The 144,179-nt window shown below is 37.5% G+C and overlaps 1 protein-coding gene across 3 annotated transcripts; it reads left to right on the forward strand.

Annotated features, from left to right (window-relative positions):
* The first annotated feature begins 3,646 nt into the window (after positions 1–3,646).
* On the forward strand, positions 3,647–112,564 carry epha3 (eph receptor A3). 3 transcript variants are annotated; one of them, XM_081604519.1, is made up of 18 exons: positions 3,647–3,828; positions 13,323–13,387; positions 21,439–22,099; positions 67,415–67,570; positions 70,821–71,180; positions 77,739–77,863; positions 83,846–84,008; positions 85,439–85,544; positions 85,977–86,041; positions 87,091–87,216; positions 89,407–89,592; positions 93,839–93,900; positions 96,469–96,678; positions 99,118–99,267; positions 99,799–99,992; positions 105,384–105,539; positions 108,523–108,641; positions 109,502–112,564. In XM_081604519.1, exons 1-17 carry the CDS (start codon positions 3,735–3,737, stop codon positions 108,602–108,604), a joined length of 2,961 nt encoding a protein of 986 aa, XP_081460645.1. In that variant the 5' UTR covers positions 3,647–3,734; the 3' UTR covers positions 108,605–108,641; positions 109,502–112,564. The 3 variants fall into 3 exon arrangements, with proteins under 3 accessions (XP_081460645.1, XP_081460643.1, XP_081460644.1); XM_081604517.1 differs by lacking the exon at positions 108,523–108,641; XM_081604518.1 differs by lacking the exon at positions 108,523–108,641 and having other exon boundaries at positions 85,442–85,544.
* Positions 112,565–144,179: the final 31,615 nt, after the last annotated feature.

The following is a 144,179-nucleotide window of genomic DNA, read 5'->3' on the forward strand; positions in this document are numbered from 1 at the left end:
CAACCTTTGAACATTGTTCACATTTTGACATAATAAAGCCACACATAGATATACTTATTTACACGATTATGACCAAAACACAAAGTAGTGCAAAATTTTAATGTAACAATAAATTATTTCAAAAATGTTTTAAGGACAAAAACTATAAAATTAAGAGTGTGCATTTGTATTCAGTCCACCTTTACTCTCATACCACTAAACAAAATCCAGTGCAACCATCGACCTACAGACGTAATCTCAAAGCTAAAGAAAAAAAAAATCTGAATATAATGCAATCTAATTGTAATGACAGCTATTTGGTGAAAAAACTTAAAGTGTGAAACTATTTACAAAGCACAATAGCTTTCTTTGCAACTGCATCGAGATCTTTTCTCTGCTTACATACATAATATATTTGTAGAAATAAATCATGGCACATTCATTGCCAGAATGTCAATCTTCTGAATTGATTGTTAGCTGTGTGGCCTCTCATATTAATCTTTTTCTCTGTGTAATAAGTGAATTAGTAGGATGTAGAGGATGATGTATGACAAAAGCTGGCGTGTCTAAAACTTGCTGTAAATCCACATGCCATAGTCATTTAATAATGTAGCAAGGAGAGCACTCGCATCATTCTTCTCTGCATTCACCACAAGCTCAAGAGCTGTGAATCTCACAGTTGGTGCTCTTTGTTGGCTATTAAGGTAGTTGGTCTACAAGACTTACAGTAAATACACTGTAAAAATTCAGCAGTTAAAAATAAATGGTGCTTGAACACGTTGACCTGGGGATGATGAACAAACAACTGAAAATTTCAAAACATGGACTGTTTGTGTGAAATTGCGTGATTGGTTTAGCAGTCATCTTCAAGAAATTGCATGGTTTTTGAAGCCTTAAATAATTTGTAATATAATGGTTAGCATAAGATTAGCAGTAGCATAATTAGATGTATTAGATGTATGGAGTAGTCTGCATCTATCACACAGTTATGCTAGACGTGTTCCAACATATTTCCATGAACTGCGCTGTAAAACTCTGCAGTTGAATCCAAAGGGATCTTGAACATAACGTGAAAACACACTAAAAATCTGAAAATTTAGTACTGTCTTGAATTTGCTTCATTGCGTCATAGATTATGTTTACGCACATTTTCCATTATTCCACAATGTGCACATATACATTGAACAAATGATTTTAAAAAGCTGCAGAGTCATCAGTGCCAGATTATGAATAGCATAGCTAGATGTCATTCTAGTGGCATGAGAATCCAAATTAAAAGGCAGACAGAAGAGGATACATTTCTGCGTTAAATTGCACTGTTCAATACATGTGTATATATATATATATATATATATATATATATATATATACTGCTCAAAAAAATAAAGGGAACACTTAAACAACACAATATAACTCCAAGTAAATCAAACTTCTGTGAAATCAAACTGTCCACTTAGGAATACTTAGGAAGCAAAACTGATTGACCCGACGAGGGTCCCCTTTGTCAATCAGTGTTTAAGTGTTCCCTTTATTTTTTTGAGCAGTGTATATATATAACTTAAATATCCTTTATGTAACACTTATTAATATATGGTTAGACATGTGTTTTTTGTCCATGTGTAAGCTAATGAGATCATTTGAATTTTGGAGTGAGTTCTCAAAGTCCAAATGGCACTATATTGTTGTGTTCACAGTGTGCTGTGTTCTTTAACTTTTCCCATATATCACATGCCTTGCCTTAACCTCCAGCTCCAACCCCCAACCACAACAGCTGGTGTCTCAGCAAGGGCCCTGACGTTATACTGCCACCCAAGCCTTTCAGGATACAACAAGCTTTGTGATGTTGGGGGCCCCTAATGGTCTTCTGAAAGAATTGTCCACAGTAGACCTGACCACATGCATATCACATGTCCTTCAACATAGCAATGAATGAAACGTTGTCCCTTCATGAAATTAGTATGACGACTAAAAATATATAATCTCGGCAGTATGAAAAACATATTCAATACAAAACTAAAATTTCAACTTCACTTTGTTAATTTTAGATCACAGATTCAACATGGCAAAACATCTCATGAAATTAGTGTGTAAATAAATGTTGGGGTCACTTATTCTCATGCTGTTACTTTAACAACTATAACATACATAGTGGTTTTTCTTTAAAAAAAAAAAAAGTCATAAAATTAGTCCTACGCCACTCATTAAATTTTACTTATTTTTAACCTTCAACGCTAGAACTTAAAGTATTAGCTTGAAAAACTTAAAGCAGTCAGTTGGATTACACTGCAAAAAAACAAACCGTAAGATTTTGTCCCATGAATTCTGCTGTCGATGATGCAGGAATTGAAGTGCCTCTTAGAATCAATATGTTTAACAAATACACAAGTGAAACAGCTGAATTTCAATTAAAAAACAGAGCGTTACAGCAACTAATATGTGTTGGTCTTTGAATGTTAAGTTCAGTTCTGTGATTGTGTTTATGTTTTTGCTGCTTTGCTGTGCCTTTAAATGGCCCCAAGACTACAAAATATTCTTATTGAAATAAATGAATATCACCTGATTAGCCTGCTAGGAAGTTTAGCTGTAACAGGAGCATAGCTGCTAAGTCAAAGCACTGACTTGGACTGAAATATTAACCACAGCAAAGATGTGTTTTGTTATTTATAGTGACTGTATCATGGTTTGACTCTAATGTTGACATTGTTGCTAAGCTGGTTACAAATTAAACTTATTTCTATAATGCAGAAACATTATCAACCACTACTCTCATGACGGGTCCTCACCCTTGCTAAGCTGATGTGGTATATTCAATAATAAAATAACCAAGATATTAGTTTTACTATCATAAACTGAGAATCTAACACAATGAATGATTATATCTACAGTCTGAACATGTTTAAGACCAATTAAAGCTTTTTATTGCTGCCTTCAATTGAGAAAATAAAGACTAAGTGTCTGTACTGAAAGTAAGCTGACATGATTTTTATTTTTTTTTTTTTTTTCCATCACGCTCACTATGGTGTTTGAATAGTGACATTAATTTTAAAGGATCAGAGGTGAGTGACAGAAATCCAAAAGGATTTTAAAAGCATGTTAAAGCACACAAGGAAATAAATACAAATAAATTAATAACTATATAGTCCCTCCAGAAAATCTCCAAAGGGGTATTAAAACGGTAACCAAGACTAATCTTGCAGATATTCACTAAAACAATCCCCCAAAATTTTAGGGGTTCAGTTATGCTGTTGACATTTTAGACTGAACATTACATTTATAGACAGACAAAATATTACAGCTTTGGCTGTTCATTAACCTTCTTAACCTCATTAAGCTATAATATAACATAGAGTTAGAATTGCTAAATATTTAACTAATATTTCCAAATAGTTGATCAAGTAAAACAAAACAGCATCATGCAGTTCCTGTGTCACTCCATTTTTTTTTTTTTTAGCTCGTCCCTGGTCGTATTTCTTATTGGGTTGATTCAAACAGTTAAAAAAAAACAACAACACAATATGCAAAATAAAGGTAAAATGTAAAATAAAACCTAGAACTAAAAGCTTTCCTGCTAGACTCCAGTTTCTGCTTGACCTGTGATGAACTTGCTGTTGGTTTGACTCTGTAGGACCCAGCGGAAAACTGCTCCTGCTGAAGGGAGACGGAGCAGGAGAGAGGGGGGGGAAAGCTGAGTGGAGAGAAGACGTTCCCAGACCAGTCAGTGGCTTCATGGAGTTCTGTACCTCTGATCCGCCGCCATGGATTGCAATCCGCGATCACTTCTTTTCATTTTACACCTTCTAATGTCCTGCGTTGTCCCTGCTTTCTTCATCATCTATCCCCCCAATGAAGGTAAGGCAACTCCGCGGACATTTGAATCAACGTGAGCGCTCGCTACTCTGTGTGTGCCAGTCAGTCTCTCTGCGTGCGTGCGTGTGTGTGTGTGTGTGTGTTTGAGAGGGAGAGAGAGAGAGAGAGAGCGTGTGTGTGTGTTTAAATGGTGCGCTTCACTCGGCACTGATCTCAGCATGCCATGCGCCCGTCGCGGATCACTGTTCAAATAACTGCGACAACAATAGGAAGATGATCCAAAGCGCACGGATGTGACAGTGTGGCATCAACAGACACAAGACGTCATTTAACTGTGTGGGACGTTCAAAAAACTGAACAGAGATCTCGACAAGGGGGCGTGAAAAGGCAGATTTGGGACTGTTATTAGTTATTTAAATCTACATGAATTGAAGGTCAGTTTTGAAAGATCTCACAATGCGCACCTTGGGAGTTGTTACGGAGATACAAGGGAACTCTTCGTGCCTAACTGTCGGTTACTGCCTGCCCACTAATCCATTTGGGGTAAACGCCCCAGTCACAGGGTAACTGTGAGCCGAACTTCATTTCAGGACAATAAGTAGAGGATGAGCTCAGTCGCAGTGCGCGTAAAAACGCACAGGCTTGTTGTTTTAAAAGAACAGAAAAGCCGCATATTTTGACCCGAAAATATACTTGCAAGCCACTGCGAACATGTGCGCTATGACATTGAAAAGGCTTTGCAACAATTGAAATGTTCACATGATTTTGACCTTCTCACCAAACGCGTTAATGCTCAGTTGTGTTCCCTGCGAAAGTTAAGGAGACTTTTTCGCCCGTTATGAGACGGGTCCTATAAGTCCACACAGTCACTTCCTCATCTCTGTAAATCATGAGCAAAAATAAAGAATATAGTAAAAATTGCTGAATTTTTTTTTTTTTGCTATATTCACAAGCTTTATGAAATTCTTAGAGCAGTGTATATCCTCAAAAATGCTATATTTGTGTCCGATGTCTATCAGCCAGTGCCGAGCAGAGAACCGAGATGGAGTATTGGAGATGCTCATCTCGCAACACAGTCGGAAAGCAATCTAAGCAGAACAACGTATAATAGCTGGTTAAGAGTTTATAAATACAGTAATTACGCTCTGTATTTATACCGCTTTGTTTAGTTAGCGGGACACAAACTCACTGATGTCTCAAATGAGTGCAGATAGGTTCAACTTTTGTAGAAAAGTGGTTGATCAAACACAAAAAAAGCAAATTTATTAGATATACGAATCATATTTAGAGACATTCACAAATGATGTTTTATTTTTCTGTTGCCATCGCTGTCTGAAAACTCACAGGTTTTAGGCCACACGTCCCTGTTTCAGACTACCAAAGTGAATGAACTTGAAAATGTACTTTTTAAGAGTTGGGCAAAGTCTCCTTATGAACTCAGAGGTTAGTTTCTAAGACATACAAATCGAGTTGAAACTGATTTCGGCTTTGAACGCTTTGAAATGCTTTGTTGAACGATATCATTCAACTTTAAAAAAAAAAAATTATTTAGTAGAAAATACAGAAGAGAGTTGTCTGCTTTAGCCCCTGCAGTCAGGGGCGATCGGATCGTTTGTATAAAGCAGCGCAGGAGAGCAGAGAGCATTAGATGTAATTTATGGTCGCTCCTTGACGGCGAGAGTTAGGAGAATATGCTGCGTGACAAAATGGAATAAAAACCAAACGCTTACGCAGACCTACAGCAAACAGCTCGGACTCCGCGACAGGAACTTCATTCAGTGGCGCAAGATATCAGTACTGAAATGTGTTCATGACATATGCTGCTGATGGACGTTAGTGAAACTGAAAAAGTTAACACTCCACAAAATATAAGAAAAAAAAATATCACAGTGGAGAGGGAGTGTGTGTGTGGGTGTGTGTGTGTGTCTGCTTGTGTTCTTTATTTATTTATTTTTTTTCCTGAGAAGACACTTTTAGCATTCGGCATTCATGAAAAAAAGGGCATACACACAAGCGCATCAAAACCGACTCCTTTAGAGACTTTCGTGTGGCTAGTTAAAAGCGTAACATGCCCAGAAATTAGCCAATTAAGTCAATTAACAGAGTTTTCTATCTCATAAATGTGCCAGGGAGCGTCAGTGTGGAGCTGCTCCGTCCTTACGGGAATACAGGCAGATATCAGGAGCTTATGATCTAGGTGAAAACACGTTTTCAACACGAAAAGCAGCTCGCAAGAGTGAAAATGCAATGCAAAATATAAACGGCGTCCATCATTGCGCCGGATCTGGCTGCTGCCCAACGATCAAAAACGTATAGCAGAGCTGATGAACGCAGACCATTGATTTATGAAGCGCACGATAAGCATTGATTTAACATTATTAATCACCAAACTCATGTTCCAAAGTCACTACAAAAGCACGACAAGCTGTTTTACCTTATTTATAGGTGTGTCCATATACGATATAAGTGGAAAGTGCTCCAAGCGCAGTTTTTGTAAATCTTATATAAAAAAACAGAACTATTTAAGTTAATGTAAATCTTGTTTATAAATAATTCGAATTATATGATGAAGTTCCAAAAATTCACTTTTGCCATATCACAAAATACTTTTTTTTTTTTTTTTTTTTACTATTGTTTCGTGTGTCTCTGTGAGTAGGTGCTTCTGTTTATTTATTTGGTCAGTTAGTTTGTCCTTTTCCAGTCGTCAATGCGCTGGTAATTACATATCCTGCTTGACGCAGACAGGATATTCTTTTGAATATGCCTGCTATTCAGCAAGATTTCGTGATCTTTCAATCACTGTGCAATTTAGCTGATAGAGAATATATATATATATATATTTTTTAAAAAAGGTCGAGAAGGGATGGACCTTCTTTTTTTTTTTTTTTTACAGATTTTATGAAAAGTGTTACTTCCAAATTAAATACAAATGTTTATGCAGAAAGCCACATGTAATCACAGCTTAAGCAAACGATAATGAAACCTTTTCCATTCATTTAGTTCCTCCTCATTGAGAGAAAATGTAAGTTTTTTTTTTCTAATTTCGTTCCCCATGTCCTGCAATGGCTCGACTGTTTTTTACTTTTTCTTTTTTTCTTTTTTTTTTATTTCATGGACTCGTGTGGCCTTTAGTAGGTCACGACGATATCTCGTTGAAACCTTTCGACGTAGTTGTAAGGTATTTATCTATTTTTTTCACAATGCAAGTTGTAGGCTACATTTGATTGTCGCGGTTCTTTCTTTCATTACTGATGGAAGAAGAAAAAAAAAAGTTGTGAATTGGCGCAGCTTGTCCTCTCAGGTGGTGTGAGGTACAGGCCCGCTGCGGGACGCCTGGAGGCCGCGGGTATTTTTAGCTGCTCGCCCCGAAGAGCCCAGAGCTGCGGTCCCTCTGGGACACATGAACGTTTGTGAGCTATGGTACCTTTCAGAACTGCAGGAAATTTTAGTGCACTCACAAAATAATAATGGAAAAAAAAAATATATATATATATATATATAAATAAATAAATCCCAGCTTCTCTGTACGGGCTGTAAGCCATTGTGTGTGCTCACCAAATGAGGAAGACTGGCAACGTCAGCTTAACATGATTTCAACTAGTTTAGAGTGAAACTTAAGGATTAGGTAGAAACTACATGTTCCCATGCTGTACACAGCGTGCAGAGGAACATAAGTCAGCGCTAGTGTGTTTGTTTTTTACAGTGAGGCAAAAATATAAGGAATAAAGTGAGAAAACGGATGGAATGAAAGAAAGAAAAAGAGAGAGAGAAAGACAGAAGAATAAGAAATAAAGAAAGAATGGGGACAGAGGGGCTGGGCAAGTAGCAACAACATCAGACAGAGCGACTTTGCTCTTGAATAATTCATAATGGGAGGTGAACACTTCACCCTTTAACACAGACACAAGTCGCCTTGCTTTGCCTGCAGTGCGGCCTGCCAGCTCTCACATGCACAGAGGCATCCTACACAGAAACATTCTATTCTATTCTATTTTATTCTAATCCATGTGCCTGATCAACATCTTGATGCCGTTAGTCTGCCTCTGCATGTTCATCAGCTGTGCACTAGTTGCAGTGGAAGCTCGGATTAAAATGTGTGCTGGAAAAATCAGCCGCTGTAAATTATGAGAACACAGACATCAAAATGAGCACTGCCTCTCCCCCTTTACATGCCTGGGCTCCCCTGCTCAACATATGCTACGCCGGGCAATACCAGATATATGATTATACAGCATGCACAATCATCATATATCTAGTGTCATTGACCGCCTCCATTTGTCAGGTTCAGCTTACACATTGTGGGTTTTTAGACGGTGGTCTTGGTTTGCTGTATATATATTGATTCACCTGTTTCCACCTCTGATGTTTTGCTCCCTCTCAGACAGGCTGGCTGAGTTTGCTATTAATACTCCCGTTTAGAAGCATTCCCTGATGGGGCAGGGGCCATATTCTTGGCTGACGTTAGCTTGCTAACTGACTCTGAGGGTCCTTGTGTGTGTGTGAAAGAGAGAGAGAGCGTAAAGACTGTCAGCAAATCTTTGTGTACAGTCTTATTTTGTGTTAGTTTGAGAGTTGAATGCACAGTAATCGCAGAAAACTTGTGGCGAAATTTATGCATATATGTAGCTCTGGGCACAACTGGATATGAGGGCAGACGACATGCGCCTTATACATTTTGAACTTTATCTGGCACCTGATTGCCAATGGTAACAATATACACACACATTTACATGTACATTTTGGTGTATTTGAATATTTGTCAGTGTTACGTTTATTACCAAATTCAAGCAGTGAAACTGTGTTTGACGGGTTAAACACAGTGGTGTGTTTAAATTTGACAATGGCTCAAATGTGATGAACCCCCAAAATCTTGTTTATTAGGAAAACATTTTTTAAAAAAAGAAACTCTGGCCTACACAGTCATACGGAAGACCACTGACTAGACAGTTAGTCCTAAAGAATCACAGGTAGCTGCACCAAAACACATCAATAAAACGTTAAATGGAAGAAAGAAGTGGAGTAGAAAAACGTGCACAAGGGAAAGGGATAACCACAGTCTTAAAACGATTTTAAGCACACCCAATGAAGAGTTGTGGAGTTAATAATTACTCGTGGAGGAACATAATCTACTTTGTCAGTTCATTGTTTTGTATTAAGTCCAAAGTAAGCTCAGCTACCAACCAGAACATTTTGAAGCATTTTCTGAGTACTTATGCTGAGAAACTTTGATTTCAGATATTTATTTTTTAGAAGGACTTGACACGTTTTGGCACCGCCAAAGTTCGGACACCTGCTTAAAGAACTACGGTATAGTTTTATTTGAATGGCCAGAAAACCTGAATGAACTTCACCTAAACCCATGGTCTGTTAAGTTTTGTGAAGATAAGAGAATACAGAGGAGTTGAGAAGAGTTGAAAGCCCCTATTAAAACAACCTGGGCTTCCATAACATCACATCAGAGCCACAAGTTGATTGCCTCCATGCCACCCCTCATGGAGGACGAGTAGTGAGTCCTCATATTATTTCCAGCAAGATTTGGGTTACCAGAAAAGAGCTTCGAATACAGAAGTTTGAGTGAGAAAAATGTATAAAATATGAGAGTTTCCATTCAAATTCACCTCATGAAATATTTATTAATATTTAAATTCTTTCAACTTTGTTATTTGACTCAAACATTGAAGTAAATCAAACAACATGAGAAGCATCTCACTTTCATTCATCTTTGTTGAACAGAGTCTAAATGGCTGACACAGCAACACAGGACACATCCACAATGACACAACAACGATGCAGCTGGCCGCATCGTTTGATCTATTTATTTGTATTTTTATTATACTTCTGTAGCCGGTATCTGTGCATCTCTACTTGTGTATCCCCACTGTTTCCTTGATGGGTAAATTTATTTATTTGTGTGCATTGGTGCTGATTCCTCAAGCCAAGTGCAGCTGAAGGGCCCTTTTTTTCCCTTGCTACGATATGAGAGCTGTCTAATTTTCTGCACTCAAATTCCTTCGCTCAGCTCAATTTGAGATGTGGGCTTGGCTTGTTGAGAAATGTAAATTGGAAGCAATGGGCCTGGATGCGGAGCTGCTATTATCTGACATGAACAGATATCTTCATTAGACTCTAATAGTAATGTGTATTCTGCCACTCAGCTGCCTGAGTGCTGCTGCATTGCTGTGGCTCGACTTAGTAGCTTTGAAAGCCCAGAAGTAGATAATAAGTCTCTGTGTGCCTCTTCCTTTCTGAACTCATTTGTTGCCACATCTGCTGATATTTACAAGGAAAATTGTTATATTAGTCCATGTTAGATTGTTGCCAGCGATCCTGGGATAACATTTGGAAAAGAATCGTCACTGGATTCGGAAAGCTAGTTTGACCAGGAGAATCCAGGGAGTATGCGTTTGCAGTGCTTGAGGTCACAGCTGTAGGGTCTAGTTGCGCTGCTGCTTCACTCTGCAATGGGTGTGTGCAAGTTACTTGTTTGTACGTGCTCGGATCTAAATCACTTTGCTTTTGGAAGGAAATGAACTATAGAGATGAGTCAGTTTTGTTGGAAGAGTAACCGTTCAGGGATTTATTATTGCTTTGCTTCGTGATCTTTTGTGGCTTTGGAAGAAAAAAAACTGTTTTTGAAAGTCTTTTAGCTCACGGATAAAAACATTAAAATAATGAGCAATTTCACAAACAAAAAATGGCAAACTGAGTCACAGCTTAGAGTTCTGCATTCTGCATGACACTCGCAGATTCAAATGAGGTACTCAGTTGTGCTTCTGAACAAATGAGGAAACTTTTTTGAAATAAATGTTGAAAAATGTCGGCCAGCAGCTGCAGCATGTTGTACTACCGACTCACAATGTGGCGTTTTCAGCTCAGCATCAGACTGTCATGGCTCTCCGGCAATGGTAAAGCAGCATCAAACGGTGATTGGTGGCTTTCGCCTGGCAATGGATTCATAACACACATTCTTTGTGTTAAGAATCCATATAAAATGAGTTTTTATTTTGCATCAAACTCAGCGTAGATGTGATTCTGAGCTCTGGAGTGGAGCTGAATTGGCTGTTCCCTCTTTCTCTTGGAGGAGCCAGCTAGCATTGGGCTATCAATGGCAATTTAGGAGAACTGGCAGCATCTGGACAAGGTTCTTTCTGCAGATTTTTGAATGAAACCAGGACTTAGTCTTTTGGTTGGGCCAATATAGTCACCTGCATAGTTTTGGATTCAGAGCTCCTGCGGTTTCTGGAGTGGCCCCTCTCTCTGCCTGTAGAATAAATGAGGGGGTCTTTAAGGTGGCAGGACAGAGAGATTGTTTATCATAGACCTTTACAAAGGTGTACCATAGACCTCGACCGCACAGTTTCCTTCCTGAAACTCCTCCTCTTCCTGTTGAATCTCACAGTGGGTTGATGCAGTGCATTGTGGGATTAATATTCCTTCATGACTGGAGGTCCAACACTTGGATGTTTGATTTGCATCTAAAGTTTGTGTTTCTGGTTGTGACAGTTTGCCTGCTGAAGTCGGGTTTATGTTAAGCAAATAAGCTGTCTCACTATTCTTTTTTCTGCATGATCCGTACTGACAGCCAGCTCCAGTAGAAATCTTTCACTCTGCGAGAATACAACAGCAGAAAATGCTCCAATTCAACTCAGAGCTCAAGGAATACATTGTATGTCACAGGTAATTTGTTCAACATATCCATCAGCAGGAACGACACTTTCCTATAGCACTATTTACCTGCACTGCTGGTTATAGAATTTATATCAGCACTGCAGAATTAAAAAAAATGTAAAATAAAACTGCTTCTCTGCTCCACTGACAAGGGTATGACTTCAGCTCACCACAGAAAACTGTTTTCCAGTCTCCCAGCTTGCATCATAGTACCACTGAGCTCCTTGTCTTATTTGTCCCATGTCATATTTCCTCTATTAGACATGGATTTACTCTATCTGCTGTTGAATGCCTGTTTGAAAAAAGAGTGGCTTCTTGACAGTGGCTTCTTGAGCACACAGACACACACACACACACACGCACACACACACACACACACGCACGCATACCCCCCCCACACACACGCACGCACACGCACACACACACACACACACACACTCAGGCTACATATGCAGGCTACATTTCCATTCTTTCTAAATGGATTCATATTTTGGTCATAGTGTGGCCAATGGAATTTTGGACTACCTCTGAAAGTGGTGATTGCATTTAAATTTTGATTTGAAGCACTTTTGCTTTACCTGGTTACACTTCAGTCGCCATGAATGAGTGTGCAGTAAGGTAGGCCGGTGCCTGAATGAGTCAAAGCATGACTCTTTGAAACTAAGCTTGTCTCCTGGCTTCTTTAAATCTTGGCCGTATTTTTTGTTCACCGCCTTCAAAATACCTGCAAGGAAAGATATGCTTTCTCTGTTCGTCTGTGTCTTGTGCAGGGTGTTTGTAGTTTTCCAGGCAATATGAACCTCTTTCACAGTTGAGAAAACATATTCAGCTAATACAAACTAAAATGCAGCATTTGCCTTAAATGGAGAAACGAGGGTTATTTTAGTTGTGAAACATATTCATTGGATTACACTCCATTGAGACAGAAGCATATCTGAGTAGTGATGCTGAATTTTCAAAGTCATAAGCTCAGAGATTCGTGACCTCAGACCTTTTACCAAGGCTTACCATCAAACAGTCAAGATCATTAACCTAGAATCTAATAGTTACTAAAGACAATTTTAACATCTCAGTAGCTCTGTCAGTATTTTATTTTATTTTTTATGTTAGAGCATCATGCATGTAAGGCAAAAAGTTCAGTTTGATCTCAACCTATCATCTTTCTATTTTCAGATGTTGGATAGAATTGACAGCTTCTTCCAGCTTCCTGTCAACTCTGTTCAATCAGCCTCTTGCTACTGAAAAAAAACATATATATACAACAGCATCATACTCTCTCAGCAACATAACATGACTTATCGTTCTCGTTCAACAATGACTTTCTTCTCACCACTGATATACTTTATTTAGGAGAATGAGATTTGTTAAATATTTTTGAAAGCTTTCCTCTTCACATATTGGTCACTTGCATAAAATAAAATACTTTAAAGTTTGTGATTTTTGTCAGAACGCAGAAACAGATATGAGCACTTTTGCAAGCTGCTGTATTGCGTAAGGAGCAACAATGAGGATGTTGTTCCTTATGTTCCTTATGCATTATAAGGAACAATCTAAACTATTTTACATTGTTAAAATCTAAAATAGTTTAGGTCTGATTGTAGTGTTAAGCTACAGGCCAGGTGAGGAACCTAATAATTAACAAAGGTTTAAAACAGAAACAGAGAGTCTTTATGTGAATCACTGTCTTCACAAAGTTCGCCATGGAGCCATTTAATGCCATCGTGTGAGTCGGAGTGTGTGGCAGCTGAGTAAATAATCAGTCCTTGAGGTTGGAGATTTCTCCTTTGGGATTAAATGAAGGCTAATTGGGGCTAACAAGAACTGGTCACTCATTTGCTGTCTGTTTTTCCTTTTCTCTCCTACCACAGTTAACCTGTTAGACTCTAAAGCAAGCCAAGGGGAGCTAGGATGGATTTCCTACCCATCACATGGGGTGAGTATCGTTAAGTCTTTTACCTTCACCACTTTAATCATGCCTGAACTGCATGAAGACTTAAACCACAAAAATCATGATGTTTAGACTCCATTGATCCTCTTATTGAACAACAGAATCAAGTGCAGATTGACCCACTTCCGCGGATGTTTTTGCCTGTTCTTCATCTTGCAGGTCAAAGGTTAAGTATTCAGTGTGCCATATGGTTGAGATACTTAAGGGAAACTGTACGGCATTCATGTGCTGTCGTTTGTGCATTTGAACATGTGTGTGTTTAAGGAGAGATTAAGGCATTAATGGGCTTCAGGTTCTTGGCCCCAAATGATCCTCGTAAGAAGAGATATAAAAATTACTGCCTCTAATAAAATATTACAACAACATTGATGATGTTTATACAATGCATGCAAACTTAGCAGTCTTATTTGTTGAACATTATTTGAGTTACTTCAAACCACAGCATTTTCTATTTTGATATCAAAAGTTTATTTTCTTTCACCACATTTGTATTTGTAGGAAAAGGTTAGGCGCATAATTTAAGACAAAACATGTCTTCAAATGTTATTATTCATTCGTTTTTACGATAGAAAAAAATAATGGCTTTTATTGAGAATTGAACGAGTTTTGCTTATTCTTAATATACTCCTAATAAAATTGGGAAAAAAAAGCAAGGTACTCTTAATCACATAGGAGAAGAGATAAAATGTTTTCTTAATAATTTGTTTCATTTAAATGCAACATATACAAAATAACCACCACAATCTTATTTTCTTGAAGACCTTCATAATTCTGTGTGCTTCAAAACAAGTTTTTTTTTACCAGCATTGTCACCCCTTAAACATTTTGGTTCTGGTTTGCAATCATGAAACCAACGTATGAAAAAGAGTGAAATACAATTTACATGGCATATTGCTCATTCTGCAGCTCGAACGTATGTTGACAAATCTCGAACTGTCCTTTCCCCCTGTCCGCAAATTCAAAACAGATCACATTTTTGTAAATAGTACAACACTTTATGTGAAGAAGTTATAGGAAAAAGCTGTGAAATAAAAAAGAAAATGCAGCCTCTATCATCTGCGAGTCTGTCTTTCTCCACCAAAGCCCTCCAGTGGGCTCTTGTTCAGTGTTTATTTGTCTAACTAGTTAGACTCCTGCGCCTCTGGGCTGGCCTCCTGTCACCCACCACCCCCACTTCTCTTTTACTCTCTCTCTCACACAGACTCACACAAACTTTCCCCCTCTCTCACACACACACACATACACAATTCCCTGTTTTTCCTTTATTAAGTGTTAGAATTACTCTTTGGCAGTAGCTTAAGGTAATCCCGTCATTTGTTCCATTGGACTGCCAAACCTAGTTTCCTTCGGCCGTATACAGCGCTGGCACTGTCGGAGTATGCCGAACTTCTCCAATGAGGATCAACCGCAATGAGAAAAAAAAAAATCACAGAAAAAACTGCATGCACTTTAAAATCCATTTGGTCTACAGACGATTGCAGGCTACACAATTGCAACTGTGCGACTAAATGACGGAAGAGATGGATGTTGTGCTGGCTAAAAGTTATTTGCGTGTGAGCAACTAGGAAAATGTGCACTGATACGGGTACTTGATACAGCCCTGGCCATTGGAATGTGTGACAGAGGCTATGCAGTTTGGAGAGAAATGTCTGTTTTACTTCAGATTTTCTTCTTTGAACTAGCTTAGATAAGACGTTTGTGGTTATCCGATTTGTAAAAGTGCTGTGAGGAATGGTCGTCGGTGTGATTCCCTACGGAGAATCTTTCCAAGCAGAATGAGCAGGGAATTAGTTAAGGGTTGAAAAGATGAGGAGAAAGAATAGATGGAGGGGTGTTGGAAATGCAGAGGAAAGTGAGAGAAAGAGAAAATGACAGAGATGTAGACAGATAAATGGCAATAATCAGGCTTATATAGTGAAATATTTGCCACTGCCATGATACGCACTAGATATCTGTGTCGAGGGAGATGTCCAACGTGAGTTTTCCATCTTATATAGCACTTTGTATGTTGGATAAAACGTTCAGTTTTCATCTTATTTAAATAAAACCCAGTCTTCTTTCATGAGAAAGACTTCCCACAGCATGATGCAGCCTGACTAATCGGACCAGAGAACCTTCATTTTTGAGACTGGAAGAGAAATGAGTGACAGGGAGATCAAAAAGATGAGTAAGGATGGTGAATGGAAGCCTGTGAAGAAAGCAGGAAAAGCTCAGAGGGGAGAAAGTCAGAGACACAGACACAGATAAATATTGCTGATGATCAGGTCTTCAAGGTGAATCATCTGTAATTACTCACGTCATCCACTGACTTCGCTCTGATAAGCAGCATGCCCCTCGGAGACCGCTGCTCAGAAATGATTTCTCATAATGTGTGGCTACGGCAGAGAACCCTTTCCGCCTCCCTCACACATACACGCAGATACAAACTCATTCACACTGATAGAGAGGCTTCAGCTATTGGCCTACGGAGACGCAACGTGCTCTGGTCAGAACAAATTAAGAGCTTAGCCTCCCCAGGATGTTCACTCGGGAGCCACCGAATGGACTGATGGCTGTGCGTCTGTGTGTTTGAGTGTGTTTGATCCAGATATACTGTTATCTGTCTGGGAGGCAGGCTGATTGCTTTGCAGTGTCCGGGGGGCTTAACCCATCACTAAAGACTGTTAAAGATTACATTCTCGCATGCTTTGAAAGCATTCTTCAGCAACAAACCAACACCCCAGACACCGGCTCTGCATGCAGAATAGAATTAATGGGTACATACAAAGTGAAGTACAGTCTTCAAAGCAACGGGGGATACAACGTGGCTGTCTTTGCCAGGAACTTGGCTTATTGCTGCAGTATTTCAAATATCCATTCATGGCTACCAATATTAATTCGTGTGAAACAAGTTTAGGTAGCTGCTTTCGCATATGCAGTGCGGGACAGAAAAGTGTTTTACATCTGAGGAGCTTCATAACAAGGAGTGTTATGAGGAGTTTAATGCATATTAATAAAGGGGAGTAATATACCAGAGGCTTATCATAGATATTTCAGCTTTAAAGGGCACTCCTGCACTGGCAGTATCAATAATTGATACTTTAGTCACGCAACATTGTTTGTTTTACTAATGATTGCAATTATGTTTTCTTTTTCTGAGCATACTTAAAACTCCAGAAGAACTTTCCAGATGGTTCCGTGAAGCAAACCATCTGGCACATCAGGTTATGTTTTCAGAACTAGTGATATCATATATGATTGCACAAATCTTGTATCGGAGCCAAGGCCGTGTCTTTGATGGAGCTGCCAACTGCATGCATGACTCAAGCTCTTTTTTAACCCTAAGCCATAAAAAGAACACCCTTCGTCAGATCATCCTCAAACCCAACACCATGTTGGTTCACGGCCAATTTAATCAAAAATACATTCTAAACTCGGATCTCGAAGCACCAATGTGGAATATGTTTCAATAATGAAGTAAATTCTGAAAAAAGATGTTTTAGACTCCCGGCAGGTGTTGATCTATTTTACTTCCTCTGAAATCTGTCAGTCTCAGTTACATCTAAGTGCTCTGTCACCCTATAGCCCCCCTTTAACTACCAAAGAGCCTAACATCTTTGAACTAGGTGAATTAGAGTGCTGACTAGGTGCTTTTGAGGAGTGCCTGTTGCCATAGCTATGTGTTGATCAGATCAACTTACCACATTTCATTACCGTCCGTTTAGCTGTTTCACCTACAGCACAGATCAGAGAACCCAGGGCAGCATCACACCAACCTGTGCCTCAGCTGCGACCATTAAGGGTCAGGGTCGGAGGTCATAGAGACTAGTGTAGGGTCACTGTGTTGTTATATATCAATTAGAGTACAACAAGGAGGAGAGTTGTGTTGGAGAAATATAAGGCGGTGGCTTTTTAAGTTTCCTAAAAAATATTAAAGATGTATGAAATAAAACTGAGAATGTTTGGAAAGATGGCTAATCGTGCTATTTCCTCTACTTGAAACTGTCCAAAAGTTCCATCATCTCAGTAAGAGGTTGACACATGTTTAAACCGGTGATTTAGTTTTAAACTGAGGTTCTGTTAAAACCTTATATATTATCTGCAACAGATAACACTTACTGTATGTCTTCACTTATCTCTTCATTTCATACACTGTAAATCCAAATCGTTAGTAACTTTAGTGTTCAGCAAGTCTGAGAGGGGCAAAGACTAAAGCAAACCTGTGCACCTTTAATACAACTTTAACCTCAAAACTTTGGGGTGACATTTTGTTCTTTCGTATGAATCTTTAAATCGTCATCACTTTAACATTGCTCTCTAATTACACAGAACACAATTATTCATAGTGACGATGGGTTTATTTAATGGTCTGATACCTCTTCTCTGTGAAACTCATGCTGAGGATCCAGCATTAAGCCTTTCTAATCAAAGCAACTACTTGATAGAAAAGCTTTGAATTGTAAGGTGTATAATTTCCATACCCCATTTTAAAAATGAGGTTGCTACTCCACATAGCATAATTAATCTCAATTTAGAGTAGATGCCAATATAATTATCTATTGGATGTACAATAGGACATTTATTATTGAGCAACATATTGGTGAGTGAATCACATGATCAAAGAACATTCAGCTTGAGAACTTTCATATGAATCTTCATGTAGCTGCATGCATCTGCAACACAACTTACCCTTGAAAAATATTAGAAAACAAAACAGAGCATTAATGTTTTTAGGTCATAAAGATCTTGCAATAATATCTTACACATTTTAAAGGCTTCTGCGAACATTTGTGAATCAGAATAGGCCTATCTAAAGGAGAAAGTACATGTATCAGTCTGAACTCGCTTGGATATTTCACAATAAACATATTGAAATGTAGACTGTCTTAAAATGTGGAACTGATGCATGAAGACATGCAAAGTGAAGTGAAATGTAAGAGTATGCTGTCAAAATGAAGTCCTTTATGTGGTCTTGAGGTCAGAGCTGTAGACTCAGCACGCAGTTGTGATGTTTTACAAATGCACACATGCAGAGGAAGCCAGAGTAGAAAATCCAGGGAGCATTTCAAACAGAAAAAACAGATGCTCCGAATGCAGCAGAACAAGATAATTACCTCAAAGTAGTGGTCAAATTTAACTCATCATGAATCTTTCTCTTTTGTGGAGGCAGTTTCAAACTAATGTTATCATGTTTGTAAATTTGAAAGTCTCAAACTCAGCAACTGTCTACTGAAGCCCTGTGGAAGAAGTTATGCTTTGATTCATGCAGTTAACTTAGAACTTATTTGATTTTTATCAAAGTAAGCAGATAGGACAGCCATGACTTCTTTCAACTGGAAACATTGATTTATTAAATGACCATAGTTGGTGAAAATCTATTTAAAGCAAGGTTGTGCAATACCTCTGAATATTAAAATGGTTCTCTTCAATATTAGTGAATATGTAGACTCAAGCTATACACAGAGATTCATGAATCAGAACCAACATATTTAAACCGGGGTGACATGCATCTAGAACAAACTATTCACAAATTTAACTTCAACACATACTATCAGAGTTAAAATAACTAAAAAAAATAATTCAGTTGTAAATAATAAAATATTTAAATGTCCAGACTCTTGTTTAAAGTTTAATTAAGCACAGTTGTATTAGTGTATACTACATTATTCACTTAGTACCAAAATCTTTTTGATATAGTAAGCATATTTTTTTGAATTGCTGAAAAAACTGAAAACCTGTTGCTCTGCCAAAAAAACAAAAATTCAACAAGATAAGTTGACCTAAAAATGCAAACAAACTCCAAAATCTTTAATGATAATGGAGAAACACATTTAAGCATGCACATGTGTCAGTGTGTTCACACAAGTAGATTTTCTTATCAAACACAATGTCAGCAGTCACTAATCACTATGACAAAGCTGGTCCTCCTTTTGGTTTCTGCTCTGTTAAAGTCTGTCAGCAACCCTTTTTGACTTGTCATCACATCATTTTGTGCTTGTATTTATAGTTGAGCATTTAGACCTGTGAGTACAGTCAGGTGAAATGTTAACTTTAGTTTCACCTCTATATTTAACTCCTTTGAATTCTCCCATCATTTCCCTGTTATTGTAAGAGCTTCAGGGACCGTTCACTGCTCTCAGATGAATGAGGCGATGCCAAAGGAACCATGACGGGAGAGACTAAACACAAACGAAATCTCTCCCTCTGAGATTTCCTTTAATTATGTCCCTCTCTTTTACGACTTCTGCTTGTACTTTTTAAGGCTTTTACTTTTGTCTGCCTTCCAAATGTCCCAAGTATTTTGTGCCTTCCAAAAACATTCAAACCCCTTCATTTTTTTTTATTTTGCCTGAAAAACTTCAGTGTGTTTTACTGTCATTTTATGAGACGTGACCAACACAACGTTCAACTATTTAGTGCAAAGAAAAAGGATGCAAAGTTTTCAATATTTTATTATTTTTTTTAACAAAGACAGTGTTGTAATTTTATGTTTTGCCTCTTTTACTCTGATCACCTTTAGTCCAGTCCAACCAATAGATTTCAGAGGTTACATAATTTTTAGATAGAGTCCCTGTGTATGTATTTTAATCTCAATATGGATATGAATGCTCAGAGTTGATGTAACTTTTGATAGAGCTAAATTCAGGGAACGTGTACAGTAAGTATACAGCAAAATTTACCATTTGAAATCGTGTAAATGAAGGCATAGTGTTGAGGTAGAATGGCCTAGCCAAAGTCCAGGCATAAATCCAGTTACTTGTAATATTTTTCTAAGAAGAATCAACAGAAATATCAAACTTTACCCCAAAATTTGATGTAGTTTTACATCATGATTTAGAGGGAATTAAATACACATGGACAGTTCAGTTCTGAACTGTTAATGTGTAAAACTAATTTATCTTTTTATTGCAGAAAATCTTAAATGCACTAAAGTATATGATTGAAATCCACCAAAATCTGAAAAACGCTACGTCGATACTAATAATTTTTCAGGTCTCCGTGATATAATGAACTCTTTCATATCTGAACACAACAGAGGGATTTAAAATTTCTATTAAAATTTCGCTAAAAAGAAAAGGGAAAACCATTTGCTCATTTACACCCATTATCTCATCTTAACCATTATAAGCCCACTGTTACAGGTGTCCATCCCTCATTGCTGTGACTCGGTGTTGATTTGCCCGGACAGCAAAGCCGAAGAGCATGATCAATGAGTCTTCCCGCTGTGTTGAATTCAAAAGGAATGACCCAGCTCTCTTTTTCTCCTCTCCTCTCTTTGCTTTCTCCCAGTGGAGGGAAAATGTAAGATAGACACGAACGTTCCTGGTATACACTCACATCTGTCTATACCTCGTAGCTTCTTTTTGTTTCATTTAGTGGATTCAGCACGTTTTCTTTTTTAAGTAGAAGTAGTTCTGTGATGCAAATAACAAAGACTACAGCTTGAAAGTCCTCACTATTAGAGAAATTAAAGAGATCGTGTTAGTGTAAGGGTGGAAAAAGAAACACTATGAGATTTTTGTTGATATTTAATATTAATTATGCAGCTTCACACAAATTTAGAGCAACTGAGATGGAAACATCACACTTCATGGCTTATCTTAGAGATATTTTCACAGCACCCTAATAGAGAAAAATTGGCTATGGCAGCAAGTTTGCTTTTAATTAATTTGAATCATTTACAAAAGATCTGGTAGTGTGATTTTTTTCACCCTTAAGTGTTTATTAGATGTTTAGTATTCAGAAAGAATGAATCTGGATCTAAATAATTCATCATTAAATGGTTACAGGGTGGAGATAACTATTTTTCTCTCTATCTCCCCTCCTTCCCTCTTTTTTCCTCTAATTCCAAACCCCTAATTGTCTTCAACATTATATGAATCTCTTTGCCTCTATTTTCTTCTCTTTTCACCATCTTTATTCTTCATTCTCACTTCCTAATTTTCTCATTACTTGCTTTCTCATTACTCTTTATTTGCTGTATTTCTGTTCTTTTACTTCCTTCCTGCTTCCCTCTGCTTCTCCTTTCGACCCCTCCCTCTTTTCGTTTGTTGCAGTGGGAGGAGATCAGTGGTGTGGACGAGCACTACACCCCCATCAGGACCTTCCAGGTCTGCAACGTGATGGAGTACAGCCAGAACAACTGGCTTCGCACCAACTGGATCCCTCGCCAGTCGGCGCAGAAGATCTACGTGGAGCTGAAGTTCACCCTGCGGGACTGCAACTCCATCCCGCTGGTCCTTGGCACATGTAAGGAGACTTTTAACCTCCTCTACCTGGAGACAGACGATGACCAGGGAAGCCACTTCAGGGAGCATCAGTTTCAGAAGATTGACACCATTGCTGCCGATGAGAGCTTTACCCAAACAGACCTTGGAGATCGCATCCTCAAACTCAACACTGAGGTGCGGGAGGTGGGCCCTTTGAGCAAGAAAGGTTTCTACCTGGCATTCCAGGACGTGGGTGCCTGCGTGGCTTTAGTCTCAGTCAGAGTTTACTTTAAAAAGTGTCCACAAACTGTGAAGAATTTGGCCTCCTTTCCTGACACTGTGCCCATGGACTCCCAGTCCCTGGTTGAGGTCAAAGGCTTGTGTGTCAATTACTCAAAAGAGGAGGAACCCCCACGAATGTACTGTAGCACAGAGGGGGAGTGGCTTGTGCCTATTGGGAAGTGTCTCTGTAACCCAGGATACGAGGAGAGAATCAGCACCTGCCAAAGTAAGAAACATTTGTTTTATATGTATATATTTTGTATTCTCTAATGTCCAATGTCTCATCTCTTCCTGTGTGTGGAACCTCTCTGATCTACATAAGTCAAAGACCTTTCCGAGGCTGCGAGAAAAGATTGATGTAAAGACTTCTACACTTCATATCTGTCAGTTTAAGGGCTTTAATGTGAAATACTTGGTCTTTCTGTGCACATTACGTATTTGGCTGTGGGTGCATTCTGTTTGGGAAACCTTCAAACAAATCCAAGGCTCCCAAGGTGTCTCTGGATAGGTTGTCCAGCTGTACGCATGTATCTCTCTATATGTAGACGATGTGTTATCCAGGTCCGTCAGCAGGCGGGTGCAGCCGGTAGTGATTTGGTAGTAACCTTTTCTTTGACACATCATTATCTTTGGAAGATTTTAGCTAGAACTGCAAAGACAGGTCCGACAAAGGGAGTAGAGTGGAGTGGGTTACAATGGAATAGCTGTGGTGATGACTGTGGGTGCGGGTGAAAGTATGACAGGAGGTTAAACTGAGATTGATGCAAATGTATTTGTATATCATTGTCTGGTCGTCATGACTGTTCTGCTGCTTGCACAATCTTCACACATGTTTTGGTCCTTGCAAAACTTTCTCACAGACCAACACAAACTAGAATGTAGCTGTGAAGCGGAAGAACATAATTTATCAATTTTGAATGTTTTAAACTCTGGAGCAGTGGCAGATATCCATCTGTCATTAATGTGGATCACAGTCCGGTCTTTAAAGATGTACTAAGTTTTGTTTGCAGTTTGTCACAATCCATGGAGGATACACAAGAAACCTGGAAGAAAACTTGTAGAGGTTGCAGCCACATCGCTCAAATGTCTTCCCTAGTTTAGTGATCTAAGCATATTTCTTTTGGCATTTACGCCAAATGCTATGTAGAGTGTGAAACAAACCACACAGAACTCTAATTACACCATCCTCAGGGCGAAGAATGGTAGTTGTAATGTTATGCTGTGGGGATTTTTCAGTTGGGACAGGGAAACTGGTCAGAGTTGATGAGAAGATAAATGGAGATAAAAACAGGCCAATTGTATGAGAAAACTTGTTAGAAGCTGCAAAAGACTTGAGACTTCGACAGAGAACGTAATCTTACTGATCTTGAGCTTTTTCACAACATGTCCGTTTCTAGATGTGTATACCAGTAAATACTTCCTACAATGGCTTTAAAGCAGAAACAATACAGAGCACTACAGTGAAGAATATTCCATTTTGCATTCTCAGCTTTTGTAGCTTGTCCCAAACGGTTCCTTGTTCATCAGTGCTTTTCTCTCCAGAGACATGCCCGGTGTTAATTAAAGATCAAAGGCGGTCTACTGGGTCAAGCCCCTGCTGTCAGGGCCAGGGGACGCTCTTTTTCTGGAACTCTGGACTCCAGACAAGCATTTTCTCATCGCCCAGATGCAAGGATAATTTTAGTCAGCATGGCTGGATAAAGTCAGAAAAAAACAACATAATAAACAAGAGGCCGGGAATGAAATATATATCGAATGAATATATATTTCAGAAGCTAGAAAAAGTACAGAATCTGTCATATTTTTGTTGCATTTTTCTGTTATTCAGACTTTTCTCAAAAATGTAACAAAATAAGTTTGATAGATATAATGGAATGTTCTTATGGAAATATATGTTGCACTCTCATCAACACAACCACACGCACACACACACGCATACACACACACACCTACACACAAGCCCTCACCCCTCCCACTTCACTGTCACCCTCCATTCGCTTCCTGCGTCTCTGTGAATTGTGTGAATGTTTGGATGTATTTGACAATCTCTTATTAGTTTCAGAGTGCTCTAATGGACTCTAATAAGGTCTTGTGTTACTATGGAGTGGGACAGCTGCACCAAGGGGCCCCTGCTGCCCCCTGCAAGCAGCCGTCAGGGGCCCCCATCATGCCGCACGCTCACCAGGCCCTCTGTGTTAACAGATAGATGGCCAAATGGCGTTAGGTCACCATATATGCTGGTACCATAAAGAGGAGCAAAACATATTTACAAGGCTGCACACATGGAGAAAAATGATAGAAACAGATGCGTGAGGGTTGGTTTATCAAGTATACACATGTTACAGATGCTCAAGCCGGCACATGTTGCAAAGCTTTATCGCATTAGTCTGTGATCTATTTTAAATTTTATTGTAGATGGACATGAAAACCTTTAACTGTATTTGAACAATCCGCTGTGATTTTACATTGAGAAATCTGTTAAAAATGTCTATCATTTCTGAGCTAAAACCACAAACTCAGCTGTGAAAAATCAACTGCACTTTTTTTTTTTTTAATGTAGGTTTTCAAATTACAATTTTTATTGCTAAGAGGAAAAAAAAACTATCCACCAAAGCCATAGACAAAAATGAAAAATCCCCCCATTTTTAAATTGTGAATGAAGTTTAATCTGTTCAACTTTACTAGCCACACCCAGATCTGGTTACTATTTGTGCTGAAGAATCACTCAAAACAATCTCCCTGACAACATAAAGTAGGCTAAATGATCTTAAAAAGCCAGGCGTCATGTGTTTTCTAAAGCCTTGGGAGTTCAAAGAAATACAGCGTGAGCCATCATCTACAATTAGAAAAAATATGAACCGATGAAACATCTGTACAGAGTGACCTTCCAAAACTACTCCATGGGATTTTTTTTGTTTCATCAAAAACATCCCAAATTTATTCAATTGTATGACTTTTAGGTTTTTGGTGTATTCATATTTTCACAAAATGCCATGTTGGTTTGAATCAAATGTTCCCCTAGATTAAATGAAATCATAATTTTAAAACTGTTTTTGTACTTACTCGGGGTGTCTTTGACTTTTTTTTTTTGTTTTGTTTTGTTTTTTATAATCTGAGAACAAAGAAGCATCGATGGAAAAAAATACGGAAAGAGTTAAATGTTTTTTCACACCACTGTATATTTTCAAATGAAAGAAGACAGGAGAAAGATTTACTAAAGAGTGGTGAAATTATTAAAATAAACTTTATTTTTTATTTTCAGCAATACTTTAATGTAGTTGCTTCTATTCCAGTAAAATATTTTATTAGTGGGATTGTGGGAGTGTGAGAATAGTTGTTTTTGTTTCCAGAGACTCTAAAGTATGTTTAACTTAATTATTTGAGTACACACTAGTAATAGACAATCAGTGCGTTGTTGGGCTGTAATTTTGTGTCCGTGTTTGTTTGCTTGTGCGCAAGGCCAGAGTTGCTGGCTAAATGTCAGACTGTTTTTTCAGTGGCGCCGTTGAAAGAAAACACACTCTGCCTGGGTGAGGCCATGAGAGTACATATCCGAGCTGCAGATATACGAGAGTACATGTACTTTCTTTTTTTTTTTTTTTTGTGGAAGACTGAATGCATTACTAAAACGATTCAATGAGTATTTGTGTGAACATATTTTAGCTATACGATCCTTATCAGAGCAGCTGGTGTCAATTGATTTATTCATCATGTAGAAACTCAGCGCTGATGCAGGGTAATCAGAAATGTCCAACATGTATAGTGGTGTCACTCGTCTGGATTACTGTATATCTTGCAAGAAGCCTTCAGCTTTTCCACACAAATGTGAAGCCAGATCTAATCTCGCTAAGTCCGTCTTTCATCTGTCAATACAACAAAATGGAGCAGGTGAACCTACTCGTATCTACCATCAGTGTGAAATTCCTGCAACCTTAATTTGATCCTAAAACAGCTAACGGCGGCCTGTTTGTGAAAACTGTGTGTGCGTGTGTGTGTGTTGAGAGGATTGTGTGTCGGTGTGTGTGTCTATGTGTTGCATGGGCAAGCAGCTGTTCTTCTGCACGGTGAGAGGAGATCCAGGTTTACATTCTTGCTGGATTTATCAAGAAACAAAGCCCTGAAACTAGCCAGCTCTACAATATTCATTGTAGTGCAGAAAAAAAAATCTTTGTACAAAGACACACTATGGAATCTACTTCAAACTCATTTGCATCATTTGTCTGAAATTATTTTATTTTAAGTGAGGAGTCTAGCTTTATACATCAACGTCTTGTTTTGTCAGTTTCCCGCTTTCAATATTGTTCTATTTATCTTAGTCCTTTTAGACTTAAACAATATATCTCTAAAACCTAGACTTGATTTATTATATCAACCAAGTCTAGGTCAGTCTCAAAAAATATATTTTAATTTCAACAAGACTTTTACCTGGGAAATTGAATGTCATAATTAGCATTCAATTCAATGCAATTTATTTATAGAGTGTTAGTTCATAATTAATGTCGAGAAACTTTACCAATAACTTCCTTTAAATTAATTCAATCATAAATTGCAATTCATCCCTCTGATTAAACTGTAATAAATTTGAAATGTTGAAAAATTAACAATTTTGTCCTCTCAGCAATAAAAAATTAAACATGATTAAAATATAATTAATAAAATTAAATTAAATATACAAAGTACTTTTCTATGCATCCTTTTTTCCTTCAAATGTATAACTGTAAATAAATAAACACTCATTCTAAATTTATTAATATAAATTTATCAAATTTTCTGATTCACATTTTAGCTATATATCATGCATAAGCTATAGATACAAACACAAATAATCAATATATACTCAGATTGTATTTATTTTTGTGTGAGTTTCTAGCTGTCCAGAATCAAACAAAAATGTCTGGTGATTGCTCCTTCTCTTTCGTCCCACACGTTCTTCTCATCCCGCTGCCTGATGGTCTTGGCTGCCGAGTTCAAAGCACTTGGTCCATATCACGTCAAATGTTTTATATCACTCTTCACTCTCCAGCTTAAGTGATTTAGCGGCTGCCCTTGTGCACAGAATTGCTTCGCTCTCAAGCAGACATTTTGAACTCGCATTATACATCTTCCACTGAGGCTGTCACGCGAGCCTCCATCAACTTGACCAATCATATACTTAGGCTGGGCATGAGCTGATTTATTTTTGCTTTTAATAATAACCAAAGCTCTGTTCAGCAATATTGTGCGCTCACGCAATGAATTAAATGATTTTCTGTAATGACATTGTGGCTGCTAGTCTGCCTCTACGTAGAATCTGGTGAGAGCACACAGATAGATTTTTGCTCTCTTTCTCACAGATGTTTGGAAAAAAGTTTGCTCTTGAGTCTGAAGTAATCAAATTTATATAAATCAACTTTTATTTTATGATTTAATAAAGATTTCTTTATGAGCGTACTCAATGTTCCTTTTTAGAGATCTAAAGTCAAGTACATTTAACTATAATGGATAAAATATGAAAATATCATCGTTATAATACGGCGCGGTTTTTTTTTTTACTCAAATTAATAAATTAAACTGATGCGTCACTGCAGAGATCCCACATTTGTGCTGACTCTTTCCTCTTGATTTTCATCAAACACATTGCTCTTTGAACTACATTTTTTTGTATATTTGTCTGCCAGACTGTTGAGATTGAGTGCTGTGAATACATGGAGCTGCTGGCTCTCCCCTTGTCCCCTTGGAAGGACTCTGTTTGTTTTTGTTGGCCATTATATAACCACCCGGCTCTCACAAAAACACGTCAGTTCCACACACACTCACAAACCCCTTTGAAATCCACACACACACACACAGCAGTGGTGCTGCCTGTCCCCCATGAGTTGCAGTAAGCGCAGTGTCTTCCTCTTGTCCAGGACTGAAGAAAAATACTCGGTTACTTTGGATCTATACCCAAGCATGTGTTTGCATACCGTATATTTACATGTGTGAGCTGTGACCCTTTTCATCGCATGGTCTGTATCGGCGCTCACTCACAATGGGTGAACGACAGGCACGACAGAGTCCTGCTCCTAGTGGAAATTCCCTGTTAAAGGGCACCTTCACTCTTTACGGTTGAGTATCATACACTTCCGCTACAAATTTCTAAACCGAATCCAGGCAGTCAGATCAATTCAATCTTTCCTGTGCGTGCGTGTTTGGGTGAACCGAGGATACAGTACAGAGCTCTGTTGTAACACTGGTGTTCTGTTGCTTAAGTCTCCTCTCCTCTTCTCTTGTCAGTTTAGCTTAGAGTGGAGGCTTTTGCTGCTGCAGCTCTTTGGCTGTGTGCTCCCTGGCATTTAGCCCTCTTGGACCTGAAAAGAAGAACAGAGGCGGGAAAAGAAGGACAAGCCCTGAATTGAGTGTTCTCATAGGAAAGGTCTTGAACCAGATTGTTAACAGTATATTTGCCAGATTCAAATCTACACCCAGGCCCTCTCACCATAATAGACTGGTGATCTGTCCAGGTTGGGCTCCACTACTCTCACGTTGACCGCTGGAAGGCTTCAGAACCCCCTGTGACCCTGAACAGGATTAGATTGGTATAGAAAATGGATGAATGGAAAACTCGAGCCATTTGCCCCTCGGAAACTATGTGCAAATGCAACATCCTTTCATCAGTCATACATACAGTAACACTAATGTAAAAAATTACCTACTGTACGTCCTGGCCTCCAGCTACCAGAAAGGTCCTGTAAATTTTACAGAAATGGTTTTACAGTGTATTCCATTTGCAAGGGTAACTACAGGAACTCACTCTGGAGAAGTTTTCTATAAACCTAGAGCACCTGTCAGATGTTTCATAGTTTAAATGTCACTTTTATGATCACATAAGGAATAATAATACTGTATCAAAAGTTGGATAAGTTACCTGGGGATCTATTTGCACTCTAAAGCCTCCTGGTTTGAAAACAACTGGGCCATTACGTTAGATTAGCCACAAAATATTGTTTCAAAGCTTAAAGTTTGTCACAGAAAAAAAAAAAAAGCTGAAATCAATTTGTTGTAAATACTTCATTAGTTTATGTTCTAAAGAAACCTATTTTACATTAATTCCCTATAATAACGATTAGTTTAACTTTGGCGAATATTTATACTTCCTTCGATTTACATTAAAAAATAACCTTCTCTTCCTATCATTCTAAGCTATGTAACCCATTTAATTTATTTACTTCCTGTATTGCCCTAAATGCCATTGCATTTGTCATTTTGATTGATTCGACTGTAATGTGACAGAAAAATAGGACAATGTAATTTCCATAATGTATAAAGTTAAATAAAACAAATTAAAGTCATGATTCTACAAGTCCAAAGCTGAAAGCGATTAAACAAATTAGACCTTATTAAGAAAATAAGGTCTGAGCATATATTTTGTTAATGCTTTTATCTGCTGATCTTAGTGGTTTGAACTTGTCAGGAAGCACCAATTGATTGGCCTAAAATCAGTGTTGATCAATATAAAGCTTGTGGAATTCCATTGGCCTAAAGACAAAAAGGAAAACATCAGTCGATGGCACTGACCAATATTGTGTAGTGTGTCCTGGATCAACTTTGCCCTAAAACTAACAGGATTTGTTAGATTTGTAAGACATATATTATTTTTCCCTTAATTAAGTATTTGAGTTGTTTTAATAAAAGGTAACTTTTTTATGTAAAGCAAATAACTCAAACTTAGAAAAGTGTATTTTCTGGGGATTTTCAAAATAACTCAAATGTGGATATAATCAATACTTAAACGAAGGTAAGACTATGTGTTTATGAATGGGCTTCACAGACATTCCTGTGACGGTGTTCTGTCTTTCTGAGACGGACTTTCCTGGTGTGAATTTCAGAACCATGTTCCATTCAAATCACACAATGCTTTGTTCTACTGCGATACAAACTAATGCTACTGTATCACTCCTAAATATAGTTGTAGAGCTTAGGAGACTAATGTGTTTAATTAACACAGCCAAATGGTAGACTGTAATTATATTTTTTACTCTTAAAATATAAAGAATCCTATCTCTTTGAAAGATTTTCCTACAGCATTGTAAATCATATTGAGCATAGACTTTTCTTAGTATCATTTGACATTTTTGTGTTGTGACAAACTTAGTTTGCAGGTCTTCAAATGTTGCTAAAATAGCTCACAGATATATGTTGGTACTTTTTATAAAAAAATTTTTTTGTTCATTTCCCATTGTTTGCAATACAAAATAGATCATGTTGATACTGGTTGTAAATTATTAACATCAGCTCTAACTTTTTCTATAAGTGCATCCTTATTGTGGAAATAAAATAAGTGGAGCTAGGGATGTCATGCTGAGAACATAACAGTAATCATATTCACTCTCTCCATAAAGCAGCAGAAGAGTTAGGTGTGTAAGGAAAGAAGTTCCAATAACCAAAAAATAGAGTATGATTATATACTATTTTCAAATCCAGGCTAAATTAGTACAGTCCACACCAAACAAGGAAACTTTTCAATAATTTAATGTCTTCTTAAATCAAATACAGCACATGAGTGAAAATTGAGCCACCACTGCCACACAAAATATGAGATTAATGTATCATGTTTTCTGATACAATGTATGTCTGATACAATATATTTACTAGGTTCTTCTTCATTTCTGTTTGCACACATAAAGTGGCTCATATCAGTGGATTTCGTGAGTGCTTCTGAGTGTGTGTGAATGTGTTTCTGGCATCGGATAGCAAAGGAAGCTGTAGCCAGGGACGCAGAAAAGGTTTGTTCATTCTGGGTATTATTGCCTGTTTGCTTTTCTCTTTTGTGGGCCTTCCAATGCAGGCTGGGGGCAGCGGGTAAAGCCTGTCACCCCGGGGCCCTGGTGCTGCTGGGACTTCAAAGCTGTTGGTAACCACAGGCTCAGGAATTCAACTTAACTCTGAGGCTCGCGCATACACACAAACACAAACACACGCACACGCGTATACACCAATGCACAGAAACAGAATGATGCCAGGAGACTGATGGAGGTCTGAATGCATGGGGCGTTTGTTTGTTTGAGAGGCCCTGCTAGCTGACTGAACATCTTTACAGTAGGTCATTTATGTGTGGTGTGTCATTGCATGTATATCTTCAGTAGATTCTTTAAATGCATCAACTGATAGATACAGACAATTGTACTGGCACCCATTTTATAGTTGTTTAAAAAGACTTCCAAGAAATAGCTTTATAACTGCACACAGAGAAATTTAGAGAAATCCAACCTTTAATGTGTGTCTGTTTATTTGATGTGGGAAAAACATAAACTCTAATGAGACGACTTGTTTTTAACTAAATTCCCAGTGGCACAATTATTGGGACCCCTAACCACTCAAATCCTTTTAAAACAAATGTAACAGAAACATTATTTTAATGTATACTAGGAACTTATTAGTAATGCAAAGCTTTCTGTTTCCCTGGGGTAAAAATACAGCATTACAGGGGCATATTTCACTTACATGCTGGTTGCTAGAAAGGACAAGGACCCACATTTATCTTGCCACCGCACACAGTGAGACTGGTGGTGAAGAAGGTAAAACTAAATCTTTAACGCTCACTGTTGGGGTCACCAAGTCTCCATTACAACCATGCAATGCTTTTCACGTACAAAACAGTTGCTTGGGGGTAATAGCAGGAAGAAAAACTGTTGTCTTGCCATTGCAATTTTACACTTGTGAAGATGGCTGAAGTTGAGTGTGACATTAAGTGAACAGGTGTCATTTTTCAGCAACAAACACTACATTAAGATTTAGTGAAGTACAGGATGAATATGTGTAAAAACTCTTCATGCCAATTGTTAAACATGCTGGAGCAGTGATTCTCAACCTTTTTTGGGCCAGCGTCCCCCTAGCCCCCCACCAAAGAATTTGTAGGATACTTTGGGTTGACTATTGTTTTATTATTAATATTATTATCATTATTGTAGATGTTTTGAATTTTATGGTTGTTTTTGTATTTATTGTCAAAAATTATTTACCAAAGAACAAAAAAGCCATGAGAATAGAAATTATTTTCACAGGTGTCTACAAAAAATGCAATGAACATTCAACTTAAAATTGGTAGGCCTAACAACAGCCAATCAGAGTGGAAAAAATATTCTTGTTCTTTGCCATTTTCTAGTTGTTAAATATTCCACAAAATGACCAGATAAAAGATGTACAACATGCCAGTTTAAACTTTGATCTATTTGCAAAGTGACTGAGCTCTGCAACATTAAAACATGGATATAACTGCAACTATATTAATCATAGCTCTTCTTCTCTTCAGTGTTTCTGTGCGTTTCAGGTGGTGCAGCTCTGTGCTGCCTTCAGGAGAATGGGACATCAGAGTATCATCCATAAAATTTCACTCACATGGCATTTATTGTGCAAACCAGAGCTTTCAGTGGAAAAACAAAAGTTCCAGATCTTTTTTAATGCCATACAAATATGAGACAGAAACATGGATTATATCTTTATATAGACCTGTCTATTGATTTATAGGTTAATAGTTTTACTGGACAGAAATTACAAAGAACAAATCTGGTTCTTAATCAAATCCTAATGAGTCAAATTGAAAGTGTCATGGAGTCGTCAATCTCATGACATTAACACTGACATGAAAAATAATATTCAAGAAATAAATATATCAAATCTAATTAAAAACATAAATAAGTGATCAGTTATTTACTGTTATGGTCTGTAAGATATATTTATTCTCAGTATTAGATATGGTCTCAACAAACCCATGGCACTTCAACAATATTATTTTACTTTTTATCTGGAAGTAGTGGCTGTTTATTCTTGTATTAAGTATTGCTTGAAAGGTCTTGCCATACCAGTTTATTCCTCTGTATTTACTTTAGTTTCTTAGTTTATTCTTGCATTTTGTTCTTCATTCATTTCCATTTAGTTTCATTTGATTAGTATTATCCTCTCTTGGTTTATTGCTATGTCCACTTTAGTTTCTTTCCTGTTGCTAGATTTATTTTATCATTTATTGACGCTCACCACCAGTAATCTTCACTCATCACCTGCTGCGCCGCCTAATCATCATGTTTCACATAATGTGTTGATTTTTCACTGTTCAGCGTTGGATTCTCTGTTTTTATGCCATAATTCACATCTAGTTTGTCGCTCCATTTTATGTCCCGCTTCTTCTGTTTCAGAGTTTTGCGCAATGTGAACGTCTTTTTTTTTAAGCCTCTAAGGTGCAGGACGGTCGGGAAGCGTATCAATGGGGAAAAGGCAGACTGACATAAACCTTTAAAAACAACGGAAACAATTTCTGCATTCTGATTATTGACATTTAAAAGTGCTGTGTTGTTCTGTCACCCCCGTTTCATACCGGACCACTTACAGCACCGTGTTAACGCTATAAAATGAACGCTCTCTATCGAGGTATCACCCATGGAGGGATTTCTTTATTTAAATTGGTTCATTTTTCAGAGAGATACAAAGTGAGGGTATCGTGATTTTAGTAATTACATGTTTATAAGAGTGATTTTCTGTTGTCCTTCCATGGAAGCGGGCAGCATCCAGACGGACAATAAAACACGTTTTAATACAAGTTGCTGCTTTGTTAAGATCACAGCACTGCCAAAACATGTGTACAAAAATCCTCAATAAAACATAAAATATTTGAAAATCAGACACGACAAGTGAATCAAAGCAACGTCATCAGCCCGTGTAAAGCTGAACTGGTGCGGTGAAGCTACCAGTAGCAGGAGCGGAGCTGTGCCAAGAAGCTACAAACACTGAAGAGAAGAAGAAGAGCTGCCATCGATACAGTTACAGCCAAGCATGTTTTAATGTTACACAATACAGTTTTACCAAGTTGCTCAAAGTCTAAACTGGTATTGTTGTGCATATAAGGCGTAAAGTTTACCTTCGACCAAACGCCCCCAAAGGAATCCCAGTGCCCCCCTTTTGTAAAAATTTGAGCCAGCGCCCCCTGCCGTCCTCTGAACGCCCCTCGGGGGACGGTACCGCCCACATTGAGAACCGCTATGCTGGAGGATCTGTGATGCTCAACAACACGACACATGAAAATGGCTCATCAGACACAAAATCAACCTACTTCCTCAGTAGCCAGAACAAAATGCCACAGAAAACCTGTAGGGTGCGATGAGGGGAAGTGAGCATAAGAAGACCTCTGGATTTGAGAAAATTTGAGAAATAATAGAAGAAGCAAAAGTCAATCCATCCTTCTCCATGCTCCAGCCTTGTGAAATATGTCAGAAGACTGAGTGCTGCCCTTTTTGCAGTAGAGCTGTGAAAATAATTACCAGCAGGGTTTCCAAAACTTGTGGCACTGGTGATTACGTTTCAGCAAGTATTTCTTAACATATTTTCCCCTGCCCCACGAATAAATTAATACATTAATACATTTCTAGATTTTCTTCCAGAAACTTTGGAAAAAAGTTAGGTTTGTGCTTTTAAAATTATTTCCCATGGGAACATCTTAATGTATGCGTGGAAGCTCCACATGACCAGACTGTGGTTTAGCTGTAATAAGGGAGAAAAAGGGCATTATGTAAAGTAAATCCCTTTGAAAACATACCTGGACTGTTGTTTTGATTCCTTCATGCATGTTTGAGAAATTCTTGAATCTCCTGTAGAAACACTGCCTATTTCCACAAAGCTCCTCCTTGGAACTGCAGTCCTCAGTTGAATTCCTGCCTCAAAGAGCACAGTTTTCTCCTCTCAGCCCCTCCAGACTAGCGGCAGCAGCAATTATCAAACTGCGAGTCTGCTGAGCTCGTCATATGGACTCTTTCAGTAAATTGCCCCTAAGTACCATTGTAAACAGCATCATGGAGGAGCATTGCGGTGACGACGTGCTGAAATAGCTGTCTGAACAATTTCAAGGGATCAAAAGTTATGTTTGGTATATGTACAGCGTTTTTACAACTGAAGATAACATAGTTACTTTATTGTGACAAAATGTGTCTGGAAAATACATAATTCCGCCCCTTTAAAATACTTTAGAAAAACGGGGGGGGGGAAGTCCAGTATGCCTAAACAGGTTTATGTTTACGTAGTTAAGCATATATTCAAGAAATCATTTGTTGTGTTCACTTATCATTCATAACGCTGCTGTTGCTGAGATAACTCATTTGTGCTTCAAGATGGATGTCTCTGTCTGAAACAGGTGATATCCACATTGGTCCACTGTGTAAAACACACAAAAACCTCAGTGTTTCTTGTCACATTTCTACATTCTCAGGGATCTGCCACTAGAGTATGTCCGTCACAACATTAGCATCTGACAGTGTTGCACCTTTTCTGTTGAGACTGGGCTCTTTGCGCTCTGCGACAGACGGGGACAGGAGAATGAAAACAGTAGGAAACGTCTCGCTTGTCACAAAATGAATGTTTGGATACACATGTAATGTAAGAGCCAGGGAAGGAGAAACGTCGGAGCAGAACATGGGAGTTAGTTTGTCATTTGTGATAAATGAGAGGAGGCAAGCTGGATAGACGGAGGAAAAAGTTGACGTAATCTGAGTAAGGAACAAAACAAATGTCTGTCTTTTTGATCATGCTGAAAACCAGGTAAGGTTTTCTTTTTGGCAACTTTATTGATATATTAATACTGGGATTCATTTTATTTATTTCACATAAAATAACTGTTAGACAATAATTAAAAAAAACATTTTGACCTTGCAAATGTCCTTTGATTTAGAAAAGATTTGGCCTGTCAGATGTGGTCAGTGGAATATCTTTGGATATCTTTCCAAATTTACTCTCCTGACAGATTTTTTATTTTTTAACTTTGATGAGATTTGCATCTGTTAGCCAGGACACACACTTCATCATTTCTACTCAAACCAAATGACTCAACTCAAGAAACTCTTCATCCAGGTTTTGTTCTCTTTGTATGCTGAGATTTGAGAATCAAAAGGCTTCTCTGTCTCCCTGCTGCTTTGATTCTTCCCTACTAATACTCATTTGATTACTGTTATTATTTGTCTGCTATGCTTTAATACACCGTAATATATTGTCAGAAAATCCACCTCTAATCACGACTGTTTCATTGAATAACGATGTTTGTCGTTTTTAATTAGTGTAGATCTCTGTGATCTCTTCTCTCAGAGGAAGGGCCAGCACACAAAGACAACTGAATATCATCCTAATAACAATTCTGGACTAAAATGATTGTGTGTCATTTGTAGTGTAAATTAGTGTCATATTCATAAGCGACAATGCATTTAAGACGTAATACTTTTATTATGAACCACAATATGGTGTAAAATACATGGTTGTGCCCCAAGCTGTAACCTTAGGCGCATCTAGGGGTTGCTGCTATCAAGTGTCTCAGTTAATCTAAACACACCCTACAGGCATGTATAATAATGCGTGTAGTTGTCAGAATCATTATGGACTCACTGTGAAAAGAGACCTTGCAGAGTCATGAAAAGTTATTGTGTCACCACCTAAATGTCTCTTAAACTGGCTGTCTCCATTACAGATGTCAGTGTTTAACAAGCTTTTCATTTGAAAGCAAAATCACTTTTTTTTTTTTTCTTCAGTTGAAATGCTGCAACAATTATAACACACACAGGCCTCCACTGGTCTTTTCGCAATTTAGAGGGTACAAAGCTGTAACTATTAAAGCCAGATGGAAGCTCACTAAAGTGGGACTGAACGTAAAAATATATGGTGGGGGTAAAAAAGTAAAATAACATTTACAATGTTTAACATAATGTTTTATATCGGTTGTGTTAATCAACAAGTGACATGTTAAAGCAGTAACAAAATAAATGGAGGAACATTTAAATATACTTCTATAATCATTAAATACTCGAATCTAGGGATTGGCCACAGAACCGTAAAACCAATTATTTCACTTTTAGATGTTGAATAAACATTGCTTGTTCACTTCTGCCATGTTGGACCAATGCTGATATATTAAAAACGGTCAATGCTAATTGTTTAGTAAAATGCTCTTTTTTTTATAGGTCTCTCAAATTCAGACTTGATTTAGACTTGTCCTTTAAAGGCTTGAGACTTGAATGAGAACTCCTGGTCTGAGGTTCAAGTCTTAGTAAGAGATTTACCAGCTGATGTTTTACTGTGAAAGTATGCATCTGTCATTGCAGGGAAACATCCAGCTGAAAATATCTAAATAAAATCAGATCATCTTTGGTTCATTCAGAAGTTGAACATGCATTTATTTATGTTTCAATAACTTAAGCATTGATTTGGATTTTGCCCTAACACTTTAGACTTGACTTGTAGTTGCAAATGTGTCCATTTCATTGATGGCTTATTTGGTGATCTTGCTGTACAGACACTGTTTTAATATGGTGTATTACACTTTATTTGTTCTGGGCTCCTTGTTGACATTTGAGGAAAGATGGGCATAGTTATTGCATGTTGGGATACTGAATTTTTTAAACATTTGCTTTGGCATTTAATAGAATTGTAATTTTAATACTTATAGACTTTTTCTTATTGCTATGTGACTAGATCTTGTCAAATCCAACACTTCTCTAGACCCAAAGAAGCAAGAAGTACCAAAGAACCTGAAAGTGAACTTTTAAATACACACTTCCAGAACTAAAAAAAAAAAGTTGAAAATGCAGATACCTCTTTTGCAGTTTATGATTTGTCATATTGCTTTCACAATCAGCAACGTATTTTATTGCTGTAACTGTATGTGATAGGCCAACACAAAGTAGAACAGAAGTGTGAACTGAAAGGGAAGACATATATGGTTTTTAGCATTATTTTGAAAAAAATAAATTCCGTTTCTGTGGTGCCTATTGGAGTCTTTTGGTGTTTCTACATTTTTACTTTTTCTTCTTTACAAATAAGTTCAAGTTGTGTTACAACTGTCTGGTAAAAGCAATATTAAAGTCTTTCCAAGTGTTCTGAGTTTAATTTAGCTAAAGACTTTGTCAGCACTTCTAAAACCTATTTTTTCTTTGATCTTAACTATTCTGTCGCAACTCTGGCTTTTTGTTTACCTCCCCTCTCATTCTCAAGTATTTTGCAGCTGAGGTTAGACTCAGCTTACTAATTAAGAGACATCAAGCCACGCTAGAACTACTGGTTCTGATTACACTGGACTAACAAGGGGTGGAATGCAAAGGCATGTCATGTTTGTCAGATTTTTTATTTACTAAAAAATAAAGACAAATTCAATTGATTTTCCTTTCACTTCACAACTATCCAGTGCTTTGTGTTTGTGTGTCACATAAAATCCAAACACTTTATGGGTGTGAGAAAGTTTTGACAAAAAAAGAAAATCTTTTACAAGCCACTTTTACACAACTGATTTTCTCAGACTTTCAGGTCCGTAAATACGCTGCATGCAATAGTGAACACGCCCATGTACACTACAAAAGTAGTTTTGAGTCACTGTTAGTAAATATGCCTGCTGTAACAAGCATTTTACCAGCTAATAAAAGGATGACAAAATAGTCTGACATAATCTCAAAGATGACAGCTTGAAAACTGGCTTTGAAAACTTTAATCTGATTTGAACTATACTTAATGCACATCAGACGGGAAATCTACCTTTGCTTTCTAGGCGGTGATAGAATCCTGAAAATATGCCGGTTTTTACTGACTGATTGTTAAGACACACAATCCACTCCCTTTTCTAATGCCACGCTGTATTTCACTTAAGCTATTACCCCTTCAAACATCTGTGATTTCCCAGATTTTAACCGGTCTTTCTAAGATGATCTATAGATTCTGACTCCATGCATCCGTGATCCGGCCTGCTGCCACAGTTGATAGAGATGAAGTAAAAGGTCTCGGCACTCATATGTGGAGTAGTTGAGCGATCCTTATCCACCCACGGGGAGCCAAGTGGTGACATTTTACCTTCATCTGTGTCGGTTGACTTTGAAATGATGTCAGATGGGACAAAATGCGGTTTGGTGTGTCTGCGTGTGTACAATCTGTGAGAGAGGAGTAGGTTATTTGCGTGTGATAAATGTTCTGCTGGGGGCGGACACGTATGTGTGTATCAGTTTGCAAGTGCTGATTAAACGCAGTCAGGCCTCAGTGGCCAAACCTTTAGCGTTCCCTGCACGGTACATTCTTCAAGCGTTCACATTCTCAGTAGAGCCAAATACGGACATTCCAGCCTGAGACCACAGAGGACCACCTAAACGTCCTGCAGATGTGATTCTGATGTTTCCTTTGTGTTCGTCTAAGGTGATAACTACTTTCCTGGGTTTGGAAAAACAATTAAAAACATGTTTAAATGATGGTCATATGCTGGCATTATATTCATGTCCTAAGAATTGCATTAAGAAGAGCAAAAAATAATATTATTTTTCTTGACATGCTTTCATATCTGACACAGGTTAGTAGTTTTAGTTACCCCACAAGCACTTAAGGTCAATTTTCATTAATAGCAGCCTTTGTAGCAGCAAGCATTTGCACTGACAAAATTGCTTCTTCTGTCAAACTGAAGCCCTCAATATCAGTCTTTGTCTAGGCCTCTCCTCTTACGACAGCTTGAATGAAGTGTCATTTCCACCAGGACAAAGGACCCAACCTTTAAAGGTTGAAGGATGCTTCAGAGTTGAGCACTGACCTTTCTTGCGGATTACACACACACATTCACATATTCATCCCACAAATATGCATGGCAGGTTAGAGGCAGTGAGAAGATTAGCCGGGCAAAATGGCAGACAGCAGTGTCCGACATGATTACTGTACTCATCATCCACAGATTTCCCTCCTCCCCTTTCTGTTCAAATGGGTGGCAGGAGACATTTTTCAAGGTGAAGGTAGCACGGCCCACGCCCTGAGATACAACACGCTGACTTTTCCATTCATTCCGCTCTGCTGGTCTTTCACTTTCACAGGGTTCAATTTCAGAGCCTGAAGTTGATGTCAAAGTGCAAAATCTTGAGAAATGCTTGAGAAAACTGATTAAAACAGTTCCACGACTACCCATTCTTTGGTTTTTCAAGGTCACTTTAGATAGGTTTGTCTCATAATTGAGGAAAAATAACATGCTATGATCAATAGATCTATTTGTGATCTGGTAAATGGTTTTTCTTAAGCTGAATTAAAAGTTGCATTAAAAGTGCCAACTTTGCATTATTCTGTAAATAATGGCACTTTTGAGGAAAGTTGTGTTAAAACTTGTATTAGAAATCCATTAAATGTGTCAACTTTCCATCAAAAGTGTTGTTATTTTGACACTTCATGACAACAGTCATAAATATTCATGAAGACTCTTTCATGTTCATGACATGCATTGTCATGTTTACGACATTATCATATCAGTCTTGTCCACCCTAGGGGTGGCCAGATCATAACATGAAGGATCCATCCTCTTCAGATCCCAAGGAGCCTACAAATACAAAGTTGAACATTTTATGATGTTATTTATTTTAAAAAGATGATTAAAATGTTGCAAGTGGAGCATATGGCTTCAGAGTGAGCTATAATGCCGAAAACAACAAACAAAAGGAAACTATCTAAATATTAACAGAAACTTACCTGATTGAAAGTAAATAAACCAAGTGACAAAAACTTACCTCCCTAAGAAAAACTTGAGAAAACTAAGCAAACATAAACGGCACCTCACTCCTACACTTTTTTCACATCACATGAGTCAAGTGGTCAACAGTTGGATGCTACTACAAAGAAGATGACAGGGAGTGATAGGAGGATGTTGGTTTGTTTCACTTCTTTGTCCAGTTGGATTATGATATTCTGGGATATTCACATTACACGTTCTATAAACAGTTTCTCATTGTCAAGAAAGTAATGTTATCAGAAGCAATGATTCACGGCTTTTGGGTTTCTCAAAAATATCACTAAAATCTTGTTTTCTCCTAATAAAGCCATATAATCCTAATAAACTGAATGTGTGGTTACACCCCTACTTATTGAAGAACAACGGCACTTTTGTTGTAATTTTTTACAGTCCTCTTTGTGCATTAACAAAGAAGATTGTAATTGTTTACCAATAAATACATCCATTGTGGTTTCTCTGTCATAAATTCTACTTGGCATTGCTTGTGTGTGTTTGCGTGTGTGCGTGTGTGTGTGTGTTGCAGGTGGGAATTACAGTTCAAAGTCTGGGTTAATTGAGCTGTAAGGTATTGATGAGAGCTCAACTCTAATGAGCTTTAGCCAATTAATCCATCGATTTACATGTAAATTGCTCCTGAAAGGTTACTGGTTGTGGTTCGGATCTGCATGTACTTACCATGCTAATGCTGTTCTGAGTGACAAATCAACACACATAAAGATTTTAAGGGGTGGGAGTGTGATGGATTGTGTTAAGTAAGCTCCAGACTGCTTGATTGTTGGTTGATAGATTGCACTGCATTGCATTATCAGTTAAACAGGGTGTAAATTACTACGCCACAACTCAACCGCAGGTGAACACACATAATTATGATCCAAATGTCTTTCATCAGCGTTTCTTTCTTGTTTTGTTGTTTTTGTAGTGCTGCATCTCATCCATACATTTATTATTATTTTTTATTTCATTGTCTTATAATGATTTGTTGTGGAAAGCGGCTGGAAATCCTGTAAAAATAACAACCCTCCACTGATTTGTAATTTTTCTTAGAGTTGTAAGTTTTCTTAGAGTTCATTAAAAAAAGTCAATACATTATAATAATTGAAGCAGTTAGTCTTTGTTAGTTCAAAGTGGCACAGAGATGTTTTGGATCCAATGTGAAGCCAATCATATTAAGTGTATTTTACTTTTCACTCCATGCTAATTTAGGTTTTCCATGAAGCTTGAGGATGCTCTAGTAAAGAATAACTCATTGTTGTATTCATAAAAGGGCTGTGTGGTTTTTTTAAGTAAAACAATGTGGAGTGGTGAACAATCTGCTGTCAGCTAAGTGAGGTTTAGTGTTAATTACAGCTGCTCTCAGCCTAAACGAGATACTCAATAAATTGTCCGCAGGTGGGGAAAATTGACTCTATTTTTATTTTTTTGCAACTGCAGGTCATGTTGCATCTAAAACGAAGCAGGATTTGAGCAGGATTTTTTTTTTTTGCTTTGCACTTGAGTTAGCTTTTGTGTTCATGTGTGAAGGCATTCTTAAGTTTCACCAAGGCGATGTGATGCTATGAAAAACACTGTCAGTCTTTGTGTTTGTGTGTGTGTGTAATTGCATACATTTTGAGACTGAAACTAGCACATGCTGAAACATCCAACTTCCAAAGCTAACAGTTACTGTTAAGTAAGATATGCTGCATTATAATGATGCAATCTATCATTTCTTTCATGTCTTCATTCCTTTATCCCCCCAGTCCTCCATCACTGTCTCTGTGGCCTCATTAATTTAGGCTGGACTATTTATGGTCCCATAAAAACAATAGGGGAAAAAGAAGACGGGTTTTACTGGCACAAACGATACTTCCAATGCATGGGAGACTTCAGGATTTGTTGAACTAGAGGGAGCGCACCACATCGCTTTCAGTTAATTGCACTCAACCCCAGACATCTGTTTATCATTGGTGAACAGTTTCATGTACAGTCATGAAAAGATTAAGGAGGCTCTCCCTCCACTCTTACATTTCGTAAATCAGGTCATAGTAAAAAAAAAAGAAAAAAAAAGAAAGATTTCTCTCCAAATTCTAAAATCAGGTGCATTTGACGTCAGATTAGAAACACACACAAAATACACAGGCTAATTTTCAATTAATCCAAACGCAGCCAAAATTCTGCAGCATAAGGAAAAACAATCTCTTCATCAATAAGTGAACAAAAATTGCTCTATAACAGCTTTTTTATGATTATTAGTCATTACCAGCTATCATCTAAGCTGGTCTAATTTCTGACTGTGCCAGTAAGATTAATAGATTATTGCTGTTAATATTTCATGATGTTCTGCTCCAGTGTCACCCCTATGGGTACTGATTAGGGTGTATTCAAAATATTTACAATTTGTCGATGTTCTTAAAAAAAAAACAAATAACATGCAACAAAATAGTAATTTTCAAGATACAAGCATTTCTATTTTTGGCAAGAGCAGCACAGCCTTATGTAACTTTTCATGCAATTTCTGTTCTTCAGGCTCATAGTGTCTAGTGGCACTTGCAGAGTTTTAAATACATCTTCTGGATGTGTTTGTTTCTCTGTGATTTGAGTTGAAAAAACGCCTGGAGCTATAAGCTGCTGTGGTGTTCCCTCACTTTCAAAGCTCTGCCGCTCCGTGTAAAGGCTCACCTTACTGTTTTCATTGACTGGCAATTCTCATCACTTCATTTTTTTTTTCGCTGAGGCAGTATTGGTTAAAAAAAGAAAAAAATAATAGTAATAATTTGTTTTCAGTTGCCATTGTACTCAGCAGCAGCAGAAACTCTGCAGTGCGGACACATGGCACACAGGTGTCGATGCCTACATATGCTCTGAGCTCATCAAACAAAGAGCTACGAACCAATCTCAAAGCCTTCTCTGAAGCAGCTGAGCTCATGTCCTCAGTCAGAAAAGCAAGATATACATGTACTTTCTTCAGTGATGTTCTTTAATTTAATTCAATTCAAGTAGATGATATAGGGCATTAGTTACATGCTACGCATTTGGTCACAGATTCCTGCTTATGGCAATCAATTTCTAATGAGATTTGTCATATTTCTACCTTACTGTTATCTCTGATTAGCAGTAATGATTTGTATCTCACTTATGCTGCTGAGATTCAAAGAATCATAAACCTTGACTCTTATTTTTGCACAGCGTAAATAACAGTATTTATGCTATGACTGCACTTTGAATTGGAGGCCAGTTACAAACGTTTCACTGGGTGAAACTTACACTTAACAAAATGTTTCACTGATTGCTGACCACACAAATAACACAAATAAGGAAAGCTGTAAATTTAAATATTTTTACAGTGTGAGAGTTATATGTAATTGTACAACATAATAATTTCAAAAGCATATATGCTTAAGAACATTTGAAAAGAAAGAATAGCAGCGCCAGCACAACCAAGAGTCTGCATTCTATGGATATGTGTCCATCTAAAAGTTTGATGAGCACAAAGGTCATGAACTTTCCGACACTTTTGTGTGTTTGTTTACATGTAACCATGACACGTCCTACATCTGCCTACAACGACAGCTCTTCGCCAGGTTTCTTTTTGATGATGGACTACTCTTTGTTGGGAGAGTGAGGGTTATCGCCCGCTGCAGAGTGCAATACCATGTGTTTGCTCAGCAGGGGAACATTCCTGCTGGCCCCATGATTTCCTCAGGTCATTCATTCAGCTCTCTTCCCACTGTAATGGCATTGTGCTGGGGCTCAGCTACCCCACCAGGCCCCCCACGCTTCAGCCTTTGGCCTCCCTGACAGCGCTGCCCTTCAGCTGCCTGTCAACCACACCAAGGCTGCAGTGGGTGATTGGAGAGTGGGAGGAATGGGGGAAATGGGGCCAAGGATGAAGCAAACACTGTTAAGTGGTCACTCGCAACTGCTGTTTACACATATTTCTAATCAAACATTGATTGCTACTGAAAGATATTTTGCACATTCTGGATTAAAGTCTGTCCAGGTTAACAGATGCTCTAGACCAGTGGTTCTTAACCTGGGTTCGATCGAACCCCTGGGGTTCGATGAGTCGGTCTCAAGGGTTCGGCGGAGCCTCTGCCGCGGAGGTAAAGACACACTTGTGTAAAGTCGTGATGACGCCCCGCTTTGCGGTCACTTGCTGCAGAGGATCACGTTACATTGCTTAGCCAATCAGTGCTGCGGAGGAGCCCTGATTGAAGGAGCTCCACTCTCAGCATGGATTTGAACTTGTGTCTTTATTTTCTTCAGCAAAGCTCACAGTTTTACCAAATTCTGTAGCCTTCGGTGTACTTCTAAATCTGCTCCATAGCTGCATCTTTTCGGGGTTGGTACTGCCTCTAGTGGCGTGGGGGTGGTAACACAACTAACATAATTACATTACTAAATCAGAATATCGCATTATTTATTATTAATTTTTCATTCTCTGAAGAATGTAGAGCTAATTAAATGATCCAAACAAGACCTTAAAGTGGTTCCAGTTTCTCTCGATGGCCAACCTGTTGAAACTGTGGCAAATTTTAAATACCTTGGGTCGTTCCTGGACAGTCAGCTCAACTGTGCTGAAAACACTGACTATATTTTGAAGAACTGTTCTCAGAGACTCTACCTTTTAAGAAGACTTAGTGATCTTGGGGTGACCCAACTAGAGTCTAGTCACTACTATATGGCCGAGATGCATGTAATGTACCAGCTCAAACAAAGGAAGCTATGTAATGCAGTTTGTGACATTGTGACTCACTTTATTTCTTTGAGTAATGCATTTCGATATCTCTCAGAACTTATGCGTAGTCAGTGGATTCTTAAGTTTTGAGGAAAAACTAGAGTTTGGCATCAAAGCAACTTTGGAAAAGCAATGTACCCTGTTTTGGTCAAGTTAAATGTTGTGATTTTATCCCAGTACACCTACACTTTTAGAACTGGTGACAAATATTATTCACAGAGAACAAGATTTGAGATTCCCAAAATTCACTCCAACTCCAAAATGTTTTAGTGGGGTCCATTTCATGCATTTTTAAAAGGCGTTGGGTACTGCCTGAGAGTTAATGCCTGGCACACACTCAGTAAATCATGTGACATTTAGTTTGATTTCTTCTTTTAATTCCTGGTCAGTTTTGTGGTCCAAACTTGTAAATCTATATTACAAAAATTCCACATTGTTGTGTTAATCTAACAAGTGACTTTATTCTCTAAAAGCTAAAGTCTACTTGTGCACATCATTAACTTGAAAAAAGTAGTAATAGATTGTCTTACTTCAAACCTACTGATCTTTTAATTAGACTCAGTCAAAGTGGGATTTGTGGGAAAAAAAAACAAAAACAATCCTGGTCGGCACATCACCAGTAAATCTGCGATGTGACAAATTCTTGTGTGAGGCTCCAAAGGAGAAGAGCATAGTAACCACAAAACAGAGGAGGAGAACAGCATCTGCCACTGGTCATGAATCCAATAAAATATACACAATGCACATCTCTTCTCAAAGCTTTTCTTTCTCTCTTCATTATGCGTGTATAAAAAGGGCTGTTCATCATTATTCAGGGATAGAGCTGATTAAAGGTGATTAAGCCCTGCCCATCCATCACTCTCGCCTTTCAGCCTGACACTGGCTGCAGTGTTGGGAGAAACGCCGACGTATCTCTAAGTGATACAAAGAAAAAGAGACTGTCCATGGAGCTACGTGATTTTCCAAATATCACATTTACTTTAATTGCAAATAATTTCCCAAGTAGGAAAAAATGATACACTTGGGTCTTAATAATTGATTCCTAATACTGAAATAATACACAAAGGATTTCAATTTGTGGTTTTAACCTAAATGGGCCATGGCAGCTCATTCTTTACAAGATGCATTGGCAGCCCTAATGATGAATGTCTACTTTCTCCTGCGATGAATGACGACAGTGAAAGCCTTTCTCGCTCTTGCCATTCCTCGTAACAACAACCTAAATTAATGCTAACCAGTGTTTCCAAAGAGGACAGAGTTTCCTTGAGTGAGACTTAATTGATTGGATGTTTTGGTGTCTGGTTCTTATAGACAGTTTCACAGTTAATAACAGTGACAGTGTCAACAAACTATGTGAAATGTAGGGGGGAAAAAAGGAGCTTGACTAATTGTTCTGTTTTTTATACGCAGCCCAGGGAGGCCTGGGCATAGTGGGTCTTTACTAGCATGCCAGAACCTATAAGATTTCTTACAATTTAATAAAGATGTTTTATACACCTGTAAAGAAAAAAAACCTCCAACAACCCCACCTAGGGCACAAAAGAAAATGTTGTAAAAGTGTTTTTAGACCATTGTGGGACAATAACAGTCTCTTTATAATAGAGTGGTGGAGGTTTCATTGCAGTTTTTACAGAGTATCAAGTTTGGCTTCACTCACTGCGGTTGAGAAAGAAGTAAGACCAGACCAAGACCAGATTCTTATTTATAAGACAGAGATTTTACTTCAAAGTATATGTGAAAATGCTATGTGTACATTTTAATTATTATAAAAACAAAACACAACTGAACTGATATTGCAGCTCTTACACCATGTACAGTCCCTGTTACATTTATCGGAACCCTTGGTTAAAATGTGGAAAAGGCCATGAGATATTATTCCTACAATAGGAGAAAAAAAAGGCTTGTTTAAAAAACAAAAAGATTATTTGATGTATATACAATTAATTGGTGATGAAAAGTCTTTTTTGAGAAAAAAACATATGTGCCAACATTTTTAGAAGTCCCAACAAGACAACTGTGTTTATATATATATATATAGTGTGTATTTTTTATGTTAACTAAAGAGTCTAGGAACTATAAAAAGAGTAATCACCCACTTCCTGCTTCCCTGGGTTATAACTATGACATGACACAAATGACAATTTCTTTTAGCAACTGTTTAAAATGGGAGAGACAAAAGAACCAGGAATAAAGGTTACACAGAACTCAGAAAATTAATGAAAAAGTTTCACTCATTTGTTCTTTTCTAATGTCAAAACAATAAAATTAGTCATAAAGCACTTAAAATGGACACAAGAGCACAAGTGTATCTTGCCACACACAGAGTGAGAAATTCAAGCATACTTTAAGACACAAAGCAGAAGACAACAATTTGTAATATCAACTGTCTCCTGTAGTGACATGTTGTTCATACTGAGGGATGGTTTTTAATTGTGCTACATGTAATTGGAGCCTAAAGTAAATTGATGACTGGTTTGCATTGCATTTTAATGAAGTTTGGGCCAAATTAGATTAATTGTGACTGTGTTGGGAGAATCAGTTTGTCCATCTGTGTAAGTGGTTCCTTTGCCAGCAGAACAATGGGTGGTTGCTCTTGGAACAAGTTTAAGTGAAATCTGTGAGTGGTGCTTCTCGAGGACAAGAAGAAACCCTATAATTTAACGTCTTTGTTCCACCACAATGAGCTGGGACGTTTCGGACATGACTACACTAGCATTAGCTCCGCGGGGTTCTACTCTGGAAATAAACTTCTGCTGAATGTGTGCTTTTCTAGGTGTCCCAAACACCCAGACTTTGGAAAAAAAAAAAAACGTGTTTCTCTGCAAGGTCATGGACAGTGAAACATTTTATTGTTGATAAAATGCTGTGCATTGGTGTCTTTTTTTTATAAATATGCTTCAATTTGAGATTTTGATAAAACATTGGTTGTTTATGCTGCTCTCTTTCACCTTATACATTTTACTATGTACTCAAAATTTAAGTATGAAATTAATGTAAAGTTAAAATGTAATAGTTCCTAAGCTATCAGTGGCACTACACCACATCATTGATGACTTCTGTTGTGGCTTTTTTAAACCACAAAAAAGTCCTTTTCCCTTTGCATCAGTGATTTGACTGTGTAGCTTAACTTTTTATATATATTTACATGTCATTTATCTCTGTTTCAATTCTTGTAGATTCATATATTAGTTTTAGTCGTCTGAGTTTATATGATCTTGCTTCTCTTTTGTTGTTTCACCAAGCTATAATGGGTCTCTGGTGTTTGGGCATTTTCTAAAATTAGTTCAGGGAGTTTATGTTGAATGGACCCATGTGAATAGTATCTATGATTCTGTCATCAGTGATGAGTTATTACACAACAGAGGCTCGACAGACTACATGTTGTAAATGCATCCTAAAGGAATCCTTTGTTTTTACCTGCAGTCTTTCTTTGTGTCATTTTAAAAAATTATTTCAAATTTCATGAATCATAAATGATAAATGCAAACAACAATTTAATTCCTATTAATCAATAACTTAATTGTCTAAGCTCCGTGTGTGCGTCTGCTGCTGTGGGCAATCTCAGCCTCAGGAGGAGGAGCACGCCAGAAGGTAGGGAGCACGGCGTAAGGCGAGAGTCTTGATGTGTATTTGGATCGTGCCAGGATGTCTGGCCCTGTCTGCGGTTCACCTGCGCCAGTCTGTCATCCATACACACACATAGACATATGTGCACGCACATTTACAAATAAACTGAGAGAAATGTGCGCTCACTTGCATTCAGCAAGGGCAAAGGTAGCATATATTCATACATAATCTGTGCCTGTCGCCAGAATCACAAAGTGCTGATTTATAGAGAGTTTTATATCTCTCAGTCGTTGCATGAAACAGTAACTCTCTGGGTTTTTTTCTTAGCAGCAACACATGGTAGGACACCCGTGGAGAGGTGTGTCATTTGAGGAGTGATTTAGTGCTGTTTTGCCCTAACCACTGCTGAGACACCTGCCCTAGGAATCCCGCAGCTCTCTCTCCTATAGACACCCGCGCACACATGTACACACACATTGCTCATCAAGGACGTACGCATATGATGGACACATTTGCACAAAGTAGTTTAGCACTAATATTACCACCTCATGCATCACTCCCCTGCAGATGAGACTCTATTTATCTGTTTCAGCAAAGCATCGCAGCTCAGCATTTAAAGCATTTAGATATAAATTCCAGAAGTTTCATGAGCCACTTAATCCATTTTAGAGCAAATGCACTTCATCATTGACTTTTCTGAGGACTGATATCAGAGCTTGTCCTTCCATTCAGGGATAATGGTTCTTGCGGTGTTTCTACTCTGTCAGCTAAGTGTCAAGGTAATTTCTAAAATAGTCAAGAATCAACATTTATTTTAATCTAGGCAATGGAATTATGTGTCTTATATAATAATCCTAAAGTTTTAAATGTTTTATTTCACTAAAACGTAGGTTTTATGATGTCTTCTCTGAAAGGATGCACTTCAAGTCATTTCTTGTAAAAGTAATTGTAGATACCTGTTGCGGCCCTGGGCCTTGTGGGCCTGGGTTGCAGGTCTTGTCTGTCTTTGTGCCCCTCCCCTTTACAGGTGCTGCTGATCAGGTTGATTGGGAGCGTAGAGTATTTGAACCTGGCTATATCTTCTGGGTCGCCTTCAGCGTCCACTCTGCCACTTGATGCTTGTGGTGTTTTGTTGCCAGGCCTCATCTCCCATCCTTTTTGCACATTTGAGTTTGTCTTTGTTTTTGCACTTCAACACTTCCATATGCACTCATACAACACATCCAAGCATTTGCATTACACCACTGATACTGATATCCACAATCCATTGTTGTTTTTGTTAATAAATATTCATTTTTCTACACTTTAGCCCCTGCATGGTCTCCCATTTTGTTATGACCTTGAGCCAGTCGTAACGATACCCTCCTGGTAATCCCTTCACTGCAGCAGGAATCTGCACAGAACAACAAGGCTGGTGTGCAAAAAAAAACGCTATAGCACAGCTATAAAAGGACAGTATCAAAATCAAGTTGGAAGTGAGGGGAAAAACAGTTTAATAATATTGGATTCCTACAAAACACATGTGCCTAAAATCATAAACCATTTGTACACACATACAGCAGTAACCAAATTATTGTCTTTAAGTAAAAGTGAAATGGTCTTAAGCACATTGACATAACAAATTCAATCAATCTTAAACTTTATACAAAATCGGCTTTTCTGTGCTGTTTAATGATGATTTTCAGTCTTCCAATTTTTTTTATTTCTAAACTACTTGGAGAATTATAAGTTAATTTATTTTCAAACAGGGATTTTTTTTTTGTACACATGAGGCCAAGTCACCCGCAAAATCAGTTGCTCTCTGTTCTTTTTTCTTTCCTGAACATGAGAAAATGGAAAGGGTATTTGATCTGACTGAGCTGAGTAGGAAACTACAAACTGGCATGAAGCTGTGAACTTTATTAATATTATTTAGTTACATGGGGCCATGATCAAATTGCCTCTCATTGTATTCCCAGCGGCGTGTAAGAAAATCCAATTAGCCATCTAAGTTGTGTGCCACTCAAAAACATTCTGACCTTCAGTCCCTAGTCAGAGACCCATTTGTTCTCTTCTACGATGAGAACCCAAATGATAAATAAATCCCCAAAAGTTGCTGTGTTATATTTAAGAACACTGTGATAGTTGAATGTATTTTGAACATCTGTGTAATACTTCTAGCCATTGAAACATATTTCATGAAAATGTATCATTTACACGACAAAAAACCTGGAACTCTGTAAAAATTTCTGTGCTTTTGAAAGTTCAAAAGACTTTATTTGTTACTCAGTATTCTTTATTTCTGTACAAATGCTAAAATATATCAAAAGTAGTACAAATAGAGCCATCATATCGTAATTCCTTATGATACGATGAAGGAATAAACATGAAGGAATGCATTGCCATGTCAAGAGCTTTTACTTTGTTCTGCAATGTTCTAATATTCACATATCTGCTCTGACACTGGCAAACTTTATTCACCTTTATTAAAAATAAGCAGGTGTGCACATGTAAAAGAAATATTAAGCAGAGCATGTAAATCTAACTGGGTTCCTGATTAGTTTTCTCATATCAGCATGAGCTGATCAAGTGTGAGCTGGTTTCCTTTGGCTACTTTTGTCATACATAGGATTATGGGACAATGGTCTGGCCTGTTAAATCACAAATTTGAAGGCAGCTAATGTCCATGAGTGAAAAGGCATCTGGTGTACATGACTGGTTATCTGTTGTGTAAAGAGAAAGATAAAAGACGTGTAAAGGACTGACAGAGGCAAAGAGGCTTAAAGTCGGTTTGGATTGTGTGCCGTTTCCTGGGATTCAAATTCAGGAATGTGATTGTTCTAGGAGATGTCAGGGTCCATTAATAGGTCAGTGGCTTCTTCACAATGCTAAGTAAAATCACAACACAATATGTGTTTTCAACACGGACAATGCTGCTTGGTGCAGAGATGCAAAGATTGACACATCTTTGTCCGAAACAGATTCATGGACATCTATATGTGTAACGTGAGTGTACCAGCGGGGACCAGATGCAGACCTGAAAGAATTCCTCAATGCCAAAATAAAATCCATTCAGATAAAGATTATGTCTATGAATGAACTTCTTGTTTTTCTACTGACATTCCTGCTGTGACTAGGTTTGGGAAGAGAACCATAGTGGTGTAGCAAAGCAAACGTTGAAAATTATTTGATGACCTCATCAAACCAGTTTAGGTCACCTTTAATGCATTAATCAACTTACTCCATTTTCACAAGATGGCATGGAATGTGGTTTAGATGTAGTGCTTGTAGCATGAAATCACTACTGTTCTGACTTATCACAGAGTCCTAACATGTTTAGAATATCTTAATGCCTTTTTTAAAGGGGCAGTGTTATGTAAGATCATCTATTTTGAGCTTTACATCATGTAATAATGTTATTCCCCCATCAAAAACATACCTGGAGTGTTGCCTTGATTCTTTCATGCATGTTTGAGAAATCCTTTATTCTGCCGTGGCAACCATTCATCTGTGCAAAGCGCCTGAGTGGACCTAGCAATGCCTTCGAGGCGCAGCTCCTCCTCGGAGCTGCAGTTTCCAGATTTCCAAGCTTCTGCTGAAAACATTATTGAAGGGTTGATAGGGGAGAAAAGTTGTGACGACTTCCTGAAGATGGACTTTCAGAAATAGGAGTTTTAGAAGAGACAGAAGCCCAGTTTCAATGCCTTAAATTACAAAGTCAAATTTCTTTTAAGTCAAATTTTACATAAATAGCATTTTTATAACAACTGGATGTTGATTGTGCTATAAAATGGCACTAATGTGTCGGTAAAAAACCAGCACTGTCCCTCTATAATTTTTTGCCACACCCAACGTATTTTACTATTTTCATAGTAATTCCTTTATGAGGAAACTGTGACTCAGTGGGAAGAGTGGGTGTTGTGCCAGTGAATAAATGTGTGCGCACTTGTGTTGCTAACTGGGTGAAGCAAAGTCACCCATTTGATTCATGTTCAAGTGGCTGAATGTGAATCTAGTGGAAAGTAGTTTGCGTAAAGCGTATAAATTCTTCCCATTGATGATTTAGAGGTGTGACCCGTTTTTGTATCCTTTCAATGTAACTAAGTTCACATTTTCCCATTTTGTAGCTGTTATCAACATCTCTCTTTGATAGTTTGCATTTATTTTATCTACCTTGCCGCTGAACTAGTACTAAAAGACACTTGAGTACATCTGTTGTATAAAAGGCTTTGTATTACACTGGAAATACAATACAAAGCAGTTTGTTAAACAGTGTTTTAAAACTTCTAATTCAGTTTCAGTATGTCCTCTTGTTTCTTTCATATTTATCATATCTGTATCACATCACATTCTGTTAAATCAAACACAGATGGAAACAGGGACGTATATTGTTTCACATATGTGATTTTTCCTGCTCATGTATGTTGAATGTATCAGATCAGTGGCATGCAAAGACATCTTTGGGGCGCCGACTGCCTTAGTAGTGTGAGATTTTCTACAAGCACAGCTTGAACATCACGTATATATACTGATTGAAAATGAATAGGCATATGTATGATGTAGATGTTTTGAAATGCTCAACCTTCTCTAGGTTATTTTCTCTAACAATCAAATTTGCACAAAACAAAGCATAACAGTGCCACATTAGTGTTTTTAAAATATCAACCAAAAACTTGGAAAACTTGGGGTGGAAAATTCCGGTGGTCTGTAGACGACACAAGGTTACACCCTGAACAGGTTAAGTATCAGAGACAGAGACAGAAAACAATGCATTTAATCAAGTAATGAGCTTCCAATTAACCTAGCATGTTTCTGGATTCTGGGGCATAGCTGTTGCACCCCAAGGAATCCCAGGCATTCATAGAGAGGACATGGTAACTTTACATAGAAAACCCTCAGTGGACATATAAACCAGTGACCTCTGTTTGGCAATAGTGTTAATCATCAGATTTCCTTTCCTAGTCTTTATAGTTTAGTCCCATATACTTTGATGTCTCTCATATAAAATTAAATGTATGCCAGCTTGTGTGTGTGTTTGCCAAAAGTGAATTTGGACTGGTGCGCTGGATGCCCTGGATATTAGTGACCTGGCTATTCTCTGGAGTGTGAAGTGTTTAGGAAACAGTAATTGCATCCTTAATGTGTACAGCAGGGAGCTGATCCATGCTTCTCTGTGTAAGGTGTTTGCACAGTTCTTGCCATGTTTTGTCCCAATTTATTGTCCTCACAGCAGCTTTACACATGCACACAGACGCCCACTTTCATTTGCATGCCGTTTTACTCCTTTTACCTTTCCATTCTCTGTTAGTTTTATGTTAAGAGCAGGACCCACAACTGTCTTTATATATATATATATATATATATATATATATATATATATATATATATATAAATAAAGATATTCAATTATGGAAATAAAGAAATTGGTGTTGCATTTAAGTTGATTTATTGTTTTATTGAAAATTTCAAAGACAAAGTAGTAGAGACCAGGTAAGCATAAATACAAGACCTTAAATGTTTGTTAGAGGACATCCGTGAATAAAAAGCATCAGGACATTAAGGAGTGTTATGCATTTCACATAACACATCAACCCATCATTTAAGAATGGAACCAAGCATATTTATGTGCATGCATTTGGTAGGCATTTTAATTTAAAGTGATTTATAAGAAAGGATACAACAATGTAGGGAATATAAAAACTAACATTAAGCTACTTAAGAGGAAGTCTACCTCTCAAGCTCTTCCAGATCTAGCAGGGAATGACAATGTGGAAATGTAGTGTAGGCATATAGCATGCAGTGGAGGAGTTAGAGACATACAAGTGCTAGGCAATACTCACTCAAGGGCAAAGAGTGTCTTAAGGATAGATAGGAGAAAGTGTTCTGATAGAGCTCAGTAAGTTATCGCATGACTTTAGCGCAACTTGGAAAAAGAGTCTGGATTGTGTTTATATTGATATCATCATCTCTGATGACTGGAGTGACCGAGTCACGTCAAAATCCTTTCCAGTAGTTTGTTTCATGAAACACTCTGTCGGCTAACATTAATAGATTTGATACGAGTGCCTAAAAGTAGCAGGTGGAACTCCGTGGTGGAAGTTAAAAGAGTTATCCCGGTAATCAAGGAATAAGATGACCATAGATTACACCAGAAGCGTGTTAGCTTTGTTACAACCTGATCTTTCTTCTGCTTAGTAATCCAAAGCTGCACAATCAAGTGATGGAAGCAACAAAAGGATGTCTGACTAAGTAGCAGCTGGTAAGTTGAGGCTGTCACAATGGCTTCTCTTAAGGGTTCTGTCACAGCCAACAGAATTCGAACAGGCCTTTTTAAAACCCAGATTTTGGGTCAAAGGAGGTTATTTGGTGAATGATGTTCTGTAACCTGATTGAGGTGCCCTTTCAAGTATGAAAGAACTCGAAAGGAGATTTGAAGGAGAGAGGTTTGATAGTTTGCCACATGGATGGAAGGTTTCCTGAGCAGCGATGTTCCCCAAGCATGTTTGAGTTTGGTAGCGAGTGTATTTGATCTCAGTGAAGCATTAATCACATATTTGACTGTTATGGCTTCCATAAGAGAGATGGATTAAAGCGGATAAGTAGGTTGAGACCGGGTCAAGAGACAGTTAATCAGAGAAGCAGCCCACAATAACTCAGGAGGAGTTACAAAACTCAGGTGGAGGGAATCTACTGACATGAAGATTATTAGCTTTGCACTCCACCAATCTAGCCATTATGAAAGAATGGCAAAAACAAAACAATTCTGAAAACAGCCCACAAAAACGTTATGTTTTTTTTTTTTGTTTGTTTGTTTGTTTTTGTTTTCAGTTTGTCACAGTCCCTGCAAGGGACACAACAAACTTATGGAAGAAAGTTTCATAACTTGTATGGTAGTGACAACTGACAAAGCTGATCTGCTAACACCTGATTCTCGTTTGAATTCACACTTTCATTCTCTCTCTTTTTATCTTTGTCAGCTTAGTACATTCCTATTGCTGATGGACAAAAAAGGACAGAAGCAAAAAGGATGTGATGCCATGCATAGATCCAAAGAAGAAGCAGAGAAACAAAATAAAAGAAGTTCGGTGCATTCAGAAGCAAAATTGTGCAATGCTTAGAGAGAAAATAGATATGTTTGGGTTTGCATACATGTCAGGTTTAAAGTTTGTTTAGTCCTTCTCATGTTTGGAGAGACGCCAAGTGCCGCAGCACATCTTTTCAGCCAGTCTGTTTTCTTATAAGGATCAGCTGTGTTGATTCTGGTAATTTCCTCTTAAGCTCATGAGAGCTTTGATAAAAAGGAAAAAAGAAAAATTGGAGGTCTGCCCCTTCATCCACTGCTACTCCACATGCAAATTAGATGTTCATATGACGGTCAATATTTGCCGTTATCTAAAAATATTTTTGCTTTTCTGGCCACAGTGTTTTAAAATAACAAATTTTTTGCATCATAATTTTTTGCTGAAAATATAGCCTTTGTTAACAGGTCGGGTGGATTTGGAAAGCCTGGCCACATGCACTTAAACGGTATTCTTGAAGAAACGTGAGAACAGTGTTGCGTTTGTTGTTATTTCATATTAACTGCCACAACACTCATGGCTCTTGCTTTCATGTCTCTATCGTGTCAGCGATGATGGCCCTACTTAATTCTTCTTCCTTCCCCACTTCCTTTCTCTTTCAACATTCCCACTTCTTCCCCAGCTCTTTTCATCTCCCTCTCTCTCCTCTTAGGCTCCTCTTTCTGCAGCATGCTCCTCATCAGGCTGCTTTATTATGCAAATCAGGACTGGATCTGACCACTTAATTAAGCTCTACTGTGCCAGTCTGCATGTACGATCACCCACGCAGATGCACAAGGAACGCAGACTACTCACATAATCATGGAAAGGTTGTTTTTTTTCCCCCACCTGGGCAGAAAGAAACAGTTGATGGTGTTGTGGTGACAATTAGCAAATGGAGGTCTGCATTGCGGGCCCACATTAAGACAAACAAGGCATTTAGGGAACAGAAGCATTTCTTTAAACCAGTTAAGATAAACAAACTCAATTAGATGAATAGCTAGTCTGCAGTTAGCTAAAGAGCCCAGCGTGGTTTAGCCAGCTTGCTGTATTTAGTTCTCATTATTGCATTTACTTGATGAAAATCGGGTAATTTTGTTCTCAACCTCGTGTCGTCCAACTCCTCTTATCACAGCACTTCTGGCATACGCTTTGCCTCCCTCTGAATCTGAAACTATTATGAGAATGGCCAAAATGTTATGGATGTTTATTTATGCAGGACAGCGCTCAGCAGTGTTAGTTTCCTAAATTTTAACTAGCAGCTTCAGCAGTTTGTCAGCTCCCAGAAGCTAACATACGGAGTGTGGCTGCCAACCTCTCCGGTACAGAGACAAGCATGCTGTGTGTTGGTGTGAGTTGGATGAATGGGGTAACCTAACGAACGAGGTCATTAAAACGGGTGTCAGTCACCCGAAAGTAGATGATGTACTTCTCTCAATCCATCTGCTGCAACTTTTGGACCAAAACACTAAACTTCCCCTGCTCAGTTCTGGTTCGATGCAGCGGAAGAACGTCCAGCCTGCAGATCTTTTTACTGACTTCTGATAAAATTGAAAGTAAATAAAAATCAGCTTGTCAATCATTATTTCCTCCTTCTTTTGATCTTGTGAACTCATTATTGTTTTTCCTCTTTGCCATGATGACTGTGTTTGCTATACTGTTATAAACCACAGCTATTTTTGCCAAAACATCATGATGTATGCTGCAGTCAAAGGGGTTTCACAGAAGCTTAGCATGCCCACCATGCCCAGCATTTAAGCCAGTGGTCCCCAAACTACGACCTGCGGCCGGATCCGGCCCGCCTCCACATTTGGTCCAGCCCCCTGAACAATACCAGAGAGCATTTAGATTTTTTTTCATGTACCGTATTTTCCGGACTATAAGCCGCTGCTTTTTTCCTAAGCTTTGAACCTTGCGGCTTATATGTGGATTTTTCTTCAACCACCAGGGGGCTCTTTAGTAGGAAGTGAATCATTTGAAGTCAAAATTGGTAATAAAAGAAGAAAGCGCCCATTAAAACGGAATTAGGTTTTAATAGGGAATTGAAATTTGAGAATGTTGTTGATCAGTTAAATAGCATTGAGGGGAAAAAGAAGATTTTTTGTTTTTTTAAATAATACTAGGATCAATATGAAAATTTGAGGTATAGATATTAGGATCCAATAGATGGCAGTAGTGCAACAATAGTAAATGAAAGCTGCTGTTGAAATCTAAAGAGGAAGAAGAAATGTCCCATTTTCATTTAGCACATGCTAGTAGCAGACACGGAGGATCAGCACTTTTACTGTTATAGTTACCGTTCGGAAACTACCGTAATCAGTTCAGTTAAATCTAAAGTTGGCAACTTTTTCTTTTTCAACCCTAAATGTGATATTCAATTGAGCTGTTATGACTCAAATGTTGGGTGAGCGCCCCTCTCTGCTGCGTGCTGCATCATTGTGAAAAACCTAGAGCGGCAGAGATATCTGCGGCTTATAGCCCGGTGCGGCTTATAGTCTGGAATATATGGTATTTATTTAATAAATAGTGTTTTTCCTGGATTTTTTCTGTGGAGAACCCAGAGAGGGTTATTTGATTGTGCTTTCTGGAAAACAATACATTTTTACATTTAGGCACTCCTGCAGTCGTCACACTTTTTCTGTTACAAACTGACTCCGGCCCCCCACCAGAGAAGGGAAAAGTTATGTGACCATCACAGGAAAAAGTTTGGGGACCCCTGATTTAAGCCTTCTAATACTCACTTAATCAAGCCAACTCTATAACTTCTTCATATTTATGCTAAGAATACAATTTGAGAACTCATGTTTCTAAAACGAATGCATCATCTGGACACTTATGTACATTTTACATACTCAGTAAGTGTACGACTTTTTGTGTTAAAATTTACAAGAGAAAAGTAATGCTGCCACCTCTAAGTTCCATCAGTGTCTTAGATACGCCAAATGATTTTATAACTTTGTGACTCTCTTCTTGCCACTCATCTAAGGATTTGTGGAATGCATGTCCAATAGTTCTTCTTTTGCAGAAGAACTAAAAAGTGTGTGTGAGAGAGAGAGAGAGAGAGAGAGAGAGAGAGAGAGAGAGAGAGATAGCAATCTGCATCTTGCTTGGACAGCCAGATGTGCTACCATCATCATGCTGGATTAAACAATGTTCTGTGACCTGTTCGAAGCTTGATCTATTGTTTTAGAACATTTTTTTAGCTTCTCCATAATATTATCACAAACCTTTCTTGTGTTTTTTGGTCTTCATAATGCTATAAATGAGTTGCACTTGATTTTTTTGTTTTGCAATATTAAAAGAATGGAGACTGAATAACTTTCACTTCTCAGTGCACTTTTTATTGGTCTTTCATGTGAAAATCCAGTAAAATATGCTGATGTTTGTGGTTCTAACATGTCAAAGTACTTAAAAGTGAATGGGTGTGGATTAAAATTTGTGCTATAACTTTCATAAGTGTGTAATAAGTTTTTATCTCCATAAATACAAACTGAAGCAAAACTTAAAAGACTTATATATAAAAAAGTATGGCTCTTGGGAAACAAAAATGTATTGTATTGATCATAAAACATAATAAAAGATTGTTTTTAACGGTTTCCATTATAAGATTCTGAAAAGTGGGATTTCTTTTACCATACAATGCCAAGGCACTGTTTTGTATCGCTATTTTACAATTTGCTTCTCTAGCTATTATAACATTTATCAAAAGAAACTTGAGGATTGAGTTTGGACATTTTAATGCTTTCTCCAGTAGATGGGTTTAAGACTTGGAGGGTATTTGAGCGTAATTTTTCTCCTGTAAGTGGCAGGCATGAGCGCACTGGTCTGCTTTAGTTAATACTGGCACATGGGTTTACTGTGCCAGCTTGATTGTCATGGAAAATGACATAATAATTGAACTTAACTCAGAGGGAAACATGGGTATTTGCCCCAAGACACAATTCAGCTAGTCTGATTATTAGTTTCATTTATACTTTTGACAAATCTAAAATTATTTTATTGGGTTGTCGACATATTAGCTTCACCAAATTGATTGTAATTCAGCATAATGGATGTTGATGTCACTTTGTGTGTAGAGTCTTGTCATCATGAATCAGTCGCCAGTATCTCATTGTGATATTTTATTTCAATGTTACGTTTGCCTCTTGTTATGGGTGTAAATACCATATGTTCTTGTTTCATTTTTAATAAATTAACTTTGTTAATTTGCTCAAATTATATATGAGAGAGATTGTGATAGCACAAATATTATAAGATAAACAGAAATCATACAATTATGTGCATTTTTAGATTTTTTTAACAGATTACTGGTTGTCCCCAAAAGAGATTTCATCGCAGGGGGTGTGATGTTTACTGTTGCCATGTTTCCAGCATCGTTACAAGTGGCTCCGGATAAGACCGCCAGCCAAAAGACTGAGTTGTCAAAGCACATAAGTTTTCCATTTCAAAGAGAGTGATTTCAATTAGGAAAAGAAGGACGGAGCTGCATAAAGAGAAGGGGGAGTCAAACAGAAAAGAAGTGGAAGTGGGATAGCAGGATGAGGAGGAGGTGGGTACGGAGTGAAATAGAAGGGGCGGAGAAGGAAAGTGAAACAGCCATCGCAAGCTTGCTAGGTTGAAAGAGAAAACAGGCAGGGGGAGGGATGGAAGCAGGAAATTAGTCTTACTCTACCACAGTTTTTTTAATGAGACTAAACCTTCTTGCATTTAAAGAAAATCAGGACCAAGCCTGACTCTGTGACTCAAGCAGGTGCGAACAAGATCAGGAACAGAGGAGATGTGTTTTTGCATCATCAGTCAACAAGTGATGACGTCGTATGGACAAGAGTCACGTTAGAGTTAATGGGCTAATATGACCCTTATTACTTGTTATGCTAAAAAAAATAAAATAATTTGTTTTATAATTAGATTATGATTAGATTTTGTCTCTGTGCTGGCAAATTATAACATTTATGTCAACTTGCTTTGACTGGGTCGTGCTTGACCCAATCAGAACCGGAATGCACTGAGATGGTCCACCTACAACTTGGTGATTTTCACAAGCATGCCTACGGAACACTATAGTTTCAATTATACCTGATTTTCTCTAGTCCATGTGGAATAAAAAATATGCATACACGGGTAATGTGTACACAGCCATCCACCAAATAAAATTAATGTTATGGAAACGTTAATTTACTCCTGCAGCTCAATTCACTAAGTGAAACATATGTAGATTAATTACTCACAGACTGATATTTTTAAACTTTTATTTTTGTTAGTTATGATGTTATGATTTTTTTTCCCCTTTCAGCTGACATTACAGTTTACTTCCAGTTACAATAGAAAAACCTTTTTTTAAAATAGAAATGTGAGATTATATTATTTTCAACAAATACTTTTAATCTCACAGTCCCACAAAGACTCACTGGAACACATAATCTACCGTAATTAACTGAATATCTTTATACATACATTATACACAGGCTACCAACAGGATCTTCTTGACAATCTTTTTTGCAGTAAGTGGTGGATCATTTAGAGAGGATAACATAACAAAGAAGGAAGATTACCTCCAAATTCATCAACTTCTCCTCATATCCACATTTAGATGATTGAAACATGGGTTCAGTTCAGTTTTCAGTTAAGCATAATTATCCCAAACACATCAAAACAGGTCCTATAATACATAAAGCAGGCTTCCTTCTGGAATGGTCCCTACCTCAACACTATTAAAATTTCAAAGACTATGCAGAAAGCCAAGTCCATATCAGGAAAATAACTAATTAACATGAGCTTGACTGTTTCTTATGCGATAAATGATTAAATATCCGGCCAGAATTATTTCAGAAGCCTGTTGATGGCTACAAAAAGTATGTGCATAAATTAGACCAAATACAAAATAAATTCAAGCACTTAACGTTGTTGTCTCAAAATGATTCAATTTCTAAAGAAACTTAAAATTAATTTGAGATTCATGCGGCTGCTGAATATACATAAACTTATGATCAAAACTGTTGGAAGAATGGCAACTTAGACACACAATGCACTTTGTGTATCATGCTTTAGATTAGGTCATCACTTATATGTCTTGAAAAGAGAGACCTCATGTTACCACTAAAGCACCCAGCAGCAATGTTAATTATTGATAGGGTGTCCTATGTCCCAGGCCATTGATTGAGCAAATTGCAACCCCAGTTATATTACAGCCACCATATCATGTGTTCAGATATGTTTGTACATCACACATTTAAGTGAAACGATCATGTTACATGTCATATTGTACAGTTGGTAATGGATCACTATAGCCTTCCTGGACGTGCTGTGCAGTGAGACGGTCCACAGGTATAATCTGGGCTTTCGCTTTCTTTTATTTTCCTGTTTGTTCATAACAATGAGACTGGAAATAGTTTTGCATTAAAGACTCGTTCCCACATTGTGACTGTTTAGATCAAATGGTTTGACAAAAAGAAAAAAAAAAGAAACATGTTTTAAATTGTCAATGATGAAGAAGGCCACACACACACACACACACACACACACACACACACGCACGCACGCACGCACACACGCACACACACAAAAACTATCTGCAAATGGTATCATACTCTCAGCTCAGATTCCCCCACACTGCTATGTTACGGCAAAGCATTTTGATTTTCCACAAGATGAAGAGTAAACCTTATGCAAGCAAAATCTGATTTTACCATCAGCATAAGTCAGTGTCTTTTTACTCTGACAAACCTGGCTGTTTCAAGTTGAGCCATAATATCCATTTCCAACAGTTTTAAAAAGAGTTTCAGGTTTGTGGTAATAAAAATCCATATATACCATAAAAATGTCACAAAAAACACAAGTTTTGGTTATCAACTTTATAAGTAATCTGAATGCTCAATCAATATCTTTTTCCTCCTATGCTTTATGCTATTTTAATTTCCATTAATTTAAGTGACCTTCTTGCACAATCAGTCTGTGAGGATGTCCTGATCTTGCTAGATTTATACATGGGCCATATTCCTTCACTTCATGCTCAGTGCCCTAGATATTTTTTTGTAACCATCCCCTAGCTTATACTTTTTAATAACCTTTTCTTTGATTTGTTGGTGTGTTATTTTGTCTCTGTGCTGAAATGGAAGCCAGGAATATTGATTAACTAGTGACAGACACAGGTGGCTAAAACCACTTCAAAACACTCAGGTTAACTCCATTCAACTCATTGTGGCATCAGTAGCACTGATTGTCTGGACCTAAATTAGGTCAGTCACTCTACAAGGGGTGAATATTTATTAAATTACTTGTTTCATGTTATATATCATTTTTGTAGAAATCAGTTTTCATTTGTGATTTTAAAAGGGAGTTTTTGTTTAAAAAAAAAAGCCAAAAGTTTGTTGATTATGAATTATTTGTAAATGCAATAAAAAAGGTAAAATCTTCAGGGCGGTAAATACTTTTTATTGCTACATTATGTCAAACAGCTTAAGCTCTTTCAGATTGGACAGGACATGGGTAAATGGTGATTAGGGTTAGGGATAGGGTTATCAAGTTCAGGTCTGCACTAAGATATTATGTTTCAAATTTTACAATCAAAAACATTATTATTATTATTATTATTATTATTATTATTATTATTATTATTATTATTATTATTATTATTATTATTATTATTATTATCCAGAACAACACAAGCTGTTTTAGTTTTTTATTATGGTATTTTTAAGTAAGACTTCTCCCTTAGTCCCTTTGTGTTCTGCAAACTCCCACAGATTTTCTTCTATGGTTACCCTGTATTTACCATCATTCCTCACTCCAGTTTATTTGATCAGTTTTCCTCTATCTATATATATACTGGCATATGCTGCCACCCCTGAAAAAATCCCTGCCACCGTCTTGCCACCCCATAAATATATATATATATATATATATATATATATATATATATAGTTATATAGGGAACACTTTAACATTTAAGTGAACACTGAAGTGTTCCCTTTATTTTTTTGAGCAGTATATATATAGAAAGTCTCATTCTCACGTTTAGCTTACACAGACCTAACATTGGGCTTAATTTACTTGATTTACTTGTTGCAAAATGTTTTAACTTGCATTCATGTAACACTGAGGATTAAATATAATTTCTTAATATAGTTTAATATAGTATAGTTAATTATTTTTATGTCTTTCATACTCCTGCTAATTGATATGTATTACTGGATTGGACTGCACCTATTAGTCACCATGAGATTCATTGAGTTATGTCCAGAAAGCCATTTTATCCCAATGCAGCATGAGCAGAAATCTGTCACAAAAATATTTGTAGCACCATCATTTGTTATCAGATTTAGCCTATCTATTAAATCAGCCAATCAACCACGCTGTGCTCAGGCGAAAACTTATTAATAATGACAATATAGACATCAAGCCTGACGGCATTATTGCAACAGACCGAATGTTCTGTTTTGGTGTTTTTGCTTCTTTTTTGTGTAGGAAATGTTAGTTTTTTGTTGTTCCAAAAAAACTAACATCTCAACTAACGACTCCTCTGGTCGGTAATCTCTGCTTTATTTGCACGTTGAGCTGTTGAGCGAGAAAAGGCAAAGTAGAAGTGGTGTTTGGCTCTTCACCTGTTTTTCAGCTGTATTGTACCTTTATTGTGACACACTGCAGCCGCTGCAATTCCTAAGTTAAACAAGCGACAAAAACTGAACTAATCATCAAACTACAGCTCCTACAGCATATTTAAAATAAAACGATTGACCAATATAAGATAAATTTGCCCCTTCTTGCATCTTGACAGAACTAACAGAAACAAAATTGTTTATAGATTTGTATCACGAAGAATTTATCAAACATCAGTTTTCTCCTCTTTATTTTAAGTCGTATTTAAACAGCTGCTCTACTGATGACTTGGTGTGCGGGTTGACCCGTTTTAGTGCTAACGGAAATGCACAAATGTATTCCACAAATGTTCCACAAAGGCTGAATTTGTGGAATGCACAACTAATAGTTGTCTGGTAAACAGAGTTGTGAATCTCTGCAGCTCCTCCTGATTGACCACAGATGTGGACTTTATACAATAGATGGATGAATTGTAGAGGCATTGGATTTGATTCAAATATCAGATTAAAATAAATTTAAATTCATGCCAGACTTTTCCATTTTTAAAAAAATAAAATTTCAAAACCAGATATCTCCCATCTACTTCATGGCTATTGACTTTGTGTTGGCCTGTCACATAAAATCCTAATAAAATATGAAAAAGTCGGTTATAATGTAACAAAAAAAAAAACTGGTAGTGTGAATACTTTTACTAGGCACTGCTCATAAAGAAAAACTCTTGTTTTCATTTCACTTTTATTATATTTCCAAAAGAAAAACAGGAGTACAAAAATAACCACTGAAAAGTGCAAACTATGTGTGAGTTTGGCATGTTTGAAGTGTTAGGAGAGGAGGTGTCCTTGGAACAAATCACACTTCTAAGAACTATTGATGGTAGAAAGGGACACCCCTCTGTTCCCAATGTTTTGCTTTGAGAAAAAGCAACAATCTGGTGTTTAGATACATTCTAGCTATTTATATTTATTCATAGACACATATCCTCCAAAAGTGTAACAATTTAGCAGAGACGATAGCATTATATTCCTATCTGCGATGTCTTTCCGTATGCTAACATTTCTTTTAGATATGTTTCCATTTAGATTGGAGCCAGTAAGTTCGGCTTCAGAGCTAAAACCAGATGGTTGACGTCCAAACAGCCGAAGTGAAAAAAATGCACATTTATTTAACCCATTACCATGTGGGTTTGAAAGTAAAACACTTTAAAATGTAAAACACAAATCTTAATTACTTTTTTATCAACATTAATATCTAAATCTTAATGTTTCCATTTAAGTGGCTTACTTTTTTTTCTTTTTTCTTTTTTTTTTAACCAAAAATCTTGAAATTAGTTGATAATGTAAGATGATTTATTTTTCCTTTTCAATTAACGTGGTTACATACAAGATCGGTTACTTACTAAAATTGATCCATAGCGAAGGAATTGTGCTGCGCCTTTAAGATGAGCTGTTTCTTTCTTCTTCGTTGGTTTTTTTTTTTAGGAGGGGTTGAGACGAATTCTATTCCGTTAATGTAAAGGTTGAATAAAAAGTCTGGACTGTTTCGCTATTCCCTCTCAGTGTTCTGCTCTTTCTCCTCGGACTTCCTCCTATTTCATGGTAACACAGACTTACCTCACATCATAGTGTTACAATAAGTTTAGCTGAAGCTAACTCCAGTGGTTTATGGTTCATTAAAATAGCTTTGGCCATTTTGATTAGTGATAAGCAGCGATGAAACCCTTGGGCTGGACGTATTATGTCCGATTTTGTTTCTGAATATTTGCTACGTTGAACTTATCCATTTTGCCTTCTTCTTTTGATTTATTTTTCATATCCCAGGGACATTACGTCCACAACCCAGCATCCACTACAGTTTCTACTTCCTGATTGGCCAGGAATGCTGGCTGTCATTTTAAATTTCACACTGTATTTTCCAATCACGGTGGTCTGTCCTGCATTTGTCAGGGAGCTTTGTTGTTGCTGGAGAGCACAGAACTATTTAAACTCCACTCCTCCTCCTCCTGTTACCCTGCACACAGTGGAGCATACCTGCTGCCACGCAGTCGTGCACATGTATGCGTTGTTGAGTATTTAGTGCAGCGCGGGGACCTTGGCGTGGCAGTGTCAGTGATGGATAAGGGAGTAATATCAGCAGTGTTGGCTTTTGCAGAACTGCGCTGTCTACCACTGGGATCTGTCAGGCCTGTTCTGCTGAGCCCACACATTCTGCTGGCTTGCTGCTTTTGCTGTTAGCCATTTATTTAATATTGTGTGCAGGTACACGAGTATGTGTGTGTGTTTGTGAGAAAGACGGAAAGAGAACATGCTTGTTTGTCGACATACGACACTGTTAAGTACTTGTGATTGAGTTGCTGCAATTTTATAAAATTATTAAATGATTTAACATGGTTTTATTATAAGGGATTGAGGGGCTGTTTTAGTTTTTAGAGACATAGTGATCTTTTAACATAACAGAGCAGCTTAGGTATGTCTGCAAGGAGAATTTTGTTGGTTCAAATGTTCTTCATGTCGGAGTGGAACAACATAGAATCATAGGGATTTAAATCTTTAGGGAAGAAGTGAAACCAAGCTGGAGAAGAATTTACAGGGAGGAAAAATAAAAAATAAAATATCCGTTTTCTTTTTTCCCCCTTCCCCTTGATTTCTCCCTCCTACCGTCACCCATATAATTTCAATTTCAATATAGGTTGGTGAAGTGTCACCCCAGTTGGGCGGATTGCAACATATTTTTGTTGAATAGGAGTTAAAAGAGCTGCTGAGTGCAAATTTAATACCACAGATATTTAAAGAGAACATCCTTTTCATCTAAGGGGACAATTTGCATTATTCATGTTGTGCCTTCTGAGAGCTACAGAGACAAAGATGTTTCGGAAAAATATTGTTTTACAAGCGCTCAGCAGGTTCCTGGTACAATAACTGCAGATTTACAGTACATTCAGTATTTTTCCCACACTTTGTTTGTGTGTGTGCGTGTGTGACAGACAAACTGCATTAAACACTCCCCATCTTTCATTTTGCACTTGCTATTGTTGTAGTTGCCCCGAAGAAGAATCAGGCTATTATATAGCTGTCGATGTGCTGGTTCAGCATGATGCTCACGTATCTGTCTGTGTCCTTTTGTTTCCAGTGTGCAGGGCTGGCTTCTACAAATCTACCCACGGCAACATGGAGTGTTCAAAGTGTCCGCCTCATAGCTTCTCCCACCATGAGGGGTCATTGCACTGTGGCTGTGAGAAAAATTATTTTCGGGCTGAAGGAGATCCTGCCTCCATGGCATGTACACGTAAGTGTGTGTTCAGACTCTTCTTAGCATAAATATTTTTTGGTTAATATAAAACACGTCAATATGTGTGGAGTTTCCAAAACAAGCCACTTTTTACTCTACATGTAAATAGATATCAAGATTTTTTACATGGATTTTTGGATTTTGTTTCACGTGCTCTTAGATTTTTGTTCCTTTAAACATTTTGGGAACTCCAAATGATTATGTTATGGGTTTGCAAACTTCTTAGAGGTAAATTGCAACATTTGAGTTAATTGGAGGCCCAGCTGTGGATGTATTTCAAGACAATAATGGAAGTGGGAGTTTAAGGGCCATTATAAATCAAAGCAGAAATAATGTGGCCACAGAAATATACACTTCTACCTAAAAAAAAAAAACCTCAGAAATGTCTAGATTAATTTCACATAATTACAGTACAACACTTTGCAATTCTCTGTTGTCAAAAAGTCATAAATGTAAAAAAAAAAAAAAAATGTTTTCTATGATTAAAGCATGCATTTATCAATTAAAATGTATCATCTGAAAAATCTGAAATTTCAATTAAAACTCAGAAGTTTATTGATATTAGAAAGTCAGACTTTTGTGATGAATAATCCCGAATATCCTGTAACACTGAGCTGGTAAAATTATGAAATGCACATCTGGATATCTTCTACATGCGAGTCGGCCATTTGGGCTCTTTTCCAATGTGTTCATGGTAAATGAACACCTTGGACAGGATCCAGAATGTCTTGGACAGAGAGGGAGAAGATGCAACATGGCTTCATCAAGTGTGTATCTGGGAGATGTGATGATACATAAAACGAACACAGCCGAGGCACGTTTTTAGAAATGATCTATTTCTAAAATCACATATTGTATGAGTTTCTTTCTTACAAATTTCAAACTTTACAATATCATAAGTTCTTTTTAAATTATTATCAATACTTTTATCATAAATCTGTGTCTTTCATCATGAAAAATCAAAGTTTTTTCCTGCAAATTTATGAATTTGTGATATCATAGAATATCCAAGTGTTTTCAAGTTAAGTGAGAAATTAATATAGAAATTTCTCAGGTTGGCTTGCAGATGCAGGTGCCTCCAGCAGGCATCCCAAAATGCTTTCACTTCAAAACTATAAATCACCCCATTCCCTGATGGTAGATTATGTATGCATCCGTTACAAAATGGGCTGTGCGGAGAACAGTAGAAAGTATAAATCAGAGCGTACAGTCAGAGACAGAATCTTAATTAGAAAGACAGTCACGCAAGGTCCCTGTTGTGATTATCTCAACATCATCTTGTCAACTACGCAAATTTCACCTCACTGGGACAGTTGGAGCAACGCAAGAGATGAAAATGAATTGATGAGTTGTTAGGAGATAATCATCATGATTATCTCAGGAGAGGAAATTTACTGTTAGCAGCCTTCTAGAGGTTGTTTCAAGTTGACTCGGAAAATTCAATTTACATTCTTGGGGGGGGGAATCAGGGGCAGAGGGAAAATTAAACTGTTAGCGTGGACGGTTGAGGAGAAACACTGAAGTGTACCATTCTTCATTGTTTAATATCAAACATATTAGGCCTGTCAGTCTTAGCAGCTTTGTTACCCAAAGTAATTTTATTTTGAATTACTTTAAATATGCATGTTTGTGTCGAACTAAACTGTATATATTGTGCTCTGACTTTTTTGGCCCCTTTTTAATAGTGTTTGGTTATTTCCATCTGCTTTTTTATATATTTTTTGTTTATGTTGGACTTCCTGTAACACCTAAAGCACAAGTTATTTAGACTTGCAAATACTGAAAAGACTCACTGATATTTTTCCATAGCAAAGCTTTAAGCTTTTATGCGTTTTCTTTAAAATAATGTATCAAAAAAAACATCTGAAACCAAATTTAGCCGGATAATTTATTTAAACCGTTTAAACAAAGGACTTTATCTTAAGTCACAATCCAAACGTTTCATTTCCTTCTCTTTTCTTCCCCTGTCTGGACACTATTTAACTGAGTTATATGTCAGTCTTGTTTTGTCTTCTGTGCATTGGTCACAGATTTGATCTGAGGATCTGGAAATCTGTTTGTAATAGCGCATTGCACTTTTATATGTCAGTCAAAATTTGACTCAAGAACGACTGTTTTCCTTCTGACAGATGCTGTGACATAGCCTTCTTTTCTTGTAGTTTCAGAGAAGAAAACTGGCACAAAGTGAAATAATACACTCACCAGTGTTAAGTCAAAAGACAAAATGTGAAACATTTTGCTTGTTTATTTAATGTACAATGTTTCTGAGACAAAATACATATTTGATTTACTGTTCAAAGATGTGTTTTGCCACATCAGAAGCATGGCGGTTGCATTTCAAACATTTTTTTTTTTAAATCTGCTAATTTAAATTGAGACTTAAAGCATAAATTTAAAGCTTAAAGTCTGGGTCTTGTCTAGTCCTTGGTCTTGTGTGAAAGTACCTGGTAGCAGATGTGAACCGCTGTGGACAGGAATTTTAAATAGAACTGACCACATTAACCTCCTTCCAAGGCTTCAATACCTTTCGCATCAGGTTTGCAGCGATTGAGTAATTTATTGTAAGGCACTTGGAGGCTCAGCTTCTTTGAGCTTTGCTTCCCACCACTGCTCCCGCTGAAATGGCAAAAGGATTTTACCAACCAGCTGAAATGAACAATCAAATTCAAATCCAAGTTCACTCTCCATGACAACAAACACAGTGCCACCTTCAGGCATCTTGCACAGAGAGATAATAAGCTGGGTTCACTGTTGAATAGGGATCACAACTCCAGATTGCGCATAGGTTGAACTGATGGAAGATATGAGTTATTTTCTGTAGCGTTCATACTTCAACCAAATCAAGCTGAAGGATGAATACAAACTATATTTGTCAGGCTTTCAAAGAGGAAACTTGAAATGACTGTGCACTAATTGTACACATATTGATTATTTGTTGATTGGAGAGACATAATGTGTCTGAAAGGAAAACCTTAAAAGAGAATAATAATAAGACATGCAAATATAAACACAACATTGTCATCGCTTGTGTTGCCAAAGCACTTGTCATAAATCTAATTACCATTGTTTAAATGAAATAGTGAAACATTATTCTATATAGTTAGATAGCTGATGTATACAAGACAATTTTACTCCCCTCATGCTGTTGTATTACCATTTTTTGTTTTTACCCCAAACTCTCTTCCCTTCTGTAAATCGAATTGACGCCTCCACCTTGCCTCAACCTCTTCCTTTATCCTCCCGCCAGGACCTCCTTCTGCTCCCCGGAATGTGATCTCCTCCATCAACGAGACCTCAGTTATCCTGGACTGGAGCTGGCCGGAGGACACAGGAGGACGTAGGGATATCACTTTTAATGTCCTCTGCAAACGCTGCCGGGGTGCTGCTGCCAATGGGAGCACCAGTGGGACTCTGAACTGCGAGCCTTGTCGAAGCAACGTTCGCTTTCTGCCAAGAGCGACTGGTCTCCACAACACCACCGTGACAGTGGGTGACCTACTGGCTCATACTAATTACACCTTCGAGATTGAAGCACAGAATGGCGTATCATCACTGGCACCCAAAATGAGACAATATGCTGCTGTCACCATTACCACCAATCAAGCAGGTAGGAATGATTCAAACAGTTAGACAGATAAAAACCTGACTAATTTATTTAAATCACTCACCAGTCACTGCATTAAGGACACTTTGCTAGTTGGATTCCCTTTGCCATTAGAACTGCATCAGTTTTGAAAAAGAAATGTCTTAATTCTTTGTGGCATATAATTAACAATGTGTTTAATTTGGTCCATGCTGACATGAAAGCATCAAGCAGTTGCTAGATATTTGACAGCTACAAATACATATAAAGATTTTTTTTTTCTTCCACCACATTGCAAATTGATCTAGTGAAGTGAAATCTTTGAGACTACAGAAGCAAGAACTCACTGTCATATTCAAAGAACCAAACTGAGATGATCTGAACTTTGGGACATAATGGATTATGCTGCTGGATGTAAACATCAGACGATGGCTAGACTGTCATCATAAATCCCTAATGTTATAGATTAGGTTTTCTCACTCAGCTGATTGTTTCATAAGGAAGTCTAGAAGTGATATCAGACACATTTTTGTGGATTTGATCTTAATCTTCTAAGGTAAAACAAAACAAGATTCTCGAAAAAGCAAAGGAATGTGCAACAGCTGCAGGACATCATATACGAACAGAAGAACATTTCACTGTATATCCTGTGATTCTTATCATATAATAACAACCTAAATTTGATACGCTCCAAACATATGTACTCAGGCCATCAGATCCGGACATTTACAAGCCGATTCCCAACTGCAATTCTCTTGTTTAACGACCAGCATCATATGACCTCCTTCCTTCCTAAAGAACTGTCTTTTCTCTTTAAAAACTCTAATACCATAAGGATGACCTCCTAAATCTCCCATCAATCTTTTTATACAAATATCTTTCTCTATCCACGTTCTTTGAAGAATAAGGAGGCAAAGAGAGCCATTGTTGTGAAATTCCACGGATGAAATAAACCTAGTGCCAAACCTCAGAAATCCTTGACTCGAGCAAGGAATGCATAAAGATCCAGCTCTAGTTCGCTACGTTGTATTTCCTTTTTACTTCCTCTTCCCTCTTTCTGTACAGACAGTCTTTAAATGTGCTGCCAGGAGTTTGATAGTTTCTTCTCCCACATCCCTGGTTCTTCTTGGTGAAGTTCCTCCCTCGTTCGAAGTCATTTTTCTTTCTAACTGTCGCTTTGCACAGCCAAACCACATCTAACAGTGTTTTTCTTATTCATTTGTTGTTGGTTTTTTTAGTTTTTTGAGACATGCTAAAGACATTTCTCTCACAAAGGAATTCTTTGTGAAACAATCAGCAGGTGATCGAGTATGCACAGACATCAAAGTCATCACAATAAAAATTATTGGAGAAAGGCAAGATCTCTGCTATAAAACTGTATGTACAGAGTAAGGTTACATCGAAGCTTAATACTATTTTTGTCTTGCTTTTGTTTCAATTTTCAGTTTCTTTCTCAATGTGTGTGAACCATCTGTAGAACAGCTTGATTGCAGATAATGAAGACACACATTGGGCTGATCAGAACATTTGTCAGAATTTCTGCAGTGATTTATTTTGAGACTGAAAGCATTCAGAACAGAAAGCAGAATATTCTGCTTCATCGTTATCTCATGAGTTTCTGATTAGTATTTTTTCTTTGTTCAAAATGTGTTTAAAACTCTGAATCAATTTGGTTTTACACTATTCCATCACAGATAAACTGTGGTAATTACATTGATTGACTGGGACTTGAAAATTAAATTTATTTTTCTGTTTTTATATTTGGGTCCTCTTAAAGCTCAATACACTGAAGCCCCTTGAAGCTTTTCATTGCAATTTAGGACATGCCTGCAATTTTGAAATCAAGCTAGACGAATTTGATACCAACAGAAGACATTTGAGGCTACTGTATTTTTCAATTACCTGATAAGAAAAATGTTATCAGGTAAGCAAACCTTTTAAAATGTAAAAGGTTTGCACAAGCAAATGTGTGTTGCCCCTCCCCTCATTCTAATATATAAACAATTACAAACTATATCTCTAGTAGCTGACATTGAGTAAAAGTTTATATTCATGGTTTATACTGCAAGTGGATCCGCAATGTGTCTTCCATTAGCTGTTCTTTTGTGTCATAGAAAAAAAAAAGAGCGTCCATTTTCAGTGTGTAGTTGTGTTAGTGCAGATGAGTTCAAAGAAATGACAAACAATTTATTGGTATGAGGATAAAGGTCAGCTGGGTTTAAAAATCAAGTATCAAAAAGACGATGCAACTGAGAACAATAAGGTCATTTAGAAAAGCTTTAAAACCTTCTTTAGCAAGCTTCATAATCCGTGTTGTTAGTCAGGGTATTCTCCTCAATGTGAATATATATTAGATTTGAAGAAGGCTTATCACCACTAAGAGGCCTGCATGTGCTAGGAATTTTAAACACCAACCCAATGTTTGAGCGATCAGCTCCTTTATCAGTACTTAGCAAACACAGAGTTAAATTACATGGCAGCACACACATAAAAACACAAAGCATGCACCTTAACATTGTGCCCATGGTTCAAAACAGACACACACACACAGACCTCGTGCTCTCTAACAAATATCTCAGACTGCAGCTGCACACCTTCCATCAACCCTGAGAGTTTACAAGGATTAGGTATGTCAGGGCACCAGCCCCATCCGTCTGCTAGTTTTTCTCAGATACACACGCACGCATGCACACGGACATACACACACAACTATAGATGCCAAAGCTGTTAAAAGCTGGATTAAGTGTTTCCCTGGGAAGGAGCAGTGTGTCCTGGCTGGCCTGTCAAGGTGCTGTCAGATAGTTTGCCTCCTCTCTCCTCCATTGCCCTCCACTTGCAGTCATAAGTATATGCTAACAACACAGTAACTGTGATCCACACATGAATAGAGTTGGTGAGATGAAACTGCAGTTGAACTTTGCCACACAGGGTTTGTTACAAGGAAGCATGAGAGCATCATGTTTGGACTGATACATGTTGAAAACTCATTTTAACTACTATATTGATGTAACATTGTGTCACAGTTTTTGTATTGATTACTTTAAACACTTAAAATATCTTCACAAGTTAAATTCCTTCAAAGTTTTGTCACTTTTGTGACCACAATTTTAAATTTGTTGGAAAATACCATCAAAAAGTATGATAAAAGGTGAATTATCTCCTAAGTTTCATGTCTTTTCCAGTCTAGCAGATGTTGTCTCTATCAGGTATTCCAGTATTGCCATGTATTTGTCTCCATTCATCACTCCAAAAAATATGACAAGCTCTCATGTTCAAGGAGTTGAAAACATTCCAACAACATGACACTTCCACCAGCATGTTTCAGTGTTTGGGGCAATGTTTAGCATTGGTCTTTCTTTTTTTTTTTTTTTTTTAGATTTTATTGGCTCTAGTGGCCTTTATTTGATAGTTAGTTGACAGCAAAGTGGGTAATGAGAGAAGGGGAAGACATGCGGCAAAGGTCGCCAGGCCAGGAATCAAACCTGCGACAGCGTCGAGGACTAAGGCCTCCATATGTGGGTTGTCCTTAACCTCTGCGCCACCACAGCACACCCTAGCATTAGTCTTTCTTAACTCATAGCTTTTTGCATCATGGACAAAAACTTTGAATTTGATCTCATGTTGCCAAAGCAGCTTTCTTACATGTTTGTGTCCCTGACACTTCCTAAAGCTTTCCCTCAACATTGTGTTTCTGCTTGCCACTCACCCTCGAAGATCCTCAGACATATTGTCTTACCTGAGATGTGGTTTTCAGAAGCCCCTCTAGTGTTACGATGAGCCTTCCGACCTCTTTTCTGATTGATGCTCTCCTCACCCAGCAAGTCAGTTTAGGTAGAAGGCCATGTCTTGATAGGTTTGCAGATGTGCTGTACTTCTTTCTTCAGATGATTTATTGTACAGTTGAACGTTTGGGATATCGTTGCATAACCAAACACTGACCTGTCTTCTGTGTTCTTTGAGCATCACAAAGCTGTTTACTTTTTTTTTTTTTTTCCTCTGAGGCTTTTAAATAATGGCTATTGTTTAATACTGAGATATAAATTGCACACATGAACTCTGGTTACTCAATTGGTTACACTTGCACAGTATGTCTTATAGCACATATGTCAAAGTCAAGGCCCGCGGGCCACATCCGGCCCGCTAATCAATTATCTATGGCCCCCTGAATGATATTTAATTACTATGAGAACCGGCCCGCAAGCCAGAGCCGCCCGCTCGTGTTTTGCCCGCAAACACTACATTTCCCATAATGCAACGGTAGCCCGCGAAGTGACTACAGCGCGCCCAAACGGCTTCATTATTCATCAGCTCAGAGCCTCACCCCGAACATTGATGAACTTGTACAAAAGATGAGACACCTCCAAGTATCAGGCTCAGCCTCAGACAAGTGAGCATCACAGAGCAGTAACGTATTTTCAGTTTATAAGTTTCAGTTAAATTTTTACATTTGTTTCTACAAGACGTGATTTTTCTTTGAATGAAGTATTGTTTTGTCTGTGTGCCATATATTTTTGTATTTTATTTTATTTTATTGTATTTATTTTTCAGTTGAATGGATTTAGGTAAAATTGCAGATAAGAGCCATGAGAAAGAATACAACTGATTTGATTTATTTTTTTACTTTACTATTTGAAAGCAGTGATCGGTAGGATCATAGAGCAGCACAGTAATGCATTTTCAGTTTATAATGCATGCACTTTGATTTATGCATTTATCTTGATATTAAGAAACATATATTGTTTTTAAAAACAATTAAATTTGTTGCTGTTTGCCTCTTGAAAAATGTTTTCCCTTGAAGTTACTGACAGAGCCATAACAAAATATTGCTTTATTCATTTAATCGTTAAATAATATACACTGTGTTAGGTCTTGGTTCAATAGGCTATGTGCAATCATTTCAATATGTTTTAATAAACATTAAACCAGTCCGGCCCTCGGCTTGTAGCAAATTTGGTTTTTTTGGCCCTCTGTGTATTTGACTTTGACATCCCTGTCTTATAGGGTTACCACAGTAAACCGTAGGCCGTCCCACTTCTCAGGTGTTTATTTGCAAAAAGAAAGTTCATTTAATTTCACATGTATGAGGTACATACCCTGCACTGCCTACTTTTCTACAGTATCATTATGAGAAAATATGTAAAAGTTAAAATGGTAACAACATGTTAAAAGTCACAGTACCAACAATCAGCTATCATTATCCACTGCCTCCGATTGTTGTGTGTTATTTTCTAACGTGAAATACACCAATTGTCAGTTCTGAAAGCCGTTATACATTCTATGCTGTGTCACTTTTACAGTTTTGCCTTAGACAGAAAAAGAGAGTGACAGGAATTTAAGTGCTTGGCGATAGACATTAAGAGAGAGATAGAAGAGGGGTGTGGAAAAAAAAACAGGGAGGAGAGGAACTTGAAGCTGCCTCCAAGCGACCCAGACTCAGTAAATCATTACCACCATAAACCACAGAGCCAATAAAAAGCACAGCCTCACCCCGCTGTAGGAGCCAAAGGGAGAGGAGAAGGAAAGGAGGCGCATGGGGGTATAGAAACAGATTCTGCCCATCTGGATTCATTACAGGAGAAAAAATAACTTCCCGCAGAAATACACACAAGCATACATATGCACACTCAGACGCATTCTGTGGCCATATAATCATAATCAAGAGAGGCTTGAACATTTCAAAGACAAACATGTTTTTTCCTGTGGTCTAATAAAATTAAAAGTCGATGCCTCAGATGCTGAGTTGGGCCCGAAGCTGCCTGGCAATTAGAGAGCAGTAAAAAGGGAAATAAGAGAGGGAGTGAGAAGACAGAGGGAGCGAGAGAAAGAAGGCAAAAGAGAGAGAGATAGAAATAGAGTAGCAGACCGAGGGAGGAAAGCAATGCTTGATAAAGGCAGAGATGTGTAGAATCACTAGATTGGGACCATGTGAACTCCCTGAGGCAAGGCGATGCATGGGTGAAGGTTTGGCAAGGAACATTGGCAAGGAGAAGAGAGCAACAAACCAAAAGAGACGAGGACAGTGGAGGGAGACAAGGAAGTAAAAGGTTCACAATGTTTCCACAGAAAAATATCACAGGCCCTCCAAAAATGTGTTGGAGGAATAGAAACTGTGGTAAAATCTGACAGACAAACTATGACATTTGGGCTAAAGTTGGTCTATGAGACTATGGATATCTTTTACTGTACTTTATAATACAATGAGCGACTTATTTAGTCAGCTAGTTGCGGGATCTTTGGTGTTTTTTTGTATTATTTGTCTGTCATTGTTTTTTGTTTTTCTAAAATGTATGGAGATAGATTTGAGTCTTGTTCATTTTATGTATTATTAAAGCTCCCTCAGTTGAAAGAATATTAATATAAAAGAATTCAAGGTTTTTTATCTATCTATCTAGCTATCTTATCTATCTGTCTTGATTCTGTTCATGTTTCACCCTCACAATTCAGCAAACTGAATTAGGCTAATAGGAGCTACAGACAGTTTCCAGTATTCAGCACCAGGGCCTGAACTTCCATTGAACCTTCCATTAACAGAACCTTCTCTCTCCCTCCTACACCTTGTGTCTGTCTATGTCTCTGACCCAGCTCCCTCTCCAGTAACAGTGATCCGAAAGGAGAAGACGTCTCGAAACAGTGTCTCATTGTCCTGGCAGGAACCAGACAGACCCAACGGGATCATCCTGGACTATGAGATTAAATACTACGAAAAGGTTGGTGGAGAAAATAGTTAAAGGGTCATAATAACATAAACCTTTAGTCCATGTGTCTTCAAAGAAGGAAGGGTGATCTACAGACCCTCTTTTGAGCTAGATTTAATTTTCAAAAATATGTTAAATGATTTTCCTTACTCAGAGCTGATGGAAGGAATTAAATGCATATAGCACATACTAGTAGGCTTTATAAAAAAGACATTCCACTGATGTTTATGAGTTTGTTTATTCTACTGCATTGACTCAAGTTTTCAGTGTACACCTGGAAGCCGTGTTTGACTGAGGTCAGATCCCATTCACACCACAAACAAACTTCTCTAAACTTTGGAACCGAACTGAGATCACCTCATCCAAACGATCTTGGTATGGTTGTTTTTCTCCATTCCCTAGTGTTATTGCTGTGGTCACTTCTATATAAATTAACTGCGCCAAAGAGGGAAACTAGCCAGCGTATGTTTAACAGAGCCTGAACATTTCAGGTATGAAAACACTCCTATATGGGGTTTCCCATGAAATGATGCCGACCAATTAGCTGCAAGAAGAAATGGTGTGTTGACCAGTTTTGAGCCTGCAGGTGTTGTTTTTGTGCACATTGCTTTAAAAATTATGCTTAGAAATGAAGAGTTTTCAAACACAATAAGATAGCCATGAAGCACCATGAGACATGATCATACCCCAGACACATTGCATGACTGTATGCACCCCATTAATACTCACAACATCACTGGAAAAAGAGAATGAAGCTCCAGCTATAAAAAAAAAATTAGTGTTACATCTAATCGAATTACATTTGTCAGACTTACTTTATTTAGGTTGGATTGGCTTTGATTAATTTTAACAAATTAGCAAAAAATTTTTCAAATTGGACCCCCTTTTTTTAAATGCATATGGTGTGACTTGACTTTGACTCAGTATCATATAAAATAGCAATACGAACAATCTCTGCAAAAAAAAAATTGAGATACAAATGTTATGTTCTTTTTTAGTGTTTGTGCTGATAGAAAGGTGTTCTGTATATCAACCATGTCAAAGACCACCACTTGATTCCAGCTTACAGAGATGAGATACTGATCAGAAAGCGACGGTGTCTTTGTCCATCCATTGGTACACAACAGTCTTTAACAGGATGCAATGACATAATATAATTAAAAAGACAGAGAGCTTCCCGAATGTAATCTTTTTGACAAGAGGAGTGACTCACTGAGGAAGTGGATGAAAGTGAAGCAGACAACACTGCAGACACAGCACAATTAGAGCAGGAAGTTATTCTTGAACAGTACTAGCTTTATTTAATGGAAGTATTTTAAGCTACATCCTTAGGGAGATTGTTGTGTCAGTGTTTAATTTTTTTTAATATAGTGATTTTTATTATTAATGTCTGAAAAAGGTTTAATGCTCAGCATTTTCCATACCTCCAAAGTTTAGCTAAATTCATAAAACCACATGTCAAGGAATGTGCTTTTTCTATTTTTTTTTATTTATTAAATATTAAGCTGAATCTGTACTCATACTTTTCTAGGTCTTGTATCAGCACTTGAGTTTGGAAATATATTTGGCGCACTTCGGCACTTTCACTACCCAGCCAAATGGCTTTCAGCTCAAAGAGAGATCCTGCATTTTAATTCAAACTTTAAAACAACCAATTTCTTACCATATTTGTTTGTTTTTTTTTTTTGCGTGTCCTCCTTTAGTTTTTTTATTTCCTCTACTTATTCCCCTTCCATTGAACACATTTTTATTTTTCATCCTTCATTTCCGTCTTTTCCTTAATCTCTCATGCTGTTCTCCTCTGCAGTTAGCTCCTTAATGGAGACAAGTTTTATGGCAGACAGTAAATGCATCTGTGGGGCCCCTCATTTCTCTGTGAGGGAAATTAGTGCAGAACGAATTACACTGGCTTTCAGCGCCGATGCTGTGCTAGGTTGACATTTGATGGTGTAATTAGCCGTGGATGCAAGTTTAATCAGTCTGGCCTATTCTCTGTGTATTAATGCGTGTGTATGTGTGAGCATCAGTGTAACTCAGATCATATTGCTTGAATGCCAATGGTGGCCCTTTATGTCTTGATTATAAAGCTGACAGAAGCTCTTTGCTTCCTGAACTCTGTTCTCTTCTTTGATATATTTTCCTTAGATGTTAAAACAAGAACAAGTTAATGACAAAGGGTCAAATCTCTTTGCATGTCTAATTGTAAACTGGGATTGCTGAAATTCTAGCATACGCTCTGCCATGGCAAACGCTTGATAATTAAAAACAGAACTGTTATGGAGTTCAGAGGATAGACGGAATGGAGAATCTTGACACTTTTGCACCGAGTCCCAGTATTTGAAAACCTTCAGAAAAAATAAATATTCAACTCAAGGATTTTAATCCCTTGTCAAAAAGCTCTCCCTTCCAGAAACCAGAACTTAACCAACTAGACAAGACTCCTCCTAGATCTCTGAAAGAAAGAGGCCCCTTTGTGTAGCATCCAGATTCTCACCGAGCATACCAGCTATTAGGGCCCACAGTGCACACATCTGAACACAAAGTTTTCTTTGTAAAAATCATACTACAATTTAGCGTTGAAGTTTAAAGAAATGCAGAATTGAAAATCATATGTTTACATCTAATAAAAGGCAAAATCTTTTGTTTTCTTGTATTTAACATTAAATCAGGCTAAATGTAATAAGAAAGATCACTTCTTTTTGGCTCTAACAACCTTCAAATTCAGAAGAGTACATTGATTTTCTTCTAGAATTGCCTCTTAAACTGTGTGGTTGAGTAAAACATGCTAGGTATTCTTCAACAAGCTTCTTCTAATTGCTGGCTTGCATTTTTGCCCTTCCTTACTGCAGTTGGTACCGTTTTATTTTTGAAGTCATGTAAAGTCGTAATTGCTTCTTACAGTATAAATGGCCTTTTATTCCATGTCAGTTCAGGACATATTTTACTGTAGATAATGACACTCTCTTTCCAGCGTCAGTCAGCATCTGGTCTTTTGTTGATTTTCTAAGGTTGTTGTACACCTTTCCAAGACAAAGAATCCATCTCCTTCCTGAGTGCTATAATTGATACTTTGACTTGTGTAGAATTGATAAACATATGGATATGGCACCTGAATAAATCAGGAAATTGTGCACAAGAATGAAACATATAATTTTGTCTGGTTTCTTTTGATTGTATCATGATGTCTCAGAGATTTGAAGGCTAATGTTTATCCAGAGACATGCCCCCATTTAAATCACATGTTTTGAATTAACCTATCAGAAGCTTGCAAAGCTAGAACATCATCATCTGGGCTTCTCTAAATAATTTAAAAACATATTACTTAAGGTAGCAGGATATTAGATAATTTTGAGCTGTGATTGGTAAATATTGTGATGTCATCAGGTACGATATGTGCGTATTTCCTTATTTCCTCTCTATTTTTTCTGATCACTCTGACATTTAGCATTTTGAGGAATGTCATGTGTGTCTGGTAAGAGCACCTGCTTCCGCCGGACTCTGCTCACCTGGCTAAATATTTCATCAGCATGTAAAATGCAAACTCATGACGCTGGGACTATACTGTTTTTGCCAGTGCTTATTCCACTCTAAGTTGTCCTTTGTGATAAGAATTTAGATTATCATAGCTGACCTAAAACATGAAAGGTTTTGTCTGAATTCATGTTATATTGTGAAAAAAGTCAAAATGTCTCTCTTTATAATTTACACAAATATGTAGTTTTACCCGTGTGTATATGGTCTTTAGAAAAAAAATAAACATAAGATAATATGAATAGAGAATAAGTAGCAAAATTCAAAATATATTAACATTATCACCACATATTTCATATGATAACCCAACACAAAGCAGGACTAATACAGATACCACAATTTTCAGACCTTCATTTGAATTTGAATTTGTGAGCCGTTTATCATTGCTTTTCCATTTCACAATGTTGCAATGTTAATGACTTATAAATCCCAGTACATTGCATTAAATATTGTGCTTCTAACTTGGTAAAATGTGGAAAAGTTAATCAAGTGAGAAAAATCATGAGAAACATTTACAAAATGCTCATTAAAGTGATTGATCGTTAATGGTACACCTGGCACAGCAAAGGACATAAATGAAACATTTCATAGGGATTTATTTTTTAAAGATGATCTATTTAACACATTTGCATTCCTGGTCTGCAGACACTTAATCAGGAATTTCTGCCATCAAACTTTAAAGCAGTATCCTTCTGGCCAAGCATCACTGTGTGACGTTTTAATTTCTAAAATAACTTCCAACCCTACGGACCTTACTTATATGTCACACAGTTATGGAACTACCAGCTCAAATGTCCTACGTGTCAGAGCCCTCGTGTTGTTCATTTCCTATCCCATACGTAGCAAGAGCTACACAGCTCTGGTGATATTCTTGGGAATTCCCAACCAGAGAGCTTCCCAGAAGAAAAGATGTGTTTCATCTTCAGGAGAGCTGTATGATCTATATGATCTGTCTGTCTTCCACTGGCGAAAAGGGGCACTCTGCAGCTACCAAGACATTCACAAGGGCACTTTGTGAAAACATAATTTGTGGGGGTAGACTTTGCAGACTGCTTCTGCACTTTTTATCATTCTAATCTAAAAAGCTGAGAGATAACTTGAAAACCAATCGAGTTGAAGCTGTTTAGTTAGTCTTAAGACTCCTTAAACAAAAGGAATGCCTGTTGAAACAGGTATTTACAAGACTTCTGTTTTGCATCCACGACTGCATGTGCACACATAGGAGCTGTAATTAGCTGCAGCTTTGTTTGGACTATCAAGGCAAAGCTGAACACAGGGGCCTTGTTAAAACCTAACAGGATTTTAGTGAAACGTCTATATTGTGCGATGCAAATAGTCTCCCGCCCTCTCTTGTTGTTTCATCACACCTGTGTTTTATTTTCAGGGGATCACATGTTGTCTCAATCACTGCCCTGTGACAGGCTGCCTAAGATTTATAGTCGTGATGAAAAGTCGTTCCAGTGCAGGTCTGGTGTATCAGTTTCCTCCTCAGACACGTACATGTTTGAAAAGCTTTGCGTACCATTAGAGCTCTTCCCCATGAAGAAGCGTGAAGCTTCCTCTGAACACTGAACACACAGGCTCGTGTGTTCAAGTCTGTGTGTCTTGAAGACCCTATGACGACTGCCTGTTCAAATAAACATCTGGCATTAAATTGGGTCAATAAAAAGAGTCTTTGACATGTTCTGGTCTCAACTGACTTTTACGAGTTTGTCAACATTTCCAAACATAACTCAGTTTTGGGATTGATGATGAAGTCATCTGCAATAGATTTTTATTAGGGTTAAAGTCAGGCTTGCGCTGTTTTTTATCTGTAAAACCATGTTTCACTGCTTAGAACTGGGTCGACAATGGTGTGTTTGCAATTTTGTGTTGGCTATGGACTGACAACATAATCTTAGATATAAAGAAAGTTAAAGAATTTCAACCTTTGGGGCATTACGAACTTTTTTTTTCCGATGTTGTTGTAAATAGTTTCAGTCTAAAGCGATTTTCTTTTCCTAACAGCTTCATTGAGTCTCGTCTTGTCCTTAAGAAAACTCAGTGAAATATACACATGGATATGTTGTATATCCTCTCTTTCTCATCCAACCTTTGCTCTGTTCTCTCTTTTTTTTTCCACCGTTCTTTCTTCCATTTCACATCTGGAAACAATGAATTGAATGCAGACCTGGTGTGTAAATCTACCTGTTGTCCTATCACTAGAGATCAGTAGGAAAGAAGTCATAAAATATAAAAAGGATAATTCATCAACTTGAGAAGGAAGCTGTCAAATCCTCTACCCTCCCTTTTCCTCTATACATGTGCATGTATTCAAAAATGTCTATGCACATGGTCTGTGCAGTACTAAACATTGTGTATTAAGTGAATTATCTTCCATTATGGCACCAACATAAAGAGCGAGAATATAGAACATTATTATTACAAATACAGAATTTCCAACCGTTTTCTACTGTCTTCCAGGAAGAGCAGGAGACCAGCTATACCATTCTTCGAGCTCGGGGTTGTAATGTGACCCTGAATGGTCTGAAGCCCAACACAGCCTACCTGCTCCAGATCAGAGCTCGCACTGCCGCTGGATATGGAGCCAGCAGCCCCAGCTTCCAGTTTGAAACCAGCCCTGACTGTAAGCTCAGCATGTGGAGGATTTTTTTTTTTCTGACTGAAAATCTGTAGTGCTGTGCAAGAATACCTTTTTTTCAATTTCTTTTGCGTCACTACCACTAACAACATATAATTTTAAGTTACAGGCCAAATAAAGTAGTGTGTAATTTTGAGGTGAAAGCAAAAGGTTTAGTTGTTTTTTTTATTTATTTATTTTTGTACAAATAAAAGTCTTAAAAGTTTGGCAGACACATTTATGCAACCTCATTTACTCTGATACACCTAAGTAAAATCCAGAGAAACCAACCGTATATTTGATAATAAATAGTAATTTAATCGCCGCGTAAACCCAGCTGTTATTTGAAGGCCTTGAATATTTGTTAGAGAACATTGGAGAACAAGCAACATCATGAAGACCAAACATGAAATTTATTAAGTTGTGGAAAAGTAGTAAGCAGCGTTAGGTGATAAAACAATACCAATCCAATCCACTATGTAATTTAAAGTCTAGAAAATATTTGCAAACCTACCAAGAAATGGCAGTACTAGTAAAAAATAAATCTGTTGGTTGTGTGCTCCATAAATCTGCCTCCAACAGGACAGCATTGTTACAGGAGAGCCCTGGGAAGCTCCGCTTGCAGTTTGACACAAGCCATGCAGGGGACAGAGTGAGCATGTTGAAGGAATAGCTATAAACAGGGTGTGCATCTTGGTTTCAACCCAAAATATAACATGAGGTGAAAAACTGAAACTAGAGATTGCCTTGAATACACAGTCTCTACAGTCAACCATGGTGATGCAGCGTCATGCTTTAGGCATCTGTAAGTCAGAGAATACACAGAGCTAAATGTAGGGCAGTTTCAGAAAAACAAGACAAACTTGCTAGAAGCTGAAAAAGACTTAAAACTTTGGTGGAGGTTCACCTTCCAACAAGAAAATATTACTGAACGTCCTTCTGGAACTGGAATGAGGTTTAGATCAAATCATACTGGTGTGTTTGCCGGCTCAGTTGGTGTCTACTGAAAATCTGTGGTAAGATTTCTACCCAGATTTTAAAAATAACAAAAGATATGGCAGATTGAGTTGTTTTGTATAAAATGGGCAAGAATTTCAGTTTCTAGATGTGCGAAGGGTGAACCATTGTATTCAAGGTAGTTGTACAAAAAAATGACTAATGGAAACTAGATAAAAATGGTAATATATAGTGATAGTAAACTTTAGAATTTTTCAATTGTAAACGAATTAAATCCAAACATAATTTTCTTTCGCTGTATAACTGTTAGCTGGTGTTGGCCTCCAACAAAAACTCAAAACAAGAATACATCAACGTTTATGGTTGCGATGCAACAAAATATGAAAAGCTCTTCCACAATGTACTGCGTATGTTACTTTTTTCAGATGATATATGTGTTTTGATGTCCCTAAAACGCGTTGTGCTTGGTTCTCTTTCAGCAGCCTTCTCAATCTCCAGTGAGAACAGCCAGGTTGTCTTAATTGCCATTTCCTGCGCGGTGGCCATCATACTGCTCACCGTGCTGCTCTACGTCCTGATTGGAAGGTCTGTCCCCAATCAGTCATCTGGATTTTAAATTGCAGTCTCCTTCAATCACATCAATCTGTTTACTCTCTGTTTTCAGTTGGAAATGATTACTAATTGAATAAGTGTTTTTTAAATAATTTATTTACCTTATGCATTGCATACTACAAATTTATATTCAAAACATCTGCGCTCGAGCTATCCATATATTGTGTGTATTCGTGTGTGTGGTGGCTGCGAGCAGATGTGTGGCTCAAGTTGGCTGACAGGAGTCTTCAGACAGACCACACTGTAAATCCGTGGCACATTACAAGACTTACTTATCCTCACTAGGCTTATGAGAGCTGATTTCTCACACACACAAAGCTCTCACCAGCCTCCAGGCTGAGCCATTGGGTGAAGTCTTACTGGAAATTGTGGCTCTAGTTTGGATTTTTCTCTCTGAATTGGCAGGTTTTGTTGCCGCAGCAAATCCAAACATCCTGATGAGAAAAGACTTCACTTTGGCAACGGCCACCGTAAGTTTTTCATGTCGTTTTCTGTCATTTCACAAACTTGAAAATGTAGCTGCAGAATTACGGCTCGGACAACGCTGGCTCGAGGCCTGATGCTGCCGAGCTCAACTTGATTCCACGTTAACTATTTTAAATCTTAACAAAAACGGGGCCATGTTGAAAAGGATGTGTTTTTGTTATTATGAAAATGAGTTATTAATTTACAAAAGGGAAACGTTTTTTGTGTCCAAAAACAAGTTTAAGAATCTGTTACAGTTTCCTCTTTTTTCACCAGAATTAGCTTACAGTTAAGGATTTTAGCTTTAATAAAGTTTTATTTAATACCATTTGATAACAACTAAAATGAACTTTATTCAGTTTTTTTTTTTTTTTTTACATTTTGCTTCTTGTTCTTCTCAAAGAGTCTTAAAGCAACAATATTTATTTGACATCATTGTACCTTTAACCTTCTTCCAAGAATCAGCCACTAACTTCCCAGACACCAAACAGACTCTGCTACACTGTGAATAATTTGTTTGGGTCAGTTACTAAACATAAATTTTATCATGACAAGACTACTAAAACACAACACAAACACTGCAGGGTCACAGGGGGGGCTGGTGCTCTAGAAAACATTAAGATACCGCTTAAAATGCTCAGTTTCTCTGCTTTTACTTTTTATTGGTGAACGTTTGAGTAAAATGAACATTGTTCTTTTATTCGATGAACTACTGACAACATGTTTCTGAAATGTGAAGGAAAAATGTAGTATTTATTTGCAGAAAATTAGAAATTGTCAAAATAATGAAAATGATGCAGCGCTTCATACCTCAAATACTGCAAAGAAAAACAAGTTTATATTCATTTAGAAACAACAATACCAATATTTTAACTCAGCAAGAGTTCATAAGTCAATATTTGGTGGAATAGCCAATGGGGCTCAGTGCAGTGGTCTCTTAATTTTTTCCAGAGCTGTATATATAGTGACCCTCTTCTGAAGTTAAAGACCTCTCCCTAAGTTACCTTTTTATATTTTTCTGATCCCTGATCCCTCCTCCTTATTTTTCCTGCAGTGCGCCTGCCAGGAATCAGGACGTATGTGGATCCCCACACGTATGAGGACCCGAGCCAGGCTGTTCATGAGTTTGCCAAGGAACTTGACGCCTCCTGCATTGCTATTGATAAAGTCGTGGGAGCAGGTAGGACACAGGGAACACATTGTTGCATTAGTCACACATGCAAGATGTGGGTTGTTTTGGACAGGTTTTTAGTAATACCAGACTATGTTGAATAATTAATATAATCATTTCCTCTGTTCTAATTAGACTTGTAAAAATATACGCCCTTTGTACTCACCAATATTTTTAATTGTAGCAATGTGTAATTTAGAAATTTCCTCATGACCCTGATTTCAGAATGACCTACTGAAGCAATTAAATGAAGATTAGTAATGCAGAAAAAGTTCTGAATATTACATCACCATTAATGCCATTTGTTTTCATACTTCTTTATAATTAATCTGCGTGGCAAAAGAGTACTCTATGAGAAATAAATTAACTTCTACATGTATCAACATTTTCAAAGCAATGTCTGGATGAGTTATATTTGTGCTATATACAACAATAAGAAACATATTATGTTTTGGTTTAACTTCCATCTACCTTTCTACTTCTTACTTATAGTACAGGAAAACAGAAAGTAATGTGAGGCAACCGTCATCTACCCGTAAGCAAATACCATGGACCTTATTCTGGAAGTGAAGCAAAATTCCTGTCTTGTTATTTTCCCCCCCATCACTTCCTATATGGTAAAGCTGATAACTTGAGCAGGAGTGACAACTGAACAGTGATCAATTATGATTCATGTCGAGTTCAGTCAGAGTAGATATATTCAGCCTCTGGCACACAAGTTCAGACTACTTTCTAGAGTCCCATCAGACCTTCACACTGCAAAACCGATGGGATGACCTGGGAAAAAAGTACCTGACGAGACGCTGGACTGTAATCAGGAAAGCTGCTTTTATTTTAGAGGGCTGATTCAAGTTTTAATACTTTTAAAGAATTAAATCAAGAACCTACTTAATACTCTTCTCATTGAGTTAAACTTTACAGTCTCCAATAAATATGTGATGTAACTGTCAAATCTTTCCTTTGATGTTTTCAAGAACCTACTTAATACTCTTCTCATTGAGTTAAATCAAATTAAATCAAGAACCTACTTAATACTCTTCTCATTGAGTTAAACTTTACAGTCTCCAATAAATATGTGATGTAACTGTCAAATCTTTCCTTTGATGTTTTTTTTTTAAAGTAAGTGAAGCTTGATTTTGGTATTTAGTTTTGTCAACTTAAAATGTGACCTTGAACCCCTATATTTACCAAATGCAAACATTGCTGTCCATTAACTGTCTCCTACCTACTATCCAAATTTGAAACTTTAATGAGGACACAAAACCAAAACACATTAAACCTCCTATTTCTTCGACTCTGCCTCCTCAGCCCCTCTGATTGTTAAGTCGACTTTGATCTTGTTGGCAACTTGTGAATCTGTGTTATAAAGCAAGAACAACAGTCTTGCCAGTCCTCTTAGCTTGGTCAGACCTGAGCATCAAATCTAAACACCATGGTTCTCCTAAAACAGGAAAGGAGTGAGTGTTCCTAATTAAGCCTTATTAGAGCAGGATCCCCTTTCTGAGAGTGACCACATGAAGAAAGTGCCTCTGCCTGTTTTTTTTGTTTTTTTTTCTGTGCATAGCTGAAGGCCTGGGGAATGAAGCAAACCAGGAAAGAACAGGAACACTTTTTGGTATTTAGACAGGTTGTAATTATTCTGGTTTAAGTCATTCCAGACTGTTGCTTCATGTCCACTGTTTGACCCACACTCTCTGATCCAGAGCTGCTTTTGGATATAAGTGTACTGGATTAAGAAAAAGATCTGCACGTCTCAGCTCTGACATCACCCCACATAAACTTATTCAGGGCGTGCGTGCATTTAGGCTCAACACACATTCAAACACAACACAGAGAGGTATGACCAGACTACAGTAGTTGTATAGTCTAGCCAGGAGTCTGTCACATGGGCCTATGAAGTGGCTAGACTACCTAAAAAGCTTGCACTCCCTTACAAAAACATACACATTCTCCACAGACTTTCTCAGTTTATCTTAGGATGGACAAAACTCAGCCATCTCCTCAAGATCAAATAAAGCTCCATGAGCTCTTGAAATGTTGATAACACTGTTTAACTCCAGATGACCAAAAGTTTGAAAAATCATATTAGTGAAAAGACAGCCAGACAGATAGAAGTTAAATATTTATGACGATTGAAATCAAAAATGATATGCATTCAAACAAGTGATTTGTGTTGTGTCTATGTTATCTTAACTGTAGGTGAGTTTGGAGAAGTGTGCAGTGGTCGCCTAAAACTGCCCAGCAAGAAGGAGATCTGTGTGGCCATCAAGACTCTTAAAGGAGGTTACACAGACAAGCAGAGGCGGGACTTCCTTGCAGAAGCATCAATCATGGGACAGTTTGATCACCCCAACATCATCAGGCTGGAGGGTGTAGTGACACGCAGTAAGTGCATTCATAATCAACTTAAACATTTACAGACACAGAGAGACTTCTTTTCTCAGTCACTGCAGCAAAATAATTTTGTTCAATGAATATCTGAAGTGTCAGTCTCTAGCTATGTTGTCACACGAATTTAAAAGAAAACTTTTCACATGTTTCAAAAACGGGGAAAGAAGTAGATGCTGCAAACTAGTGTGGATCTCATGTCTCTGAAAAACCGAGAGAGTTCTCACCTCCAAGCTTTAGGTTTGGACCTCACTCTGGAAGGGAAACTTTGCTATGTGAGCTTAAAAAACCTTCTTGAGAACTTGAGTAAGTTATTTCAAATTGTACTGTTTCCATAAATCCTTTCTGATGCAATACTCCATGATGCACATAAAAAAGCATTGATGGAAACATGCAAAATAATGTACAATCCTGAAATATTTTAACACATGCAATTTCTATAAATATTTATGATATTTTATGTGTTTGTTGTGTTTGTTATTACAATTTTATGTAATGGACCAAACAATGTTTTCCATATTTCCAAAGTAAAAGCAAAAAGGTAAAAAGATCATTTTATGTTTGTTTTTTTTGTTTTGTTTTTTCGAGCTTGATAGTATAAAATAACACATGAACAAGGAATGCAAAAGACCCATATTAAAAAAAAAAAATTTCAGTGTGAATTGTTCCACAAATTAAAATAATATATGGCTGTGCATTTGCTTTTAAGCCAAGTAGGGCACACAGCAAACACGTAGAAGAAGATCCATCGGTCCATTTACATTCAAAAGTTCTGGCCTCATGCAAAATGTTGCTTGGAAGAAAGTTTACTCTGCACATTTCCCTGAATACATCATCCCCACCATGAATCATGGTGGTGGCAGCATCATGATATGGAGAAGCTGGTCAGAGCTGACAGAACATTGGAAACAAATTCTGACAAAAAAAAAGAAAACTATTAAGAACAGATGAAGCTTTAATACCAGACATAAAGTTCCACTTCCAGCTGTAATTGCAGCAGAGGGTTGGCTGAATCTATGCACATCACACTTTTGGGGATTTTATTTGTAATTTGTATTTTATCTGAACCATGTTCCCTTTCACTTATTATGCACAACTTTCATACATCACCAAAAATCCCAATACAATACACTTAAAGTTAGTGGTTGCATTGTTACAAAATTTCCAAATATTCCAGGTTACAAATACTTTTGTAAAGCATAGTTTGTTGGATTAGCCAGAATTCAGGTCAATTAAATGTTTTATTATTTTTTTAAAAATGCAAGCAGAAAATGACACAGTTTCTACATTTTCCTTATGAGGATAGGATTATTGTTTTTTTGGTCTGTTATTTTTTAGACCAATTGTGGATTTGCAATTGTCTATGACAAATGGTTCCACAAATGCCCGACACTTCTGTGTAAAAAGCAACGACTTTTACTGAACTGCTGTGGTATAAATCTCTGCAGATCAATGTGCTCTGATCAAAGTCTGCGTCAGGCACAAGCATTAAATCCATAAATCCATATCTCTGACTTGCACCCCTCTGGGCCTTTTTATAAGACCATCATTAGCACACACAAGACCTCTTTAAAAGGGAACGACTGAAGAAAGAGGAAAATAATGAGTCTGAACTTTGCTGCTAAGAAAAAAGACCTGGCCTCTTACTATCCCTGCGGCACTTGCCTAGTTAAGTAGTTCAACGGCTACAGTTGTTCTTAAAATACCTGAAGAAACTCCTCTGACTTTACTTTCACAGATTTTTTATCTCACATTTATTTCTTATTTTTACTTTCCCTGATTTTCCACCATCTAAAATAAAAAAACTTGGTGATTCTTGAAATTGATTTCACATACTTGTCTCTTGCGACTCTTATCTCCATCTGCATTTAGTTTTTGCAAGAATAATACTGAAATAAAACTTCCTGCAAAACGTTGAGCTTGGTTTGAAACCTTCTTGATGCCAGCGTCAACTGCGCCACTCTGGAGTCTAGATTCAAACTGTTTAAGCAGACTGCTGTGATATGTCAAGTGTTTCATTTTGGTAAAAACTCCCACATTTAAAAAAAAAAAAAAAGTTTTAGAAAAAAGTAGTATCAGGCCAATGAAAATGGTGTTTAAATACAGAAATGCTCTCTTCAATGTGGTGTGACATAAGGATGAAAAGCTTTATGAGGCTACTGTGGTCAGCTTTGGCTCATCTGGATATTGATAAACTGCTGGCTCATGAACTGCCCCCAAAATCTTGAACAGGTTTTAGGTTTTGCTTTAGAATCATGGATGGCAAGATTTTTTTTTTCCACTCAATTTTCCATTAACATTTTAAGATACCACACACTATGAACAGCCAGATTCTCAAACCGCGACGTTTTGTGGCTTACCCTGCTTTTGGTGTGTTTCACTGACTGTCTCCTGGAGAACTATCAAGTCAACTGTCTCCTCTATGATTGTGTAGGCAATGTCACAACATTGCTACATTAAAAATACTTTTTATTGGTATTGTGTAGTTTTCATATTTGGGAAAAAGATTTCTAATTAACTGAAACACACATTTATGTTTGATGATCTTTTTATATTAAGTTGAAACCGAATGTCTGATGAGAATGATGTCTCTCTTTCTGCAGCTAATGAACCAGCACTGAATTCTGTCACAACTAGTTTCAGTTGTTAATACTAAGACTAGACACATCGGGTGCATGTGTGTGTGCATATGACATTTGTGGAGATGTTCTGAACACATGTGCATAAGTCAGAGCAGCACAAGTGCAGGCCCTACTTTTAGAGGGTCCATTTGATATGCTTCCCCACGCAGACACACACCTAAACGCCCAAACACACACAGCTGGAGGGTGATTTATTAAGCTGCTCCTGTTAATTCTTAATAATCCTGAGACTTTCACACCCCATTTACCTTGCTGCTGCTTTTGGCTGATCCATGGGCTGCATGTTTGCAGGATCAGACACACACACGCACGCGTGCTCACATGTGCTTTCTTCACTTTCAAACCGCTACACACACATCTGCATTTGCACACAGACTCTCGCACTTTAGCTGACGGAACAAAGGGGCCTTGGGGCCTTTATCTTTACTGCCAAAGTTGAGAATAGAGAGAAAGAGGGAAGGGAAGAGGGCGGAGGACAAGCAGGAGGATAGTATGCGTGTGTGTGTGTGTTCCTGTCGGGCACTATAAAAGTCATTTGTTGGTAAAGGGAACAATCCATCACAGCCTTTTAGGAAGTGGGTGTGGGCAGAGGTCGTTTTACACCAGCTTTAGTTGAATGATGAGATGTTTTACTATAATTGTTATTGAAAGTTTTGAAATTACTGGCAAAATCCATGCTTCTTAATTAAATAGTCACGGAAACAAAAATACACAAATGTAATGTCTGAATTAAGAAGGTTTTATGGGAAATAAATAAAAGTACAATTTAGTAATTCTACAGTAATTCGAAGTAATTTGTAGATATAGATCAATTTTACCACATTAAATTTAATCTGGATAATATTTTTCAATAGAATATTAATTTACTGAAAGGATGATGTTTTTGCTTTATTTGGATTAAATAATGTTTTTACAGTGATTTTCTTAGATTCTTAGTTTAGTTAAAATTTTTAACAAATGACACAAAAGACTCAACTTTTGCCCTTTAAGAAAAGATATTCTCAATATAGAAAAGAGGGTTAGAGAAGAGATCGAGGGATGGGGTAACAAAGGAAAGGTAGGTCAGAAATAAAAAGGGGCAGAGGGAAGGAGGGCACATAAATCAGAATCAAACTGGAGAAGAAGTACAAACCGCAGTTAAGTCAAGAGTGACATACAGAGAACGTATCTGGGACACAAACAAGTCCTTACTCTGACTCTCTTCAATCAACATCTGGGTAATCTGAAGATTTTTTTTTTACATTCCCTGCAATTCCCAAACATTCCCTGGCCAATGTCTGATCAAATACAGATGGCACAAGGAAGCATGATTTTACAATCAGAGGATCCAAAGAAATAAACACGTTTCACTTTAAAATCTGACCTATAGGAAACCAAGATACCAAGATGTAACCGATACTTGTACTAAAAAAATATTGGCCATCTTCAGTCTAGTTCCCGTAATGGGGCTTTTAGGGTTACTTTACTTTAACTCACCACACTGTTGAATAAATTCAACTTTTCCCATTTCCGCTAATAAATCTTTGCTGCCAGTTTTATGGTAGTGTGACGATCTGTGTTTGTAGAAATTATAACCATTAACAGAAGTTGTCTCTTTCCAGGTAAGCCTGTTATGATTGTCACTGAGTACATGGAGAACGGATCCCTCGATAGCTTCCTAAGAGTAAGTAATTACGTAAACACATGGACCAATGGAGTCGAGGACGACTTATTATGCATGTTAGAAGGACAAATCATAAAACTACTGAAAATTAAGAAACATCTGTGTTCCAAATGTACAACAGTTTGTTGTCTGCATCTGCGTTCTTTTAAAAATCCCAATCTAGTGTGGCAGACGACAAGCTGAGCCAGGCTGTGTCAGAGGTATCTTCCTGTTGAAGGGAAGTTGTTTCTTGCCACTGTCACCACATGCTTCCTTATTATGTGGCAGTGCTGTAAAGTCATTGACCTGATTCAATCAGCTGGGCATCTTTTGATCTAAACTTTATAAATTGAATTAGCCTTAGAATCAAATTAGAATGCATTTGAATTTGAGTGGCTAAATCAAGTTTTATATTTAGGTCAATTATTTAGCTTTTGTAAAGTGCCTGGAGATGACATTTGTTATGAATTTGCACAATAGAAATAAACCAAACTGAAATGATAATGCAACACATCAGTTCATGTCTGTATTTGACCTAACCGGGGACAAGTTAAGGGACAAAGTGATAGAGTAATGTTGGTAATCTAAGATGGGCATTTTAAAACATTGGTTTTGATGTATAAGACCATTGTTTGAGCTATGGTTTGTGTTTCTAACAACATTCTAAATAACTTCCAGTGCTATTCCAAAAATGAAACCATCATTCTTTTGAATGACGGCGGCGCAGCAGCTGTAATTGAAGTTGATGGACGGAACAGTTGTTGAGAAAGAACAGACAGGCCTGCAAATTCTTTCATGTTTCTTTTTTTTTGTGTGTAGAAAGAAAGTAGTATATATCAATGTATTCAACATGTTTAATTGAAGCAACTAATTTTCCATTGAAAACAATTTTAGTTTTTTTTTTTTCTTCCATGGTACTTTCTGATCTGTTCATTCGCTATAAAAGAAAGAAAAAAATCTATCCACGGCTCATGCAAGTGGAATGATTGCAAACGCCATACAATCCAGTCATAGTTGCCATTATCATGCAAAAACCAATTATTGGGCATTTGAGAAATCTGGCTAAAATTAAAATGGACTGTTGTCACAATGGAGAACACTTTGGTTGGATTTTGCTGTTCTTTTTTTCTTTAATGAATTTGTTTCTGGATCAGGAGTAGAGGGTATCCAGTTAGAAATTCAGTATTTATATTTAAGTTTGTTTCATTATCAAAGCACAAACAATATAAAATGTATAGCGATATATTAATTTAATGTACAGAATATGTTGAAACCTGTTTATGAACTCAGAATCCCTTCAGTTTAATTCCTATCTCATGTTTTTTTTAGCTCTACTCTGTTCAATGAGGTTCACACATTATATACCACAGGTTTAATTTTGTAGTGCAAACTACATAAGGAATTTTTCCTTTCTGCTTCAAAACCTTTTTCCTTCCTGCTGTTTGGAAAATCACATTCCAAATACATATTGTGTAATTAATCATACACAATTATAAGGCTCATGTCCATATTTCACACACACATCGACTTTGAATTGTCAATACATGTTCATTTAGCTTGAAAAAAGAAGAAAAAAAAGACTCAAATATTTATTTTTTTTTATCAGTCTCATAAAGTATCAGTATTTGTTCAGTTGTATTCTCATTGCTTTTCCAGTTCAGCTGGAATTTTACTGTTGCCATGGCTCAGTTGTTTGCGGAAGAATTGATCCACTCACTGAAATTAGTTAAAGTACATCAGCCAAGTTACATTACTGGCTTGAAAGCATGAGTGCCAATGCCTGTTTTACACATTTTTTCCACGTCTGTACTGTATCCAAACATACCCATGGCGGCTATAACTGTTATTTCCTCATGTTTTCCCGGAGGCCTGTTCTTCATCACCAAGAACGGGGGCGCACATACAAATACACGCACGTCCATGTTCTCTGTGTTATGCATCGCAGCTTATGTCAGCATACTGCATCCACCGAAGCTTTGAAGTGACTAAACCAGGTGGCCTGGCCTATAAAGGGACCGGATGAAATAAGAGAAGAAGTGGGTCTGATTGGTTTTCAAAGAAAAACACGCTCATCATACAAACTCATCTTGCTCTTAGTTCTCCTTGCGGTGTTTGACAAGCAGAGGGTAAAGTAGAGCAAGAGGAAACCCGCAGATGACCACTGATACAAAACAGAGGCATACAAGAAATGTTGGACACTTTTAGATTCTTTGGAAATGTCTTTGTACTAGCTAAAGGATGCCAAGGGTGGAGGTCCATTGGTTCATTATCTGTAATCTAAATAGTGGTTGTGGTTGTATTGTGCCAAACAAGTTTTGGGGGTTTGAATACTTCTTCAAGTTGTTCAATTTTCTTTAACCTTACTTTCAACCAGTCATTTTTATAGCCCCGGGATTCAGCATAAGCTTAAGATTGAGTACAGGAATGTCAGAGGTGTTTTTTAAAGGTTAATGAAAATTTTGCGGGTTCTAATGAGAAAAGGTCATACTCCACCTCTCTTATTTATATTCAAAAAAAGTACAGCATTCGCAGTTTTGTACGTTTATTTCCTATAACTCTTTCTCCCTTGCCTGTTTTTCTGTCTTTTAGAAACATGATGCCCAGTTTACAGGAATCCAGCTGGTCGGCATGCTGCGTGGCATCGCCTCGGGCATGAAATATTTGTCAGACATGGGCTACGTTCACCGAGACCTGGCAGCCCGAAACATTCTGGTCAACAGCAATCTGGTGTGCAAAGTGTCAGACTTTGGCTTGTCCAGAGTGCTGGAGGACGACCCTGAGGCTGCGTACACCACCAGGGTAAGCTGGGCCACAAAGGCAAATCAAGAACACAGTGAACTACATGAATTATTGCACTGAGAAAGGTCCTGCGGCTCATTATTCTTCTTTGTTAGGTGCCTATTAAAATAAAAACAACTTTGCCAACATCATAGCTAGATACACAGTTTAATTTTTTATTTTTGCACATCACAGTATAGACAGATATAATGTAGTGTTTTTATTTGTCACAAAACTGCACAGAATTTTCTTCTGTTAAAGCAGATTTATTTTTCTTTTGAAGTATGTTATTTAGGAAGTGTGAAACATGTGAAGATATATATTTTCTTTGTTCAGTTTCCTTCAAAGTAGAATGAGTTTTAATTTTACTATGGAAATTTGTAGATTTCTAAGTTCTACATGCAGATACATTCTGCAGGAAACATTGAATATAAAACCCAAAATATATTTCTCCAGTTGACAGATTATTATTTTTTTATAATTACAAAAATGTTTAGGTTAATCCAGAAAAGCAACATAAAAGAGGATTTGTGATGAAAATAATGGCTTAACCTCATTAGCATGTTTGTGTTTTTTGTTCTTGATTTACTTCTGCAGTAGATGCTCTTGTCAAAAACTGAAACATAGCAGGAGCCGTGTCACGTTCCAGACGTTCATCTGTCTTTTTTTCTCCTGTGTGTATGTGTATGTGCATAAGTGGTCAGCATAGCGTCTTCTGGTCTAAACTATACATGCAACCCTTTAAAACAGGGTTTAATTTGCTGGTTGAAAATTGCTTTTCAAATAAACAGTCTGTGTGGCATTTGCCTTTCTCACAGAAGATGCGTAAAATGGAATAATAACACAGATTCACAACTCCACCATCCATGAGACTCAAAGGCTTGTTAGAAGCTTTTTTTAATTATTATTATTGTTTCTTGTCTGTGCTTGAATAAACTTTTAATTTTTGTATATTCAAGTTTAGACTTTTTTTTTTTTTTTTTACTGCTGCTTGAGAGTTTAATGGAGCACAAGTTTAGAAAGATGTCATATTTATGAGAGTTATAAGTTTATTCGTGCAATCATTTGTCTGTGTTTTCACTGTCATGCATTTTCCAGTGTTTCCCTCAGCAGTAGACAGCATAATATTTTAGATCTTTTTAGATAACAGTCTGTATAACTGTGCATTCCAAAGCAAAGGCGAACTGACTTGGCTGTCTCTGTTACGATTGGCCAATGTCAACATCCTCTCCTTAGCACTATTTTCTTCATTTGTCTTGCTTTTCAGGAAGAAAAACAAATTTTGTTACACAAAGGAAACATTGGAATATAATTTGGTTTATATTTCCCTTCCTTTCTTTAATGTTGATGTGAATTAATCTTAATTAAGACTAAATCTGTTCAAATATTTTTGTTACAATTCTGTGAGTCAATATTTTTGCCTCAAGTTTTTTATAAACCGGATGGCTTATTTTGGTTTAGCTTCTCTTTGATTCATCATAAATTTTGATCCAGACATCTTCTACTTTGAACTGGTTTGAGTACACTTCTATTAATAAAAAGTAATTTTAGAAATCTCAAAAGTTCTCCAATTTTCCATTTACCATTGCATATTGGAAAACATTTGCCACAATGGTCTGTATGTGAGGGATAAAAGGAATATTTTTTGGAACGTCGAGTATTGCTAAATTTTTGAGTAGACTTATTTATTTCATGTGCTTCAGGTTTAAATTGCGAGTGGGTATCAGTACGATGACACGTTAATAAATAAATGTTTTCATACTTGGAAATAAATTTCAATACTCTGTGAATACCCCTAAGTTTTTAGATAATAATTAGCTGAATGAATCAGACAGTCATCCTGTCAGTTTCACTTTTAGTTTTAAGCATCTGGCATGCTAAGACAACTGACTCTTCATCACTGCAGACAGAGCGTCTGTACGTTGTTGCATGAGATTAAGAAATCTTGCTGTTGGGCAATTTCCCCCATATTTGAACTGCAGTTAAGTAAGTGGTTCACGTGTGTTATATACCTACAGAACTCATGCTGTATAACTTTTTAATATGTCCAACAATGTGTAGGAAGGCAGTGATGGAGCTTTTTGAACTAATGCAGCATATCTTCCTACACCATTGAAACAAAAGACACAGTAGTGTTAGGGAGACAATAGGGTGGTAAAGGAGGGACATAAGATTCCAGCCGGGGATGGAAAATTCACTCTTATACTTTATGCCTTGCCATCAAGTAATTTATCTTTGCACACGAAGGTCACAAATTACATGAAACAACACTTCACCACTTTTTTATAGCACCAGATTTGATTCCACGACTCACCCAAGAGCCAGCAATGTCTGCAACACACTTTTTTTTGTCTTACATATTTTCTGAGTTACGTTTATAGGATTCATCCGTAAAAATAACAAAAAACATATTAAGGCAAAATCATATCATATGATAATTCTTTCTTTTACTGATCACAGGGAGGAAAAATCCCCATCCGGTGGACAGCCCCAGAGGCAATCGCCTACAGGAAGTTTACATCAGCCAGCGATGCTTGGAGTTATGGCATCGTTCTCTGGGAGGTGATGTCATATGGAGAACGGCCATACTGGGAGATGTCCAATCAGGATGTAAGTGTTGCCAATTTTCTATTCTTTTTTAAGAAGGGGAGACAACTAAACCTCTTATTAGTGTGGTGTGGGGCAACCACGACACCAAAAGGGTTGGCAGCTTCGCTCAAGCTTCATCCAGATTCTCTCGCATCCTTTTCAGAACCTTTGCAAAAACTAAATGATTCAAAACCAACTACCCCTGTTGAAAGATTAAGATTAGTTTTGTGAAACAAACTGAATGACCTACATTCCCACAGTTGGAGAGTTTTATATGAAACGAAAAACAATATAACAACCTAAACTCTAAACAAATATTTGTATTAAAACATAAACCAGTTAGTGATATGCAAGAATAAAGCCGTTTTTGTTTTTTTGTGTTTTTTTTGTTTTTTTATCTGCTCTACTTTTTCTGTTTTCATATGTGCTGTAACAATATATTTGATGTTGATGCTAATAACTCAACCATCTCTAGTCCAGAACAATTGAAAACAATTTTTTTAAAGAAATTTTATATAAATTCATTCTAATCCAGTGTATTCTTGCCTGCAGGTAATAAAAGCTGTAGACGAGGGTTACCGCTTACCACCCCCCATGGACTGCCCTGCCACACTCTATCAACTGATGTTGGACTGCTGGCAGAAGGAGCGGAATAACCGTCCGAAGTTTGACCAAATTGTCAGCATCCTTGACAAACTCATCCGCAACCCCTGCAGCCTCAAAATCACAGCCAACACTACATCCAGGTACCAGCGGTATACTGAATATTTGATTTTCTTCATTCGGGATTTTGCACATAGAGAAAGTAGCACAGAAGAACAAACAATAAAGGATATACCATCATTTGTTAAGCCAGATCTTCCGAAACAAATAATATTTTATAATCAACTAAGAGAGTAAATTCTGGTAATTGTGAAAGTCAAAGTTTGAACAAAGGAAATATTTCTTCTTCATTTTATTTCTTCAACTTTGATTTGCAATCAAACTTGTTTATAAGCTCTGGTGTTGTTATTTCTTGCTACAGTGTAAATGTACAAAATCATAAATTTTTCTCTATTCATACATTAAGTAAACTTAAAGGCATTGAAATGATTGTTTTAATGGTAACTGCAAGTTTACTATGTGTCAATAAAGATTCATTTAATCAATATAAACATGCAAAAGAAAGTATTACAATCTGTGAAAGTAAAAGCATTTTTATATAGTTTATTTCAGCTTGACAGTGCATAATGGAAAACTTCAACTAAAGAACTGCTCTCCTAGGAGAGCAACTGGCAAAACTTAAAAACAATTAAAAAAAACATAATTTTTTTGTTTTTGTTTAACTTCAGCAGCACTTTATTTCTTCATCCTCCTGCCCCCTTTTGTTGTTCTCATTGTGTGTTTTTTTTTTCCTTCTTATTTTTTCTTCTTCCACTGGGCTTGTCTCTATTGTTTGGGCGACAATTCTCCCAGGGGGCCGTGGGGAAGCAGGGCAGCACATGTACAGTTGTCAGTTCTGAGCGGGCAGAGAGACGGGCGTTGGGTCTACAGCAGAAGGCAATGGTATTATGGAGATGTCAGAACTCATAACATTGACTAATGATTTCTTAAGAAAGTGAAAATAGGTCCCTTGGAGTTTGCATGTAATTTTCTTGATTGGCTTTTAACACTGGGTGAGCGCGGCCTGGCCAACTGAGTCCTGCCTGGTGATTTATTAGAACTGCTAGTGCGGATATGTTTGTGTGTATGTGGAAGCGAGGGAGAGAGTGTGTGGTGGCAGCGGCAGTTGCACAGCAGGAGCAGCTGCTCTCAGCTCAACACACCTCGTTTGTCTCAGGGCTGTCCTGGCAGGCTAATGTACTGCCCCCCTCCCTCCCAACCCCGGACCGAAGCCTGCGACCAGAGTCGAGCATCTGGAGACTTGGGAGGTGGAAGTTGGTTAGAGTTTACTGTCTCTGCATGCGGATGGAAAAAGAGTGGGGGTCACTGGGCCAAGGTTGGCTGTCAGAGACAAATTATAGGCCAACAGGAGTCCAATCAGGGTTGGAGGTCACTGTCAAAATTGCTTTTCAAGGTGTTTAAAACATGAAACTGTAGGTTTTTGTGTTTTCTGAGAAAAGACATTGTCCATTTTGATCAAAAAAGTGTGGCAGTGGCAAAAGAAAACCTAACCTAGTGATACACTTGGTTGAAAGGTTGTAGTGCAATATGTATTCTGCCTCATAGGAAAATAATATGTTCAAATCTCATTTTATGTAGTCTGGCATGCTGCCGTCATGCATTTATATATTTTCTGCAGGTGCTTTTTCTTTCAATCTGAATATTGTGTGACATTAACCAACCTAAGGCTTTGTTTACACAAAACCACCACCTGGAAACAGCTGGTATTTTCAGATGTTGACTTTGGAAAAGTTCAGCATTTAAATTGCTCTGCGTCACTGTTCAGGCGAGACCGCCAAGACACCTTGAATCTGCTGTAGTTGTTCCATAAAGCCTATATAAAAGTAATGATCGTAGAAGGCAAGAAGTGATTACTTAATGAAAAAGGAGTGATTGCTTTTAGAGTGCTTCACAAAAGAATGATGGACGGGGTCTACAGGGAAAGCAATAAAGAAAATAAATAAAGAAAAAACTCACCTTTTGTTTTTAATTTCACATCAAGTTATAATGTTGTAGCCTAATCAAAAACATACCTGGAGGATTGCTTTTTTCTTTCATGTTTGAGGAACTCTTGAATCTCCCCTGGGAGCCATTTTTCGGGTGCCTACATGCTGGTTCACACAAAGCGCCGCCTAATTCCACAGAGCTCTTCACAGAGCAGCCCTGCACCTATCAGCTCTTCCAGACTAGCAGTAGCAGCAGCAGCATTTGTCAAACACCTGGTGGAACTGTGCTGAGCTTATCATCCTAAGTACTTCTCAGTCAAAGCTCCTAAGAAGGGCTGGTAGTGACATAATGTCATGACAGTTAAGGGGTTAACCCAGAGCATAGCAATCTGTTTGTGCAAGGGAATAAACATGGCTCTGTAAATAAACAGTGGGTATGGTTGATTGTCTATTCAATTGCCTGGATATCTTGTTGGACACCAAAGCAATGTGCATACCAGCTGCACCAATCTATGTATTACAAGAAACACTTCATTGTCACCACGCTGGTGTGGTTGTAAGATGACTGAAGTCTGGTCACGCAGCCAGGCTGGTTGTTTAAGATTCTCTTAAACAGAATGTTCTGGTTGCACGTCACTGATAAATAGCTTCTGATTCTCCCACATGTCTTCCTTCAGGAAACAGAGTGTGAACTCTCACAGTCTCTCACACATAAATGGGAGGAACTCAAGAAATCTATCTGCAGAGACTGTCCAAATTCTAGCAAAGTGGGCTTAAGAGGAATCAGCATAGGTCTGACTTATCCACTCATCCAGCTATTCTCTTCCTTCTGTGGGCTCCAGAAAAAAAAAACGACATAACCGTGGTATTTGGAAGCCTGAAAAATTGAAAGATAGACTACAAAGCACAAGAACTGACACCAATAAAGGGGCCAGACTAATTCTCTGCAGTGTTTTTATGCTTACTTCTGCTCAAACAGGGGATTTTTCTGCATTTCTATATGCTGTTGAATCCACAAGAGGCTTTAAAAACATCCTCTGGCATCAAACAGATGCTCTCTTTTCCTTTTTCTTTGTTTTTCCCCTTGCATCACATCATTCTCTATCCTCACCAATAATCTTGTCTCTTGAGTTGCCGCAAGAAATGTAAGAACATAGGAAACAAAGAAAATGATAAGAGGGAGGAAACAAGGTCATTTGCAGTTTACTTCCCAGTGGACACAGCGGAGGGGGAAATGTAAGCAGAATATAGAAAGAGAAGAAAGGAACACGAAGGCAATCGGTCCAGGTGGAAGATGGAGAAAAAGATCAATAATCTTGCAAGAAAGATGAAGCTCCATACTTTGTAACAGTATAACTTGGCAGAATTCTATATATAATTTCGTAACTGAGTTGTTTTTTGCACAGTATAAAACAATCATAAAATCAATTTTATTTAAATAAAAGAAAAATAAACGAGAAAGGAAAAAGAACAACAATCAAATAAACTTTTTTAAATTAATTATTCACATTTTTGTCTTTTCCCCTCTCAAGCAAACCACCCCCTCTACCCAGCTACAAATTCCCTCCCTTTCAGACAAACCAGTGTTTCCAGAGAGTCCTGGGGGGCCCTCAGCACTTTGACAGGCCTCTGATCTGGCAGGAAAAGACTCAATCATTGTAAAAACACCCACTCCACCACCTCAAGAGCATCTTTTTTTTTCTCCTCCACCTTTTTCTTCTCTCCTACTGTCTCCGTTAGAGATCCCATGTCGCCTTTCTTCTCTCAGTATACTGCCTTGCCTCAGTGTGGTGCTTTTGATGCCGTCGTCTAATAGCAGACTGGTAAATTTCTCTTGACTATATTTTGAATCTCTTAAAACCATCCTTACTTCAGCGTCATGCATACTGCAGAGAACATGCCTAATTTTTGGGAGTTCTTGCTGAAAGCGAGTGAAAACTAAAACACAACGTTTTGCGTAAAGGCCTTCTATGTGAAATATGTTAAACTTCTTGCCTTTTTCAAACGTCTCTATTATGATCTCTATTCTTGCATTATCTCCGAGTTGCATCACACAAACTACCACTGATAGTGCCTCAAACCCCTCAGCGGCATTATGTCTGCCAGAAAGAGGTGGACTTCCTGGTATTCTAATGAGTTTGTTTACATTGCTATGAATAGCATCCCCCCAGGGAACTCTACCTCTTTCTCTGGTGCTGTACTTTCCTGCTTTCCATTATTCTCTTTTGTCCTGTCTCGGTACAGGTGCCTTTTTGGAAAGACAGGTGGAGCATGTCCTTAAAAAGTAAGAAAGGACACAAAGTGCTCTGCTGTTATCGTCAGCTCCACTTTGATCTCTAGATGGATTGACCTGGTTTCATATCCACTGCGTTGATGTGATCCAGTTTCCCCGACTGCGAACGAAGCCACACTGCTTCCGCATCATGAGTGACACTGAAAACGTGATGTCCTGTCAACCTGTGTTCATTTTTCATCTTCAGCTTCCTCTCCTCTTCCCGTATCTTTGTTAGTTGGCTGTTTTACTGAGCACCAGCTAACATGGTACATTTCATTTGATCTAATTTAAACCATCCGATGTAATAACATCCAATTTTGCATTCTGCTACAGAGTACATGCTCAGCAGGATGTGGTAACGAAGTTAAACAGAAACGGACGCTGGTTTTGATGGCAATCTTGGCTCTAAATATATATATAATGAAAATAATTGACTCCCACAAATACGCACAGACACACGTGCTCAACGGTTTATTTACCTTGGAAGGTTTTTCTTAGCTATAATGTAATGCTGTGTAAAGGTGACCATCAGTGATGGAAAATGTGAAACGTCTTGGTTAACTTCCATGTAAGCACTGGCATTTCAAATGTTCTTTACTAGGTGTCATATAGGGATTGTAGATTTTTGCTTCAAGAACTTTGTGCCATTGATGGGTTTCTGAAAGCATTGTCATTGTTCCCATACCGTGCTCTTGCAACAAAAATTTAGATGAACTCTGAAAACTTCAGACAAAACATAAACTAAGTAGAATTAAAAACAAAGCATTTACTCAGTCAAAATGTATCAAATATCTGTATCTGTCTACCTCCTGCAGTAGCTTTGTGATAATATATGATAGGTGTCAGTAAGATTCTGGGAGATTACATTTGAGACAAACCCTTCAAGGAGCCCCCGTTGTGTTCACCTTTGAACTTCAACTTCCCTTCGGGGAAATATTTTTTAATCACACCCCACTCAAATATTTGCTTACATGGCACATGCTTTACGGGACAAGCTTGGAGCCAAGGCAGCAATATAAACTACGTACACACTTAAATCACATACCAAAAGCTGCTTTGCACAAGTTGTGGTTGAATGGTAGCCAGACAGCACCTGTCAGGCAGTATATCAGTTTGTCAGCTGATGACCGAGGTGATGCTTATCCACCTGTTTTCCTGAAACGATGCTCTGAATTCTTATGTCATTTAATATTATGAAAACTGACAGACCATGTGGCATTTTTGTACACTTGTTTCTCATTTGGTCATCTGCCTTTGTCTCTCCTGTCCCTTAGACCAGCGAACTTGTTGTTGGACAGGAGCAGTGCAGAAGTTCCCCCAGTGGGGACGATGGGTGACTGGATGGATGCCATGAGGACCTTGCCTTGCAAGGAGGCCTTCTCGGGGGTCAGCTACAGCTCCTGCGACACCCTGGCCAAGACCTCGACAGAGTAAGATTCCAACAAACAGATGAACTATCTGGATGGATTCATCTTCATAGTTCATCACCAAAATATTTTGAACTAGGTTCACAGCTCTAACTTGAGCTAGTTCTTGTCCATTTAGGGTCTAAAAAGTAAAGGTCATAAGGTCATTTACAAATGCCATTACCCAGTCCTTCGCTCTTTTTGTTTCTTTGTTGTTTTTTTGTTTTGTTTTGTTTTTTTCTTTAGGGATGCACACGTCACTATGAATATTTGTTTGATATCGTGTGTGTGTGTGTGTGTGTGTGTGTGTGTGTGTGTGTGTGTGTGTGTGTGTGTGTGTGTGCGTGTGTGCGTGTGTGTGTGTGTGTGTGTGTGTGTGTGTGTGTGTGTGTGTGTGTGTGTGTGTGGGGGGTGGGGTGTGTGTGTGTGTGTGTGTGTGTGCGTGCGTGCGTGTGTGTGTGTGTGTGTGTACTCTGATAATACAGGACCTGATACCACCGTGATGGGAGCATTGTTTCCCTTTAACAGACGGTATTAGGTTGCATATACTTTTTCATATACTTGCATATAATTTTTCTAACCCAGCAAGCGACAATAATGCTCCATCAACTGAATGTGAGTCACATAACAAGAAGACGACAATGTACAGATGCAACTGACTTTATCTATTGATGAAGATTTGGGATTTTGACGCCTTCTGTGTATGCTGACATATGAGATTCCTTACTATGACCACATTGCAGACACAACATTGCATAAAGCTGAAGTGGGCCTGCAACTGTAGCTTCTGATTTGGGAAATGGCCAAAGGGCAAATACACCTAATTTTTCACCACATTCAGTATCTTTAATCAAACTAAAATACTTGAAAATCTACATTAGACCATTCTATATTAGTAGCAGAATATCTAAGACTAAGTATGTGATTTACAAAACCTTTAATTATACATAGAAAAATGAATAATAAATCATATATAAAAAATAAATAATATATAAGATAGTTGTAAGGAGTGTATTTTTATTTATTAGTATTTGTCAGTACTCGGTATCGGCAAGTACTTAAATGTAAGTACTTGTACACACACCAGAGTTTTAAAGAATCTGGTATCAGTGCAGCTTTTAAAAACATGTGTTTTTAAAAGTGTTTAGTGTTAAACTAAACATGTTAGATGGAAGAAGTTTGTAACAAATTAGATAACGTCGGTTTGTGGAGCTGATATCACCAGTTGACATATTCTGAAGAAGTCTTCGGTATCTGCCTTTGTCTCCCCTATTATTTTTTCTCCATTTCCAATGGTTTGTAAAAACACATTGGTTTACTATCTATAGTCATGTTTCATCCATCCACTCAATGATTTTGTTAAAAAATGTAAGTTTTTTGTCAATCATCTTGTTTGGGAGTGGGTGGAAATAATAATGTCACCCAGGAATAAATGCATTGGTCCTCAGTGATCTTCCTGTTGGTAAATGTCTAATTGGATCAGTGAGGTATTAATCCACTGAAGACTCCATCTAAGACACCAAGCTCAGCTGCAAGGCTAACAGCCTTGGCTCAGATTATGTATTGCTCAATATAGATTGCTCTATTGATTTGTACAGTTTTAATCTAGTCCTTGACATTCAGCACAAGGCTTGGCAATGCTCTGACCTTAGATGAACAGTCATACTCCTGCACTGTGCTGACTCGTCTGCTGGAGTAATTGATTAATCCTTTTTCGAAAATGGGACGGACCAATGAGAAAATACTGTCCGCTTTGGAATAGCATATTTTCCATCTGCAAACTGCGGTGTGAAAAGATGTCTACCTAAACTGCACAGGACATGAAATAGCATACTTGTGTGTAAAAATTTATTTTGCCATAAATGGGATAACTTCAGACATCATAAAATCAGCTCTTTAATTTAATTTGTGTTACTCTACTAAGTAGGGAAGAAATCCTGTGTCATGAAAAGAATTGGTGGTGGAACAGTTATTGGCACTCTGATCAGTGCTGTCCAACCCCGTTTTGGCAATAGAACAGCAATTGGCTATTATTCTCCAATAACAATTCGCAGAAAGATTGATTTATTTTACCATTTTTTATTTGCAGAAGTTGAAAGAGTCATGTAAGAAGATTGATGCGTTTTTGGAGAAACCATATCTGTGTTGAGTCCATCATATATTTTGTATTATTTTCCTGTAGCAACTAATTATCATCTGTTTTATGTCAGAGACTAATGGATTTGTATGACAAATTTCCAGGTATTTCAAAAAGATCATGATGTCGTGCTCTCTATTAAGGTTCCCAGGCCATTAGAAGGAAAAACAGGCCAATTAATTCATAAACCCCAACCGACCCAAAGTGTTTGGTTCCAAAAATGTCAATCTTAGTCTAGTTTGAGTAATTCACAGTTCTAGTTAAAGTCTCAGAAAATAAAGTTTTTATTTCTTCACCACCCTGCTTTCTGTGCCTGATGGCAATCGAAATATGGGTTCTGGAGAAGATCTAAAAAAAAAAAGTAATAATAATAATAATAAATCCCCTTCAAGAAAGTCACAAATTAGCTCTGATTTAGTTGAAAATAGTAAACCTAAATTTGTTTTATGCTTCAGTTAAAGTTAAAAGTAATGAAGATTGTTAGACAGACCAACAGCCAGTAATTAGCTTACAGTTTGTTAGTTTTTTAATATCTTCATACTATTTAAAATGCACTCAAGTTAAATGTTGGAATTCTCACATTTGAAATGTGAAATCATCCAGCCACAAGAAAAATACATTTTTAGACTTTTACACACATTCAACCAGGGGTGCCTTCAATTTAAAATACTGTATAATGTCATGTGAGTTAATTCAACAATGCTAACAAAAAGGAATTTGTGAAATGGACAAATAATCTAGTAGCTATCAACTCATTTCAAGTTCAAATTAATCCCTTGCAAAATGCATTAAGTGTTGGATTTTATCCCAGACGTAGCAACTCTTATTGATATCTTGTGTAACATGTTGATGGGCCTGGCTATTTTTCAGTAGAGTGGTTCTGACGGAGGTCCACATCACACCAGCTACATGCCCAGAATGGGAGCCATCAATGGGAATCACCACCCTCTAACGCCCAGCTCCTCTCCACCCTAAAAAGGTTCTGGATGGTGGGTTAAGGACTAAGGCCCAGGCCATGCCGGAGAGCAAAGCTTTACATCCAGAGCTGCTGCTGGGCTTCCACTCACAACTTGCAGTCTAATAATGGCAAAGTTTGTGTTGTAGCTCTGCAATAATTTTGTATGCAACTCCACTGATTCTACTAATGCAATAACGCAATGCCCTAATATGATAAACATAACAAAAAAATCACTTTTTGACAAGTAGCAGTGTCTTGTGTGTGTTGTAGTCACATTAATGGTTTTGTTTGTGCAGTTTTAGAAATTTGTGTATTTCAAAAATGTCGCCAGTCGCTACAGAGTTTGCTAAAAACAATTAACTATTTCTTTTCTTCAGGTCTATGCCACTTAACGCTCCTAACAATTATAATCTAAGTGGCCCAAACATTTTTTTTTTATTTCTTTTCTACCGAATGCATGTGCAACAAAAGTTTGCTTGTGAAAGTATTAACCAGATGTTTCTGCCATGTTATCAAATTTAACAACTACTGCAGTCACAATCTCTTACAGTGTGTAAGTCATACCCTTTGAATATTTTACATTTTATTGTGCTGCAACCTCAAACGTATGTATATATTTATTGTACATAAAATCAATAATTAAGGTCAATAATTAGAAGTGCATGTATGTAAAGGAAAAAGAAACTTAGTTGTGTGGATGCTTCTCTTGAGGATGGATGGAGCTAAATACGATGTAATCAACAACAAAAACAACTCTTAGATAAAATGTGAAAAGTTTGAAGGGTATGACTGTTTTTAAGCCACTCTACACATAAATCTTTATCTCTTGACTTCTCTTTATCTGATTGTTTTCTTTTTCTTTTTTTTTTCTTAATGTTCTTCAAACACCAGAGATCTGAAAAAGGTTGGAGTGACTATTGCAGGACCGCAAAAGAAGATTGTGAGCAGCCTGAAAGCCCTAGAATCCCATACCAAGAATGGTCCAGTACCTGTTTAAAAACAATAACAAGAAATGAAAACCACCAGAGACTTTTCTGTTGGTCTGTGTTTACACACACTAACACAGTGGCTACATATCTAAATAATACGGAGATGCAAATGGATGGGAAAAAAAAAAACAGATATGTCTCATCTGATGTCTTTCACGCATTGTTGAAAGCTTTCTAACAGAGAAGTGGGAAAGGGTTCAGAACTGACCTGCCACCTTATAAGCTGACTGGCTCACCCCTCTCCCTACATGCCCACATTGAGATGCCTTACTGACTAATAGAGGGGGGAGAGAGAAAACAAAAGGTAAGGAGGTCAGAAAGACATTGTAAGGAACGCAAGCCTGGTCGTTATTGGAAAACATAGCAGGGACAGAGAAAACGCTGGAGCTGTCCTTGGCTAACGCCGGCGTCTTCCGGAGGCAGGAGAACAGCTGATATGCCATGTGTAGAAGAGCATGGCAGACATCCACAGCTGACTTATATGCGGACTTCTTCTGAAGTGATGAAGTCTGAGGCTGGGATATGAGTTGCAGCTACCTACATTCAGTACTCAGTCCAAGACACGGCCAAACTCATATGGACTCACCTATTGTTTGACTCTGTAGCTCTAACATAAAGCATTTGCATTCAGTAGACATGCCACTAAAAGCAATAAGGTTGTAATCCATCAAATCCATTCATCGTGGCGAAGCCATGGGTATGTTACATGTGTTATGTATTAAATGCTGCGGTTTGAAGACGGAGTGGCCATAACACTGCACACCCAGAATTTTCATTATTGTGACATCTTTGTTCCATGTGCTAATGTTGCGTACCGTTTCCCACCACCTTCATGCGGAATCTCAGGATGAGTATATCCTGTTTTTTTTCCTACAACAGGAAACCGGTGGAAAGCTGAGATGGAAGGAAGTTAATGACAAGAAGGTAAAGAGGAAATACTTGGAGCAAAACAAATGCAAGGAGCCCAAAACAGAAAAAGTGATCTGTCGGTTGCTGGTCATTTCACCCTGTTCCATTTCATACCTTTGTAATTGTGGTTGTTCAAAACCTGGCTGTTCTGGGTTCACAATGGCATTATCTATTGTTTGACTCTTTGCACCTATCATCCATTAAGTAATACTCACTTTTTTATTTTAAAGTGATCCCTTATGACTTCACTTTCTAATGGCACCCAGCAGGAGATTAGTTAGAGCCACTGCAGTTTGATCAGGGGTTCATCCGTATGATAAATAAATGGGAATATGGTATAGTACAAATATTTTTCATAAAATATGCAGTTAAGATGAATTATTCTGGAGATTTCTGCAGTTCTTGAGAGGGAGTTCTGCTACTCGTAAATAAATTTACTAAAAATACTGATAAGCAATATTTGAATTTTATGGATAAGAAATGGTTTGTTTACAAATATGAGCTGGAAGTAGAAAGAACTAAGTAGAAATGCATAGATATGGGGATATAGATTGGCAAATGGGTGAACAGACCCGGAACCCAATTGTCTGTATGAAATGTTATTGTGATGCAGAGTTGTTTTTAAATATGACTTTGAGATTACGTTTCTTCTTTGGGAAAGACAAGTTTGAGCCAAGACTTCAAAACAGATTTTTTTTTTTTTTTTTTTTTTTTTGGATGGGCAAAGTAAGTAAACAAGGTGGTCAAATCTGAAGATTTTACACAATAACTCACTGAATAAAGCCATGTGAAAAGCTCTCTCTTTTTAAATTTTGGTTTCAAATAATTTGATCTACACTTAAAAAAAACTAACTTTGAACTAATGAATCTTGTTGTTTTCCAAGCAAAAAAAATAAAAAATAAAAATAGAGTGCCTCCTGTAGTTGGTCTTGGTCATGGTGGAATCACCAAGAAAACATTTCTTTTAGTTTAATGTAATAAAGTAAGTGTTTCTCGTGTTTTCTTTAGAGTGTAGCTCAATCATCAATTGCCCCAGTCTGACTCGATATTAAAATGCTCTGATAATGCAATACATCCAATAAATTATTGCTTTCTGAAATAATAACCTGATATGCCACGTCCATCATGGGATTTCCTAAAGGCACCTTAAAATATCTATGTAAATGGAGTACATATTTAACGATGCTAGTCTTCTGCTTTGATGTCACCCAGCTGGTCCCTCAGTGCAACACTTACCCAGTATTTTTGAACTGGCACTTTGGTACTTTGTGCTATTGAACGCGTGATATTTACAATGAAGATGCTGTCTTTTTGCCTCTTTAAGCACTTGGTACACATTACTGTAGCACTTTGAATGACAACGTTTTTGCCTTGGCTGTAGACTAAGCTTGATTAAAGCACAGGGGTGCTGTTGGTGCTTTTGGGAAACCCAGCCCTGTTCAGTGTGTCAATTCTGTCTTCCTTTACTTGGTCTACCTGTGGATGCTGCTGTTGCTGATATGTGTTTGAAATTAGCATGTACATAATGCAAAACCATCGTAAAGAAAGCAACTAGCACTCCAGATCTCACTATATACATGGCCATCCTTTTTTTTTGTACAAATGTTTGTATGTATAAATGATTGAATAAAAATTGTGCAACATTTTTAATTAAAATTGAGGAAAAAAATCATCTGTATTATATTTTATCCTACTTTGAATCATACTTGTTAGTTTTTTCTACAATAAAAAGGCAATTATGATTACATTATTTATTTGTTAACATTATACAATGCATTGATGATTTTTGAGCGTAGATTAAATTATGTGTCTGTGATGTCTTGATATGATTTTAACACAAACTTCATAAACCTGAGACATCTGAGAGAGCAATATTGTTACGGACCCTATACAAATCCCTAATAATTTTATGTTTAAAGACTGACATGTGTGTCTGTGTGCGTTTGTCTGCAAATGTAGATGGCCTTGTCTACTAATGTAAAATGGTTTGTAGTGAAAACATTTATATTTTTATAATAAATAATTCACAAAATATTTTCAAAAAAAAAAAAAAGAATGATTACACAAATGCTCCTGTGCTTTATTTCACATGTACTCTAGAAGAAAAAAAGCAAAACAAAATAGTTAAAACCAACATCTTCTTTTATAGGATGCTATTCTTAACAACTGATGATTAACATAAAACTCACAAAATCCAGGCCCTGTCTCATTGGGCTAAGGCATCAATATCTGTCAGAATGTGATCCTCTGGGGTGTAGCATAAATGGAGCGCTTTCCCCATGTCCCATAATTAAACAAGAGTTCCCCAACTGCTTTGAGAATGTATAAAACTTTTGTAAGGAAGTAACTGTGGTAGTTCATTTATGTGATGGCAGCATTTTTAGGTCCTGAGAATGTTGTACTTCAGGTGCCAACGTAGCAGCTTATGGTATCTAGCCCACATTCAACCAAACATGAATTGGCCATCAGAAAATTTAAAGCAGGACTATCCATACTGGATCAATGCCATGACCAGGGACGCCCTCAGGATATTATCGGGCACACACAAAACAACCTCTGAACCTGACCCACTGAGCACATCCACATCCCCAACACGCATCACGAGCGTGGCGCACAGAACCACACAAATAAGCCGCAGCAACAAAAACAGTGGAAGTCCCAATGCACATAATGCAACACATACACACACACACCCATTAGCCTGCACAGTGTACTATTGTTTTTTTTTACATATTACCTTAAATGCTAAAGTCGGGAAAGCAAAGCGTGGCCATGTGACATGCAGAGGGAGGAGGATGGAGATTCCCATGCTCAGGTGGTGAGTCTGAGACTTCCAGAGGAGGAGGTGAAGCAACAATGTTTGCTTGTCATGGTCGGCCTATGAAGAAGTGATGTGGAGGTCCAGTCAGTTCTTCAGTTCCCTAAAATGTGCACGCGAGTTCATTGCAACCCCGCCAATCCTGAGCTGCTCACAGGCGGGGTCCACTTGACGGGTTAAAAATGGCTTATTCGCTTATAGCTAGTAAACTGAACAGTAACGTTTAGGTTTAGGAAGTACATGTGCCCACTCCCACAGACAAAAAAACGATGTGGGCTATGTGCAGAATGTTTTGACGCTAAAGGCCTTTTTTCCCAAAATGTTAATAGTAAAGGGAAGAGGTAATAAAAAAAATGCAATAACTACAATATTTTTTTGTTTTCACTCAAAAGAAAAATCTCAAGTTACACACAGTGAGTACGGCCATACAGCTACTGGTGCTACTGGCCAAGACAAGTTTATCACGTCAACACTGGGCTGGCACCACCAACAACTGATCATCTCTACGTTGATAATAAGTTCAACATATAGCTTTTACATTTTCTGTGAAACCAACATTTGTGAAAGAACGGATCGCTCTGAGGAACTCCAGCCTGGTAGCATCATGGGATGTCGCCTGTGCAACAAGTCTGGGATTTGGCAGGTCTCAAAAGAACAGTAACCGTTTCGCTGCATTGTGTCAAGTTTGGTGCAAAGGACATCACTGTGTGATGCTGTTTATCAAGAGCTGGCTCAGCTGCTTATTTCCAGTGGAAGGAGTTCAGAATGCTGTAATACATAAAGACATTTTTGTCTGTTTTATGAAATGGTCCCCTTCCTTTCCATATGAACGTGGTGTGGAGGAATTTGACAGATGTGCAGATCTTATCTCAACCTAGAAGAGATTTGAATGATAAACTGGTGCAGAGACTGTGAGCTGGCCTTCTCGTCTAACAGTATTTGTAAGGTCAACAATAGTGTTTGACCTCACAGATGCTCCTCAGGATGAATGGACACATAATCCCATAAACGCAGTACTAATATTTGCATACAGTATAATTTCAGCTGATGTGACTGTGAAGAATGGAACAAAACCTTATTAATCTTTACATTAAAAATTGTCATTGAAGCCTTTTCTGTTAGCATACAGCAAGTGATTTAATATTTTTTGGTAATGTAGAGTAGATATGCACTGCCACATCTTGGGATAACTTAGTAGTGTGCAGTGCTTTGCACAGCCACCCATTCTCACATATTTGCATGCAACCGATAAGCTGATGGAAACAATGAACATCTTTACTCTACAAAAAGGCTCAAATTGATGGTGGAATCCCAGAAACCTGCATACATACCTGGAGTAATCCCACAGATTCTGCAGAAACATCCCGGCCCAGATATGATACTTGTGGTGGCAGAACTGCAGTTGGATAATTGAGAAAAAATGAGACATTGACTGCTTTTTACTGTGAAATTAGAGTGTACAGGGTGAGGGAATCATAATGAACATTTACACTAAGAAGTTTCTTTTAGGAATCAACAGAGCAAAAAATAATAATTCAATGTGGTTAAGTGTAGAACCATATAAGTATCTCTCTTATAGGATGGTTCTATATGTATGCCTTAGGAAATTAACCCTTTTCCAGACTTACTTTATGAAGGCTCCTTAAAATTAAGTCTCTTTTGTTGACATTTCTTCAGTTTCATTTACATTCATCTTCCACTATAAAGAACAAAAACAGTAATGTGCCAAGAATAAAAGTATTAATTTGCTAACTTCAGATGGATTTTATATATCAACTTCCTCATTCACATCATGAGAAAGAATGGCTTTGATCATTCTCTTTTGACTTTGTTCTTGAATTTGATGTACAAGAATGTAAACGCCGACAGCACTGGCTGTTCGACATGTATTTATGTTTTTATTCCTTGCAAACAACGATGGTGGGCCTGCATATGCTTCCTGTTGAAGATCTGAGTGAGGTATCCATTAAACAGGTCTCCTGATACACAGATTCTACTCTTCCACGTACTTATTTAAAGAGCCTTGTGCCAACTTTAATGTTTTATTCCAGTGTTGATAGGAAAGTCTCTCACAGATTTTGCATTGAACATACCAAGAATGCAAACAAAGTTTTTGACTGGTACAGTGCATCTGGAAAGTATTCACACTGCTTCACTTTTTCCACATTTTATTATGTTAAAGCCGTATTTCTAACTGTATTAAATTCATCTTTCCCCTAAATTCTACACACAAATACCCCTTTATGACGATGTGAAAAATGTTTTAGATTTTCTTTTTTCAAATATATTAAAAATGAAAAACCCAGAAATCGCATCTACATAAGTATTCATAGCCTTTCCCATTAAGCTTCTTCCACTGCTGCAGCTTAAATTTTAGACAGATTCTTGCAAGTGTGCCTTTCAATATAAATATGCTTTCACCACAAACTACTGACGCTGATGTGAAGAACAGCCATATTGAAACACAAAGTTGGGCTTTTAAATTCTGACTGGGGATAATCTGAGTTTCTCCCACAATGGAAAGTCAAATTCCAGTTGATTTTTTTTTTGACTAGGAGGTCAGAACGTTTGCGTCCCAACTTCAAACCCAGCTGACTTGTGCCTAATTATCTCCACCTGTGCTCTTCAGAACATGAACCTCTCCCAGCCACAGCACTAGCACCAAATTATCAAAGCTAACATGCAGATGCACTAAGCCTTTTCAAGCCAAGTTAAAAGTAAGTCAACCCCTTTTTTCTGTCATCTGAACCCCTTCTTGTCTGGTTCGGTTTTGGTTTTTCATTTTGAACCTCATCTGATTTTTGACTCTTCTCTTTGTGCTGGATTTTTAAGCCTGTTGAAGCGTTGTGCCCATGTCACCAAACATGGACCATTACTTCAACCACATCACCCCTGGGATTTCTCCGTCACGTATGCAGTAATCTCAACAGGTCAGTCATTCCCATTCTGGGCAAGATTTTGCTAAACTGTCATGCCTCGGTCTCATACCGCACTGTTCCAGATCTCTAAACGGTTCCAGCAACCCAGTGTCTAGAAGTGCAATAATCCTTTAAATAAAGATTGTTAAACAGGCAATTATGTGTGTTGGCTGTATTTTTGGATCCAAAGTATCCCAGCTCGTTGTAGTTAAAATTATATTTTTCAGTGCCAATACTACTTTTCAGTTTCACGTTGAGCTGACATCATTTTAGCCTAATATAAATGGGTTTTCACTCTATTACTGCAGAATTGTTTCAATTGGCAGTTTAGAAAATATACCAAATTGACACTTCATGTTAAGCAAACAAGCAAAACGCCAATGATGATGATGAAACTCAACACATATTCTACTAATGTTGACTCTGATGTGTATGTATATACATGTAGCTAATATAATAATATATATACATATATTTAAGACCTCCAAGTCTCTGAATAGGGTATGTTAAATCTGACAAAGAACAGCACCTCAAATATAAATTTCTCATTAGCTTTTAGCTATTGTTGTACATGGTTTGACTAAATTTGATCAAAGGCAAGTCCTTGGTTCCTACTTTAAACATGGTCCATTAATCGGTTTAATACAACTATACGTGTGAAAATGATAAAACAAAAAATTATAAATATTTAAAAGATTCCTAGAACCTGTTTAGTGTCTCCACAACATATTTCTAGAGACCTTCTTTGCCACAACTCATCTTCCTCTACAAGACCTTCCTTTTTTCCACAAATGTTCTACATCTGCTCCAAGTTAAGACTCTACTGCTAAACCTTCCCACTCTGCTCCTTGTTTCCTCGTCTGAATCTAATAAAGCATTTTGTTTCCGATCATCCATGGTTAAAGTTGATTTGTTGTCTTACTTTAAAGTAGATTATCTGTGTTTTTCTTTTTTTTTCTTTGGGGAGACGAGTGAGGGAAAAGAATGGTGATGACTCAGCCCAATGTCCAAATTCTGACAATAACCAGATGTTCTGAGGCAGATGTGCACAGAGGAGGAAAAAAAAAAGGGAAAAATTGTACTAGCCATCTCAAGTCAGAAAACAATGAAGACCGTATGCTTACCTCCACCACTTTGGTTTATTTTCACGTATAAGACCTCACAGCACTGAAACCACTGGAGAGATAGGAAAAACAGGAGGAGAGCTGGAGGGGTGGATCCAGAGTCCAGGAAATGTGAAATTTAGAGAATGATGAAGTCTATGTTGGAGAGGTAATTCTTGTTGCAGAAGTTAACTTTTTTTTTTTTTTTTAAGCTACTACAAGACAATCACTATTTATTTTGTTTTGCCATACACTGTTAAAATGGCAGCAAAAACAAAACATATTTTTAACTGAAAGTAATAGATTATGGAAATGGATACGTATGCAAGATATGCTACTAACTAAAATCGTTTTGCAATGAGACTGTATGCATAAGGTAACTATGAAAGCTTTCTCATCCATTTAATTTTCCAACTTTGTCACTTTATAGTCAACTTGTAATTGTATTGTTTAATGTAAATCACATGTGGTACACTACATTTATTGTAATGCATTAAATATAACACCAAAATATTTCTTTAAAGAAAGATATGAAATTTGTGTAACTGTATTTAGCTCTCTGATTCAATTACCTTTTCCTGCAATTACATGTACAGTGAAGCAAGTTTTGCATATTAAAAACTTGCTTGTCTGCAGACCAAAGATGTTCTCAATTCTTCATGGAAACACAGATGAAGGTCAATCAGACTGAATGGAGACTGTGTACAAATCAATTTTCAAGTCATTAAAATAAACAAAATGTAAAACTTTTCAGATTTGAATGATATTTCCCTTCAACTTCACAGTTATGCATACTTTAGGTTGATTAGTTCTATAAAATTCACTAATGTTTGTGGCTGTTGAAATCTGTGGGAAAGTTCAAGGAGTTGGAATAGATTTGAGACACTAGACCATAAATGTTACTCATTGCATTGCAGTTTGTGACCTCTACTTGCTCTACATGAAGAAAAATGTGGGTTCCTTATGGCAAAACTTTACATTTTCTGTAAATTGTAGGCCAGTGTGTTTATTTGTAAAGGCTTTGAGTATATTATCGAAAATATGCACAGTGTTTACATGCACACAATGACAGAAGTAATCTATTCTTAAAAAGCTATGCAGACAAGCAGACACCCACATCCCCTCCTCTCTGTGAAGGTTCATCTCCTCCCTGTGAAGATCCATCTCCTGCCTTTGAAGCATGCTCTACGGTCTCATCCATCCATCTCCCTGCTCTTTCCTTTGGGTTTCCAGTAAAAAGTGGCCCCAAGCTGTGTGCAGCTGCTGCTCATGGCTTGATGACAAACTTCTGATGCCTCATTCAGCAAGTCCTGTTGCCTGCTGTGAGGATGTCAGTCTTGTAAAATCACTTCCTGCAAATAGAGTTCACTGATAAAGGGCCAAGATGTCATCTGCTGGTTATCTGTGTTACAAACCATGTTGGTCTTACTGCAGTGGCCAAATTGTGGAAGGCTGGTTCTGCCTTACCAGTGTGGTGCAGAGTGCAAGTGCAAACACATAATTCCATTGTGTGCATTGCAAGGAGCACCAACCTGTCACAGCTTTAAACTACATGGAACTGTGTACATGTGAACACACTTAAAGGTCAAACACTGTCTGCTTTTGGCTTAGACCTGTTTGAGTTCTTTAGAGGAACTCTCTCAGTGGATTTAATCTTTGCTGAACTACCATGTGCAATAAATATAGTAAATAAGATGAATGTTTCAATACTGATAGTCAAATATCCGCTAGTTTGACAAATAATGGCTTCGCATTAACATGCTGTGTGGTAAAAAGACTCGAAGGGAAATTATGTCCTCATTTCAGGGAGAAATCCAGATTGTGTACAAGACCCAAAGCTTTAATTACAGCTATTAACTTAGTCTAAAGTGTGGGAACACTAAAACCTCATGTAAGTTTTCTCTTGTGACCAATTGGTCCCAAACCCAAGAATTGTATTCCTTTCTTTTATTGGCCAAGTTGCTTAGGATTCATCTAAAAATGTCCTAGTTTGATTTTCCATGGGGGCATGAGTGAAACGATGACACTGGTGGACAAGGTGGTGTCAGTCTAAGCAAGGCATGCAATACCTGTAATTTTGACCGTGAGCTTATTTAACCTAAATTCTATGTTGTGATTATAGTTTTAAAAGTACGGTATTTACCCAGAGCTGATTTAATTCCTGGTATAGCTGGAAGGGAAATTTCTTACACCAGAAGGGAGTTCTTCCAAAATGAGTGGCTGTTTAGGTGGCTATGATGAGATTAAAGTCAGTGTTCCAAATTATTGTGGTAGACCACATATTTTACCAGCATGTTTTCTCATTTGAAGGAACTGACTGGAAGTAGCATTTATATTTTGGTGTGGTAAGTTATGGAAAGAACAAACAACTAGTACTCTGCTGAATGCCACGGATTAAAGTATTCAAAAAGGATTTAAAAGAAGAGGGAAATTGTTCCATAACTGAGGGGCAACAACCTTAAAACCCTGATCACCCCAGAGACTGAAAATAACCTCTGATTTTCAGCTTTGTCTTTAAAACAGCCAACAGTAGTTAGTCATCTGAACTTAGAGACAGAGAAGGAGAGTACAAGAGAAGCAAGTCCCGGTTTGGACAAGCCGAAGGCAAGAGAGGTCAGCCAGTCTGATCCCAAAATATACTGCGTTACAATAGTTAAGGCGTGTGGTAATAAAGATGTGAATGATTGTTTCAAAATCCTGCTTGGATTTTATCCAGATTGGTGGCAGTGGGTTGTAAATATGGAGTCAACTAGCCATGATTTAAATGTTGGGTGTCGCAAGGGCCACATTAGTAGATCAAAATCTTCAGTCTTTAATTTCACTCAGGCAGTCGACATTTGTTTTTTTGTTTTTTTTCAAATGTAGACTTGACAGTCATCAGCATAACACAGAAACACAATTCCAAATGTCCTCAAAATGAAAGGGCAGCGAGGAAAGAGAGGGTCGTAGAATAGACATCTGAGGCACCAGACACCCAAAAAAGAAAAAAAAAACATTGTAGATGACAAAAACTCATTTATAGGCACAAGTTTAGTCAGAGAAAAAAAGTTTGATTAATTTAAATTTTCTGGTTTTGGTGATTTAAAAAAATTATAATTTAGCCAAATGTATTTGGTGATAATTATTTACAATATTCTAGGTATGTTAAATTCCATTTTTAAATCTAGAGAATTACTTCAGTATGAAAATTTTTAACAACAAAGGTGAAGTGGAAAAACAATGTGATAATTGACACTAACATAGAGAAAGCAATATTTGCGTTACTGTTGCATGGAAAAACTTTTGAAAATGGCTATAAATACTATCACAAAGACAAGAGCTCATAAAGATAATGTTATAATAATGTTAGTGGTGTTAACATTATGTCTTTTGCTTAACAAAAAGGCTATGGAGAGTCTGGTCTTGTTGACACTGTTTAAAGGACAATTGATTTTCCATAAAGGTATAGAGCAAAGTAATGCAGTGGGACTGCTGCCAATGTAATATCAGCACTTTGGCATCTCTCATTTGAACCCCCTGTTCTACACCATCTTCAATTCATTCTTCATTTTTTTATCCTTTTATCTCCAATCTTTTTTTTAAAGTTTTTGTCTCTTTCCCTTATATTTCAGTGCCTGGAACTTTTAACTTTTTTTTTGCTCATTCGCCCCTAGATGTCTTCTTACCTTTCGCTTCCTGTTTCTCATCTCTCCTCACTGTTTCTCAGTTCATGTTAATTTTGGCCAATCAACATCAGAAGAAATATGCCATTTACTTTCAGCATATCAGTCCAAAAAAAGCAAACAAACATATCTGGCTTCCTTCGCTTTTTAAATCTTGCTCAACAGCAAGAAAATTAGTTACAGAGAAAAGGGGGTAAAGACTCATTTCCTCCATTTGTGCATGTTTGCGTCATTCACCTATTGTTCGCCAGTTGACTGGAATTGTCTATATTTAGTGCATTAAAAATTCAGGCCTTTATTTAATTACAGCATGTTCAGCTTTAGATTGTGCTCAGATTGCTGCCAAAGAGAGAATTTGTTGTTGATTCGTATGAAAATGTGCACACTGAAAAACCTTAAACACAGAGTTAGCATGAAGAATATAATGTTTATATCATAAAAGTAGTGCCTTGGCTCTTTACTTAATTATTGCAATGTGCATTATTATTAATTATTGCAATGTGCACGTTAATATTTTTCATTTTAGGTTACAACAAGGAACTGTATAATTATTAATAAATAAAATGATTTGTCCAGTTAAAGTGAGCAGACAAATCAAGGTGAATATTTTCAGCTTCATTAATCCTGACTGGTAACTGGTCAGTTGGAAAATCAAAAATTCAGATTTGTTTCTGTTCTTGATGACATTCATACTCATAAAGTTGTGTTTCCACGCCAGCTTCCTCCTGCCACATGTTGATGTAACCTTAGCCTAGCCTGCCAATTTGCATATCACTGTGTGTTTGTGTTAAAACACATGATAAATTCTGTTCATTTACTTCTTCTATTTGGTGAGTACATACATTTTCTGAAATTCAATACAGAAACTTATGCTAAGAATGCCAAAAGGATTACCAAGCTACAGCATATTTAATTATAAAAGTCTTTGTGCACAGAAAAGAGCCATGATGCATAGTACAAATATGAAAAAATAAATTAAATCTGGTTTATTGGCTTAACATTTGGTCAAATTACAAAGCTCCAGTTGAATAGCTGTTCTGCCTTCTCCTCAAAGCAAATTACAGCATGAGCTGAAGTGCTCCAAAAGCGCACACTGAACACAAATCAGTATTGCCTTCTTCACATAAAAGAACGCACGTCACCATGTCTGGCTCAGTCTCTTTTATATTACCGTCATGTGAACAGTGCTTTCGTCAAGTAAGTTCTTGTAAATCATAGATTCTATGACCTTTTTGTAAAAAAAAAAACAACTGTTGAAGAGCCATCCAGCTTATAATCAAAATAAAGTATGAAATCCAGGGTCTATGACTTAGTGAATGAATAAATACAGAGCAGAAGTAAGACTGCTAATTGGATCTGTGCACTTGAATGCCCTCCACACAAATGTTAAACCTGCACAAAAAAAAGAAAATGTTTTGAGCAACTGGAGTTATATATTATAAGTCCTTGTAAATTGTGTCTAAACTATGACATTGAAAGTCAGGCTTGGTTGGCACATCTGAACAACGACCACATTTCCAAGAATATTTTGGCATTAATGGAGATGTTGATGTCAACAGCTTGTACGTTTCAATTTTCAACTGCACTTATAGGATAAAATAACAAGCAACAAAACCAATTTCACATGAAAATGTCTGTTTTATTCATTTTTTTAAGAATAAAACATGGCACAACTTCGCTTGAAATGTCTAAATGTATCTATGGCTTAAATTAATTGTAAATAATTGCTTCACTACAGTTATAGCAAGATGAACATTCGTAGCCAAACTATCTTAGTTTTTTTTTTGTTTTTTTTTTATTGACACCATTTTTTTTTTTCCTGAGACAAACTTTCACAGAACTTAAATAGTTTTTATTTATTACTTCTGCCTTTCATCTTCTTCACCGGTTCATCTTTCTGTCAATATATTAAAACCATACATCACCTGTATCAAACCCTGTCTGGGAGACACAGCACATTGGCTGATTTATTTGGAAGCTTCCTGTGCGTCTGAGAGTTTTATGAGCGTTGTCACAGACCATAGATACATTTTTGACAAGCCTTTGCTTTGACCACTGTTATTCCCCACATTTTTCTTGCCTTCTCGCTCTGCTTGACCTCAGTGAATGGAAAGGCCACATGTTGGTGTCACCGTTTCCTTAAACAACTGAATTGCATAGGATGTTGGAGTCAATCCTTACCAGCTGCTACAGTGAATAAGGAATGCTCATATTTTTGGAAAGTAGGTTGCCATATTGTTGCAACTTCATTTTCAGGTGCTCCAGGTGATAAAAGACAATGCAATGAATTGTTAGTTTTCACCCAGTTGCACATCCTCTGGATTTTATTATGTTTTTATTGTAATATCTCCACAGTCTTTAAGTTATAATCTTCCAGTATATTATTATTATTATTATTATTATTATTACTGTTATTGTTAATCACGTTTTTTTATATAAATATATTTCCGTAACACTTGTATGACTTGAAACACCCAAGAAGCTACAGTATGTCACTGAGATCAAAGAATTGATGATTATCTCTAAAATATGCACTAGCTGAATTCTGCTCTCTCAAGATAGTTATGAAAATCACCCAAAAAACTGTGTAGTAGCTAATAAAATCTTAAACTTTGACACTTAATCGCCCACAATGTGGACAGTCAATTTCACGGATTAGATCTGAAAAGATAAATGTATGAAAAAGGTAGTTTAATGAGATGAAAAACAATGGATGACATTCACTTTGGAAAATGAGGCAGACCGGGACACATCTGGAAACCATCAGTGTATGAGCACACCAAGAAAGAGGCCTCAACAAGATGCCAAATGGTGTTCAACGGCTCACCAGGCTAGCATAGCATGAGTTTAACCAAGATCAATACTGGTATTGGGATTGATGATGGTAATGTTGGATAAACTTACTCTAAATCCTCAGTTTTTTTTGTTTTTTTTTACTGCTCCAGATTATTACCATGTGAACAGAAACCAACAACAAACTGCTGTTCTCTCTGTACATGTGTGGGTTTTCTCAGGGGTCCTTCAGCTTCCTGCCACAGTCCAAAAACATGACGGTTAGGTTAATTGGTCTCTGAATTGTGTGCGTGCGTGCGTGTGTGTGTGTGTGTGTGTGTGTGTGTGTGTGTGTGTGTGTGTGTGTGTGTGTGTGTGTGTGCGTGTGTGTGTGTGTGTGTGTGTGTGCGTGTGTGTGTGTGTGTGTGTGTGTGTGTGTGTGTGTGTGTGTGTGTGTGTGTGTGCATGGTTGTGTGTCTCTGTGATACGCTTATGGTGTGACCAGTCCAGACCAGTGGGGTGACAAAGATACCTGGAGACAGGCACTGGGCCCTCTGTGACTCTCTGCCTGGAAAAGTGTAGAGAATGAATGGATGGATTTTTCCCTGATGGCAGGTGAGACACAATATTGTCTTGTATTTCCGTAAAGTGAGCCGTTTTACCATAATCTGTCTGTCAGCCAGCAATGTAATCATTACATTACATGACAAAAGTCTAACAGAAATGAAGAATGTAACACTGCCTTCACTTCTTCACTTGTACATTATCTATATAATTTCAGAAAGTTTCAAAATTGCGGAAAAATAAAGTGCATGCAAATGTTTTCACACGAGTTATAAATGTGGCAGGGTTCACATTTTATTACCATTTTTATGGCATATTAATATTCTGGCGATCATCAAAATTTTGAATAGATGCTCTGATTTTAGCTGATGATTGACTTTCTTTGTCTGGCGTTTTGCTGTAATCTCTTCCTTGCTTCACATAAACATGCATGGAAAGTGAGGTATTTATTTCTGTGTTAATCCTGCCTGACATTTACAATTACCACAGTGTTTGGTTGCAGCCGAGTCTTGCTTTAATAGCGTTGTTGACTGTCAAGCCTGGTTTAGGTCTCCTTAGATCTCAGCCCTGCTTTCATAGGGGCCTTATGGATTGTGTGTGTATGGTAAGAGGGGGTGTGTGCAGAATAAGGAAAGTATGAGTGCAGAAATACGATTCAAACTCATGCTTCCATTTCGCAGGTTTAAACAAATACTAGCAGGGCCCAGATTGCTTGTGAAGGAGACTTTGGTGGGATTTTTTTTTTTGTCATTGTCAACACGCGCACCTGCAGGCATTTTGAAAGACGTTTTGCTGGCCCGTTGAGGAGTGACATAAAACCACGGGGAACTCATTGTTAGAAATTATACAACCTTTCCACTTCCGATGATTGTCATAAGAGGGAAAAAGACATTTATAAGTCGAGCTGTATGGGTTGGGTTTTCATGCTCTGTGATTCTGACTTCCTGTCCACTTACAACTGGCCAAGCAGTTCAGGGAAGCGCCTGCCATAATGTACTAATTACATGAACAGTGAGCAAGTCAAAGACAGACAGACAGACTGACTCATGGGGGCTGTCAGACATTTTGTATTGATTGTGTAAGATGATATTGTGCCCAGATGGGGGCATTACATTGTTAATCTACCAATCGATGAACAAACATGCTGTATGTCTTTGCTTCTATGTTAATTTCACATTATTTATTAAGCAAAGTAAGTGTGTATGATTCACATATCAGGGGTATTTGTTTTATGAGCTTAATTATATTGCCAGGAAATGCTGAATGTGCCATTAAGAAGACAAAGTCTTAAAGTAAAATTTGAAAAGCTACAAATATTTGCTTTACATGTAATCTATTTAAGTCAGAAATGAACACTGAGGTCAATATTGGGCATACACCACAGTAAAACAGAACAAAGTACCTTAGAGTTACAGCTGTTTCAGCTCTTGTAGATCCATCCTGTATGTCTGTGGGTGTGAAGTTCCCATCTTTAAGGTGATGGTTGAATCCTGTAATCTCAAACACACACACAGCATTCACTTTCAAAATTTGACACATTGTTCTAGACTTCTAATTTAAATGTAATATTTTTGCCTTTAATAAAATTCTTTCCTCAGTCTCATCTCAATGTCTTACGAGGCATTCAGATACATAAACGAAACAAGAGCAGCCTAACAAGGTTGTAGAATCATCATGCTCCGAGGACTGAAAAGCGTTCACTGGCCAGGTGCATGAAAACAAGTTTGCTTTAACAAACGGCTCTACAAGGACTGAGAAGTGACAGATTTGTAAGTTGTAGTTCACATCAAATATTTGAAGGCTTTATGTCATCTGTCATTTGTAGGAACAAATAGTTTTCAGTTTAGCATGCAATAAAGATTTTTTTTTTATCATTGACCCAGACTAAAATTCTTCACTAGCACATGTTGGCACGTCTGCGTGGAATAAATTGGCAAATGAGGGACAGAAAATCTCTCACTGACTGAGGGCATCTTGCCGACTTTCCCTTATAACAGAGGTATACTTATCAAAAGTCTTGCAATAATGTGATGGTCTGCTAACTCCCCACCATTTTCAGATGGAAAATATGACAAGACATTCTTGTAAAGTTCCAATCTGTTCAAATGAAACCCACATAAACTACACGCTTCCACCTGCCATCTGAAATAGGAGGTGGTAACATCAGAAGGAACATTTAATTCATGTTGGGCAGCTTCTTTTCATAGCTGTAGCTCTCAGCAAGCTTGCAGAGCTCTGTTAAAATTTCATAACGTCATCCCCCTTGGAAAGAGTTCTTGTGTTATTTACGATATGAAAATCAATCTTACACTGACACCAGAAAATGGAAGAATAATTTTAGTGTGTGTCGGATGTCATGATAAGAGGACAGTTTTGAACAAAGGTCAAAGATATCCGGTCATATGGACTCTGATCGTGGATGGCGAAAGATTATATTTTGCAAGACAATAACAATGCAATAAATACAGGCACATTTCTGGAAGTTTATTCAAATCATACGAGAGAAAAGAAAGTGGCTAAACTTGTTTATTACAGGTCATTGGAAATGGATTCATACTGCTTGGATCAGATTTTGTCACATGTCTACAAACTTCAAGAACATTTTTAGGATACGATATTAGTATGACACAAAGTGAGAAGCATGTGATGTGGAGGACAAAGAAATATCATTTTACTAGAGTGTCTTAAAAGGAACTTTTAAAAAATGTACATATTTTTTTCATATATGTAGAAATTGAAGTAAATTCTATATGAATGGAATTTTGCCCGTGCATGGATGGTGGCCCAAATGGTGGATAGTCGCACAAGCATAAAACCATGAGTTCTTAGATTTCAGCTTGTCACTCTTCACAGTGGAATTGAAAATATCTAAACATCCTTTCCCTTATGAAACTGGACCTCGGATTTTATTTAAACTTTGCATATTTCAAACTGTTTCACTCATTCTACCTCTGCAGAGCTCGGAAAACCCGGCTGACAGCCTTTATCCCCTATCTGGCTGAAATCAGAAACTAGTCATCACAGTTCAGACCATCTGTTTACACCAAGACAAGCTGTAGAGCTTACACTCAGGGTTACTCAACACTGCTTGGCACTGTAGCTGAATACCAGTATAAGAGAGCAGACACATTGATGGTGAGAACAATTGACAAAACTGTATAAACGCAGTGCATTACCGGGCAAGCAATAGTCATAAGTTATGTTTTAGTTCTCCAAGACGTCATTCTCAGGTGCCAAGCTGCAAATTTTAAAAGAAGGTTCTGCCCAGATCAAAGTTAGATATTCCATAATTCCCCTGTGAATGTGCATCACTTTTACAGGTTATTTTTTATACAATTTTATTGAAAAAAATTAAAGGTAAAATCTGGGTGCACCGATTTAATCACCATATTTAGATTATTTTACAATAACTGGGGCAATAACTATAAAAGTACATTATACTCAGTTTTTATTCATTAAAACATCTGTTAGATTACAGTGAGGCTTAAAGGTTGTTGAGAGAAAAAATTGTATACAACTAAATATTCAAAGCATTTAATTTAAGTTGGGTTTGCATCTTGAAAACTGTTCATTACTATCTGTGAATAGCATACATGCCCAAAACTAATCAGGGAGCAAAAAGTATGAACTAAAATTATTATGGCACGGACAAAAGCTTTAACAGCAACTATAAATATCAGGATAAATCTGTTTCTCTGCTGGACATTATTTTTGGTAATTATTACTTTAAGTTTTGACATCAATTCTGACAAATCTATGGGAGTTTAAACGCATTTCTACTTCAAATATTTTTACTTTTTTAAATGGTTTTTTATTTACTTATTTTTTCCTTGAGGGGATCTACCCAATTAAGTAGATGATGATATTTTTGAATGATTTCAAGTCAAATGCAAATATCAAATATATTATTGTGTTTGAACATATGCCACGTGAAATTTTATGGCCAAACATTTCTAATTTAGTGCTTTGTACAGTTCTTTGTTAAATTCTTGTAAATGAAAACTGCTGTTTTAGTCGGTGCTTTTATAGCTGTATTTAAACTTTTAACATCCAAATATATTGTTTATTTAAACTATATTTGTACATATTTTTTCATCTACTTTCACCTAATTTCAAGCTGATGAAGACTTATCGAAATATAAAATATCATAATAAATGTCATGCTCAATTCCTCGGCTACAATGTTCCCATCCACTGGCTAATTCCCCCTTTGTTGTAATTGCATGGTAAAGCCATTATCATCTGGATCCATGGTAATCATATTTACAATCTGCTCTCTGCTGTAATTGTTGAACTTTCTGACGATGTGCGCTTAAAGAAACAAAATCCTGGCAGCAGTGAGGCTGCAGCTGCTTCCCACTTGTGGGCTAAACTTCAACAAATTTCTTCTCATTCTGGGGCCTAAACGCTGGACGATGGAGAGTTAAGTTCTTTTAGATGACTTGTCATTTTGTTCGTATTAACCTACGTTAGGTGTTGATGTTTTAGTCCTCGAGATGAAAGACCGACTCCAGCTCTGCTCTGTGACAGTGGAAAGAGAGAGAAAGCACTAAAAGAAGGTGAGTAGTTTAATGTTGACTCGCTGCAGTGAATCAGGCTTTTCAGTGAAACTGTACCGTGGTTTGTGTGTGACTGATGGATGTAAATGTGCCATCATGTGCTACTGCCCAGATATGTGCAGGCAGATATGTCTCAATGATTAATTTACTTTTGAAAAGGCGTGTTGACTTTATTTACCCTTTTGCAGGATTTTCAATTTTTACATTTCCTGTCACTCTGTCTTACTCATAGCTTCTGGAATACATTATTAGAAGCAGCTAACTGATTAACAAATTTAATACATACAGTATATTTCTAATATTCAAAGTAAATCCAACTGCACAAGAAAAGATCATTTATCTATTTTCCTAAAAATCGAACATATGCAAGAGACACTAGAGCAGCATCAGGGGTAAAGTTGCTACCTGAAAAGTTTAAACTGAGGTACTCAGCAAAAGTTTCCACGAAGTTAATATGTACATACAAATGTGAACAAATATATGTATAACCAGCAAGCCTTGTTAAACATTCATAACGATAAATTGCAGTAATGTTTGCGGTGACACGTTGCTTGCGAAAATTCATGACCCCTAATTATTGCGCCATCAAGCATAGTTTGCCTTCTAATTTATCAAATATAGTGTGATAATAGGAGGCTTTGGATGTGTTCGCTTTGCCACTGCTCTCACGTAAACATTCAAGTTTGATTCCTAGGAATATATATACCTCTTATCTCCCAATAACTTTAGATTTTCAAATCTAAAGTCTATTTCCCTTGAACTTTTTTATGTTTTGTCAAAACGTTAAAAAAATCGTATGTTTTGGCATCAAACATAAAATTAATATATTTATGAAACATAAATATATTTTAATAATGTTTCATTTGATAGACCCACTCAAAAGTTGTACAATGTGAAAACAGAATAACAAAAACGTGTAGATTAAAAGTGAATAAGCATTTGTAGTCAGTCAAAACTGTAGAGATTCAAATTGTAGAACAGTCTTTTTTAAAAATCAATTGATCTCACTCAGATTGGATGAAAATTATTTTTTAGGTCATTCCTCAGATATTTAATTGGTTTCAGGTGTGGACTTTTTGCTGGACGTCTGTGGATCTCTGCAGCTCCTCCAGAGTAGCCGTGAACCTTTATCCTGCTGCAGTCACACAGGTGACTGGGCCTCTGGGTCAGTTTTGGTGCACAATCATGTCTTTGAATGGGTGCAGATGGGTTGTACACTTTAAATTTGTACATGATGAATTTAGCATTGCCCCATGTCATTTTCACATCCTTGGATTTTGTTTTATAAGGTAATTCAGTTATAAGTGAGCATTTCTCAATGAACTTATTGTCTGCTTGTCCCAAAAATGCTCAGCCTGTCTGCCAATTTAGGTAAATAAAATTTTACTCTGTGAAAAAGCTGATTTCAAATACAAAGTTTACCATTTTAAAATCTCTGATTCTGCTTTGACCACTCGTTCAGGTGTTTCACATCTTGGGATTTTCTTTGTTGTTCTGAAAACAACCAATGGTTTAATCCCACTTTGGAACTAAATATGATGTTAATCTACACACATAATTTGGGAGATACAAAGACATCATGAAACTTAAAGAATTATAAAACCATTACATTAAAGGTTACAGGAGACATGAAAAAAAAAAAGCTTTCAAACGCTCGGAATAATGTGTGACTGGGGCAGTAGTCACAAAAATCATAACCACGGCTTGTACTTATTTTCATTGTTGAGTCAAACAGAGGCCAAATTATCGGTGTATGAAAGAAAGCTTATGTCCCACAGCTGCTCCAGTCTGCTTCTGATAACAGCTAATCCAACTGTCAATTAATGTCAAAGGTACACTTTATTCCCAGCTAGGACCTAACAAGGACCAGACTGTCTTTTTGTTTCATTCTTTCTTTCCTTGTTTCTTTCTTTCTTCTTTCCTTTTTTCGCGTGTGTGTGTGTGTGTGTGTGTGTGTGTGTGTGTGTGTGTGTGTGTGTGTGTGTGTGTGTGTGTGTGTGTGTGTGTGTGTGTGTGTGTGTGTGTGTGTGTGTGTGTGTGTGTGTGTGTGTGCGTAAGAGAGAGACTGAGAGAGCAAGGGACAGAGAGAATTGTTTGGTAAATATTGAAGGCTTCCCTTTTCATGTTTAAACTTAGTCATCAGCTCTACGCTTTAGGAAAAATGTCATATTACCTTGAATTTGGAGCCTTATTATCAATATTGTCAGCATGACAAACGGAAACACAAACTCTGACAAGCTCCTTACCTGTCACTCTGAGGCCTGAAAAAGTTCACTTGATCGCGACGTCTGAAGCAAAGTCGGGAGATCAGTACCAGAGTCTCTTCAAAAGTTGTTTGAAAAATAGAAAAGCAGAATACAAAAAATGATTGTTCAAATGAAAGAAAACATATCTATCTTTCAATAAAATACAAAACAATAAAGGAAAAAGTCGGGCAAAATTGCTGTGCTTTGATCAGAGAAGAGAGGCGAGTGTGCTGCTTGATTTCGTTTTGGACAGGATGAACAGTTTTCTTTGATCGTATTAAAAAGGATGGCGTGCCGGAGACCAGGCCTGTGTAAATCCTGTGTTAATGTTTGATGCATGCTTTGAATCCGACTATGCTTATTAAACATTAGTCAAAGAAGATGTTGAATCTAAGATCGTGTGGTGTGAAGATGAAGATATTTATAGTTGGTGTAAACTGAACAGCTATTACAAAGAATTGTAGCTGATGCAGCTGGCACAATGTTGGCTGCTCTAATGTGTCAAGGTTTTGCCTCCTTAGGTTTCTCTCAGTATGCAGTTTATAACTAAAGCTGTGAGGCTGCAGCTGTGTGTAGGAAGTTGCAGTTGCTTTGTGTGGAAGTTCTTAGAATCAAATGTCTAAGGTTTCTTTGAAGGTTAACTTGGCACCACTTGCCCTGCCCTTAAAGGTAATCACAACTCTTAAACTTTTTGAACATTTTATCACTTACCACTACAAACTGCATCATATTTTATTGGGATTTTACGTGATTCACCAATGCAAGCTTTGCATAATTAGGTGAATAAAGCATGGATACATTTATTTTATTTGTTAGTTGTTTTTTTTTATTTATTTATTTAATCTGAAAAAATAGGTGTGTGCATTTATATTCAGCCTCTTTTAATCAATACTTTACATAACATTTTGAGAAAAAAAATATGAAATCCCTGACCTCTCTGATGTGTTCCTTGGTCTTTGTCTATGTCTTCTACATTTTTTTTAATTTTCTGCATATAACACGCCATGATCAAAACTTAGCATTAAACTGTATGTCTGAAATAAGAATTCAGCTCATGGAGTGGAAAAATAAGTATCACTAATTAGCCCACCTTTTCAAAATGTTCTCCTAAGATCAGACACAGAGAAACATACGCTATGAGCTGGTTCTTATTTTTACCAGTCTTGAATTTATGCTGGAGTTACAAAATAATCTACTTGCCAGCCACAGGAGGAACAATAAAAACATCATACGGAGTTCCAGTGCAGACGGCCAATTGTTCCCCTTGCATGCAGAGGCATAATTTCCACTGGGAGAGCCCTGAAGGTACAGCCCTCTCACTTTTCAAAATAACACGGTTTCCCCCTTAGCTTTATAGTTTCCAGTTGATTTTCATCCCCCTCATTTTCTCTAAACTACTGCAGTGCCTGTTGTCACTCTCTTTTATGGTGTTACAGTACCTATCTTTTCAAGACCTTTGTTTGCCTTCCAAATCTCTTAGCACGAGCTGCTAAGTGGCAATGTCTTCACACTGTTGCTTTGCAGCAACCCCCTGTGTTATAATCTATATCACACTACCACTTTTTGTGTATAATTTAGTCCATAAGCCCACATGTTAGGTTAATTAGCCCCTACCAATTCTTTTTAGGTATGTGTGAGTGCATGGTTTCCTGTCATGTGTGTCTCTTTGTTATGACAGCTATGCATTCAGTTCCAGCTTCCTCATCAGTCATCTTGTGCTTTAATCTCATGTAGCCTTGTATCTGGGTATCAGTGTATGGATGAGTTTGCGATACTGAGGGAATGTGGTTCTAGTTTAAAGTGCCATATTAATTGAGTCCTGCAGGGCAGCATTGAGCAGGTACAGAAAATGGATGGGTGGATATGATTTCAACATGCACCTTCCACTTTTTATCTTAGCCACATTTACAGAACAAGTTGCTAAACAAACCTTTTTAAAGCTACATGTACAGTATTTACTGTAGCTCTACATGTATATATCAGCCTTTTAACTGGACAAGAAAACGTATCACGGAACATAGTACAGTAGAAAATATGGTATTTAAGTGGAGCAGATGGAGGTTATGTGATGTTTAAAAATGCAAGCCTTGCCTCGCTTAATTTCAGTACGGAGATCGTTCCCCTGTGGACTATTGTAACAACATCACCCCAAACCGCCACACAGCCAAGGTGGCATATGTGACTGGCCACGGGAAAACCAGGAACAAGTTTCCCAGGGGGCTTTTGGAGCTATTTACAGATTCTGAAAGTGTGGATTCTAAGCTTTCCAATGTCAAATAAATAGAAATAAAAGAAAAATGAAGCTATGACCATTTCAATGTTGGCACTCTGCAAACAAGATTAGTGAGAAAACGGGTTGGCCCATGATCCCAGCCTGAGCGCCAAGACTGGTGCATGTGCGTAAACCTCTTTTGACTCTTCTGCAGATTTGACGACTTATCAATGAATTTGGCCCAGATCTAAACGCTGTCTGGGGGAAAAACCCCCCTGGTTACTGTCATAGTCAGGACAGCTGCAGCAGCGCAGCACAGATCTGCGTGTGGCAATGTGTTGGTCTCCAGATTGCAGCAGAGCAGACTTAAATGTATGATGGACAAGGAGGTCTTTCAAATCCATCATATTATAAACAAATTCTTGAATACGTTTCACAAAAAAAAGTGCTATGTATTGTAATTGTGTCCTAAAAAAACTAAAGTTCTGAAACCCACCTGGTGAAAACTGAAAAGTTCTTCTGCAGACCCAAATGCCTCAGATCAGATCAGTGGGCCAGGTGTGTTTTCTTCCCACCAATATCTTTTGGTGGATGTTTCCATCTGAGAAGTTAGGATGTCTGCCATAGCTTTAAGATGTTTTCTCATGTCCTGCCGCTCTCTTTCTTCTGCTAAAGAATCTATCCTCACGTTATACTCTGGTGTCCCAAGTGGAGATTTCGCTTTTCTTTTCCGGTAGTTATAAAAGTAGTGTACACATTATGTTGGAAATATTTTTCTTTTTTTCTTCTAATCACAAAGGCAAGGCATAAATTTGACAAAATTGATGATGTTGTAGTAAAGCTTCATAGAGGGGGGAAAATTCTAGCATATATCATGGACTTGAATTTCAGTTTACTCTGAGATGTCAATAAGTAATTTGACATTTGTTTCTCAAGATGTCAGAAATGTCTTAAGCTTGTTATGATGTAAATCCATGGGATACTAACCATGACTGAATTAATGTCTACCAGATGATTAATAGAAGCAATAAATGAAAGACCACCATGATGGTGACACTGAAGGCAGGAGACAAGGAATATTAAGCACTTTCAAGCCATTTTCATAGACCTCTCTTGTCGTCTCTGAAATTAAACAAAATTCAAAGCCAGGCGTCAATGAAAGAGCCGTTTCTCAAAAACGTGTAAGCCGTGTCAGCCTTAGGTTTGTTGAGAAACTGCACAGCATTGTAGATCAAGTTGTTAAAACAAAATTTTCTGAACATGCTAATTCCTTATGACCATAATGAGTGAGTGATTCAGAGAGTGAAATTTGCATTTTTAGAGGTATTTTGCAGCTCATGTAATAAAGTATACTAGCAGATGGTAAATGGCTGTTCACTGTTCTCTAAGAGTGATGGAGGAGACACATGGTTCTATTAGCACACCACATATGTTTAATCCTGTTTGACACATAAATAAAATGCATGCTTCAATAAACTAAATGTGTTTATATCAGGAGTACTCAATGTCAAACAAGCCCATGAAAAAGGGATTTTTTTTTTTCTGAGTCCAAATTTCACTCAGTTCTTTTTGTGCTTCAGTGTGCTTCATGTGTCCTCACAATGAAGAAAAGAATCTGTCAGATGCCAAAACGATGTCAATTTCTACTGTCGTAGCTGCATTTGAAACTTACCATTTATGGAGATGCAAACTAAAACATATGCAGATCTTTAAGCTAAATGGCACATCTAAGCATATCCAAAATCCAAGAAAAACAAAAGTCTCAGCATTTGGTGTTTACTTGATGTTGTATAACTGTTCATCACTTAAAATGGATTTCTCTTTCTAAACCAAATACATGACGGAAAAGTGAAAGTATTTACGGTGCTGCAGTAGACTAGTTTTGCTTCAACCATGCCGGGTCAATTTACCACAATCAGAATGAAGTGTTTACATGCACACCATATTATCTACTCTCATTTGGATTAAAAATTCATTCCGATTGATCTGAATCTGATCGGAATATTCCGATTGGGGTGTTTACACTTTTCTTATTCTGATCGACCATGTATTGTAAATACTTCTAGCATGTAAATGTAATTACTGTGTTATTGCCGCCCCATCGCCGTCAGCACAATCGGGTTAAGAAACACTGATGTAATACACAGAATGAAAACAAAGCGATAAACAGAAGTGAAGAACCACAAAACCGACCAAGTAAAAGTTTTATCCAAAATGTTCTACCTTCAGCAACGTCCTTCGTTTAAAATGAAGAAACAAGTATATAAAACCATAAAATATTTACGGTTCAGTTTAGGAGATGGAAGAATCTGCTTCTCTTTGCTTTGAGTAAGAAATAAACTGAAATCATGCCTTTCCATTCTCTCCTTGTCTAAAATGACTGAACTACAAACAGAGACATAACTCTGTTGCAAAACACTTCTCAGATTTCTGCATATTTTCCACATGTCCTTTGACATGGCCTCTCAGATCCACAGAACCCTTCAGTAAATCACCGCTAACTTAGAATACAGGCCTGGTTCTTGGAATAGTGAAGAAATACAAAGCCCTTATGACCTCTGTAATGCGCCACTGTCCCGTGAATGTGTAAATCAGTCTGCCGACGCTTTCCCAAGGCTGCTCTCAGTCAGAGGGTCAGGGACAGAGAGGATGTAACCTAAAAGGTCACCGGCAGAGAAAGTTGTTCAGAATCAAGAAACTCGCTAAGGGACTCAGAGTTTAAGAGGAAAAACATGTGATGAAGGTCCTTTACATCCAAACAAATAAGCGGGACGGGATTTGGAAGATGAATGAACTTCAGCAGGATGAAAAAGTCCTCCTGCTGTAATTTGGTGTATAGATAGGAAGCATGAATCTATAAATGTTTTAGCTATTCTTTATTTTAATCAAACTTTGATTCCTCACATGCTACTAGAAATTCTCCTTAATTTTCTTAGGTTTACAGTCATATTCATTAAAGTAGAATACATGTGCTGATCAGTCTCATCTGTCACTTTCAAGAACCTTTTGAAAATAACATTTCAGCAGGTATTAAACATACTTTACAGTAAGCCCACATTTGTATTTCAAATTAAAAAATTTTATTTGTTTGATGTAATAATAAAATTTTTAATGTCATACTTTGCTTAGCTCTCAGTGGAAAATGATCATAATTGACAGAAATGAAGACTTTTTAGATTCCATCTGTGTGTAATAAATGTATATTAGTGAAAAAGTTTCTATAATAGATATCAATAATATTCTAGTTTAATGAATCGGTTTGTAGGCTCACATGAAACTTTTTTTTTAAATACGCCATCATACACAGCGAGATAGGAAACAGTGTTACAGCAATTTTACTTTCTATATCATTACAAGCTGAAAGTGAAACATGGTTATAACTACCTCCTTGTTGAATGCAGGCCTGGTTGACCTCTCTTTTGAGGTCATTCTCAAAAGAGAGGTGATAGGCCCAACATCCTACCATACCTTTTTTTTTGTTTTTGTTTTTTTCTTCTTTTGCTTTTTCCTTTGTTTTGTTTTATTTCTGTCTGATTCATGTAAAGCACTTTGAATTTCTTGCTGAAGATGTGCTATATAAATAAAATCGCCTTACCTTACCATCCCTGTTGGTGATTGTCGTCTGATTTTAAGGTCATATTTCAAAAATAACTTCAGCCGCTGTATCACTGATTCTTAGTTTGAATCTGATTAATCTTATTGAGATTAATGATGCAAACTTTAGTGTGTGCTGCTGGTCTGGGACAGAATAAGGTACTTTGTTAATAATTATCTGAACTATCCAGAGGACATTTCAGCCACTCCAAGTATTTCACTTAGACAGATGTGTGAATATTTTATCAGTGCAAGCAGAAAATTTTATAGCATAACATTAGGTAATGCATAATTAGTTCCTTGGTTTGACATTTTCTGAGGACTCGGCTGCATGTGTGGTGTATGTAGTTAGAAGTTTTACCCCTTCAGAGTTATATCCAATAATCAATGGCAGCAAATTAAGCTGAAGATTACATTGTTAGATGTATAGAAAGGCGAAAATGAAATTCTATGTATTTAATGTTGTTGAAAAAAAGACAGATGTGCATTATTGTCTATGCATCATAACAAATGCTAAGTTTGCTAGAATCATAATGGCTTTTCTGCTCCTGGTCAGAAAAACCATTTAGAGCCACGAGGACCGTCTTTAGTAATGTCAATTAGGCTCATGTATGTGCTGCTCACACCCGTCCTCCACATACCGTGGTTCAAGCTTATTGGTATGCTGCCGCTGTGCAAATGGCAGAGAAAAAACGAACACGGAAAAACTGCAAGGTAAGGACTGGCTTGTTGAATTTTTCAAGCTAAGACGGTTTTCTCAGAACTCCCTACTGCATCTTTAATGAGTTATGTTGTGTTGGCAGAAAAGATCATTTTCAACAATATTCAGCATTACCTAAGAGAAATCAATAAATTCAGATCTTTTCATCAATGAAATTTAGTGATCACAGCATAATAGATTAGCTAGTACCAAGATGGTGTTACAGTTTTATGAAAGTAATCTCTAACTTAAAATAGGACACAAATGGACACACACTTTCCCACGCACACACAAACACACACAGCCAACAGCAAGCCACTTCTGGTCCAGGAGTGAGGTGAAAATAGTATTTTCTTCTCATCTGAGGCTTCATTCAAGGTCAGCCAAGTGAGAAAGAGCTTACCACACAATGTGTTACAGCTCAGACTCACAGTTATATGTGCCTCCAAAAGGTGGAATATTGATTCCTTAGACTTTCTTTGTGTTGCTGTGGAGGTTTTTTGATAGGGTGTATTGGGGGTTCCTTATTGTTTGAGTTGTTGAGCTGAGCAGTGTTGGAGCAAGATAATCAAATAAATTCAACCAGTTTGTTCACAGCCTCTAGGCTTAGTTTGAGTTCTTAAAAACCATGTGAGGAGAAGGGATACCTTTTGATTCTGAAATATATATTTTCACGATCCTCGGCTGGGGGTTTGAAAGTTGGTCTTGCAAAGTGAAATACCACAATACTTCAAACAGGAGAGCAATTCAACAGAAGTGGACAAAAATGTTAAAAACCAAGCTGGGCTGGATGGAAAGGCATATAAGTTTATTAACGAAACTGAATGTACACAAACCGACATGTTTGGCAGATGGGTCATAGAAGTAGATTTAAATTTACCAAACCACAGCTAGGTTTTTTTTTTTTTAAAGATACATTATAAGTCATAAAAAATAATTTAAACATAGATGATAATTGTAATACATGGCCCTCAAGGTTGAGTCAATTTGTTATCTATGTTTTTTCTCTTCCACTCTCACCTATTGTGCCGCTCATCTCCTGTGAGGTCGGAGCTTTTGCCTGATTCCCTCACATGAAGTTAATCTGCTCATCAAAGCACAACATAAGGAGACCTGAGGGACGTCTAGACATTGACAGATTGTCCAGCCATGGCTGCAGTTCTATGTGAAATAGCTGTCCATGCTATTTCACATGTGGACACCCCTCTGTTAATGATTGAAAACTCCACCACAGTCGCTAAAGTAAATTCAAACTGACCAAAGTAATACATTTTTAAAAAGTACTCAAAATGAACCTGTGAAAATCAGACATTGTCTTTGAATTTAGGTTCAACATATATATATATATAACATATAAACTGATGAAAAAGACTGGGACAAAAATGTTGATACCTCTAGAAAAGACTGTGAAACTACGTTTTGTCCTCTAATTAGCATTAGAATCATTCTCTAAAGGGTGTGAAGCAGTCCCTGTGCTGTTTGGTGATACGGTGTGTACCACAGTGAACATGGACCACAGCAAGAGAAGGAGAGTACTGTCCCAGGAGATTAGAAAGAAAATTATAGGCAAGCATGTTAAAGGTTAAAGGATAAAAGACCATCTCCAAGCAGCTTCAGGCCCCCATGACTATAGTTAAGAAAAACTTTTAGTAGTTTGATGTCTACAGGACTGCAGCCAACTTCCCTGGCCAAAGAGAAAATTGATGACAAATTGCGGAGAAGGATAACACAAACGATGACCAAAGGGCTCATAACAACCTCCAAAGAAATTAAAGGGGAAATCCAAGGTCGAGGTACATAAGTTTCAGATCAGACCACTTATTGTTCTTTGTCTCAGTTTGTTCTGGGGCTGCTTTACTGCATCTGGCACAGGGAGTTTGAATAAGTGCAGGGTACTATAAACTCTCAAGACTATCAAAGCATTCTGGAGAGAAATGTCTGAAAGCTCAGGTCTCAATCATAGGTCACGAGTCTTCCAACAAGAAAATGACATAAAACAAACGGCTAAAACAACCCAAGAGTGACTAAGAGCAAAACATTGGGCTATTCTGATCTGGCCTTCTATGAGCCATGGTCTAAATCCTATTTAACATCTGTGGAAGCAGCTGAAATATGTTTGGAGAAGGCATCCCTCAAACCTGAGACGACAAGAGCAGACGGCTACAGAGAGTGGGCCAACACACCTGTGGACAGGTGAAGAAGTCTCATGGACATTTACAGAAATCATTTGATTGCAGTGATTGCCTTAAGGGTTTGCACGGCAAAATGTCAAGTTACAAATGTCATCACTTTCGTCCAGGCCTGTTTCATGATTATGTTGAACCATAATTCAAAAGCAAGGTCTGGTTTTCACTGGTTGATTTTCAGTATTTTTTTTAAATTTACTATTACTTCTGGAATAAGTTATTTCAGTGACCATTGTTGGTGTTTTGGTCATTAATAGAGGGACACCAATAATAGCTCCATGTTTGTATATCCCTAGTAAAATAATAAAATTGTTTTCTTGTGCTTTGGAACCACTTACCTAGAGTTTACCTCATGTCTCCACCAAAGTAACTTTTCAAACTTCTAGCTAGCTTCTGGTTTAAACCGCTGCTGCAATGTTCATTCGGGATTCCCTCTGATCTCCGCAAGAGTCCTCCATTGGTCCTCTGTGCATCTCCTACTTATCTGCTGTCTGCCCTCCAGCGTTACGCCAGTAAATCATTGAGTACGGCAACATTGAAAGACTTACCAACTTTCCCTGAGCCCCTGCTGAACTTAGCTAGCCACCCTCACACTTCCTCTGAGTCATATTCATCCCACCCGTGAGTAAGAATGCATCCATTCATAATTGACTAACCCTAGTATTAACTCAAGCACTTCTCCTCCACCTGGATAATTTCCTTTTTAAAAATTCCGCTCCTCCAGATTACTACTCAGTATTTTGATAAATGCTTTTTTTGTTGGCAATTTGACTAAATATTTTCAATTGGTTTTTGCAGTACAAGCAATAGCAAGCCCCTCATGCATTCCATTTATGGGTTTTCCCCAGTGTAAATATGAAAGTGTGTGTTTGAGCGTCTCTTGAACAGATGGCCTCTGTAGGAAACAAATCTGTGTGCCCCCATCCCGACGTCCTCCCCACGATCCTAGACGCATGTAGAACAAACCGACTAATTAGTAGCCTACACACACACATAAGATCATAATTTACATTTTACTGCAACAGTACTCTGATCAACTACGGCACTTCACAGAGACCTTCTCTACAACAAGAAGTCTGATTGGGGGTGTGGCAGAATTAAAAGCTAGTTTTGGCATCTCATGATAAAAATGTTTAGTTCCTGTTAAGAATAAGTCATATTTATAGCTACGTCTTTACAATCCGTGCCACTGTGAGACATCCAGTGGTTACTGGGTTCTGATTGCATACTTTTTTCAAATATTTTCTTCTATTAAAATGTCTGACAAACAAAAGAAAAAAAGAGGAAAATATTCCTTTGATAATGAAAGTTAAATATGCAGGTGTGTTCAACAAATGCTCAATTACACTTTCACCGATTCATATTGTATGCATACTGTGTAAATACTGTGTACGTCCTGTTTATGCTACTTTACATATTTCCAGGTCAAATTGAATAAATTTAAGGGATTAAATATGTATGTATTTACTTAGTTTGGAGTTAATGTTATTATCATTCAAATAAATATTTAAACAATATTTAAATCCATACACCGTAAAATTTTGATTGTGAAAAAACAAAACAAAACAAAAAAAAAAAGACACCCCTACTTTGCTTTCATCCTGCGGAGCCACTCTAGGTTGGGAAGCGAGGTATTAGATATAATTTGAGCTACTATAGCCATTGTGTCTGTTCCCTCCTTTTGTTGTGACAAATGATTGGGCCAATAGATATGATCCATCAAATCTATGTGAGGCTGATAGGAGCCATGCTTATTCAAGCACAACCTGGATTATTCAAACATGTCAGGCTGAGACACCAAGGCCAGGCAGCTGACAAATAAGAGAAGCTGGCCAACGCTTGTTTTTGTTGATTATATGTCACACTGGCTACATTTTCTGTCTGCGCATCAGCGTTCCGTATCATGTTCAACATGTCCGTATATTTCAGTTTTGTGTGGATGGATTATATTTAATCCTATTCACATCAACAAAGGAATTGAGCATGTTTCGAGGCTTCACTTTGCTGGTGGAAACAAAGTAAATATGAGGATTTAAACAATTCTGAGGATGTAAACTGTTAGAGAGAAAAGAGGGCTATGTCACAGTTTCAACTCAAACAAAACACCGCCTTCGCAACGCAAGGTCAGGCAGTTAGTTTGTGTGTTGATGTGTGCATGTTTCTGTTTTTAGTTCTCCATTTGGACCCTTTTGTTGAACCTCATCATCCACCTCCTGTCATTCATTGTAGAGAAAGCAACTACCTTTGTTTCTGCATGACTTCTCCGTCATGTAAGTAGTGCCCACTTGTTTGTGTGTCCGTGGATGCTCGGAGTGTGTGTGTGTCTGTGCGTGTGTGTGTGTGTGTGTGTGTGTGTGTGTGTGTGTGTGTGTGTGTGTGTGTGTGTGTGTGTGTGTGTGTGTGTGTTTATTTTCTGCAGGGTGAGGCCAAGATGAATGTGTGTATGTCAGTGATGGATTTCCTAAATCTGTGAAAGGCTGGTGTCCTTGAACCTCATGGTCAGCCATATGCTGCCCAGGACAGAGCCAGGGGATATGTGAGAATAAATTTGAACAGTCTGTGTTTGGGGGAGTGTGTTTTGGTCAGGGTAACGCCTCCGGAGAGGACTCAACATGATTCCTGCTAGATGCTGTTCAAATCACAAAGGTTGTAAGGTCACTCAGGGAAACCAGCATTATTAAGGCAAGTAGCCTTGTGGCCTTGATTTAATAGAATAGAATAGAATAGAATAGAATAGAATAGAATAGAATAGAATAGAATAGAAAAATAAATTCCATTGTCCTTCCAGTAAATGGAAGCATGCAAATTCACACAAAGATCAAATCTAAAAACAGAAAATACAAAGAAGAAAAACTGTGCAGGGATATGAACACTTATTGAATTTGCAGAGGGCCAAGAAGCCTCTTAGCTTTTAACGGATATCATTTTTAGTTAGTTTTTTTTTTTCTTTGCTGCTCTGCTCAATTTTAAATAACAATGTTCGCAGATATTCAAAAATCAGGCAGACTCTTATTCATCCCCAACCTGTTATGTTAAGGCTGTTTGCAGTAGGTATGAGACAAGCAGGAATCGAGAGATGGATGATAATGTAACTCTAGGCCCAAACACCAGATTCTTGAGTGCCAGGCAGGCATTCTTTGGGTTGGGGATGGGAGTAATGTATACAAGAATGTCATTTTGAAAGAAAAAGTTCATTATACACCATCCAAACCAGTAGGACTCATTGGCGCAATCACAAATACACACTCCTGCTTTGACTTAAAGCTAGAAAATATGAAACATATGTCAGTTTAGTTTCTGCCGGTTGTTAATTGGTATTCAAGCCTAATGGCAAGTTTGCATTTCTAAGTTTGATTTTAGAAATAAGTTGACTAAATCAGAAAATCAGATGGTCAATTTCAGGAATTACAGATGGGGGCCTATTTTCTATATAAATTGCTAACATATTAAACAGCACTCTGCTGATCAGCTAGCTTTTTCAAGCTACCTGATCATGCAAAAGAATTAATGTGATCATGCAAAAAATCAAGTGCATTTCCACGTGATCAATTTAAATTGATGCTCATTACATGTTATGCTTTTTTGCTTTTCTTTTAATATTGTAAAACTACCATGCTGTCTTTGAAACTGATTAATTGCTCATATTTGAGATAGAAAAGCAACATTGGAAAAGAGAAGATCAGGATATTCTAAGAAGGGAAATATTTACCACATATACTTAAAAAGGTTTCACTATATTTGTTTTGCTGTAGGGAAAATGCAAGTTTGAAAGCTTAGAAAAGTGTTTTAACGGTGGGATAGCTGTGGACATTGACTCATAAAAGTCAGCGGTAGAGCAAGGCGCTTTTTGTGTTCAAGAGTCCAAGACAGTTAAAAAGGAAACTGTGTTTATGTACGTTATACACCAGTTACTCGCCAGAGGGTTGAGTACAAAGCAGGGAGTGCAGAAGCAGCCGGTTTATTTCTCCTGAGTTTATTGTTTTTATGGAACATAATTAAATTACTTATCCTCACCTGTTTCAGATCATAAATAATCACTTTGTGGATGTGAGTCATTGTATGTTTCTGTGTGTACCCATGGGCTACAGTCATGAGTTACTAACAGACTGTATAAGCCACTGGATCACAGCCAGTAAATACAGTCTTTAAGTCATCAACAAGTTGCTGTAATGTCTTAAATAAAATTCTATTTTTTTTATTTTACTTCAAATAACTATTTAGCCTGGAATGTGCTAATTCAAAAACAGATCAGAAATATTTTATAGAAATGAACAAAAGTTGCTTTGTTTCAAAATGTAGTCACTTAACAGAGTTATGTGATAATAGCCTTAATTTTC

Source organism: Poecilia reticulata, chromosome 2, assembly GCF_904066995.2.
Source record: "Poecilia reticulata chromosome 2, P_reticulata-male-v2, whole genome shotgun sequence".
Lineage (NCBI taxonomy): Eukaryota > Metazoa > Chordata > Actinopteri > Cyprinodontiformes > Poeciliidae > Poecilia > Poecilia reticulata.

What these genes read in the sequence shown, in the direction of transcription:
- epha3 (XM_081604517.1), top strand. Translation starts at nt 3,735, where the DNA reads ATGGATTGCAATCCGCGATCACTTCTTTTCATTTTACACCTTCTAATG. An exon ending in TTTCCTACCCATCACATGGG is followed by an intron (nt 13,388 to 21,438) that starts GTGAGTATCGTT and finishes CGTTTGTTGCAG; the next exon opens with TGGGAGGAGATCAGTGGTGT. An exon ending in AGGCTGCGTACACCACCAGG is followed by an intron (nt 96,679 to 99,117) that starts GTAAGCTGGGCC and finishes TACTGATCACAG; the next exon opens with GGAGGAAAAATCCCCATCCG.